The 144179-nt window shown below is 37.0% G+C and overlaps 3 protein-coding genes across 4 annotated transcripts; 2 read left to right on the forward strand and 1 right to left on the reverse strand.

Moving 5' to 3' along the window:
- The first annotated feature begins 10712 nt into the window (after positions 1 to 10712).
- On the forward strand, positions 10713 to 58916 carry spred1 (sprouty related EVH1 domain containing 1). The gene is made up of 6 exons (XM_088925984.1): positions 10713 to 11295; positions 31839 to 32013; positions 37555 to 37723; positions 41800 to 41849; positions 53425 to 53586; positions 54861 to 58916. The coding sequence occupies exons 1-6, from the start codon at positions 11264 to 11266 to the stop codon at positions 55524 to 55526; spliced, it is 1254 nt and encodes a 417-aa protein (XP_088782110.1). The 5' UTR covers positions 10713 to 11263; the 3' UTR covers positions 55527 to 58916.
- A 4191-nt stretch (positions 58917 to 63107) lies between these two features.
- Positions 63108 to 70795, forward strand: tslig3b (tRNA splicing ligase complex subunit 3B). 2 transcript variants are annotated; one of them, XM_088925599.1, is made up of 9 exons: positions 63108 to 63264; positions 63464 to 63612; positions 63778 to 63906; positions 65879 to 66054; positions 66809 to 66889; positions 67521 to 67637; positions 69291 to 69458; positions 69733 to 69990; positions 70679 to 70795. In XM_088925599.1, exons 1-8 carry the CDS (start codon positions 63227 to 63229, stop codon positions 69961 to 69963), a joined length of 1089 nt encoding a protein of 362 aa, XP_088781725.1. In that variant the 5' UTR covers positions 63108 to 63226; the 3' UTR covers positions 69964 to 69990; positions 70679 to 70795. The 2 variants fall into 2 exon arrangements, with proteins under 2 accessions (XP_088781725.1, XP_088781724.1); XM_088925598.1 differs by lacking the exon at positions 70679 to 70795 and having other exon boundaries at positions 69733 to 70398.
- Positions 70796 to 71215: 420 nt separating this feature from the next.
- Positions 71216 to 109506, reverse strand: LOC148828271 (RAS guanyl-releasing protein 1-like). The gene is made up of 17 exons (XM_088925600.1): positions 109298 to 109506; positions 105345 to 105526; positions 88857 to 88975; positions 86328 to 86398; positions 85152 to 85283; positions 83195 to 83348; positions 82566 to 82739; positions 81166 to 81282; positions 80053 to 80328; positions 78612 to 78692; positions 77098 to 77202; positions 76490 to 76599; positions 75851 to 75995; positions 75561 to 75597; positions 74948 to 75097; positions 73699 to 74069; positions 71216 to 72872 (listed from the first exon to the last, which is right to left on the reverse strand). Exons 1-17 carry the CDS (start codon positions 109414 to 109416, stop codon positions 72741 to 72743), a joined length of 2475 nt encoding a protein of 824 aa, XP_088781726.1. The 5' UTR covers positions 109417 to 109506; the 3' UTR covers positions 71216 to 72740.
- Between the last annotated feature and the right edge of the window lie 34673 nt (positions 109507 to 144179).

Consider the following 144179-nt stretch of genomic DNA (forward strand, 5'->3'; position numbering starts at 1 on the left):
TCTAAGGCACAAACAAAGAATATGTTGAAATACCAAGAAATATTCATTTCATAATCTTCAATAATCACGAGATTGAAAAGCAGCATGTTTTTGTAACAACAAAAAAAATCAACAAAATAATTCATGCAAAACCCATTATTATGTAGTCAATTTCATTCTACAGTTTTTTCTACCATTGATGACTAGCCAACAGAAATTATATTATTGGCAATTGATACCAGACAGACCTTATGTTTGTATTGCTTTTTGATTGCATTTCATTGCAGACTTTCATGAAGGAATATTGTACCACAGCACGGGAGCATCTAAACTTCTGAAAATAGCTCATATGCGGCAAGTCCTTCCTCAACTGAGCTCAGAACATTATACTTGGAATATAAATGGAATAGTTATGTTTGATATGAAAGGGGTATTTTCATGTATGTGATTGTAAAGGATACTGACTCACCTTATCTTACTAGTGGATGGTAGAAATGATGTGAAAACCATTTTTTTTTCCAAAATCAGGGACAATGCTCAAGGGAGAAACAACTTAAACATATTAAAAATGATCAAACTAAATGAGCAATTATTAGTGATGTTTATAGTGGTCACCTTTTATCTATGAAATCACTGTGAATGTTCTGGAAATTTTCAATAAGATCTAATAAAGCTGTTTTTTATGTTTGTTATGCCATTCAAAATTCTAAGAATATGTATTTAAAAAATATATCTATTATATAATTATAAATACATCTTTTCACTTTTTTTGTTATGTAATAAACTCCTGCTGTTGCCTAAAATAGATTCATTGCTCAGTTCTCCGGCCTAATTTTTCATTAACTCTTTCTGCTGACTATTTTTTCCACTGAAAGGGCAACTGATTTTTTATAGGTATCAACACCATTTCTTCACTAGGACTGTTTAACAGTTTATGGTTATACAACACAGAATTGTGGAACTAGGTGCAACTAGCAATGATCTCAAACTTTACTTTGTTTGATAAAATGAATGTATACTGTAAATAGTGATCCTCCCAATCCTGGACAGTTGCTGAAGGTATAGTAACCTACATTTTGTATTAAGAGCTGTCTCCAGGTTATTACAGTGCTTGGACAACTGTCCGTCTCCTGTGTTATTAAATGTTTAAGAGGGCAGTCTGAGCACTGTAATTTAAACATCCTGTTGACTGCATGCTCAATAAGTTCTATCCTGATCCTGAGCGGAAATGCAATGAAAGGAGTCATATTTATGAGATGAGAAATTGTGCTGACTTCCTGAACATTGCCATACTTACAAGGATAGTAGCAGTTTGTGGGAAAATTATAGAGTTCATTCTGTCACACCTCGATTTAACAAATAGAATTTGGTTTTAGGCAACCAAAATTCTTAATTTAACCTTATTTAAATAACGGTGTGCAACGAACATGGAATGCTATACTAAATTGTTAAAGTGCTTAGAATAAAAAAAAATCAATTACAATAATCAAGATTTTAACATTGCCCAGCGTTTGAATATTTACATAAATATTTTTGTAAAACTATTAGCAACACATTTTTTGCTTTAAAATACAAAAAGGGTGATTTTATGTTACAGAACCACATTTGTTTCTATCAGTCCTCCTAAACTTAAACTACCCTTCAGTAACATGTTTTTCAGGAGTTTTCAGATGTGTTAAATACAGGATTGTTTGCAGGGAGGTTTTTAATTTCTCTGGCCACAAATTCCCCAAAGATACCCAAAGAAATATGGTACAGGAAGGATGGTTTACAGACAGCAACTCCCAGACATGCAGGAAATACATGATTCATACATCTGGTGAAGATATTATTGTAAAGAAAAGCACCCTAATATTGTTGCTTAGTCAATGGCTGAGAAGGTTATACTTATAAACAAGGTCCGTTATTCACAGTGTCTTCCTTTTTCACGGGCTTTGCATTTCTGTTCATACTTCCTTAAATGAGATTCAGATCATTTTTATCTTTCCTGGGTCAGAGCAACCTATTTCCATGCCCCTCCATTTTTTAAATATAAATGTGTTTGATAGCTTCACAAAGTACAGGCAGTGCCTTTGCAAACAGATTAAATAAATTCTGTTTGAAACTGAGCCTGTATTAAAAAAAAAATAAAGGTTTTACCTAAGAAATACAATTTCAAATTAACTGCAGTACTCACACACCGGTTACAGAATTAAGTGACTTAAGGTCCTCCGTGCTCTGAATGTCATAAAAAGTGTGTGGCCCAGTGAAAGAAATACTTCAGCATTCTTAAACAAACACTTGATTTAATTTGTTAATAACTGCTTCACTAATGAAGATAAAAGTGGTAGCTATCGAAATATACACTTACATGGTGATTAAATAAATACTATTTATATCTCTGATATCTCTGATGTTTACACGAACTTCTGCTTAGCATTGAAACAAGGAATAGAGCATGGATTTGTGTTAAATATTAAAATTTTAACAAATTAAAATTTAAAAAATATTTAAAATAAATCTAAAAAATTAAAATGGAAGGATGGATGGATTTGTCACCAGGTTTGTTATCTTAGCATTTGTGTTATTTTTAGCACTACCAGGTGTGAGACTGACCTCCTTCCTATGGAAGGACAGTTTTCATACACCAATATCCTTGTCTATAATGTAAACTCACTACTCAGCTGACAAGTAGCAGTAGTAGGGATTGACAGTTGTCATGATTTTTTAACAATTTTTTGGAAATTGACTCCTATTGGAGATGGACTCCCTAGACATTAGACATTATTTGACATTAGAACAGGCCCATCATGTCCACCAGGAAGTGAAGATAAGATTAGTGTGCCTCTCAATATAGGGTATCTAGATTTCCTGGAAGGTCTTGCAGTTGTAACGTACAGTACAGCATACAGCAAGTAAACAATGCCTAAATAAAGAACGTCTCAATAACATCATAAAAAAGAGGGAACTTTAAAGTGCTTCATTGTGCCATTTGTTTTCTTTTGAGCTGGAGAATCAATAATGATTCAAATGAAACTCGTATTATGCCTGAAAGCCCTGGGTATGCATTTTCTAAGTTTAAGTGTTTTTTTTTCAAAAAGATTTCTTATAAAAAAAGTTTTGAAAACAAAAAATAGAAGGTCACTGGAAGCAGAGCAAACATTTTTATGTCTGTGTCATTTAAGGATGAGTCGCATTTGTTGACTATTTTATAACATTTTATTCTAATACTCTAATAGGTCTTAGTCTAGTGCGTCACATATGACTAAGAGTATGAAAAGAATCAAAGTCACAGCTAAAAAAAACACCCTGATGCCTAAAGCCTAGCCTGATTAGAAAAGGCGAAGACCCCGCATGCAGGTGTTTGTCATGAGACGGTACAGTTAGTCCAGTTCAATAACAAAAAGAAAAAGCCCGAAATGGAAACCCTGTTACTTATTTAAAAAGAACAGGCATCCTAAAATAAAGGCAGTTCACCAACAAATCCAGATAAAAAGGCTTAAGACTTTTGTAGTCCTTTATATTTATAATTGTGCACACGGTAAGCTCATTTAGTAAAGAATTGCCCCAGCTCACAGATGTTTGGACTTGCATTCATACACTGTGCCTGAATAGTAAGTTATCTCTCTTCTTATGCATGCATTTTTAGAAACATGAAGTATACGGATTCTGGAAATTCATTAGTGAGAGCTGATTGGGCACAATCGATGAAGATATTTATCCTTTGGAAAATCCAGAATTATAAAAACAGAAAGGAACCAATAATCTAAGTTAATCAAATGAACATCACCTTCATGTCATCAGTATGTTGGAGGTGGACTAAGTCGTTAAAAGAAGACTTACCGACAGTTAAGCCAGGTCCACTTTATCAGGGACTTATCAGGGACTTATTCACATGGTCGTCGGAACGTGTGGTGGCATGTACAGAACTGTCCACAGGTAGGTCCAAGTAAGATGTTCTGGATGGGAGCATCTAGTCACACATCCTTTTTCAGCTTGTATAACATGAGGCTCCCTTTCACTCACCTACAAAGGATAATCATGACAATAAATTTACATATGTCATGTATTATTTTTAATAAAATGACAGTGCATCTGACTTTGCCAATTTCCTGATAATAACTTTGTGTTTCATTTTATGTATATTTTCATACTCAGTATACATTCTCACTGAAAGAAATTAGAGATTAGAATGACAGGTTTGCTTTGTGAAATTAAAGATATGATTGACTCTTGTCACAAAAGAAGTCCGAGAAGCTTAGAAAATTTCCATGGCTTTATTTTTGCTGTGCTTTTTATGAATGTTCTCTAATGTTTCCAAAAATGAGCCTCACTAAACAATAATTTCACTGTGCACGGATGTGCATAATGTTACATCTGATCACCAGGGGGAAAAAAAGACAACTTTGGGTTATTTCAATTACAACTGATAAATAACATTAGAATCAATATTTGAAGAAGAAAGGTTAAGGTTAAGGAAGAAAGGTTGCCGTCTGGAGAAAATTGGCCCTGGTGTGAGTATGTTCATGTTTGTGTCTATGTGTGCCCTGTGATGGACTGGTATCCAGTCCAGTGTGTATTCTACCTTGTGCCCATTGCACATAGGTGCTAACTCCCCTGACCTATCCTGCAACCCTATACTGGATAAAGCAGTTAGAAAATGGATGGATGAGTGGAACCCTTGCTGGAGAACACAGTAACCAAAGGCCCCCATGCAAGAAGCAGTCATCTTGATGGCTTTATAAAAACCTAAAAAATATATAAAATACAAATACTGTATATAGAAAGCCAGCAACTATATCACCCTGCAGCTCTCAACTAGCTACCCACTGTAGCTAAGCGGGTTGAGCCTGGTCAGTACCTGTATGGGAGACCTCTTGGGAAGCTGTGGTTGCTGCTGGAACTGGTGTTAGTGGGACCAGTGGGGGGCGGCCACCCTGTGGTCTGTGTGGGTCCTAATGCCCCGGTATAATGTCAGGGACACTATTCTGTAGTGGGCGCCGTCTTTCGGATGAGACGTGAAACCAAGGTCCTGACTCTCAGTGGTCATTAAAGATCCCCGGGCATTTCTTGATAAGAGTAGGGAGTTATCCCCATGTCCAGGCCAAATTTCCCCCCTCAGCCTTTACCGTGGCCTCTAAATTGTCCCCATGTATGATTGCTCTTGCCCTGCGATGGACTGGCGCCCTGTCCAGGGTGTACCCTGCCTTGCGCTCGTTGCTAGCTGGGTAGGCTCCGGCTTCCCGCGACACTGTATTGTATAAAGAAGTTTGGCAAATGACATGACAAAAATATAGGTAGCACTTCAGAAAAAGGTTCCAATATCAAAACTTAAAAAACAGCCTTGACCATATCAGTAAGTGGAACTGATCATCCTATGTAATTAAAAATACCTCATTTTTTGACACACTCACACAAATGACTTAAAAATGTTATATGAACACTGACAAAACCGTAAAGAAGTAGCCACCTTTTTTAGAAGCATTGCCTGTGCTTTGTGGACTACGCTGTATGTCTGTTTTTTATTTCATTGTATAATAAAAAGGATATCTAGAAAGTGGGTGTAGTATAATTCATGCACCAGGAACAGGATTTACCACATCAAAGCCCGGTGACTAATATGTGTCTAAGTCACTATCAAATTTGTTGCAAAGATAAAGTAATCTCTACAATAGTTGTGTATTATCTAGTGTAGATCCAGAGTCAGTGATTCAGTCTCTATGAGGGAAGGACCCACTATAAATGTCTAAATTTGACATCCTTCATACATATGTGTAATTTTTTTCAATTAATTTCTATTTTGTCATTTTGGTTTCTGAGAAAACCGGCTTACAGTTGCACCCTTCAGATTTTTTCTTAGCATTCTTTCTTCACATTAAGAACACACACAAGAGGTTCAATTTTATTTTTATTTATCTAGTTTGTACTTTAGGATATGTAAAATCCAAACTGCATTACTGAGTCATTAATTTGCCCAAGGTGCAGCCATGTCCATTTCTCCCCTCTTAAAGCTAACACTTGCTTTTCCAAACACAGGCGAGTTTGTCTTTGTGGGTGAAGATAAGACGCTTGCAATTGAAACATTACTAAGTCTAATAAAGTTTAAATTTATTGGTCTTAGCATATTTGTCAGCTGGAGCAAATCTGATTTTTTTTTGTATTTTGAGTATAAGGCAGGTTTGTGTTTGTAATTGCAAGGTTTTTGTCTCCCATCTTAAGGCAATTAATTGTGGAAACTGAACACTCAAGTCTATAAAAAGAACAAAAGATTTCACAATGCTTCCAAAGAGAACACCACCATAATTATGTATGGTTCAGGTAGTATTAGCTGTATAGAAAACATTCAGATAAAGACTAATCTTGGTGTTATGTTTGGAATATGTGGAAGGAGCTAATTCTAGAAAGTCTAGGATTTTAAATTTAAATTTAATTTTGAAGTACAACAAAAAGTTTAAATTATAACAGCTAACGCTGTAAAAGAAATCAGTTTAGAAAGTAAATCCAGTATTTCACTCTAATGTCATAATATAAATAATAATGAATAAGGATAAATTTGTAGTGAGGACAGTTACTAGCTGCAGAAGGGTTACATAATCCTTCCTCTCTGCCTCACTGAGTCTATTTTCAATAGAGAGGCTAAAATGCTTTGACATGTACACCTCTAACTTCTGTGAACATCAGAATAAGTGCATGTGTTTTGAACATAAACTCTGTATCAGGTATAAAGGACATTGATCTGTCCCCACTCTGGACAAGGCAGTGATACAGTAAAATAATGCATGTAATCTGCCTGACCACAGCTTGTTTGTCCAGTTCAGTATCAGTGACAGATGGTACTGTAGCTACAGCAGACATAACTGTGTGGTACTCTAAGGGATTTTAGGCACCCCTAAAAAGTCTCTTTTCACTACAAGCATCATTCCAAGGATCTTAAAGTTAACCACCATCATCACATGTAAACTGGGCTGGGACTGAGATTTCCAATGTTATGAATCTTTACTTCTGTTTAAGTAAAGTAAGAATGGTTACTGAAATGCATTTAAAAACGAACACCTGCAGGTTAATCACACACTACCAAAGAACCTAACATTCATACATAATAATGTATGAATAAAGAGAATATTTTACTGTTGTCACTGTATAAGGCTGTGGCGGAGAATGTATCAAGACTAAGAAACTTCACACATAACACGCTACAGTCACTATGACAACCGGGGAGAATCATTCAGTTAGATCTTGGTATCTAGCACAGTAAAGAAATCCATTAATATCTAAATCTTTTGCAACACTTGACTGTACATTTTATTTTTTTGTATATACTGACATTTTTTGTTTCTTATCATACATGTATGTCTTTTATTTGTTAATGGGTCCATTTTGTGTTAAATGTATCCTGTATTGTGCTATGTCTTTTACCTGACTGCAAACCAAATTTCCCATATGGGAAAACACTATTTTTGTACATATACTGTAGACAATGTAAAGTTACACATTACAAAGATACATCCTTAGCCATGGCACCTCTAAAATTTATGAAGCTACTGTATTTGTGTTGTACTTCATGGTTAAGAATATACATAACAATTCGACACTGAATTATTATTTGTGTTAGTTGAAAGTCCACTTATTCTTTGAAGTGATCTTGATTTTCTTGACATGATATCAAAAGTCTAAGCTGTTCTGGAATTGGTAAAGAACAACTTTAAAAATGTTTTTAAATGTACATTGCAAAACACAGAACTTAAACATATTGGTCCACATATTGATCTCACTTAAAAGATTAAATCTTCATCACTTCCAAAGTGTTTTGACTACAGCCTATAGGGCCCATTATTTTTATTATTATTATCATCTTCTTCATCCCCACGCTGCATAGGGCAGGAAAATTGACAACATTTGCTAAAAGCACCAAAATGTCGTTACTGGCACGTTACATCTCTGATAGCTTGACCCGAGCATGATTTCATAGGGCATTAGTGGGTGTGCACCACCCACCTTTGCTTCTTAAACAAAGTGTATAATGCGCAGTATGAGAAACAGCAGAATACCCACATAGTTACCTTAGGGCCTGGTGCATATGCTTCCTGTAAAAGCACTGCAGATATTTACCCTTGTGAAGCAAATTCTGAGGGTCATTTTCAAGTGAGAATCAGGTGGGCACCATTTGCATTTGATTGCTCGGAACACATTTTACACAAGTTCTGGGTGACATCTTGGACGAAAGGCATTTTTGTTTCTTTTTTTATATTTAGTTTAAAAAATAAGGTAATTATTCTTCTAATTCTTTGAATCACAGAGGATGTGTTTATTTTTTTAAGGCTTATTACTTTTTTTACCAATACCGTAGCCATTAGGCTTACAGTAGTTTCCATGGCAACAAATGCAGAGGCATCAGATTTGAGCTCGTTTTTATTCTAATCTAGCTGAATTCGTCTTGAGTTGTTTTCAAACTACAGCATAACTCCAAAAGACTCAAAGCTCTGTCTATATAACTTTTATTTGTATTTGGAGAGCATATCACTGATGGTTAAACAATTTGTTGCGCAATTCTCAGTACAACCCCATTTTAGAATCTATATGTTATGCTGTTATTTTATAGTAAATACCATTATAATAGGAGTCGTGGTAGCTCAGATGGCAAGGGTGTCTAGCTTCTGACTAGAAGGGCCTGGGTTCAATCCCAGGTAGAGGCAAATGATATACAGTATCTTGCTCTGATTCCTTCCAGACAGCTCCCAGGTCCACTCAGCCTGCTTTCCAAGTGAGTATTGGGGTTAATCCTTCTGGGGGTAATAGGCCGGCTGGAGTGTGATGCTAACCAAATCACCTCCACTCCCAGTGTCAGATGGTCAAGAAAAATGGTAGCCCTCACCCCCTATTCCCCCCATGGGCCTTGATGGCCTGAAAAGGGACCTACCTACCATAAAAATATAGATTTTTATGCAGGAATAAAATTCTAATCTGCAATTTCAGTTTTATTATCATTTTTATCTTAAATGAAAACAAGTTACAATGTCATTCTTCAATAATTAAGTAGCATTCCAAATGGTATTTGACCTTTTGGAATACATTTCTTGGTGTAGAATTGGGAAAGCAATCTGAAAGACCTTTATATTCAATTCTCAGCATTTTTGTTCAATCAAAAACCTGTACCCTGTATGAAAATCAAAAGTCCATTAAGTGCCTTCTGGGACCATTTTTAAGGTATCATTCAGTTTTTTTTAATAGCAGAAATATATATTATATATTCAGATATGTTAAATATACAGTATATATAAATATATAAGTGGCACTGGAAATTAGTTGCCATTTATCAAAGTTAATGTATCATGCAGGTTTCACACACGTCCAAATACTGGGTTGCATCTTAAAAAGGGATCAGAAAGCTGATTCTACTGCCAGTTTAAAACTAATTTAAAGTGTTCAGTTTATGAAGAGGTTAGTATGGTGTAGCTGTAATTAAAACTATTATTAATCCACAAACCTCAATGTCGTGTTTGCACATACCTACAGCTCCGTTTCTTCTGTAATATACACTTCATTGTCATTCCAGGTGCTAAAGCAGTGCTTATAATATAAATATTCAAACTATATTGAAATGATCAGTTTGTTGTTACACCCACAACTTTAAAATACTTTATGTACTCTTAGAGTGAAAGAGTGAGTACAATTACCCTCCGCAGAGTTGTATACCATGCTTAAAGTATTTTTTTTACTTTTAGTTTTTTTACAGAAACTAGTTTCTGTGTTTAGACTGTGTAAGGACTTCCCAATTGTCAAACTCCTGCCTTATCTCTTCTTTTTGTATCCTCTCGCAGATTGTGTATGACAGGTCTTTGACGAGTGTAAAAAAATTAATGTGTAAAATAAGTAACTTTTTAACTCTTATTTTTTTATATTTACCATTGTCCCCTGAACATTACCAAAAACATCAACAATAGAGGTAGGATAAAATCTCTAAATACCCCTTCTGTGAAGAAAAAACATGAATCTTTTCTAACAAAAACAGAAGCCCAAACTGCATTTCATTATGCTCTAGTTCGCGGCCGTCATTCAGCATCCTAACATTATCTTTACCACTTAATACGAAATGTGCCATTTTGGAGAAGTACATGATTTGATGATTTATTTTACACGGGTTTCGGGCAAACTGGAACCTCTGACCCCTTGACAGAATTTCATTAATCTTCTTCACTTGCATATGGTTATATGATGTAATCCCACGTGTTAAATCAGTTTCCTAAATGCTTCTCCTCAAAACGTCTCTGCGATCCTTTCAAATGTAACATATAATTCAGCAAAGCAGCTCCATCTTGTTGTACAAACTCGAAGCATCACATATTAACCGAAATCTGGCTTAATGCGCTTTAATACCATGCTGCTATGCGATGTTAATTGTAATGCATTGCATTGCTATCCTGACACACTCAACCTTGCAGATCCAGCTCTGCTATGCGTGCTATCACACAGACTCGTCCCTTTTGTACGTATCACTGCACTCCTATGTGACTGAGAGGCAACTTCTTTTGGGAAGTGCGCGGACTATTTTGTGGCAACTTTGGGAAAACAACGCAGCCTGACCACAAAAGCTCACGGGACGAATATCTATTTTTTTTTAAATTCAGTTGTGTGTGAATTAAAACACACGCGGGCTTGAATGTGCTCAGAAAACGTCCATTTTGTTGTATTTTGTCAAATTACCGCGGAAGGATCCAGCCAAGAGCTAAGGTCAACGCTTCCGCCCAGTTTTCCTATGTGCACGGTCGAGTTGAAAATGGAGTTCGAGGAAGGCAGATGTGTTGTAACTTCTCATTGAATTTTAGCGCTTCTTTCGCCTCGTTTTTGTAGAAAAGAGAAAAAGAAACTTAACTTTTTTTCAGTTCTGAAGGTTGGAATTATACACCGACGAAGCAACCCTGCAGCCCTGCTCTGTGCTGGTGTCCAGAGTTGCCGAGGGATTTGCTACCAATAACGTGCCAAAATTGTCGTTTTGTGGTTTTATTAAAGCGCTGGAGTTAGTTGATCGTTGCTGAGGGTGATGGTGAAGATGTTGATGTTGTGGTGGTCGGATTTTGCTGCAGGAAGAGATATGAAGAGCACCCGATTGCTTTTCCCTTGCTCGATTTAGTTCCTTTTGGTTTTCTTGCACAGCGCTGTGATGCAGTTTATATTTTGAACCCTCTTTTTGTTATCCAAATAAACTGGCGATTTTGTGTGAAAGAAAATGGTGATATTTGCGGCTAATTTTCTCACCGTGGCTACGTCGTCGGTGCTACTGCTAGGATTCGGATCCCGGTGAGAAAAAATGAGCGAGGAGTCGGCAAATCCAAACAACGAGTAAGTTTGCGCTTTTATTTTGCGTTATTGTTAAATGTTCTTCGATTCCTTGGTTTTGTATTGCTGGTTTCAGTGGGTAGCTTAGGACTTCATACTACAGCATTAGTACCGGAGTATAGCTGGGCTATAGCTTAAGATGACTACCTAGGTGGCTAACTTAATTAAAAAAAACCACATGGATACTAGAGAGAAAAATGCCACACCATAAACAGCACCCTAAATGATACACTTATCAATGCAATTTGTCGGTGTCGCTTGGAAAATGGATGATTTTTATAGTTAAATCGAATGTCTATTTTACATAAGATGGTAGGTATTTATGGTGTTTTTAATCGTCTTATTTTCAATTAATATCTGTAGAGCTCGTCAGGTTAGCTAAATACTCCTACAGTATTAATATAGGCTTCGGAGCGATTTGCTGGTTTTGCTTCGGGGAGTACTAATATCATTTAATACTTATTTGCTGATTTTGTTTTATAGAGACTTGATTAAGACCGCAAAAAAAAACGTTTCTGAGCGGTAAAATTAAACTAAATTTAACTGCGACAACAGAAACTTCCATTTGTTTCTGTCCTTTAAATCTATCTAAAATATAATCTTTCACTATTTTACGTTTCGAAAAATGCATTTTACCTACCAAAGATTTCGCATTTAGAGGCGTTTTGGATTCCGGGGATTTCTAATATGTATTTTGCGATGTTAGTCGTTTTATATGAGAAGGATAATAATATTAGAGCATTTATTTTCATTGTCGATTTTTTTTATCAATAAGAATGTCTCTGCTTGCTGCAATGTCAGTGACTCAAAAAAGCTGAAGACGCCATATTTTTTTCTCAATCACACTCATTTGCATACCACAATCTTCATTCATAAAAAATGTTAAAAGAAGGAAGCGGCACCGAAAATCGACCGAATTTGTGGCGCAAATGTAAGGGGACCCTGCTTGTTAACGTCCCGAAGTTTAGTTTTTACACTGGGGCTTTATTTTGCGTTGGAAATCCAGGGTGTATAAATGGTCTCATCGCTGCGTGTGCTTGTTGACAGTCAGTGAGAAATATCAGCTCAGGGAGGTGCTGCGATCACATGATCATTTCCATTCATAAAGTACCTGGCTGCCCATTCATTGTACACTGTACATACAGAGTGTCTCAGCACTGCACGGGCGATCACACAAAGATTCTATCCGCAGTCGAATAGCGGCCAGGTCTTGTCAAGGAGATGGGAGAACGTGGTCAGCTGCCACTCCTTGAAAAGACAGCTATGTTCCCCTACCGTACAATGCTGGTGTCGATAGTGTACCGCACCTCCGTTTGGTGCACGTAAGAAAGTGATCTTAGTCAAAGGACATTCACATTCATAGACTCATGGAAGATGGGGCTCAACCGAAATAAATACCATTGCTCAGCCCAAAATGAGGTGCCTTAAAATGTGTTCACAGTGGGTGTTTAGCCGAGTTCCATTCCATCTTATTCGTTTCCTGCATCATTTTGGATTTAAGCATTTGAGGTAAAATTTGTTCCACATCAGCATGTCTGCACTCGGTATTAACAATAATCCATGGTATTAAAACATGTGATATTGAATTTACCATTGAAGCCAGTGTTAAAGGCCAAATATTTATTCCATGGGAAATGTTGGTTTTAAATAAGTCGTTCTGGGATTACATATGCTTTTGATCAAAAAACAATTGCGATTTTCTGAAGTGCACAAGAACACACGTACATATTTCTGAACACAGATGGAGGCACAAAGAAGCTGAATATTTCAGAGATCTGTGGGGATGCCATTTTGATTCGTTTAATTGTAAGATAAACCTATGTTGAATGATTTGTGGGGGGGGGGGGAATAGATGATGTTTGTGAGAATGAATGAAGTATGTAGACCATTGCTATGTGTACAATATAGAAATGGTTTTGGGAGATTTTGTGTCTTAGAATTTATGGCACATCGCTATGTATCAGCATCTGCGGTCTTGCCTGTAAGAACATGGATTGTTCTTCATGCGTACTCTCAACACTGTCCCCAAAATCTGTAGGTTTTTGTAGCGTGCGATTGTTTTAAACTGAATAGAAGCATTTTGCTAAAGCTTTTTTATAATCCTTTTTTCTTTATTTTTGGAGGTTGTTAAAATCTGGGCTCCCTTTTTACGTTAATGGGAACAACAAATGTCTGTCATGTTATGTGTTGAGGATCAGTGACTATAGACTGTCAGGCTTCAGGATTAAATTTACATCCTTTTCTCTGTACATCTTTATTAGTCTTAATGTAAGCCTGTGCACAAGAATGGCTGAGGTTGGGGTGGAAGATCTCTGTTGCAGTGTATAAATGTGGTGACAATGCAACTGCAGTTTCCTTTTTCTCGGGCTGTTCCTGAGGGGGTCTGTTTGTCGTGAGCGAATTTCATATGAACAGGCTGTATTGCAATGTTCTTTTTTTTTTTTCAACCATTCAATCCTTCCTGTGTTAAAGAAATGACAAAGATCCTCTTTCGGGTTGAAATGAATCCGAGTGTATTATATGTCATGAAAACAGCAATTCAGTATTTCATATATTGTTAATTTTTGTTCTGAGCGTTATTTCCTTTGTAGTAGAAACCATGGAATATAAAGAGTAATATACTGTATTTTTTAACTGTCTTTTTTTCATTTTGATCCAAATATAGTAGTAATCTATGCCACCACTATTCAGACAGAAATCGGGTTTGATTTGGTCATTACTGCCTGTAATGAAAAGGTACTTCATGCAATTTTGGCCAATTTTTATTCACAACTAATTCAAGTTGGACAGTACAGATGGCGTTTTGTTCACTGGTGTGGTGTTATGAAACCTGCAGCTAAGCTGGGGTGAAGGTATAACGTGGTGGATCTGTAATGCTTTCATCCTGGTAAAGTCTTTGCCAGCCCCACAGTTTTTACAAATAGGGAAATAAGAATCTTCCAATCCAAAATGTCTGTAGATCCAAATTGGGATTTTTTTCTGAGAAGCCATTTATTCTAATGATATCTCTTGACATTTTTTGAGATGGTGTGACTTGTTTTATTTCAGAACTGATTGTCCTACCACATTTTTTCAATGTATTTAATGTTAATGTGTTCTGCTAACAGAAACATAGCAGTGTAAATATAGGCTGCATATCTAGTATCAATTAATCCTTAACAACGCGTAACAGCGCAGTCTTGGTCACTGTCATTCATCTTATGTAGCAAGGGGTGCAAACCTGGGGAGAGAGGCTTGTGTGGGGAGAACACTTCAGACATCACGAGAACGTTATGTACAGTACAACAGGATTGGAGCAGATGTTTCTGTTCTACCTCTGTTAACCTAATCTAGCATGTTGTGAAAGCTAAGTGTTAATAATTTTCATTAAGAAAAATGCCTGGTGATCTGAGATGTTTCTATTAAAATATACAGAACTCTGTGATGGGCTTAGCATTTCTACTCTTTCCGTAGATAGGAACTGTTCATCTTTCTAAGGTCTTTTATGTCACACATTTTAGAAATGATTCTTGAAATATGAATCATGCAAATTGTTTGAAAATACATTTGCATATGACAGTACTTCTAAAATTAAATATCCTAATGGACGCAAAATATTTTTGACCTGCATGTACTACCAACCTTAGGCATTATATATGGAATATGCCAATGTTATCTTTTTTTTTTCTCTGTATTGTTATGATATGATCATTTAAATTTAAACTGCGTTCTGGGGAAATGATGAGGGAGTGAGCTCAAATGTAAAATGTTTTAATGAAAGGGGCAAAATGTGCATTTGGAACAGAAAACGCTAGTCTTTGAAACGTCAAGTCTGTAAGTTTGCCCCCATTTAAAAAAGAATCAATAATATAAGAATCTGAAAATAATAGTAGTCTTAAATGTGTAATTTGGCAGTCAAATGATCACATCAGGACAGGACATTATATGATGATCAATGTAAACCTTTTAGGATAATCCCATCCGCATCTGGCAAACTTGGGTTTTTGCTTTTCATTTTTCTCGTTATCTACCATCCCTTTTTTATTCTTTTCCTGCAGCATTCCTCCCTGTGGAGAGCAGCTCTGCAGAGGGCTGAGGAACTTGCTTGCTTGACGCTGTTTTGGGTGTGATGTGACAGGTTTTGCTTCTGTATTTTATGCTAACCATTTCAGAAGATTGTTTTACAAATTGCCTGTCCTTTTTTAAAAGCTACGGGGGAGGGTCATACCTGGAGTTTTGTTCCTTTCTTATTTTTAGAAGGGAATTAAAAAGTTATGAATAATCTTTCAGGGATGATGATAAATTAAATTGCATAATTCTACCTATTACTCAGTGCATTTATTTTTGTAGACATCCGTATTGTATCCCTTTTTTTAGGTATAACGAAGGATTTAATTTTATTTTTCTTTCTGGTATTTTTTTTCTCTTGTATGGGGGGGGGAGGCGTTTCTATAATTAAGCAACTACTTATGAAGCATTGTTCATTTTCTTCCCAGGGTTAGAGTAAAGTTGTTTAAATTTAAACTTAAGCCACTTCCCCCTTTCAGCCCTTTTCACTTCCTCTGAGTATTTCAGGAGCAGTTGAAATGTCATAGAGAATGGTCATGTTTTAAAAAAGGCAATTTCACACTGAGATTTTTAAGCTATATATTATATTTTGACATTGCACTTTGTGAACAAGTGCTCTTGAAAGTAGTTTTTAGCCGATATATAAAATCAGGCATTTGTATTCCACTCTCAGAACGTGAACTATTCTATCTCTTGTTTTCAGATAAGCTCATTGATATTTATATGTTCTGTGTCTTTTGGGGGGGTTTACCTGTGATGGTTTTATAGTGTGATGTTGTCTGCTATTGCAGCTCAAGAAATTGTTCTTGTTGGTGGGAGGCAGTGACGCTGATCCAGAAGAAAGGTTGTTTTTACAAAATATCCAGGAATACTACTATGGCAAACATCACATTTGAAGCCATTTGTTCGTTGCCAAAAAAACTAGCAGGTTGTATTGTTTCACTGTGCTTTGTGTAGCTATTCCATAACTGTATGGTTGATACGTTATATAATTTTTAATGGCATTTTGCATAGTTAGCAGGTTTTTTCTGGCAAAGAATCACTTTTAATACAAACCTCCACAACTTAAATATTGTTTACAATTGTGTGAGCTAGGAATGAAGGTTGGCCTTGTTTGTAGCTGCAGCTGGGTTAAGGCTGTTTTTCCCCCTTTGAAGCTCTGGGCCTTAAAAGGGTGCAGATGGAAAGACTGAAACCTTGTGCCCTAAGTTTTTTCACTCTTTGAACAGAAAAAGGGTTTTAGGACTTATGTCTGCCTTTGAACCAGACAGGATGCTTTTCAAACGAGCAATTCAGCCATGTAATAAAAAATATTAGGAGGTTGTCTCTTGAACTGGGGATAAAATCTAAAATACACTAGCGTTTTCTGAAGCTTTATTTCTATACAGCACAGCAGTTAAAGGGTCAGCATATGTTTTAGAATTCCCTCTACGTCCTGTGGTGAAACGGGCTGTATGATATAATAACCGGGTGCACACCATGGTGAAGTTCAAGGTTTTCATTAGTGCCTGATGCACTCCGTTTTCATACAAGCACAGTGCTGTAATCCTCTTGTATTTACAAAATTTTAACTTCACGGGAATACAGAGGGAATTCAGTTCTTACATCAGGGGACCTCGGTACAGTACCTCGCGATAAATCGATATGGTGTGAGAAGTGTTTTTCCACTACTGTGAAATGGACAGTGATTGGATGGAGAGCTGCCATTTCAGAAGATCTGGCAGGTGTACTTGATGTGTACCAAGGCATGACAGAGACATTGGGAGGGTTACCAAGAGACTGGAGATGGTTATAGACATCGAGGATGAGGTCATTCATGGTGAACCACAGTAGCAGATGACTGATATGTGGTGAAAGAAAACCACTGGTTACTGTTACAGCGTTCATTTTCAGTGCCAGTACTCCAAAACCCGTTACATAAGCACAGATTCCACAAGGTGCATTTTAGCTTTTAGTTTCGTTTAAGCTTAAATTGTTCATGTTCAAACATGGTCACAAATAAGTGGTTTGTTGGTGAGTCACTAGTGGTGTGTGAAATAATTATTTGGATGGCATTTTTGGATGAGCTGAAATTACTCCTAGTATGGTGGTTACAGTTTTAAACCGAAGAGCACTGAGGCAGAATTTTACAAGGATTTGCCAATGCTGTGTCCAGAAGCACGATGATACCAACTGTGGGTTGATGCTCCGTACGAGCGCATTACTTCTTCAGGGTGGCTTAGAGTGATACAAAGCCAAGCCAATATCCCTGAGCTTTCTTCAAGTTCAGTGCCTCATCTCGTCCTGTCTACACTGTGGTTTAATGTGCAGGTATTTTACAAATATTTGGAGTAATGATGGTAAAATGGTGTGCTTGCTTGAAAACAAGACTCAAGTACTCATCTTCCACCTTTGCTTTGGGGGAGGAGCTGAACCTTAATGTCAGGGTGGTGAATATGACGTCAACTAGCGCATGTTCTAATTAGCTGGATACACGCACAGCTCAAGCCTATATTGACTGAGGGCCCCTTCAAGTTGAAACTTAGCTCTAAAAACTTTGCTGTCTGGTCTTACATCTAAATTTCTATATACAGTTTCATGGGGGTTGTGAATTTATGTAGAGGACACTGTATATAGCACTTATCAACATCCTGTGGTTTATTGTAATTTCTTAACACACAATTTTTTTACAAAAAACTAAAATGTAATATATCAGTCTAAATTTGCCGTTTGTATTTATAGGTCCAGCATGAATTTTTCAAGCACATAGCCTGCTGCTAAATCCGCTGAAGGCTGTATTTTAAATGTAATCCATATAAACGGTAATACATATTCAGTGTAGTTTTTAAATGGTATTTAAATTTTTTTCATGTCCCATCTTTGGTATGTTATAGTTTCTGATGTTCTCAAAGTCAAGTCTGTATGCAGAACTAATTTAAACTGTGCATCACCTGCATGGCTGCTCTTTGAGATGGCCGTGTTACGAATAGTGTTAGTCAAACATAACTGATCTGCAGTGACTTGCAAACACACTCCACTAACAGGCCATGGCAGAAGTTTAAGTCTCTGGGAGACTGCCTGCAGCCATCTTACTACACCCAAACAAAGCCACACGTTATGTTTCATTACTTTTCACTAATTGCTGCTCTGTTTCAGTCAGGATGTCTTGCTATTTGGCCTGGATGCTGCAAAATATTGACTTGTCTGTGACAAGACCTTCCACATATGAGTATTCATTTTCTGCTCGTTAAGTATTGGTTCAACGAATGTTATTGATTTCAGGGTATGAAGAATGGGTACTGTCTGTTACATATGTAATAACCACAATAAACCACGTGTGTGAAAACTGTATTTTAATTTAACCACTGTTTTGTTATGAGTGCGCTTATGGTCCAATATCAGACTTTAGGAGTTTGTATACATACTCATTTTTTAATTGTTTGCAAGTGTTGCAATTGATCTTCAGGTTTGCATTTTGCTGCTGTATTTACCGTCCTCACAGCAGCATTGTGAATGTTGACTTCTACTTAACTGTAGTGAGATGGCAGTCGTGGCATCACTTCAGCACAGCATTGCTGTGCTCTGTTTGAGCAACTAAATGCATAGATCGGAGATTGGGCTTTTTCAGCGAAAAAGAACACTGGACAACCGAAGGATGTCTGTTTTGACAACAAAAAATGAAACGGGTGGGTTCCGTCACATGCTGAAGGTCTACATTGAGGCTACAATCCTGTGTAGATGAACAAATGATATGTCATTTCAAAACACCAAAAAAGCAGATGTATATGGTGCATGTTCAACAACCTCAGAGATTCCAGGTTTAAAGCGGGCCAGAATGCGTGGAACTGGAAAAACATTTACTAATTCTTACTGCTGCAAACTGTCAATACAGTTGTGTAACTGTAAAATAATCTCTCGCAGTAAACCATGAGACTAGCATGCCATGACATCCCTAATATACACACTCACACGCACGTCATTTCACACATGCGTATGTGGAAAGCAAGACTTGGTAACGCAAGATGTGCGTAATTATCCTGGAACCCATGGGAGGTTTTTATGTCATCTCTGTTCTTCTGTTGCTTTCTTCGAAAGTCAAAATTGCCAGGATGATTTTTTTTTTTTAATTTAGAAGTTAAAAAACAAATCTGCACATTTTTTTTTTCTGTTGCAGTAAAGTAGGTCCACCAGCCACATTCATCAGACATCAGAAATTATTCCTGTGATAAGTGTAGTCTCGGGTCAGTGAATTTGGTAAAGGAATTAGTGCACTAATTCCATGCTTGACTGTGACATTTTTAGCCCCCTTTATTAGAATTTTCCCCTCCTTTTTTTCTGAGGAAATTCATCAACTTTGGAAATTTCAATCAAGTCTCCATGGACTCTACATTTACATCAAAGCATGCTGAGACTCCACTGCAGTCCAAATTTGTGGTCCCCCTTTTCTGTAATCGCTGCTCAAGTTTTTAATTTGCCAAATGCTTGTGGTTCAAATTAAGATCATCTTAATATGTGGTGTGATTGATGTTTCAGAATAGTTTGCTTTTGATTCACATATGGGATGCTTTAATTTATAATTCTGCAGCAGTGCAGGGAAAGGGAACGTTGTGATGCGTGCATTTTCCTAAATCTAGTAATGAAAGCTTGTTTAGAATCCGTATGATCCGTTAAATACGTTATAACAGGCACACTCGCGTCTTGCACTTTGACAGCAAGGTGCTGAAGTGCAGCTTTCAAACGGGAAATTTTTATTTGGTTTCAGGGAGGGTGTTAATTACTATTCTCTCATAATGAACATTTCACTGGGTTTAGTAGTAAGTCATATTTTCTCCCAGTACAATTAAGTGATAGCTTATTTAGAAGACAAAAATTTAGGGTTGAATGATTTAGATGTCTGCTTAAACCACTTGGTGTTTTTACAGAAAATCTTTGGTTTAGAGTTTTACTACTTTAATACGCTTCTCTACAGAAGCATGAAAAGTCAAGATGCATTCATAGTCAGATATTGAACTTTACATTGTATTTAAGGCTTTGAAAATGAGGAGGCCAAGCCAGGATCAAAAGAACCAAGTCAACGTGCATTTTCCTATTTAAGACGATACTCTGCTCTTGTACCTGTTTGCGACTTTTATTTTTTGCTTCAGTTGGGTGTGGCTTTTCACTGGAATCTTAGTCTGAAATGGGTGTGGCACTAATCTAATATTTGACCCTACAAACTGTGATGTTCAGTCAAATTAGAAACTGTGCATCAAGCTAGATCTGACCTGACACAATTGTTGATGGACATTAAAACAGTGCTTTCATTTGGTCTTTTCATTACATTTGTATTACTGGTTATCTGGAGAGATGTTAAAAGGTTTTATAAGAAGGCATAGATTAGACAAATCACCTTCTCTGCAGAGAACAGCCTGCATCCATGATATCCCAGATTTTGCACTGTTCTCCCAACTTATTTTTGTGTTATAGAATTAGTGGATAACTGTGATCTATTGTAAAATATGTACTTATATTTTGCCTATAAGCATACATACTCTATTGATTAAAATGGAGATTAATCATATAGCTTTTTTCCCCAAATAGTCCATCAGTTATTTTTAATCTGTACCAAAATCACTCACATTCTTAAAATTTAATTTCCAATGAGTCAGTGTTACAGTACTATTAAAAATTATTTTCAATTATTCAGAGAAACATTTTAAGGAAAACGTTTGTCTAAGGAAACTCAAGAAAATCACTAAACGTAATAACTTATAACATATACATGCCATAAATGCATTTTTCATAACTGCCGTATACCGCAGTATATTACATTTGGTCATATTGATATTAATTTTAAACTTTCTCCACCATGAATGTTTGGTTGGATAATTTAATGTGATATATTTTAGGATTAATGGATTTAGTAAAACCTCATTCTTCTAAAGATTATAGACTGCTCGATCTGACAAAGGCAATCCCAACCTAAATTAGCGCACCAGCAGTGAACAACAAAAATCTGCCTTTTCTTTGGTGTATCAGATAAAGGAAAATGAGAATTTTTAGAAGTAACCCAGCCTAGAAAGAAACCAAACGAGCTTTAAAAATCTTCAAAGGTTTAGAACTGATGGTAATAGTATGGTGCAGGCGGCCAACTAAAGAGACTGATCTTACCCTAATAAAACAATCCCAGGCTTTTAAAGGTCATGTCTGGCTATGTAATTAAGATACTTTAGTTTTTTTATATCCTCACTGATTTTTGCTTTTATTTGGCCAATAAACCGTCCTCTGCTTGGTTAATAACAGAATATATACAGTTAAAAAATGGTTTTGGTGATTTTGTTTTATTGTGAGCTAAAAAAAGAATTGTGAAACGATTGTGTGGATCGGAAAATAAGCGACTCGAATCTTGTTCAGCTTAAAATTTCCCAGTGATGAGCTAGATGAGTTGATTGCATTCCTCCTCATCTGTCTGGAAAAGCAAAATGATCAAAATAAGGTTATGCACATCCTAGGATATTAACATGGGCGTGTTTTTTAGGGAACGTTAATTTTATAAATAAAATTGTCAAATGAAGGTCATTCTGAAGTGTGTGGATTCCTTTAGCATAAGCACTTAAAAAGTAGAGCCAAAATCAAATGTTGCTAAAGCTAAATCATTCATCTTTCTACATATTTTGCATTTATTTGTTTCAGTCTGTATTTTTCCATGTACATAATTCTGAAAGTATTTTCTCTTTATTCTTAAATGCATTGTACTTTAAAATGTCGGTGTTTTAAACTGTTTTCTAAAGTCCTGAAGCAATAACTTCATGTATGCAAGTTATAGAAGGTATATTTTTTTAATTTTGTCAATTCCGGTAGTTGATTTTTAACATCCATTTGCAAGGCTGTTGTTTTGTAACTGTTTTCATCATGTTTGTAGCTTCACTGGAAATGTTTTTTTCTGTACACTGAAATTTTGTATGATCATTCAGTTCCTGGTATTGCCATAGAAATACAGTAAAGGTTTTAGAGTTCTGTTAACTGTAGGCCAGTGTTTGTGAAATTGCCCTTATCTTGCTAGTTTCCTAAAACCAGCAACTCGGTTAACCAGTCCTACATGTGAACTTTAGACCTGTTTCTTAAGATAGCAAAAAGAATGCTTTGAGTCAGAATGCTGTTTTTAATTATCCGAGTACACTAAATGAGTAAAGACACATGGTAAATATCTGTTTAGAGCTTCTTTCTTCCTCCTTTTTTAAATGTCTAAATCATAATAGTTCATGCTTGTTGTAAAAGGAATAGCACACGAGTTTATTATCTTTTAAATTAGATACTGAGACATGGATTTAATTATTCAAAATTGAATAATGGCACACAGCGTGTTGCTTACCTACAGATCCATTCCTGTACTGTGCATTCATCTGCGGTAAGGGTTAGCTATCAGATGAGGAATATTTGCAGGTGAACTTTAAGAGCTTGTGGAGCCTGATTACAGTTACTTTGTTAGTATTAATAATAGCAATGCATTTGGGAACATTAATATGGCCCTGTCATCTATTTTAAAGAAATGTGCTAATATTAAAGACAGAATTTTGATTTTTTACTTTTTGGTTTCTGGTTTTGATTTTATACAAATGCCTTTCGTGGGTAAAAAAATAGGTTAATCACTTAGATCATTTACACGTGATCAGTTAACCTCTGAGTGGAAGAGATGCAAAAGATTGAAATGGAGTGGATTAATTGGCACCATGTTACAACAGGTAAAGAGGCCATGTCCACCTAGACCTGAATGTGGGGGAAAACTGACTTTTGTATAAAAATACTGAGCTCAGGCGTTCGACTTCCTGGTAACAAGTTGGATTTATAAATACAGCCTAAAGATTTTATGATGCAATGGTTTAAAATACCCCCCACCCTTCAGCCCTGAGCTGAAGTGCTTCTCTGCAGCAGCCACAGTTCTCCACCTACTCCAGCCATGCTTGCACCACAGAGAGGTGGAACTGCATGCAGGCTGCATCGCAGAGAGACAGGCACTCAGTCACACACTGGCAGCAGAGTAATTACTGCACATTCACTGCAATTAAATCCCCAGTCAGTGTTCCACATGGGTCAGCCGCAATCGCACGCAAAAAAAGGCGAAGCTGAAAAGTACTGAAGCACTCAGACTTCATTTTGTCATTTTGTCTCTGTCACAGATGTATAAGTTATGCATTGGGCGCCAATTTAAGTGTACAAGTTTTAGAGTACTATACTTTTATGTGTGTAGTTTGACTACATCTTTAACTTCCACCATTGTTTTCAGTTCCTGTGACTTGAATATAAATTATTTTTATTAGCTGTGGATTGTTTTTTTTTCTGCTTATGAGATTTGTACTATTTAGCAGTTTTCAGAATGTATTATATCCAGTTGACTTGCTCTAGGTTAACTGATCAGTTTCTAATTATTTGGGACAAAGTGGTTAGTTTTTGTTTTTATTTTGAGTATTACAATTCCATTGTTTTAATGTTATTGATTTAGTGGTATATCGGCAGTCATCAGTTCTCGGAGGTTCTTGACTGTATATATGATGACTATTCAACTATGTTATCAAATGGCATTCACTAATTATCTGATAACTATATAGAACTATATGCTTCAGTATAGAGCTAAGACGTAACTTCAAAGTTTGCAAGAGAACAGTAATTCGAGCATTTCTTGAATGATTTCTGTAGGCAATTTAATAATGTGCATCTATAACACAACTTACGTAAGGGTTCCATTTCGAAAGTCTTACTATGAATTTTATCTGTTAAAAGTGACTGTCTTTTAGCTGTTGCATAAACAATTAGAGTATTATAACCACATAAGAATAAAATAAATAAAAGAATAACCTGAGCAGAGAGATATGTACATATGTATTTATTTTATATTAAGTGTATTGTATGGTGAAGGCAAAGATAAATGTCCCCCCTTTTGGTTATTGTTATCTTATTCATGGAATTTCTGAATAGAATAATTAGTAAAAGAAAAAAAAACCCTATAAAATAAAAACAAAATATGACTTACACTTAAAGAACAGAAAATAAATGGAATGCTGGCTAAACGAGAATTACCTGATAATGAATTAGTTCTGTACTGCATGTTTCATTACCCTACAGTGTCCTGTTCAGTAATTAAATGCAAATGAAACTGACTGCAGTATGGGTTATTCACAATTTTCAGGGAAAAAGCACGAGATAATGGAGCACATGAGTGAGAACAAAGCCTAGCTGAGTGTAAAATGTACCTCTGGTGGATGCTGATGGTGACCGAAAGGATCTCCAAGCACGTACTGGATCCAACGTAAACCTTCCGTTACTTATGTATAAATGTATTTCCAGTCCTGTGTAGCCCAGGGTGAGGATGTGTTTCAAATTGAAGTTTGTAACACTTATACAGTATAATGAGAAACTGTTCATTGTTTGCTAATTCTGGTTCTTCTGCTAGCTTTGTTGCATGATACGATTTGTATTAATTCCTAATATATAAGCCTTTAAACTGGATTATTTTGGCCAATAGGAACATTCTTTTGAACCTCTAGATGTTGGGATTCACAGTGAATCTGTACCAGGGCTTGGCATTTACTTTCTGCAGAAAGGGTGGAATGGAGGTGTATAGTACACAGCGCGTTGTGAGTCAGAATCCCATTCTTCTGGATACTCTGAGTAATGTCGTGCTGTGTGGAGGCTAGCTGGTTGCACAGCTATAAAATAACTGGTGCAGTGTGGCCTTTGGTGCTAGCTCAGTGTTGCAGAGGCCATTCAAGCTCACCAGTGTGCACGTTCACACTGCCCGCCTTTCTCCTTACATGTGGAGCCTTTTACGGACAAAAGAGGTGTTCTCACGAGGTGCTTGGTATACGTGATTGATTTGTTTTTTAAATGCACACCTTTCCTTGCAAATTAATGGTTCGCTGTTTTGGGGGTAAATGTTAGTGGTTGATTCCTCTGTGCAGCATTTTCAATAAATGGTGTTTAGCATTTAAAGGAAAAAGTTTAGGAACTTTGAAAATGTTTTACTTCAAATAACCATTACTTAATTTTAATTATGGTTTAGAAGTAATAAATGTACGAAGTTTGCTTTGGAATATATTCCAAATGGGTGAGTGAATAGTTAGATTGCAAAAAGAATATTTTTAAGCATAATACTATTGAAGACTTACTGTAGGAAAAAAAAACATTTCCTATGTGCAATCTGAATTTTAAGATTGTCCCCACTCCATTTTGAAAAACCGTATATAAACTTATGTAAAGATGAACTTTTTTTTTCCCAGATTTTTTTGGGGTTCTGTTTTGCTCGCTCGTAGAGGAAACCTGAGCAGCAGTCTCCTGTTGGTGCTTTGAAGGAGTGACATTTTTTTCTTTCTAATGCTAATGAAATGAGGAAATTTCCAGTCTTAACTTGCAAAGCATGTCTCTCCTGCAGCATGCTCCAGTGACTGTATATTGTGTGAGCACAAAACCCCCAGCCTAGGATCTAATAACGTGAAATTTCAGCAGAGAAGCAGCCATTGTGTGGAACATAGTGAGGCAGAGGAGGGCTGGCATGCAGCCAGGGCCCCAGCCACAGCCCTCAGCGATGGGAAGCCCAGGGGCTGATCCAGTGTGACGGCATTTTCAGCTCTAGCTGCCGGCCAGACAAACAGTCGCTTATAAGCTCGGCAACTAATTGTCCCCATGCTCTGTGACGCATGGCAGTCAGCTTGATCACACAGCGTGTTGGTTTTCCACCTTACCATGCAGTAGATTTGAGAGCTTGGAAACTGAATGCATATGCTTTTTAAAAGAAACTTGTTTAAGAGACACTGAAGTTATGGTGGGGAAGAAGGTTTTCCTTATACTGCCTTTATTTTTTTCCCCCACTAGCAGATTAAACATTGCCATGAAATTGTTAAAGCTGTAAATTAAAGTGACCTCAGTGTTCAAATTTCCAATACAAATTTGTACTCTTAGAGATCTGTTGTGTAGTTATGTACAGGTAAAAATTATGCTGAATGCTAGTGCTACCTCCAGTGTCTACTGTGCCTCAATTTCTTCTCAGATTGTAGGCTTAGGAATGAAGGGTCTACCACTGCCTATATCAAGACATGGCTGTTTTTTTTTCTGATAACCTTCATTTGGAATTGTCAAAGAAAAAAAGATGCATCTGAATTTGTTGTTGGATTAAAACAGGGATTTACTGTAAGATTAGTTTTTAAAGTGCTTTTTCAACGTACTTCTCGGTTGTACATGTTCAGGGGTTAGACTGAAAGCTTGGTTAAGGTGAATCTAAAAATATTAGAGAAGTTAAAGATAACAATGCAGGCATTTACTGATCTTTAATACAGAGCAGGGCCAAATATTTTAACATTTCAAAACGGACTCGTGTGATAGTCCAGGAATCTACAGGGGAGAACTGCAGTCAGTTTTATGTGAATTATTTTTGGAAAAAACTAGGGACGTTGAAGGGCTTTTCAGATATGGTCTCCATCCAAAGAAAAAATATAGTTCACTAAATTCATATGCTACCTTTCCGTTTAATTAAAGAAAGTAGCTGTGTGAATTGACCTACGGAAGGAAAGTCTTTAATCTACGGTTTACTGACGAACTTGAGCGTTCGATCTCTGGATGCCTTGACCTTACTTTTCGGAAATGAAGTCAGTCATCCAGCAGAATAACTTGGAATAATTTTGAATCGCATTCCCATTTCGCTGCCAGCAGATTGGCTTCCGGCCTTCACTGTGCGCTCACTGGACTGTGCCCTCACAGCAAGGAGCCCGGGTTCGTCCCATTGTGTCTGCTCACAACCCAGCTTCCAGTTGAGGGGGGGGGGGTTGGGGGGCATAGGGGGAGAAATATGAATAAAAAAAAGAATTAAATCCCAACACATCTGGTCAGTGATTTTTCTTTTTCTGTCTGTGGCTTCTGGAGCCTTACATTTTCTTTGAGGAGGATGCAGTGATTGTCCTCTAGAGTGAATAGAAATTGTAATTGTTAATGCACTTATTGCTAAAAGTATGCTGTGGTTTCTGTGCGACACCTCTCTCCCAGGCCTTTGTGATGAATGTGTGCAAGCAGGAGGCGTGTTTTTGTCCGGCTATATTTTATAGGGTGAATTGAGTAGCAGAACTTCAGGCAGGGGGTACAGCCGTAAGACTGCGGTTCCTATACCATAGTGGCATAATAAAGCTAACGGCCCCATAAAATCTCATGCCATCAAACACTGCTTTGTCAGCTTAAGTTGAAGCAGTTAAACGAGACATACATGCCACATCCTTTTGAGGTGATAATGCTATCATTTTACAGCCTGCTGATTCATGTAGATCTGGATTGAATTAAAATCAGACCTAGGACAATGTAAAATTATTTACTTCTAAAGAATGCCGTTATTTTAATGTTAAAAATGTCTACTTGAACATCTTTATACTCCAGATGTGTAATTTAATATATTATTTATTTGTATCAATACGGGGACAGTTCTGTCGATCCGTAGTTGCTAAAGCCTTCTTGATGTCCTACGTCATGGGTTGATCTAAAGGTAAGATTAAACAGCCATTGTGGGGGAACTGTATCGACCTCCAAACACATTTTCTTGTTAATGGCTGAAAGTGTTTTAAGTGTAGTCAAAACAAAGCAGTAGGTCTTTTAATGTGGTGCCCTGGTCAATAAAGCATTGATGCTCAAATTGCGAGGCTAAATTATTTTACTCCCATTTGGGGTGATTTATTGTTCATGCCAAAAGTTCAGTGATTTAGCAGTTCACCCCCTCTGTCCTCAGGTTGACTGTGGGCCGCCCACTGGCATGTGGAGGTCAGGCTCTGGTCACTGCTCTGGGGGACAGCTGCTTGCCTTCTGGCCTTGTGGTGTGAGTGACATGGCTCCTGCTTTCTTGGCATTTCCTTCCTGTCAATAAGGGTTAGATTGGGTGGTGTTAGGGTGGGTGGCGGGGTTGGAGGAGGGGTGTTACTTGTGGAACTGATGTGGATTGTTTCTCCTCAGGCTGTCCTTGTAAGGAACAGCAAATGTTTACTTTCGTTAGGGCAGACAAAGGAAGGGGGCAATAATAGGAGAGCCCTCTTTTCACTGAAGTGCACTGATTTGTTAGGGTTGGGATGTGTAAAGACCTGAAGACCCTGGGCCATCTCCTGACAAGCCCCGTTGTGCTAAGATCTTAAGGTGCGAGAGTGCAGCTTCTTTAAGGGGTTGCAGGAGGGAGAAAGTGCTTCATCTGCGCTCAGAAAACTGGACTTCAAGATCTTGCAGTTCATGTAATATAATGCCTTTGTAGGTTGAGAAGTTGGAAAAGATGCATACAAAATAAAAATCTGTTCTTTTCCCTTTGAGTTTATATAAATTAAGTCTAAAATAATTTTGAACGGTCTCCTCTGAATATTCACATTTATAAAAATAATATTTTCATTACTATTATTCTCATTACTCTTACTGACTTATCATACCACTGAGCTTTTGAATGTGATTATATATCAACTGTCTTTAATACAGAGTCATTGGAATTAGATTTATAGTGTTACCTATTTTTTTGTCTTTTGGGAGCCAATCTTTTCAAAGCATAACCTAGTCTAATGGATATTTTTGAGTTTATTTGAAATTGAAGAGACGGTGGTGCCTGATGGACTTACAATGGAATTACAACTCAATTAGTTTGACATTGATAGGCCTTTTATCTTAGTTTTAGTTAATACTCTAGTATTTTAGCAGTTCAATGAATTGCCCCTTTATGTTATTACCTTAAAATATTCATTTGGAAAAGGTGTGCATGGTTAACATGGTTACAGTCATAGTTTTTATGTCTGGTTTTGTGCAAAGCAGGCAGAATTGTAAGCACTGATTGGTGGAATATTTCATTTCTAATCTGAATGTTTTCCTGTGAAGAATAATATAAATAAAATATATGAGTAGACTTCATCACTATTGGTATTTTACAACAAATATTCATGTTAAAAGGAGCGAAACGTTTCAGGAAATGCCCGGTTTTAGTGGGCTGATGTGATTACCTTAAATTCAACCAATTCACGCTGAAGTGGGATCCTGGTAAATATTTAGTTGTTTTTTTTTTAGCTTGACAAAAACAAGGAAATATTCACTTAATCTGCTGTCCTATATTAGTATTAGATTCTTCAGGTGTAAGCCTTTTTACTGTTATAAGTATTCTTATTTTATTTGCAATTAAAATCTCCAGCTTACCTTTTTGAATGAAAATATCTAGTCTTTGTAAACCGAGAAAGAAAGCAGTGGCAGAGATAATGAACCGAAGGATTTTCTTTTGATCTGAACAGATAACCAACCCAAGCTTAACAAGATAAGTCAGAGAATGCCTGCTTAGCATAAATGCCCTTTTGTCATATGGTTGGCTTCAGTATTGAGATTTTTTTGTCCTAAAATAATATAAGAATAAATACCTATTTTAGGTACTGTGATTCCAGTAAATTGCTTTCATTATTGCACATAAGATTGTTCTTTTAATGAAAATGCTGTTTGTAGAAATGCAGACTATATCAGAAGGCTTGTGTGAGAGAGCATGTAACATTTCAAGTATCAGTGGTTTCTTGAAAGGGCTGGGTAAGCAGGGTTTTTTTTTAGTGCAGAGTCTTTATACCAAGGTGTTTGTAGTTTTTGTTTAAAATAAAAGAAACAATCTTAAACCCTAAAAATGGAACACATTTTTATACACTTGTCTCAGATTTGCTTTATTGTGTCTGTGTGATGAAACTATGCAAGATACATTTGCCATAAATGCATTTGCCACTACTCTTCAAGGTCTAGGTCTTTCTAAGAAGCTGTGTTTGACTTTACTCGTAGAGGTTAGGCTCAAATTGAATTCGGTCCAATTCTTTTTCCATGTGCAGAAAAGGGATTCAACAGATCCAAACTGACTTGGTAGATTTTACTAATCTGGACTGTTAATGATGTACAGCAATATAGAATATGAAACTTCAGATGTCAAGTGAGGATTAATATTTGAGATCTGTTCTATATCCATTCAAGTTTCGGATGTAGGTCTATAACATGGCAAAGAGAAGTGTTCCATTGTAAAATGCCTCCAAAGTTTTTTTTTTATTGTTTAATATATAACCAGAAGTGACAGGGTTGATAAGAAGTAGTCTTTGGCAAGCTTTGACCTTTGTAGTTTCCGGTTGTTGATTGGAATGTACACTCCTTATCAAACTGGTATTAAAGTCACTTAAATAGTGGGAAGGGACAGAAGTTTACCATCCTTTTGTAGGTGAAAGTTTGGGAAATGTTAATCATTCAAAGGCTTTAGAGGATCTTAATTGGGTTATTAACTGTGTAATGATTGTTAAAGGAATAAAAACATCTTAGCTTAGTAACAGGCTTGGTAATCTTTTTGTTTTATAGATAAATCCTATATAGTCTAACATATATAGTATATAATGTAGTATAACCAAGCATGTAGCCTTATTTCAGGTGAACAGAGCTTAGGCTGTCAGTTAAAATTGTGCTCCATTTGCTGGAAGTGGTTTTTGATTTATTAACCGCTTAAATGATTGTTTGAGCTTTTTAAAATGTTGAGAAACATGTAGAAATGTATATCATTTTTTTCTTTTTATCCTGATCTGTGTTCAGTTTGAATTAAGTTTCCTTGGTGTTGCTGTGCTTTTTCCATCAACAAAACTCTTTGTAATTTTGTAAAAGAAATTTGCAATCACGCAAACTCGTCATATAACAAACATAAGTCTCATAGCAGCAAAACATAACCTCCTAAAGTAATAAATCATTCGAAGAGCAAGAAATACATCGAGTGTTCTTCAGTAAGATCCCCTGTTTTCCAATTTTCTAGAAAAGGAGACTTATTTCAGAAGATGAAGTTACAGTAGGTTGCCACATGAGAGAGGTCTGTGCTAGCCTTTTGGACTTGGCAATATTAACATCACTGGCAGGAAATTTGAGCAATACATAAAAAACACTTATGTAACTTTGTAGTTTCTTTTTTCAGGAAAAAATGTTCCCTTCTGGAAAAATTAAAAAATCTGATGCAGATATCCTCCACTGTCCCAAAAGTGGCTCCCACTAGTTCCCAGATTAATCTCTCCTAAAGAGAGTTTTTAAGGAGCCTTAAGCTAGTAGGCCTTCTAAAATGAGGGCATTAGCAGGAACAAATCTGCCAGACTGCCTGGCTTTGGCTGAGCAACTCATATTTATATTCACTAAGTGTAATGTGAAGATTGTGGTGCCACTAAATGTGTATATGGTATGCACCCACTTAGAATAGTTTTCATTTATTTCCTTTTAATGTCTCATTTCTTACTTGAGGTTTAAAGCTTGCTGTACTTCTGTTAAGGTCCGCTTTGTATCCTGCTGTACGTTTGTTTTACACCTCATGCTTTGGAACCACTGCACTGACTACTTCATGTCTGTTTATAGTTCACCGCAAGTGTGGTGTAGATATTCTGAAGGTGATCTGTAAAACAAAAAGAACAAGAGGTTAACCAATACTTCATGCGGCACCGTAGAGTACAAAAGCAAGAGATCCATTCCTCTTTTCTGTTTCCGCTAACCTGCTCTCTTCTCCTGTGTCCCAGTGACAGTTATGCACGTGTGCGAGCAGTGGTGATGACCCGGGATGACTCAAGTGGTGGATGGCTGCCTTTGGGAGGGGGAGGACTCAGCTGTGTTACGGTCTACAAAGTCAACCATCAGGAGGAGAATGGCTGCGCTGATTTTCTCATCCAAGGAGAACGACTTAAAGACAAAACAGTAAGGCGGGCACTCGGTTCTTCTTTGTACCATTCATGCAAAACAAATGTGGTTGGCCTTCAGATTCCCTTGAGTTTGAGAGGTGGAGATCATCTATTTTCTGCACTGTTCGTGAATGTCAAGCTGTACTTTTAAGGGATGTTCTGAGTGGGTCTTGTGTGAAGAGCAGCTTGAGCTGCCATAGACCAGATAATTTAAAATTCACCGAGTGGTAGTGCACAATAAGTTGAGCACTAAGAAGGTTGTGTGGACTTCAGCTGACCACGGTTTCCTTGGCTTGCAGTGCAGCAGGGACTCCAGGGATGCCCAGTGATATCGGTGAGATGGTGCTGCACCTCCAGTCAGTGCTCTCCTCCTGTCACGCACTTTGGAACCCATGATGATAGTTCTGATAGTAGGAACTTCATAGGTGTGTGCACACATCCTCTGTGCAGTACAGAGCTTGAAGCAGTAAGGAAAAGGGTGATATCTACTCAAACTAAAATTGCCAAGTGTATAAGTGATTAAGAATGTAAGGAAGTTTGCAAGTGAATGGAGGTCATTTGACCAGTCTGTCCCCTTTGGGGGGTCAGCAGTCAATCGAGCCAAGGATATTATTCAGCTGTTTCTCAAAACAAATCAGTGTATTGGCTTCAACAACATTGCTGGGCGGCTTATTTCACACTCCCACAATCCTTTGAAGAAGTGCCTCTTGTTGTCAGTTTTAAACGCACTTCCACATAGTTTCCTCTTGTGCCCTTTGCTTCGTGTTTCTCATTCGGGAGAAGTCTGCTCATAAACGGAATCTTGATTTAAATTTAAAAGGGAGCAGAAGAAGGATCTTTGTGGCCACATGTGAAGGATTCAGACTGTGTTTGGAAGTTCCAGGATATGTTTCAAGAATTGGCTAGGCGAGAGATTCAGGTCAATTATGTGCTCGTAACTATATTAAAAAATAAACAAGATGGGTTGCAAATGAGAAGGGAGTTCTGTCCTTCAGTAACAATTATGAATGATTGTACTGAAGCAATTGATTGTTTTCTATGTTTTTTTCATTTTATTTCTTTGTACATACTACATATTGTAGTTCACATCCTCTCTATTATATTGTTACCCAAGATTCATTCAAAGTGAGACGACAAGGCCCAAATCTTAAATCTTATAAGCTGCACTTATAGCTGCTGTGATTTCGGTTATGGAGCTCCTCATTTTTTTTAGAAGTATTGTTTTGGAGAGCACTTGTTTTTTTTTACTCCATAATGAGGTGTCTGAAAATAGGATCGCATGTCATAATGCATCATAGTGTCATAAATAAGACAAAGTCTAAAAGGAAGAGGATGGCGGGGGCAGGGGTGCTTTTGTTTTTCCTCTTTAAAGCAACATTTTAATGTTTGAATGCCAGCGAAAGCAGAGCTGTGCACCACTGGGAAAAGCGGATAAACCTGTCAGTATTTGCATGGATTTCAGAAATGGAATTACTTTGACCCACACTTCCTTGGTTTTATTTTTCCAAGGTCATTTCCAAACCTCAGATAGGATATGATTGCCTGTTGATCCATTGACACCTATCATAAATAGACACACACGTGATATAAATATGAATTGAATGAGACACAATTGACAGTTATCTTTTTTTATTTGGAGATCATGGCTTTCTTTGGCAATTTTTGCAGGTAGAATGCGGCCACGTCAGGCAGCTCTGAGTGACGCCGCAAGCTGCAGCGAAAATGTATTGCATTAGAACCAAATGTCTTGTTAGTGTAGGAGTGCTTAAACCAACTGTTCAAAAGCTCCAGCACCCTCTTTCTTTGATAAACAAAAATTAATTCCATGCTTTAGAAATGGAGGCACCACAAAGAAAAGCAGTATTGTGACTTCTGTCAGTAGTTGCAACATACAAGAATATTCAGCTACTTGCCTAACGAGGGACCGACGCATGTAGGAAAGTTGGGGAAGAAACGCATTAGAACACGCTAGGTTCAAGAGCGTCAAAGACTATTTTGGATGAGCTTTTACAAAGGGCTGACATTTGTGAAGGACACAGGCGTGCTCAAAGGGAAATGTGCAGGATATATAGAGGAAGTCGTCTGTTCTGTGGAGATTTTCAAAGTGATCTTCATCAAAAGACTAGGGTCATTTCGGAAGAGGCTTAAAACCACCTCCTTCCTGCTGTAGCCCAAGGACAGGAAGCACATCTTGAAGATTCACTGTATTCCCACAGGAACAGCTGCAAGACGGACATCGGGAATCTAAAATAACTAGTTGTTGCACACAGGGTCTGATTTATTAAAAGCGATACAGTGAGTGATGTGGGTATATTTGTCTTGCTGTTCACATGTGGAAAAATAACCATGCTCCTGATCTATATTGAGATGGAAGTGTCATGGCACATTTGCTGCCACTTTTTAATATTTGCATATTTTTCTGCAATAGCCATCTTTTGTGTATTTTTCTAGCCAGAAACACAAGATCATTTAGAGAATAGTTGAACTGTTTTAACGACATGAAAAGTCATTAGCTTCTGCCAGAAAATCATGAATTAAATCTGTCTGCATCCCAGCAGTTAAGTCACTGCATGTGGTTTGGATGTTCAGCATTGTTTTGAAAATTAACATTCAACACTTTCTTCATAATTGCAATGTTGTTTGAATTACCCTGTGAACTGATTCCCTCTTTAAAGCATCATTAATAATAGCAGATGAAGGGATGTCAGGTACTTGTTAACATTTAAGTTTATTTGCCTTTCAAAAATATTTTTTTGAAAAAGCTTCCCACTCGAACATCTTTAGTTTCACATGAAGTGAAAGTTTTAAGATGCTGTAAAGATCAGGATCACACAAAAAACTGGTCTTTTATTTGAAACCATAAGAAGGTGTTAAATAATTTTGAACTTAAATGAAGGAGCTTATGTTACCATATAGGTGCAGTAAATTTAATTCAACATTAAGTACATAATGAAGTGATAGAAGAAGCCTACAGAAAGGGCTTTGAAGTGTGTCTAGGCTCTTACAATTGGCGTGTTTTTAGGGTTTAACATGGTACAGAATGTGCCGATGAGTCAGTAGTGTTTGGATACAGTTATGTCCATGTGATGTGTTTTCATCTTGAAGGCTTGAATATTAATTAGCATCAGAGTGGCCATTTATGATATTAAACCTTTTAGGCATAGAGAGCTGTCTGTATTGGTTTTGTTCCCATCCCACAGTAACATTACATAAAAAGATATAAAATATTGTAAATGTTTAATATGTTTAAAATTTAAACTTCTGATAAACCATATTCCATCAGTTTTACTAATGCTTATGCTTCAGTTTTTGTACTTGTGTATTTTGGTGAAAATATAGCAAATATTAAATGACACAGTGGTGGTAGTGTTTTGGTCTGCAGTGTGCAGTCTTCCTGGGTTCTATTACAGACCAGGCTTCCTTATGTGTGAAGGTTGCACCGAAGTTCTCCTCCTGTGCTTCGATAGCTTCGTACTTTGTTTTTCTTTCACCTTACAAAGACAGCTAAGTAAATTTGCCCTAAACTGTGTCCACACCTGCAATTAAGTTGTGTTCTGTCCAAGGATATTGTCCTGCCTTGCGTTCTATACTTCCGGGATAGGCTCCGGAGTGCCCTTTCCTTTACTGGGGATAGGTGTCTTTCCTGAAGATGAATGCAGATAGTGCATGATGTATATATTTATACACATAGTAAGGCTACGGTGTTTATAAGTTAATTTCGTTGAACAAAGGGTTAGCCTACCTTTTTGGCTTTTTAGAGTTCTTATATTCTTACTGGGCTTTGGGCAGCATTTAAGGTAGAAGTTTTATATGTGATAGTTTGGTGTACCACTCTCATTTATTTTTTTCCACTGCATTTCATTTGTAATACAGGTATGTCTGTATATATAATATCAGTTTTTATTCATAAGAATTCTTCTATTTACAGTATCACTAAGATACTTCCCATACTTTGAAACAGCTTTTAATGCCCTTAATAAAGCTATTGTCAATAAAAGCAAAATTGCATTTGTGCTATTTCCTACTTGCACCAGAACTTTCTGAAATCACTAGGGCATCCTGTATCCTATTTCCCCTCCTTTTATATAGTATGGAATATTTCACTATGAATATTTAGCATGTTTGATATTTTTTCTTCGTTAGCACAATATGTCGGCGTTTCACTCTTCTTTAAGAATAGTGTTAGCTCAAATGACTTTCAGATGCACAAATACAATTTTTCCCATCTGCCCCCATTTTAATTCACAAAGACTGTTTTTAAGGAAACAAGCCTCAAAACTGCAAAATCATTTCCTCTGCGGGTCGAGATAACAGATACGTTTTCGGCTTCAGGCAGCAGAAAGCACTGCAAGGACTAGGAAACCCAGCAACTTGAAACTGAAATAGAATTCCATTCATCTTTTTTTATTTGGAACTGTTGTGAAATGTGGTATATTACCAGTAATGACAATACTTCCTCCTCTTCCTCTTCATTTGTGCTCACCTTACTAGTGCTGGCTCCAGCCAGTCTAGTCTCCGCTGTCGGCCTCTGCTCCAGCCTCCTCCTGGCCACTGGATTGTGTAAACACAGGGCTGTGCCCTTCTGGCACAGACACAAGGCATTCTACCGTCCTGCACTCTCCTCTGACATCCCATTATAGTGGCTGGAAGATGTCGGAAGGAAAATCGGTCATAATTCCACACTTATCTGAAGGAGCTTTGAGAAAATTATCGACTAAAAAACACAGAATTAACAATAAGTGTGAAGTGATGTATGATTTAAGCACATACTGTACAAACACAGAGAGCTGACATTTAATGCTTAAGTTAGATGCATACCTTTTTTTTAACCGGCACAATTTTATGGGTTATTTTATCGCAAAACAACAGTGCGCTTCTGAATTGCACATTACTTGAAAAGTTTGGAAAATTGTGTTTGTTTTTAAAATAACTGGCAGTGTCAGAATTGTGCAGATGAATACTCTATATATTTAAATCCCTAAATAGGCCCCATTTGCATTGTAGGGCTCATTTTTGCATTGTTATTCAATATAGAAGTCTTATTTTCACTAGTACAAATAGCCACACAGGATACATTCAATTGCTTTGCAAACAGCACAAAGCCCATAATGCCCGTCTCTTATTTCATTTAATCTGTTAAGGAGCTGTCCTGGAGTTAAGTCAGATGGACTGATTTAATAATGGGTTTTATAAAACTTACTGCTGAACAGACTACATGGATGTAGATTTTGCCAATAGGAAAGATTCCCAGGACGACCAAACTTATTCCAAGCTTACATAGATGGATGTATGTTGCTGTTCTTTTACTCGATACGTTTTTTTTGTTTGTTAGGAGGTGTTTTTTCTCGTTTGAGTGCTCGAGTTCTACTGCTGGGAAAAGTCGCCTTTTTCTAAAAGGCTGTCCGTGATCCTTGTGTTTTCACTTTTTTATTAACGGGCTTTTTTATTCATGTTTAATGATTATCGGGGCACTGCTTTGAACATGTCACCCAACATTTACAAGTCATTGATCATCTGAATTTTATTTGAATAGTAATTAAGTACTTTTGGCCTTCAGGTTGTCTTGGAGTGTGTTTTGAAGAAGGAGCTGGTGTACAACAAGGTTAACCCAATATTTCACCACTGGAGAATCAATGAGAAGAAGTTTGGGCTGACTTTCCAGAGTCCTGCTGATGCAAGAGCGTTTGACAGAGGTATTCGTCGAGCCATCGAGGACATCAACCAAGGTATTTTTTTGGTTTAAAACAGATTGGCTACAAACTTTATTTAAACTACTCAAATACTACAGCAGTTGTCAGACACTGAAAAAAGTGTGGGGACGGATATAATGCTGTTTGCATTTCGAGCAGTATATACTTATAAATTGTATATAAAGGTATGTTTCCCCACTGTAAATTAAGTACAGTTATACATAGCTCGTTTAAAAGTGTCTTATGACTTTTATCAGTGTACTTTATTTTCTGCCACAGTGATGAAAAATGCTCTGCTGTGAAAGAGCTTTGTCATAGCAGAAGGTGTGGCTAAGTAGACCCTCCCGCAGTAGTTTAAAAATAGGTTTGTGGGGTTTGTTATAATTTTGTCATTTTATAGAGTCGGTTGTGTTCTTGACTGTCAAATTGTAAATTAAATTAGCACTTATTTATAGAACACAATTTAATAAAAAATAAGTATGACATGATTAAGATTTGTCTTAATCATTGAAGATTCAGTAGACATCCTCAAAGTATGTTAATTGCTTTAATGTTTACCAAGTAAAATTGGTAAACTTATCTTTGCAGTATCTTGTAAAAAAAAAGTCATTTTTTACTATTTTTGTTTTTAAAAATGTTTATGCTAAGTTACTGCACAGACAAGAACCCACATTTTATTTCAAGTAATAAACTTTTATAAAACATCTTTTTGTTTTTATTATTTAAAACCAGAATGGTTATTTTGTAATTCTTTGTAATTATTTTGTACTGTCTTGAATCCTTGGACCTCTACTCAAAGCTAGCTTCTATGCTTTTTGTCTTTCTAATGAATCCCAGAAAAGTTGGTCTTGTTCCTGTATGATGAAACACTTGTGCTATCATAACCGGTCTGTACCCCCTGAGTACTTAACTAGTGTCCTATTTCAAGATTTTCTTGCAAAAACATGTGGACAGTTCAGTATCAATTACCATCTTATCTAATTAACCCTTTGAACATGTTCAGTGAGGGTTTTAGGTGGAGACAGTACTCCATCCAAACCCTAACTGGCTGGACTGGAACAACCCTTGTTAAAATATTTACTGATGGTTTCTAATTCTTTGTCACTAAAGTTATCCTTCTAGATGCAAGTGCAACATTTGATATGGTCAATTACAGCATCCTGTAGGATTACATGGAACAATTTCTAGGGATAACTGGCACTTATTAGTGTTGGTTTGGCTCCTGTTTGGTTACCAAATGTGAATATATTATATATTCACTTATATATTATGCATCCATCAATTTTCCAATATAGAGTCACGAGAGAGTCAGAGCCTATGTAATATACTTGTTATATATGATTCTTTATATATGTTAATATATAGTTGATTAGTTAATTGACTGTTTTACATCTGATGATGCTCAACAGGATTCTGTGCTGGGACCTTTAATACTTATTATTATTGGCCATCATTGATATTTGGGTTTCAGTACTATGCAGATGTACAGAATTATTTGCAGTCCAAACTGGATATTATTACTGCAGTTTCTACCTTTTTTTCCAGCTGTATGTTTGATATCATAAAAGGAACTGAACTTGATATAACTGTGGCAAAAAAAATTTTGCTTATCGGCTCCCCATATCACTTTGCAAAGCTGGTGACTTCAGTGTAGTTTTTTAAATCAACACTTCATTAAAGTTAAAACCCTGGGTGTTACCTGCCATTTGAATTGCTAGGAATATCACAAGAACATCTTTTTACAACTGTGCCACAATGCTCTGTCAAGCGCTTCACTTTGCCTAGGTGATGGTTAAGTATTGATACATTACTTTATTTAATCAAGATTATTCTGAGTCCTTAATTTTTCTGCTCTTTCTAATGGGTTATCTAATCAGCCTTTCTTTGTCCTTGCTCTTCTGCTAAGTAACAGTAATGTGCATTGGCATGACTTTTGTTCTCTGTCAATTGCATGCGCTAGATCTCTTTGAAATTTAGAGGGGACTTTAAAGGTTCCCTAGGTCACAAGTAAGGCACTGAATGGTCCAACTTCAGGTTATTTTAGGAATTTATTGCATTCACAGAATTTAGCTCTAGATGAAGCATCTGTAAAACCACTGTTGACATTCTAAAATCTTGCTAAGACCTATCTCTTCACTAAAGATTTTAAGTATGTTTTACCCCTGATTTTACTGTACTTTCATTTTATTTATGTTGATTAGATGTGCTGTTGTTTTGTGCTTTGAGTTTCCTGTGAAGCTCTCATAATAAAATTGTGTCCCGAAGAGGGAAAGGACTTTCATCCATTCCAATAATGTAAAAGAATCAAAATAACATATGTTGCTCAGTTGCCTCCTACAAACTACAGAATATATATATAGATTTGGTTGTAAATGTTTGCTTACCAGGTTTAGAGTTTTCGCATGGCATCAGAAATCAAAGGTTGACCATTGTTTTCAGCATTTTTAATTATTTTAGGTTAGTACTTTGACCAATTTTCAATGCTGTACGAAGCTTCTATTAGATTTAGGATACTTTCATGTTTTGTTGGTAAACATGCATTGATTACTGTTCCTGTCATTTGTATAATTTGTAAAATAGCCTAAATGTTTTTGAACCTTTTCTAGATATAATCTTTATTACTTGGCATTCCATGAACTGGTTCTCTTTGTACTGACCTGTACCAGCCCCTCTGTTTATCTTATCACTCTAAGCATGAATAAGATACTGGCTTCCTGTAGAAGCCATTCACAGCCCTGCATTGAGTTTGACACAGCAGGTTTTTGATGTGCTGATAAGGTTTTTTAGTAAAATGCCAAAGGTAACATGCATGTAATTACCAGGGAGACTGTTTGGCAGATTACCATTGCCTGCAATGTTATGTAATGCGCGTGCATCTTTTAATACTTTGAACCCCAGGGACTAGAACATTCAATAGTATGGAAAGTTTTGTTTTAATGGTCAAGTTGGAATGGGGTTGCTGTAAATCACAGTGCTTTGTAATGATTATTTCAGAGTTGGCTATGTTCCTGGAAAATTTAAAATGCAGATCAATCTATTCTGTATATTGTATGCTCTAGAAATTAGGTAAAAGTTTTTTTTTTCTAAGGAATAATAAACATGAAAGACCTGTAGCTGAAATGCTCCACCTTAGGTTTCATGGCTGAATTGCGCAGTAATGTCAAATGATGTACAAAATTCTTTGTATTCCTGTGCATTGCTTTGTGGGCTGCAGTATCAACTTTGCAGTTCCCTGTTACCATGGCTACTAGGTACACTACCCTTACGTCATTCAGTCTCAGCTGACACAGCTATATGTGCTGCCTGCAGTTTAACTGAGGCATTAAGCAGCTGGACAAAAGGCTGAAATGAGTCAAAATAAAAAAGAAAAACCAAATACATTGGAGACATGTTCAAGGACAGTTTGCAGTGTTGTAGGTGTGATTAGTTTTGATTCGTTAAGAATATATTCAACGCTTGGTATGATTCATGTACAGAAAGAAGTTTGACATTCTCAGAAGAAACAGAAGTTTTAAATATTTTAAATCTTAAAATGATTGTAATACTAGATAGTTGAGCTCTACTATTACTTAAAAGGTAGTGCTTTTCACCTTTTATTTGAACCTTATTGAATATGGACTAAACTGAATCTTTTTTTTAAACTCTGTATTTTTACAGATTAAAAAGCTAAGTGAATTCAAGTCCCTGTAGTGTTAGATTGTAGAATGTTCTTTTCTGAACTTCCACAGACTGGGCAAGAACAGTTGCTTTTCACACCATCTCAAACTTCTTAAACTACTTAGTGGAACTTTTTTCTGAGACCAGAATCCTAGTGTGGAAAATATACTATGCAAACTATAGCTCTGATACAGAATAGTAGAACATACCTAAAAGATATGTTTATGCCATATGAAATGATGCCGAAATGTTTTCTTTCTTCTTTTCTTCAGCATGGAATAAACCTATTACTTGTTCCTTTGCAGCCTACGCATGCTGACGCAGCTACCCACCTGAACTATTCAAGTTTAATACGACAAGTTACTAGTTTACTTCGGAATGTTTACTGAAATGTCAGGAATATTTACAAGGGTGTGGTGAGCAAAATGTCTCTGAATCCTTTATGTTTATTCTAGGTTGCCCATCATCTTACAGCGAACCAGAGGTTCCAGAAGATGGAGTACAAGTAAGTCAAATCACATTGTTTTTATATTTAATAGCAGTTTGGTTGGTGTTTGTGGTTTTTTCTTTAAATGAAACAGAGCATTTGGACACTACATGCAGCTTTATTTCAACACTTAGAAACATTGAACTACTGCTTAGGAAGATGTGTTTAATATTCAACTTGTTTTAACTGGTGTTTGATAGAGAGCTGTGCTGCACTAGTAGGTATTGACTGACAATATTACTGACTCAACATTGCGGTCCACTAAATTTGTCCAGTCTGTCAATTAAAGCTTTTAAAGAAGACGACCTAGCAAATGAATTTATGTAGTCTGATGATGCAGTAGTCCAATCCATAGGATACAGCTAAACACCAATCTTTTTTGCTTGATTGGTAAAAGACCTACATTTCACAAGACCCCAAACATTATGGTTTAGTAATGACAGCCTTTTTTAAACAAAATGGTCAAAGATTCATCTCAACTGACATTTTTATAGGGTCAGATATTTCTAACCAGTGAACCACATACATTTCAAGAGATGGAGTTAAAAATTGTCTGTTGTGGAAAGGTAAGAAGAAATGTCTAACAACCTAGAACTGGAGAGTCTGTTGAAGGTTCATATGATGGAAAAAACACTGATGGGTGTGGTCAATGATTAATCTGGATATTAGTTATTGTCTCACTCCTAGACTCATATCCTATGAAACACGTTTAGTGAATGCAATGTTTTTGATAGCTTTTATTTTAGAATCTAGTTTTTCGTTACCTCAGCACTGTTAATTTGTGATTTTTGGTCCTGTTGTGTTGATGTTAAAAAAAAAATCCCCAAGGAAGCTGAATTAAAAGGCAGTTTTTTTTGTGTGAATGAACGTTATTTTGGAATACTGTGGCTTTATTTTTAAAAGTTTAAATGAGCTGCAGTACAAATACTATTTAATTTCTTTACAGTTTGCATTAAATATCAGCTGGTTATGTGCTCTGAAGCTTGTAATTGAGACCTACCTGATCTGTTCACTCTCTCAGACTTACCTGTGGTTTTTAAGGAATGTATGCAAGGTGATCACGGGGTCTATACTTTACATGTCTTTGGCAGGTAATGAGTCGTTTCCAGGCAGGTGTATTGGCATGAATATCAAGCCACAAAATACACTTTATTGACAGTTTGAGAACTACCTCTCATCTTACTAACCCCAGGGAAAGGAAGGATGAGTCATGCATTTAGGTATTTTTTTTAAAGAGCTATCTCTGTTCTGTGGCTTCAGGCTAGTCCTTGACTGACTAGTTCTTTGTTTGGCTTGGGAAGCCCAGTTTATGCTAGCCTGATTAAAAAAACAGCCCTGTGATTTACGCATTGTCAAAAGTAGGTTCGCTTTCAGCAGGAAGGATGTTCTGAATGGTGTATTTTATATAGGAATGCATATACACATGCACACATTTTATATTTTATATAATTTATAAAATTACATTTTATTCATAACATAGCTTGAAGTGTTATAGAAGGAACCTTATCATCACTGTAAGATTTATAGGGCTTGGGCACATATGTAATAATAATCAAAAAGGTTGCCTTTATTTCAACATTTGCCCTCAATTAAACACATTGGTACAGTTATTTGTATTTTATTCAAATATTTCAGTGTCTATGTAGGTATTTACACATTCTGCAAAAAAGGCATAATTCCTTGTATGTTGTAATAGATTAATAATAATAATAATTGCTTACACTTATATAGCACTTTTCTGGACACTCCACTCAAAGCGCTCTACAGGTAATGGGGACTCCCCTCCACCACCACCAATGTGCAGCATCTACCTGGATTAAAGTCATCACAGAGCTGGATAAGAAATCAGTCTAATGCACATTTTGTAGCTACTTACAGACAATGTAGTTGTACTATAAAAAAGGTGATGCCTTGTGCTGTCGTGCTTTAAATGTACATACCTCAATGTTATTTCTATGTTCACTGATAATGATATTTATAATGTAATTGCAGGCTCAGTTGTGAAGAATAAATGGTTGCAAAACTGAATGTTCCCCTTTACAGTGTCATCTATTTTTTCCATTCAGTATGTGGAATGAGCCCTATGGTTCACATACAGTGGGTATAGAAAGTCACCACCCCCTATTAAAATGTTCACCTTTGTTGCCCTAAAGCCCAAAAAGAAGACAAATAAAATCAGACTTTTTCTAGTTTTATTTATAAATTGTACATTGCAGCATCCATGTGAAAAAAAAGCAAAATTTCTAGAAAAAAAGTAGAATACCTGGGTTGGATAAGAGAACACCCCCTGAGTTAATACTTTGTGGAAGCACCCTTTGCTTGAATTACAGGCTTGAGTCTGTTTGGATGCATCTCTACCAACTTTGCAGGAATATTTGCCCTTTCGTCCTTACAGAATTGTTCAAGCTCAGTCAAACTGCATGGTGACCGTTGATGGACTGCCCCTTTCAAGTCATTCCAAAGATTTTACGATGGGATGTAGGTCGGGGCTCTGACTAGGCCATTCAAAAGTATTAAATAGTGCTTAAACTATAGATTTTCCTCTTCAGTCATTACAAAATATGTTTTTTCTTAGTATTTCTGTTAGTAGTATAATTCTTGTTTACTGCATGCTTATATATAGCTAACATTGATACATACCTTTCAGTTAGATGTATGAAATTTAGATATTTGATCTCATTTTCTTCATGTCTGCAGTGATTTGGCTGACTTACAGGACAACCACAACAAATTCTGTATGCGGGGTCACCTCAAATTCCCTCCAAGTTGAGACTTGTTCAGTTTTATAAAACTGTTAACAAACGTTATCTTTTCCAAAAAGTGTGAGCATCCTTTGTTCAGGCTTTGTTATCCCTGTATATTTTTCTTGTACTTGTACTTGTAGAAATCTCAGAGGGGAACAGTGCTCCATTGAAATTCATTGAGCTGCATTTGCAGTTCTGGTACATTATCTGCTTTGCAAGTAAATGGGTGTGAAAAAATTAAAGTTTTAGAAACCTGAAAAGCTAAACTAAGGCTTTGAAATTCTAGCAACAGCTTTGTAATGAATGCTGCATATATTGCAGATGTTTCACACGCTTCCCTGTTTTTACCTAAACTTACTTTTTTAAGGTTTTGCAGATGAACAAGATTAGAAGCAGCTTAAGGAACAACAGTCTTTGTTCAAATGCCTTAATGCCGCCATGCAGTTAATAAATGAGATGTTCTTTACCCAGTAATTGCACATTCAGACAACTGGGTAGACTGGTCATTGTTGTCCAGGAAAGGAATATCCCAAAGTAATTTCTTGTCTCACAGTAGCTTTTAAATTCTCTTTTCCATGAACTGTTTTATTTTAACTTGGAGGTAAAAAAATAGCTTTAGGAATACAATTTGATTTAACCACCGAATATCCTGGTGGTAAAGCACCCTTGCATATTCTGCATTGAGTTTCTCCACTGTTGCTCTAAACCGGTGGTTCTCAAACGTTTTGGACCAAGTACCACCCCTGATCAAACCAAAGCACCCGAGTACCACCTACAAGTCATCTCATAGGAACCAAAGAAAATCTCAACATGAGCGCACGCACACACATTCACACACATATAATAAAAATAGCACTGAGCCCTTGGATAATTTGGATCGTACCGCCTTGTAACTGTTTTCCGACATTGCTAACACTAGCAGTGTGCTGTCTGTGTCAGGTTCAGCAGCAGAGCTAGTTTCGGAGGCCGATGTATAATCCTCCTCGTTCTCATCGGAGCTGGCGTCGGAACGCTTGGAGTCTATTCCTTTCAGCCATGACATAATACTTGATTTTTGTGAGGTATTCATTTTCGATCAGTTGTTCTGTTGGTGAATGTGGCGCTGTTGAAGAAATTTTTCCCTGTTTCCCCTTAAAAGGAGTCTGTCTCAGAAGTTAAAAAGTTATTTCATGCGCATTGCAGTGAAACACACAGAGATGCTTGGTGTATTTTTCTCAAAGTAATTAACCTAGAACAGTGCTTAAATATTTTTCTGTTATCATCCTTTCCTGTGCTTACAAAATTAGCAGTGGTCCAAAATCAGGCACATCCTCCTACCTCCCTATTTGCTAAAGATATAACTTATTTTAATACAATTGGTCATTTAGGTTCATAGCATGCATTCCTATGGAATGGTATATATTAGCCCTTGTGTCACTCAAGTATAAGCACAGTGTATCGATGTAGCTAAGTACGTACAGGTAGGTTGCACATTTGACAAACTTATTTTATTAAAATATGAAAACCCGTCTCGAGCTTTCTGAAACAGATTAAGTAAATTACAGATGAAAAATTTACATAACTATAATTATTTTTTAAAAAATGAATGAATAATTAAAAAAGATGATAGCGATTTTTTTAGGACGATTCCACCATTTCCCTCTACATTTTGACTAAAATAATAGGTCAATCCCCTCAGTCAGGCATCTTTTCCCATGCTATCGTTTGGGAAACATATATGCTGTCACTTATGTACCATATTCAGATAAATCAGATCCTGTTGTATGACCCTTGAGGTTTTACATCCCAGTCAATTCTGGTCACTTATAATTTGTTATTAATGCCATTAAGAAAGTAAAAGGCTGAGCTGTATCAGATACTCTTTTTTCAAAGGTGATCAAAAACCTCTTTCTCTTTTACACGGCTCCTTAGAAATCAAAATGTCCAGTGAAACACTTGTTGTTTCCAGAAGTGTCCTAAGATGTCTCACATATGTTGAATCACTATTTCTTGAAAGGTTGATAACTTTGATGCTTAAAATGTTTAGGAAGAAAGTGGAATACTAGTGTGTATTTTTTCTTTATAAATTACCAATACCAGCCATATACAGTTTACATAATACGTTTATGTTCCTAAATTTATATAGTTTATGACCATCAGACGCATTATGCTCCTCTTCTTTTTATGCTCAGCTACTAAAATTTCCCTTTAGTTGTAAAATTCCTTATTAATATTCAATACTAAGCGGATTAAAACATGCACAGTAAAGAGACTAAATGATTAAGTCTTTTCACTAACAACCAATTTTGGCTTTTGTAATGCCTTCTAATATTGTACTTCTTTATCACAGCAACAAGTTTTGGCCTATCAGGTAAACTGTTCTTTAACTTTAGTAAAATGTAGGCATCAATGTCACTTGCAATGGTTTATTTGTACCCCAACTTAGTTTTCTTATCCAGCTCCTTTTGAAAACGCTCTCCCACTACGTATGGTATGCAAAATGTTATGCACAAGTAACATATGACCATGCATGAGACTCTAAAACATTTGCAGCAAACGGGCAGTTTCTAAATAATTGTAATATGAAAATACTCTGGGAAAAAATGTCTGTTATACAAACATTTACAATTTTATTAACTGCTTTTGAAACCAGTTGGGGGAAAAAAAATTCCAAGCCAGAAATTAATATTTACTGAACACCTGTGGGCCAAACTTGGAGTCACAGGATAAAATACTTTGTTAAATAAGTGTTAAATTTATCAATGTCAACTATTGTTGTCAGTTTTGTGGAAATTCAAGATTACTGAGTCTTCGGTATTTAGGATTTCAGTCAAAAAAACATTGGTGTGTTGTCAGTTTGGATCCATCGCTTAGCTGGAATTTCTTGGTTGAGGAATATCAGAAAACCGTTTTTTTTCAAATCTTTTCCCTTTAATCAAGGATTATTCCTTGAACTTCTCAAACTTTTAGCTGCATCACTAAATGTCTTGTATATTTAACGTTTTTAAAACACAAGAGGTGTTAGAAGACAAGGTTGAGCAAACATCAGTGATATCTAAGGTAGTGATCAGTAAGAAATCAGTCATAGCTAGCAGTTCCAAATAGGTCTTAATGAGGATTTTGAAAATAAACCACTCTTGTAGTTAAAAAATCTTGTTAATCGTGTTGCCTGTACATTTGCTGTATAATTTTAGGTTTTGAGAAGGGTGCTAGATAACTTTTTTTAATTTCAGTGGTATTCTTTGAATATTACCGTACGTCTTGATTTAGCTGTGCTTAATCAAGTCTTGAAGTTAAAATGGAAGTTACCTATACTGTCATCTTGAGATGAAGGATTGAAGTATTTGCTTCTTTTGTGTTTAACATGCTAATAAAGTATATTTGTGGTACAAGGTCCTGCAGTACTCCTAAAATCACAAAGCATGTGGTTAGAATGTGCTTTTAATGCCTGGAGCATCAGAACTTCCCAGTGCTTTTCTGGCAAGCTTTGCCCACCAGCACAGTTCAGACTGCACATGTGATGCGCTTGGCCCCTGACTGTAACATCTGCCTCTGGAAAAACTTTTGATCTTTGGGAACTGTAGAGGCTCTTCTTATCCAGGAGTGGAGTGGGACATGCCAGGCTTTGGCTGAAACTTATTTGATCAATGAGGTAGTGCTGTATTATTTAGATTGCCACAATTCAGTGTCACCCAGCACATGCCTTTCTGAAAGTAACCCCCCTGCACTGTTGCAAATGTCTTCCTTTCCTTTGCGAATAGATATTTAATCACTCTTAAGGATGGCCAGTATTTTATGAAAGAAAATATAGGTTTGAGGAGAGTCAAAATAGTTATGGTAGTTTTGCTTTGTTAGCGATCCATTATGAATGTGCCATACGTATTTGTTGTGCTTCAGTGGGTAAGGGTTTTGTTACTTTTTTTGCTATATTTATTTTGAGAATTTTAATCTGAAAGTTGTGATTGAAAATCATTTCCTTGAAGTCTAAAGAAAAGGTTTTTTTTAATTGTAATTAAGGGGCAAGAAGTGTTGTGGTGCTTAATTGTGATGTTTAGAGGTACAATTGTCTTAACCAGATTGTATACTAAGTTGAGAATTTAAAAAACGTCGTCGGAAAAGGGTTTGTTTTCCAAGTCATTATTGCTGAAAGGTAAAATGCTTTGGCAGGGTTATCTGTTAATTGTAGAATTTACAGTTTCTGTTAGGTTTGGTAAACTTTAAGAAAATAGCACATATCAAATGTTAACCTTACATTCAAAATGCTCCCTCCTCAAGAGTATGGTAGACTACTGAGTATTATATTTAAAACTTTAAAAAAACTAGCTTTAGTACATTTTAAAACAGTAGCCTAATACATTTTTAAATTAATTCCCCCCCAAAAAACACCTCACTTTCTCGCTTCCATAGTGAGAAACGTTTGTAATCCGTTGCCCTTTTCTGGGTGTGAAGCGCAAAATGTTTCCACTTTTTGTCAAGCATTCTCGTCAGATTTTGTCTGAATGCTGTCCAGCCGTGCTGTTAGTATCACATGGCATGAGTTTGTCATTTGACATAGAAAGTTGTGGAGGTTTATCTCAAATGGCATGAACATCAGTTAGTATTAATTTTGATTCTTCATCATTCTCTGTGTCCTGCAACCTTGAGGATTTCTGTGGTGCTGTCTCAAGATGTGTAGACCATAACATCTCCTTCGCCGTCAATGTCCAGAGCTAGCCACCCCTTAACAAAATAGAAAGAGCTGCAAAGCTGTAGGGTAGCTTCTTTATGCAAACGTTTATTATTAAAGTATTTAACTTTTATTTAGAACTGTTGACAAAGGGTTAAGGTAGCCATTCCAGAACCTGATGCAACTATTTGATTCTTCCAGTTGCTGGAATGTTTAATACAGAATAAACCATGCCTTAATCATTGATATCTATGGAAACGGAAATTGTTTTTATAGTAATTATCCTATAAAAACAGAAGCCTGGAAAAGCCATGGGTGGTGGGGACTGTTATGTCTTTGTGTCTAGAGACCAGGATAGTGTTAATCTCTCTTGTTTTGAGGAACTGTCCTGAATTTTTGTTTTAATTTGTACTCCTTCCAGGACTGCAAAAAGTAACAGAATATACAATACCTTTGTTTTTCAGTGAATACCTATTCTGGTGGTGTACGTTGTTTTTCTTCTGGATCCCGAAAACATCTTGCCTTCAGTTTATCTTTGCCTTTTTAATTCAGCAGATTTGATGTATTTAAGAATTCTGGAGCCAAGTTCTACTCTATCAGCCACTTCCTGACCGACGGGGCCCTGCACCCACTTCCCTCCCCTGTGATACCTGACCACACTCTTCCGTCAGGCTACACCCAGACCACAAATTCCCTCTCGCATCGTGCCCGTCTTTCAGATCACAAGCCACCACTTCTCCCTTCACTCTACTTCCATTCCTGTTTTCAAAATATTTATATTTATATAATATAGGCTCAGAAAGATAACGGGAAAAATTGCAGACAGGTGTTGTTCTGTAAATGTCCACTGCTGGTTGTATTTATGATGTGATGTCACTTAGAATTATGCAAGAAACTGTAAATCCCTATAATGGAACCCGCAAGTAAAACATTTTGAAAAGAGCTAATGTTTGTATCTTAATAGGGTCATGTACCGTGCTTTCTGGATTTTAGGGTATTTACATAGCCATAAATAGGTGATTTTGGTGTGTTTTTTTCCACTTTAGAAAAAAGTTACTTATAAATAAATGACAGGAAGACGCAAAGGCTCTTTAGCTTATACAAATTGGAGTGTACCGCCTAAACCATAGGTAAATCTCTACTTGTTGGAGGTGCTGAAAAAACAGGGTAATGTCTTGTGGGAATAGAGCTACCAGGAGGGTGAGTGCTTCTGGGAAATGTTCTGTTTTTCATCTTTGCTGCTGTGGGTGCAGCCATTTTAACAGCTATAGGGCTGCCTTTGCTTAAAACTTCATCCCAAGGGTTTATATGAAGCAGGGGGACTAGCTAAAAGATCCTGTTAAGCCATCTAGCACCACCATGAGATCTCTGTTCATACAGGAAAGTAAGATTTTTAAAGTGCTCTTTTTATTTATACGTACAGTACTAGAGGAAACTCCCTAGCAACAAGAAACAGATGGATGAGAGCTACAGTACAATTATGTGAGAGCCAGGCAACAGCTGCTTTTAGATGAAGCAGCTCTATCTAGTAGGTACTCTTTTTGTTTCTTCCTGAGAGAGGCTGCCCATAGCCACTGTACCGTTAGCCTTGTTAGATCTTCCTGGATTAGAGAAGAAGGGGTGGAGCTTTTGTTTTCACATGTAATATTCTATCCAGGCTAATAACATGACATGCAGTAGCCCGGAATAAACGGTGACTGTAGGTACATTTTAAATAGAGCAAGTGGGTGTTTTTAATATAAACATCCCCCAGATTTTTTAAACACAATCAGTAACAGTGGTTGTTTTGTGGAAAATACAGTAGTCTACACTTTCTGAAAGTTCAAAAGTATAAACACAACAGAAAATAGCCTACATTGTATGGTTATTGTTTCAATTAAAAAGACGTGTATTACTTTGCAATTTGCCATACCTAAATATAAACTTTGCATGTCTACATAGTCATGTACCTAGTGGTTTCTCACCTGTTCAGTACATATGTGGTTTGTAATTCTAGAAAAATGCAAATAGATTGCGGTCTTTTTATATACATAAAATGATCCTGATATGATGAAATGTAGTTGAAACATTACAAAGAAGAGCTGACTTTTTGGCTCACCTTTCATTCTCTTGTGTTCTGTTTTTCACACAAAAACCTGCACTAATTTTTGGCTGAAGCTGATAAAGAAATCACGATCTCCTACTCTGCCAGCGAGCCCTGGATAACCAAGATCAGTAGTTGCCACAAGATTTGAGCTTTGGTAAAGAAGGGCCTCTTTTTCTTGATATTAGAAATATTTTTCATGTGTTGACATAGAATGGCCGGCGGATTTTTCAATAGAAACAAAAAGATGAGTTTTGACCATTTGCTACGGAGTTTGTCGACGGTATCCAGAATCTTCAACCTTAGCACGCTTGCCGTGGCTCAGCCATCACGGCGCGAGAGAGGGAGAAGGAGGCTTTGAAGAGGAGAGCTCAGTCTGGTTCCCATTTTCCCTGCAGCTGTCATCTGGCTTTTAAGTTTCTGCTGCATTTCTACAGCTGGAGCTGTTTTATTACTTTACCCATCAGTCCTTATTGGCCAAGCATACAGAACTGTTTTAGTAGTCAGAAAAAAAAAAGTCAAAGGAAGCATCTCTTAGCAACCATAGGACAGTAATTACTATACCAGCAGCTGGGAGCAAACCAGATTTCCGTTGTGCATTAAAAAGCTGGCGTGGGTTACTTTACAAACGGTGCAGACTAACCAGTGCCAGCAGGCTACTTCACACACTGTGGGTAGAGGAGATTGAACGTGGGCGGTATGCGTGTGTGTGTGTGTTAGTGTGTGCTTGCTTGCATGTGTGTGAGCTATCCATTTGGTTAAACGTATATTTCAAAACCCATTAAAGGATTTTTTTTTACCTTTGTGCTTCCATGGTGTTAAACTCAGCATTCTGTTGTCGAGTCTTTTTTTTTTTTGTCACGTCTGATGAATAAACAGCGAGGAGGCTGGATCCGTTAACGTATGCTGTGTGTGAATCGGAAAAACAGGGGTTTTAACTACAATCTGCTGTAGGTCGGAATTTCGGTTGGAACGCGTTATCACAAGGAAGGCCAAATCGCAAGCCTGCCCCCTCTTTCCAGAAGGGCTTGGAGCCACGGATGTGAAGGTCATAAAGGGGGAGGGGGGTTAGGAAATCATTGCGTGAAAGACCAAATGTACCAGTCCGTACACCAAAAGCTAAGAGCTGATGGCCAGCAACATGCAGTGAGTGGTGCAGTCATCATAAGAAAACATTGCGTCTTATCTAAGTATAAACAGCTTCCTGTGCTGTTAGTCAAGTTACCCAGTGGAGTGCAGTAATGAGCAGTCGAATACCAGCCCACACTTGATATTGAGCTTAACAGCAACATGGTTCGTGACTCGTGCATGGTTGTGATTCACTGTGCTTTATTTGTTTAGATCTAAATCTTGTAAATCTTGAATTCTGTCTTACAAAATGTAATCATCAATGGGTGGTGATATGTTAAAAAAATGTCTGAATTCTAAAAGCAGTGCATAAAATGACAGCTCTTGTGGGGAAATGTTTTTTTGAAAACATCAGTGAATTAGCTAGGGAAAAAAATGGTCTTTTATTTTACTTGTGTGCTTGTGCTTAATAAAAGCCACCTTTTCTGGAAGCAGGATTCTGTATCAAATCGTTCTTTTCTTTCTCATGTAGGAAGCTCTCATAATTTTTTTCTTTTTATTTGAAATGTATTTATCCTAAGACATTTTTGCGTGTTTGTAAAGCCTGTGGATCCAGTTTCTATAACAATAAAAATGCCTTTGGGAATATGTGAATAGATAGGAACCCTGTGTTCTGAACAGTAGGTGTGTTCCAATAGAAGTTGAAAGCAGACTCCAGCCTGCCCCCTGGTGGACAGAAGCACAGATTACATTGCTATTTCTCTTTCAGTGTTTAAAGCACGCGTTGATAAATGAAACCCTTCTTTTTGTATTAATTGATAAGGGAAAATCTCAGCTAATAACCAATATCATACATTCAAAATGTATGGGAGAAAGGTATACTTATTAAAAGTTAGCCAAGATGAGTTTCAGTTTTTTAACTGCAGGAATTTATTTTGGGGAATTAGTGTAGTACCGAATTCCTCCATATGCAATAGTTGACCCAGACTGCTTAAACCCGAAAACATAACTGATCTGTACCTGTTCCTCATATTGGGATTTTGTTTGTCTTAGGCAAATCAAGAAAATACTTCTGTTTGCACACCGACAAAAGAGCCCTTCTCCAGGCAGAGTGTGGTGACCAGTGAGCCATGCCGCGGCTGCTACGTCCGGACCCAGGCTTTCCAGGAGTTCCCCTCTTCCCGCAGACTGTACTACCCTCCGCAGCAGAGCCAGGTCAGTCATGCCCGTTCCCGCTGGGGCTGGCCTTACTGTAGGACAGGGCTTACGGTCACGGCATTGCAATAATGAAAGAATAGGGTTAATTGTAAGACAGGCTAACTTCCATGGCCATTCCAAGTGCTGATGAATCTAAACAGTTCTGTACAACTAAAACAACTATACATAAATAAGCTTTAGAGAATGTGTGCAGGAACACTTCCCTCTTAGCGAATATGACGCACCGACTTGAACTGTGCACATAAATAGCACTCATGCACGGCTTTCTTTCTACACGAAAAGCAACATTTGGTTTTCATTAAAATTAAAAATCTTTAAATTTAGAATGCTTCTTATTTCAGTTATTTAACAGAATTGGTATATACAGTATTGGGAATGTTGTATTGAAACCATAATTCATGACTGCATGTGCTTGCGGCATCTGATCATTGTGAGATGCTTACCTGAGAGTCCTGGTGGATGCAGACAGGCTTCAGTAATCTTCACCTGGTAATTGGCAATGGTTCTTGTGCAATAAAGGTGAAAGCCATGAACAAGAGGCACTTAGCCATTGAGGTATGGGAGTGAGGAACAAGCTACTCAGCCATGTTGAAGCTGATACCTTGGTTTCTTTCAAGAAAGTGGCTGGATGAGGTCTAATTAACTATCAAGCGGTCCAGATGAGCCGAATGGCTTCCTCTCGCTTGTTACCTCTCTTATGTTTTTATGTTAAAGCAGAATGAGCAAAGTTAGTCTTCACACAGGAGATAAGGTAGCTAATAAAGTAGTATTTAGGATTAAGTAAGAATGTACTTTAGATTAATTAAAAGTCAGGATAAAGCAAGCAGGCAGTTCTACATTGGTATTTGAAAATTAAAGTGCTTCTGGGTCTTGCGAGTAGCTTAACTACTAAAAGTGCTAGTCCAGACTAGCAGGTTTAGCTGTATGATTTAGGCAGTGCAGGTTCTGAGCCAGGATCATGTCTGTGACAGGGATTTCCCAAGTGACAGTGCAGATTTGGCACAGATGTTTCAGTGGTAAAGTAGGATAAGTTAGCCGGAGCTCTTTCAGGTTTTTGGGAAACTGATTTCTGTGGATTCATCCGTTTCATCCTCTCCTTAGCTATGCAGGGTTTTTTTTTCTAGAGATACAAGTTTTAAACCTGCAAAGTTTTTGAAAAACGTTTTAAAAAGCGGTCCTGCATTTTCCATAAGCTCATTTTATCCGGCTTTAAGGATGAAAGAAATGTTTGCTATAAACTTTAAACATTCTTCTGTCTCTCTTCGCTGTAGGTCTCATTTAAGTCAACACGCCATGTGAGCTTTCAGGATGAAGATGAGATAGTTCGAATAAACCCCCGCAAAGACGTTCTAATCAGAGGGTATGAGGACTACCGACATCCCATCATGTGGAAAAATGACTTGGAAAGAGAGGACATTGATTCCACTACTCCTTTTTCCAAACCAGATTCGAAAAAGTCAGAGTATCTGTACCCCTGCAGTGATGGGCCTGAATCCAACCCCATCAAAGACTCCAAGGGTTCGGTGGTATTCAAAATGCAGCCCTCTCCTGTGCTCAAATCGAAAAAGTCCCGACGAAGGAAGGAGGATGGGGAACGTTCACGGTGCATATACTGCAGAGAGATGTTTAACCATGAGGACAACTGGAGAGGACAGTGCCAAGATGCCCCAGATCCCATTAAGCGATGCATTTACCAAGTGAGCTGCATGCTTTGTGCGGAGAGCATGCTCTACCACTGCATGTCGGATTCAGAGGGCGATTTCTCAGATCCCTGCTCATGCGACACTAGTGACGACAAGTTCTGCCTGAGATGGCTGGCACTTATAGCCTTGTCTTTCATCGCCCCCTGTATGTGCTGCTACCTCCCCCTGAGGGCATGTCACCACTGCGGCGAGGCATGTAGGTGCTGCGGAGGGAAGCACAAAGCAGCGGGATGAGAAACGCCGGCGCAGAAGGAAGTGGAAGCTTAACATCTTTTTTTTATCTCCAGGCGGCATCTTTCCTGGATCTTTGGAGATTTGTTTTGGCCAGCAGAACAGGATTACCGTCTGCGTAAGGGCGCCATGTTACAAAGCTCACTCAGCGAAGGACGTTGAGACTACAGACATGGAGATTACTAAACAAGGCCACCATGCCTATCTTTTTCATACGCATAGTGTAACTTGTGAAGGAGTTTGTTTTTTGTACGGAAGGCAACACATTGCCTTCTAAGCTAAGTACAGAGAATATACTGTTTGAGTATGCTAAAAGGGATATGTTCTTGCTTTTTTGTGAATTTTGCAGTTGGGTGACAGGGGCCTTTCATTACTAAAGCATTTGCTGACAGTGTAATTTTTAGACTAAAATGCACTAGATAACACGTCGGTTTAAAATTTATTTCCTGAAAGGTAACTTTCATTAATTCAAATGGTAATTAAACAGTTGTGAGTGCAACTTAATCCTTGCTTAGCAGTGCTGAGATGTTATTCTGTGGTGGACATTTTTCTTTTTTCTTTTTTGTGTGTAAAAAAGAGTAACGCCATACAATTAAAGGTACGATTAGATATTTTGTTTTACATACATTGAGAGCCCACACTAATAAGATTATTGGACCATGGTATTGCATTCCACCTTAAAGAAATTAATTCCATAGGTAGAATAAATATGTAATCTATTTGCAGCACCCTCCCCTTTTCTGGTGATAATGCACATTTGTCCTTGCATTTTATTTTATTTTTTGGTTTATGCAACCTCGTGACCAATATCTACACTTTAAATCCAGATACTTGATCCAGTGTTTTTGCCCCTTTGTGTCCGATTTCTACTGAAACTGCAGTATAATTTTATTTTAGTTTGTTAAAAGCTGAAATTTTGCTCAACCAGCAAGTTTTTTTGTTGTTTCGAGTAATCCCCTTCTTAGAAGTCCAGCACATGATTGCTTTTGAATTAGAGGTACATTTACTGACCACGCCCAGCATAGAATTGCTTTGCTTCAAATATAATGGTATTATTCCAGATTATAAGGATACTAAAATCTTTTTAAGCACTGGTTTCCAAGCTTTGGTTACAGCATAGTGACCAAATTCCCAAGCTACTTTGTGTACGTTCCTTGTTAGCGTGAAATGTTCTACAGCACGTGTGTAAGTATGTATGTATATATGTATACATATATAAATATATATACATTCACATATAGCTAAGTGTGTGTGTGTGATTATTTATCTATATAAAACCACATGTACTCATGTGTACAATGTCAATAGGCAATCTGTAATAATAATCCATGAAATCTCAAATTTTCCTTTTATATTGGTCACTTTTAATAGTACTTATTTATACACTACGTACCATAGTTAGAATTCAATTTAAGCTTGGTATGTGATAAATCCTAAATTCATACTACATTAGTATTTACCCTTTCCTGCCATTATTCACTCGCCTTGATTTTGTCAGTCATAATGTAAATTAACTTGTCTTCTCTTAAGAATAGCAGATGTTTTGATTAAGGTGTACACCTTTCATGAGATTAGTTGAAGATAAATATGGACAAACATCCCCCTTTTCATTGTGGCTTAGAAATTGTACATGATAAGAGTGTATTTTTCCTACTAAGGACTTCATGACAGGAAATATGCATTTCCCACAGACTGTTAATAGTCATATCCTGTCTGTAAAAATAGTTAAACCTGCATTTAAAGGCTATACTGTATGAGGTATGGACATTGAGAAGCATGCTACTTCTGAATCTTACTCTGCATTGGTGGTGACAACATTTTGACACTAAGTATTTCTTTACTTTCTATGCAACTTGTACCTTGTGGAAATACTAAGGCTTATATCTGTCTGCATTAAACAATGGATCTGACACTTTAATAATTTAGATGTTATCCCAGGTACAAACCATTGTAAATACATAACACTATATTTAAAAAATAATAATGTCCCATCCTGAATTTAAAAATAAAGCATCTTATTTATCACAGCTGTGAGTGAATAGCTTGAACTGACAGCATTATGTATATAGGGCACCTTTGAGTATTATTTCACATTGAAAAGTAGAGGGGGTATGTAACAGAGAAATGACTTTAGAGGTTTTAATAAGAGTTTCTTTCTAGTTTTGTATTGAAAAATAAGGACAGAGAAAGTTAACGCGGTACATTAGTGGCAGTCCACTTATTTTTAAAAGTTTGATATCTAAAGCTGCTAGAAACAATCACTAATTTCATTATGTAAAAAAATCACCTTTTTAAATTTCAAAAGACTGTTAATACATAACCTAACTCAGTTGGTTGAAAACCAAGACACGGAGAGAATTGTGTTTTGTCGTAGGTTCTCATATTTTTTTTTTAAACGCTTTTTTGTTTCCTTCTGGAGTCAGGAATTTGATTGCTTTGCATAGTGCGAGCTGTACCAAGGTTTGATGAACCTAATAAAACTTGCTGGCTGTAAAGCAAAATCTAGGAAGATTTGTATATATTTTTGGGACAAACTAATAAGTTTCCTTCTGTATTAACCAGCACAGTGCAACACCTGGTTATGTACTGTATTTTATATGCAACGTGTGTCTGCTCTAATATTTTTTTATCTGTCTGTTAAATTGCATATGTATGATTTAAGTTCCTAACCACTTTGCTGCTAGTATTTTTTTTATGAAACAGATCAATGCATAGTTTTGGAATGCAGAAAGGTGTACACTCTCACCTTTGTCTAGGTTTAAAAAAAAGCATTATGCCTGTATTAACTTGTTTTCCTTCAATGTATTGTAAAACGTGTTACTTTCTCCAGCAGCCAAGTGGTTATTCTAATCCTCTAATGCTTTGGTGCACTGATACATTTAAGCTTTTTATTCTTAACAGCTTTTGATGATGTAACTTTTATGTGATTAGTTCTAAAGCATTAAATTGTGGGAAACATTTGTGTTTGAAACTGCGGTATAAATGGTACTCCAATGATTATTTTGTAAACACTGCCTGTTCTTTTGTTTTGTTTGATTTTGTTTGCTTTAGTGCCATTTGCTTCACACCCTAACGACCTCAAAAAAGTGCCTCACATCTATTATAGTTTCCATTAAAATCTTAACAGCTCTTGTTCTGTTTATATTTGTTTATATATGTTTTAGGTATTTTTATTATGGTTTAAAAATACCAAGTATATGATGTACAATTTTAGTTCAATAACTCATGTCGTAGTTATTTTCTTTATACATATACAGATGTAGCTTGTTACTTTTCACAAGTATATAATGTAAATATGCATATATATAAGTTTGTAACTGTTTTTATGTTACATCATACACTTGTAATTTGACATATCAAATAACATTATCATAATAAAACAGTGAGTTTTAATCGGCTGCGTCTAATCTCAGTATTTAAGGTTTGTTTTATTTGGGTTAACTTCTAAAATTAAGAAGCAATGTGAAGTAATCTTAATATTTTGTGGTAATATCAGAGCATAAGATTAATATTACTTCAGATATTTATTATTTATGTTTGCATAATGCACTGAAGCCTTAAATGTTTCACCCTATTTGCTTTTAGAAGAAGGGAAGAAACTATGAAGACATTACATTCACTTTTGAATGTAATACCCAGTATATTGCATGACCCTTCAAGGCTGGTCTGCATTGTGTGTAAATGATGTTCTGTTGACATTTTTTAGAAGTATAGACGTTGAGATTTATTGGAAACTGCACGTCTTTGATAACCTTATTCTTTAGGAATATATAATATATGGCATTGTCTACATCTGCTGGACAGTCACTTATACTTAAACTTACTTATTGGATGCTTCATGGTTGCTCTTTTAGTTTGTGACTATTGTATTATTGAATTCCATATACAGTAGCAGCTGTCTTAATGCAGTAGCACAGTCGGATCAAAAAAAGCTCTGAATTATTAGGGTTTCTGATTTTAGTGGTGTCAAATTTCTTTATAAGCAATTGGCTACATTTGGTCATAGCAATATTTGCTATTATTTAAGGAGGAATAAAAGATAGGTTTTGGTGTCTGAGTGTCTTTTTTTACTATTATATATTTTTTTAGTTGTGTATATGTATGTTTGAGCTCTTGATACGCTCATCAAGGTTTTTTTAACATAAATGCTGTCTGGTAACAAGCATACCTATTAGCAGTTCTTAAAAGTTAAGTGTTGTAGCACAAAGACATCTTAGTAGATTTATGTTAAATTTAGATTCTAACCCTAGATGTTTTAAATTGAGAAGTATTTCCATAGCCTAATTATGATTGCTGGTAAGTAAAAACTAATTGAAGTAATGTAGCACAATCTTTGTCATAGGATATGGAATAATTAGGAATAGATATGTGCTACCTTAATTTATTGGGATATATGATTGGTATCAATGTATATTAACAGTCCTCATGCACACCACTAAATAGAAAAATCTAGCCATAGATTTTGGAATTATTGAAAATTAAAGGAAAATGATTTAACAGTTCTTGAGGTAGTCTAGGCTTTATTTTCTCCTGGAAGTTTTCACATAGTGATTACAGCATGCAAACCTATTTACCTGATTCATAGTACTTTACTGCCACAGAACATTCACTGATGTATAAGTATTTAATGATAGCTAGTCACATATAGTGATATGTAGATAACAATTTTGGATTTTTGTTTCAGCAGAGATTTTCATGTGCAAATTCATCACCAGGTACCATGGTTAAATTTCAGAAATTGCCACAGCAGAAGTCTCTTGCAAAAACAACACGTACATAATTGGCTGAAGTTGTTTTTTACACATAATGATGTGGATGACTCTTAAAGCACATTGGTCTTTGATGGCTGATAAATGTTAAGGTGTGGAGATGTTTAATTTTTTGCCATCAACATATCATTTTCCAAAAAAGCTCCTATATTGACTAGATAACTGCATTATAACAGTAAAAAACAGTACATCATGTGGAGCCATTGATTATAGAGCAAGATTGCTAGTGCATGACTACAATAATTCAGTTTACAGCAGTTTATACTGTACATCAGCTCAAAATGGTTTTAGACTCAAATCACATCTTAAAACCTTTACTCTGAACACCATACATTTGTATCTGTATAAACAGGTTGTTGGACCTAATTGCATTTCTTAGCCTTCGTATATCGATAATGATAATGACCTTATTAATTAAATGGTCACACACAAAAAGAGATAATTGTTAGCCGAAGATAGAAGAATTATGGGAAATTATTTTGGAGGTCGCTCCCATTGTGGAACATACATAAAGATTGAACAAAGTGGTGTGGAGCAGAGGTTTGAAGTTTGAGCAAAAGTTGAAACTTAAGACCTGCAGCTGGGAGACAGGAAAACCTTTCTTTGCTTATTCAGTGTTCCAAGCACTTTCATAACTCAAAATGCCAATGATTCATGAGATGTAAACATTTTTGGCATGCTTCCTATTGCCGCAAAACAAAATGTTGTGGTGCCTGGAGGCCGGTGGGTCTCTTGCAATGCAGATAGGACTACAGCAACTGCACTGCAATTAATGAAGCCCAGCACTGTTGGACAGAGGCTGACAGGGTGGTCATTTTGTTATTTTTCCATTGTTAAGTGTTATGTGACCAATTTGTTGCGTTTCTGACCATCTGTGAGTGTGAGAGTGAGTCTGCATGCCAGGCCATCTAGACTGATACTCGTGTAGGTATGTGTCAGCATGTATAGGCTGCGAAGGAACAGTTAAAGGTTTATTCCATGATGAATGGAAAAGAAAAGAGACACAATATTTTGGCTGTGGAGCATTCTTCAGGTGTCCTGAAGCATGGAATAAACCTTTACCCATCAGATTTATATTCCATGGATTAGAGCTTTGGTGCTTTGAATCTGTGTGAAGGGAATGCTCCCTCCTCCTGGGATTACTCCCCCTTGTGGGCAGAGTGACTCACTGTTCCTTCTTCCTTCCATTTGTTCCCAAAGGACTTGTGCTGTGGCCCTTACTGTCAGGCTGATTAGGTTACTCAAGCAGACATCTTGTTTTACCATGGCGTTACCTCCGAATTAGGGGCAAGAGCAGAAGGTGCAGCCAGAAAGGACCTGGGAAGTGAGGGGCCATCGAAGAAGACACTTCCAGCAGCAGTGCTGACATGCTGCCCCTGCTAGCAGAGACTGGTATAGTGCTAGATGTAAAGCCGTGCATAGAAAGCTCTGCAAACTGACACCACATCCTGAGGGATGAGAGAGTGAGCAAGGAAGCTCTCTTCAGCAGCCTGTACCTGAGGCAGGGGCTCAAAATATAATAATTAGCGTCAATATGTCAATTAGCGCTTTTCTGGAGACTCCACTCAAAGTGCCTTACAGGTAATGCACTCCTCCCCACCACCACCAGTGTGTAGCGCCCACCTGGATGATGCGCCGGAACATGGTACGCTCCTCAGTCAGGAGGAGAACAGAGTGATGAAGCCAATTCATAGATGGGGATTATAAGGAGGCTATGATTGGTAAAGGCCAGGGCCAGGACATTGGGGGTAACACCCCTAATCTTTTCAAGAAATAGCTGGGGGTTTTTAATGACCAATGAGAGTCAGGACCTTGGTCTTACACCTCATCCAAAGGACAGCACCTGTTTTTATAGTGTCCCCATACTTATACTGTGGCATTAGGACTCGCACAGAGTGAGCGCTTCCTACTGGTCTCACTGACACCTCTTACAGCAGCAACCTCAGCTTTCCCAGGAGGTCTCCTATCCAGGTACTGGCCAGGCTCACACCTACTTAGCTTCTGTGGGTTTCCAATTGTGAGTTGCATAGTAGTGTAGCTGCTGGCAAAATAAGAGCCCCTCTTTACCAGCCCAGTACCATTTTTGAACACAGAAAAGGAAATAATGCTGATTAACATTTGTCCTCAAATAGGATTTATCAACAGGGGGGCTACAGTGAGATCACAGGTAGGATGTGTGGCCACCAATGAAAGCAGTATAAGCTGTACATCTGTGATGTGCTTTGCAAAACATCACTGTTAAATTCTGTCACTTTTCACTTCTACAGCTTGGAAAATGGTCTGTGCCTGTTCACTAGTCTCTGGATGCCATATTTCGCTCTCATAACATAAAGTGTACTTAAATCCCTACACTGTGGGGCCTGTTGGGATCAGATATTGACAGAATAGTAATTATTTATCTTTGAGTTTTTGTTCTGTGGTTTTGTTAATTTCCGTCTGTAACGGCCCTTTGAGCTGGACTAAAACTTACAGCTGGCTGCAAGCGAGCCGGCAATTTTGATGTGGTCAGGGAGTGCTGCCCGTTCCCGGCGTTACTTTACTTTGCAGGAGGATAGTAAATCACCGCTGCTTATTGAGCAAAACATTTAATTTACCTACGGAAGAACTCGGAGCACTTTTAAGTGCTACAGTATATTTTTCGTGCCAAGTGCTAATCACAGGAACTGGAGTGAGGACAATACTCTGTCCTCACATAGAATATAAGAAAAATAAAAAAAAGCAGATTAAGGATTATTGTGGTTATATGTGTTTCTATATACTCGTAAAGCTTCTAACCTCGGAACCAATTGAATATGAGTACGTGTTGCCTTCTGTATTGTATTTTGTGCGACACCGTGTGCTTTTGGTGCACGTTGTTAAATTGATTTTTATTTATACATGGCGGCGTATTGGGGGGGAAAATAGTTATTTGTGACTGCTGTTAAATACCTGACAATGGAGTGCGATATTCTGGATACCTTAGAGCAACTCGGGTAAGTGTTTTTTTTTTTTCAGGTGCTGCTTTGCATAGCCTTGCTTGTAAACGCTATTCATATAAAAACTACAAAATATCGACCGTTCTTGCGTTTCCTTTATTCAGTAAAGCATAGTTGACCAAATAAGCTGTGGGTTTTAGTTTTTTCTCACCGTTTTGTATGCGTTCTGGCAGCAATGATACTTTTTATTTTATAGGTATACCGGGCCTTTACTGGATGAAGAAACGCTTATAAAAGCATCAGAAAGCGGTTTGTCTTCCCACGAGTACGTAAATCTTTGTGTGTGGTTGACAACCCAGCTAAAACAGCTTTGCAATCTTGAGGAGAACATCACAACTGCTTCAGGTAAACAGTATTCATAGCCTATTCTCTATTTTACGCACAAAAATAATTGAACAATTGTTCTTTTTGAATTTTTGAAGATACCCTAAAACTCATGACCTCTGTTTTATTAAATCGATACTTAGTTTACTCTCTTCAACACCCTTTTTATTGATTTTGTTTAAATAGATGATATCGAGGGTCTTCAGCTTGAAATCAGCGGTTTACTAAAAGAAATGGGCTGTCCATGTCCTTCACTCATTACTGGAGAGGTCCAGGGAAGACTGAAGAATAAAACAAACTGTCTCACGCTTCTCTGTAAGTCATAAATGTTCCTGTTAACTACATTGTCAGATATTCTGTTATGCCTTCAGGAATTTCTACTTAAACAGACATTCATTCGTGTTTTCAAAATATATTCATCATCAAACTCTATATATTAGTTTTTGGTGGCATTTTAATTTAATTGAACATTCAGAAGTGGCTGTGGTAAACTCACTTTGAAAGTTGTCTAAGCTTCATTAGTGAGTTGATTGTGTACAGGTGATGTGGTGATTTTTCCTGTTCATTGTCAGCCCTGGTGAAAATAAAGAAAAATACAAAAAGGAACCAGTCTGCCCTGCTTAGAAAGAAAAATGCTCCTTTGTGCCATTAGTATGTGGGAGGCAAGTATATGTCAGCACTCTATTGCCTGTTGGCTGGGGTGTTTGCTCCTGAGTCTAATATGACAATACACAGTCCCAATTTCTCAGTGATTGGTCACAATCTGAAAGACCCCAATGCACAACACTTTGCCAAAATCTAATGGGGAGACCCAAAGTGTGGTTAGGAGTGTCTTTCCACAAAGCTTCTGAATCGTATTGTGTTTTAACAGTATTTTCCTGTTAAAAAAAAAGGAAGTCTAAAGGTGAATTTCAAAATTAAAAATACCATGCTTGGTAAGAATTGGATTTACCCCAAAATATATACTGAATTATTTCAGTGTTATGACTTGACCTGCCTAAACGTTTTGGAAATTTTACCAGCTAGATGTACTGAACATAAGGGTCAGTTACATTTTCTAAACTTTTCACCACAAATCCTTGCTTAAAATAATTTTCTTATAAAAATAAAATTTATTAGACACAGATCTTCATTCTCTGTGCAGGGATTTTATGCTAATTCATCCCTTACTCTGATTGAATAGAAGGTTGTAATTTCTGCTCCATGGACTATAGCACAGCATTTCGTGACACTCTGTTGTTATAGCTGTTCCCTGTTACTACATATTGTTGCAATTTTCATTTCAACTCCTACGAAGGAAGTCTGGTAAACAATCATGAGTTTCATGCAAGTTTTGGATAGTATACAAGTTTTAGGTAGGTTATAGGTACAGTATTTTTAGATGTCCATTTGCTTTTAAAACAATGGTGTGTATATATATGTATTTTATTCTGACAGTATAAGGCACTTCTTGTATGTTCTCTCATGGAGTAATGTGATGACAGTTATTCCTGTGTATCATACAGTACAAATACTGTGTGTTAGCATTGTATTTCAGCAAAGCACAGAATTACATTTAGGTCCCTTTAACCAGAGAAATAGGTATTTTATGGAAGGAATTTTCCAAAACCCAATGCATGTCTTTAAAAAGGCGGTTGCTGACTGATTGATTTTTTGAGAGTTGGAGAACTGCTTAAAAACGGAATCTTCTAACAACTCATCCAGTTCATCCACCCTCATGGAATCAGTATGAGGGTGTAAGGGTTTTTTTTCAGTAGATGCTGAACCTTCTTTTGCATATCAGATTTTCTTGCTGGCCTTCTAGTCATAAAATGTTCTACTGATAATCCCTTACAGTACCTGAATGTCTGTACAGTTGCATTGTTAGAGTGATAAAAATGCAGCCTGAGCAGTTTAGCCCAGCTTGAAAAGGGACCCTTAACCACTTGTACTCTAGATGATAATCTCCATATAATGAATCTGCGCACTGCTGTTTACACTGTGCATAGACCATAAAGCAAAACTAGCTGTGTGTTTGCATCATGGTTTTGAAGTGGTTCAAGTTTATTTTTTAATAAATGTTTTGATACTTTATTCAACAGTGGGGTGTGTAGGCTTGTATGCGAAAGAAGACCGATGAACAAAGATTTGTTGTAGTTTAGTAAAATGTTCACTGTGATAACCTCCCCGCCAGTATGTTCTTCATTTTATAACCGTGTAAAAGATGACTTTAACTTACCCCTTACTGGATCTCTCTAAAACCCCAGAATAGAATGTGTTGTTGATTTTGTTTTATCTGTTTTTGCAGTATATCTGAGTTCAGAGCTTCAAGCTGCGATGATAATAGAAAGCAAATTTCAACCGAGCTGCACACCTGAGCAAAGAAACGTAGCCTTACATGATTTGAAGGCCATCTGCAGAACACTTAAACTACCTGAGCCAAAGGAGATCGACGCAAAGTTATTTTCCAGCATTGAGACAAAGGTAGGTGCTTTAGTTGTACTGCTGTAGATTGTTGGTCGACCAGTAGGTGGCAGAATTCTTTGATCCAGAATTTTCAAAAAACACCGCATGAGATGTTAACTGATGTGCTGACTAAAGACTCTGGGACACTGTTTGTAAGAATAGGGGTGTTAACCTTAGTGCCTTGGCTACAGTTCACTCAGGATTTGTACAGTCTGGCCTTCCTAAAGTTCTACCTTAATTCATTTGTCATTCATCCACATGATCTGCTGTGCTGTAAGGCTGCTGTTGAATAATAGTCGCCATGTGTCACCCAGGTGGATAGTGCACTCCAGTGGTGAATGAAACCAATGGTTGTCAATTTTAGATGCTAAAATGTTGTACCTTTATGTCCGGGGCTGTATCGTTGGCTGGCTGGATTCCCTAGGTGAAGGCACACAACTGGCTGAGCACTGCCTGAAAAGGTGGGCTTGAGCCTTCCGGTATTTCTTTGTCTTACCAGGCCCTTGGATACCTGGGTGATTGTATAAGGAGCTGCATCATTTGTCTTAATCAATGGTAAGTTTATGGTAGGTACAGTGCTATGTGCAGCCTGAAAATTGCTGGAAGAGAGTTGCACTGGCAGTTTTGGAGGAACGTACACACTAGCGAGATAATTGCTTCAGTGTCACCCCTCCCAATAAATTAAATTAGTCAGCATAGCAGAAGAAAGCCTCTGAAAGACATAAACTAATTTTTATTTGATCTTTTTCATTTTATCTTGTTTTAAATACAGATAGATGATTTGTTTGCAAAAGCGCCAAAGGACTGTGTAGGAAAGCCGGTACTGAAGTCAGGACTCAACTCTGATCAGTGGGTAAGCACACGTAATGTTTATACTGAACACACTTTGTGATGGAATGCGGTGGCAATAATTCAGACACTTGATCCTGTTCAAGGTGTGAAAACCATTCAAGATTTTTTAGTAGTTCTGGTTTTTGCAATCTCTTCTGATCAAACCTCAAGAGGTTAAGTGACTTTTAGACAGGATTTTATTACATGTACTGTGTTTTTCACTCTTGTGTTTGTGTAGTGCATCAACCAGAATTGTTAGCAGTCTTCTAAATGAGATCTCACTGGGCTATTGTAGAACCTTAACATTCAATTTCCATTCTGTGTTTATAATGTATACTTTTGTTTGCTTTTCCCTTGTAACACAGATGAAGACAATGATGAGTCAGTCAAATGACAGAAAATAGGATTTGCATTAGTCCAGTATAAGAAGTTTCATGGGTTCAGATTTCGGAGTTCAAGATACCCATTTGTTTTACAGTTCTGTCACTCAAACCTAGCCTGGTCACATACATGCATAATTCAGTCAGATCTGAATTTAATTAGATATGAAGACAATACTTCTAATGAAACGTATCTCTGCAAAAGTGCTGCATGTATCCCAGGCTTGTCATTGTTTTCTGGTGTGTTATTTTTTCTTTATCTCAAATTTGCAGGCAAAACTAGAGGAGATCAACTCAGTACTTTCTGCCGAGTACGAATGTCGCCGGAGGATGTTAATAAAAAGGCTTGACGTAACTGTACAGTCCTTCAGCTGGTCTGAAAGAGCAAAAGTAAGTCTCTCATTTGCTGTTGCTAAGCCCGTGCATTTTGCAGGACTTGTTTTTGAATCCCATATTTAATTTATAATGCTTAAACGTGTCCCTGTAGCCTTTTGGTTAAGCTAACATACATCATAAATTAGAAATCCACTCAGTAACTGTTACTCACGTAATGAGAGATAGTTTTTGTGGTTTAAATTTATAATAAATAATAGAGACCTACAAATGGACATACTGACATTATTTGAGCAAATTCATGCACAAGGTATCAGTTAGCTAAGATCACAAAAACAAACAAAAGTTGTAGGAAAGTGTCCTTCATAAAACCCCCCAGAAAGTTTAAGAAGGTTTGGAACTTTAACCTGCAGTTATATATGACTTAACATAGGCTTTCATCTGTACTCATATTCCCCTGGAACAGAAAATCAGTGACCTCAAACTACATGTATTTATTAACAAAATGTTTTGAATAAGGAAGGTAGTTTCTACAGCTGGTCAGTGAGAAAGGAATATTTACCCAAAACTGCTGTGCAAGAGGAAAACCTAAGAACAGATCAAAACATCTGATCCTCTATAAGTATGCTTCTTCATACTTTCCACTGTTTTCATAGAATATTGTCAATGCATGACAGAACACCTGTTAGGATTAACCCACTGATAATATTGAAATATCATGCACTGAAATGTTTCTTTCACCATAAGTGACACACTTACTGTATTTGCTTCTTGCTAACAGTTCTTGTATTATTTTTATACATCTTGCATGTTTTGATTTTCTAGACTGTGGATATGTAGGTATTTTAGATATGAATAGCTGAGGAATCACTGCTGGAAGGGGGAAAGTCTTGTTCCTGGTAAATGGAAGCCTTTTGATAGATTATTGACAGTTTCTGAAATTCTGTATATTACTAACACGGGGATGCATGATTAAATGAGTCTAGCCGTCACACTGCTCTGTTAATCACTGTGCTAATGTTTGGAATATATAGTAATAGGAATAGTAATTGAGTTGATTAAAGTAACGCAATGTAATGATTGTTTATGATTGCTCAACTGGTGGCTTAATGAGGAGGCTGCATCTGGTATCTTGAGGCTGGAAGACTGATATAGTTACAAAACCAGTCATGCAAACCAGGCCAGGGACCAAGCTATGCGTCTTGACATCTGTTAGTCTTTTGTTTTACTGTCTTCAAAAATGTTAGTTTGTTGATTATTTCCCTTAGAGGTTTTTGTTATTTGGCATTTTGCATTACTTTGCAGCAGTGCTATGGGGTTGTAACTGTATCTTAAATACTTTACTTATTTTTTGTCCATCTAGGATAGTTGTAAAGAAAGAATTCAGAAATTACCAAAGCAAGTGCAATGCTGTTTAAGTTTACATTTGTTTGATTGGACCTTCAGAGATAAAAAAATGTGTGTCTAATCTTTCTACTGGTATTTGTGTACTGTAAAAGAAATGCTGTGGTTGCAAGTTCTTCTGCTAATGAGAAAACATTAATTCTTCCCCATCTGTGAGTTCTGTTTACCAAGAATAACCAAAATACAAGGGTCTATAACGGCGTGCACGTTAAGTTTTAGTTTACAAGGCAGATGAAAAAGTGTTTATTCCTTGCAGCTTAATTGTGGTGTTTGTTCACATCTGTATTTCTTTGTTGCCATTTTTAGGATCAAATAGATAACATGGCGAAAGCTTATCAACCCAAAAGACATTCACTCTCTTCCAAGACCACCGTAGGTCTTGCCCACCTGCTAGCTGCAAGAGAAGACATCTGCAACATTGTAAAGACGAGCAGTGGATCAACTAGAGAAAGGACAGCATGCCCAATTAATAAGGTATGATCAGTGCAATTTACACATTTCTAGTACTTTTTTGCCTGATATTAGCATTGTACGACTCAGATCTAAGTCTGTAAAATATAAATATCTAAATGTTTTCCCCCTCTTTCACTTCTAAAGCTTTTTAAGCAAAGGAAGCACAAGACATCATTTTGTCTGGCGTGTCTCTGCAGAAAGTGTGCAATATCAGTAGACTGAGCCACTGAAGATGCTTTACCACGGCTGTTTTTTTACCCCTGAGCTGACTTTTGGGATGGGATTTGCTTTGCAGGTTCTGATGGGAGGAGTGCCTGACCGTGGCGGACGACCTTCTGAGATTGAGGCCCCGTCTCCAGAAATGCCTCCCTGGCAGAAGAGGCAGGATGGCGGTGGGAGAGGAGGCTGGGGAGGCAGAGGGGGAGGGAGAGGTGGTGGAGGCGGGCACTGGGGAAGAGGAGGAGGAGGAGGAGGAGGAGGAGGAGGAAGAGGCTATGGAAGAAGAGGAGGGTACAACCGTTATTGATTTGCTATATTCTGCTCAAAACACCAGGTGCAGTGTTATTCCTTATCTCTTGAAGTTAACCATGTACACTATATGACCATCTTAGTTTACCCTTCTTTGTATAGTGGGGAATAATTGATGATAAAACAATAGTCAACAATTATGTTGCAATTTGTGTTTTTTAGATGTTTTTTTTTAAGAGGGAATCTTTTTTTTTTCATTCAGAGGGAAATATTTTGTTTGAATTGTTCAACTACAAAGGCAGAATTAAGATTATTCCTACTGTGAACCCTCCCAACTGAATGTAGTAATACAGGAGAAGAGAGCTTGTATGGTGTTCTAAGATAATGACATTTGAGTTTGGAAGGTCCTAAAACCTTTTTTTTTTTTTAAAGAGTGCTTTGTTTTTGTATCATGAATGTTTTTCTGAACTTAAATAAAAATTCACACAATGCTTTAGTGGTCTTTTGTGAAATTGTATTTTTTGGTATGAAGAAATACATCTGAGAATTTCAGTTTTTTTAGAATTTCAAAAGATTAAAATGGAGCCCATTTGTCAAAATAAATGTAGTTTGTGTCTTAATGCATTTAGACGTGCATTTTTCCAATTATCAACAATTAGAAGTGAAATATCCTAACATCACATGCACATCATTCTTTAATAAATTAATAATTACTACAGGTTTATTATTGAAACATACAAGTAAAGAATCATTCTATCTGGTTTCGTCATCAGGAATGTCTCCACGATACTGTGAACACCATTCCAACGGTAGCCTGCACCTCATAATACGCTATTTGGGAAAAATTAAATTACAGGTAACAACTTTCCGAGGGACACTGATCAAAATACCGAGGCACAGTTTCTTTTGAACAATGTTCCATAACTCATATGACATTCTTCCTTAAATATTCTTCAAGGTTTTAAAATTAGAACATGTATTGAACCAAAATGATTTCACTTGTGAAGTGCGGTACCAGTAAAGTAATTAATGCAGCTCTTAGTGTGCTCATGTTGAAACCAGAGTTGAGAGATCAGTATAATGAAAACTATAACTGATGACAATATTTAAAAAGAAGGTGGTGTAGTTTACTGCTGTGTCTTGTTTTTAAGATAGCAAAACAGTTTTAGAATGCATCCACCAGAGGGCACATACTGTCTAGTATTTAGTAGAGCAGTGTTGTCACAACACAACATCGCCGATTTATATTTAAGAAGTCAAATGAAAGTTGATACAGTAGGTAGTTATATTAATTAATAGCAGAATTACATTGAACTGTATTTATTGTTAGTTATTCCACAGTTTTGATACTTTTCAAGAGCCCCACAGATAAAACTGTTCAGTAACACCATAAATATGTACAGGATGGATATTTACATATATACATAGTACAAAATACATTAAGGAATTTACAGAAGTCACCTTGCACCTTTTACATTTTCTTTTGGTACTCTTACTAAGAAGACTAGCAGTCTGGAGGTCTGAGCTGAAGGAGACTTGCTACATACACTATAATTTTACAACATAAAACACATGGAGCAACATTTAAATTAATATTACATTTGTTCTGAACCGACAGAAAAGTTTTACATTTATACAGATATTTATAAATGGATATTAAAATATGGTTATATTTCTCAGAACTTTACAAAAGTAATGCAGGAAGATGGGATTGTGTGTGTACAATAACCCACTACTGTGTGATGTATGAAACTGCCCAAGTACCAATGTGTGCACAATGCTTAATTTGTATTAAAATCATATATCAAGTGCAAAGTAACCTTAGATTTGCTACATTTAGTCATAATACAGTTGATTTTAAATAAATAATTAAGAATGCTGAGCAGATAATTAAAAGGAACACAAAACAATTCACTCCTGCTTTGTGATTCTACCAAGATAATAGTTGTGTTCCAGGCATTAATTCTGTAATTATTTACATCTTTCCAAGTTAAAGACTTTGTGTTGTCCATGAGCTGCTCACCACGACACAGTCAACACAGTTTACTGTTAATGTTTTCCCCAAGGGCTCTCCCCTATTACTTCGCAACTTAGGAGACAGCGAAAAAAGATTGAATCCGACAATATATCTCAAAGACTAAATTATCTAGGGTTGCTTTGATTTGCAGATCAATGCTCAGTCTGTTCTTTTTTCATTTACTGAATTCTTCTTGTTGCCAAAACTTTCCAAAAGTTTTTCATGTGTTGTCTGTACTGTGTAATGATCTCCATTTGTCAAGACCCTCTCTTAAACAAGTCACAGTGGGTAAATCCCCTAGAAATAAAGACTCAGGTTTCTTTTCTCCACCAGGTGGCCCTACTGTTTTACATTAAACAAAGTGTCACAACCAGTCATGAACTGTTCCATTCAATAAATGCAACTACAAAACTTTACAGGGTGCTGATGTTGAAATCTCTATGGATTTACACATTTATATACATACTGTATATAGCTTATCTAGTACACAACACTAGTTGGAGTGTGTGTGAGTGACAATTGCAGCTCTCTGTGTGTAATAAGTACGCTTTTCAATTGCACATATGCAGAAGCAGAGGTGGCACTAACGTACAAAAAAACAAACAACTAGTCTACGGCTGTAGTTAACAAAAAAGGGTTTGATCGGTACTGTACACAATTAGGACTAGAAACACAGGAGTCGGATAAACAGCACTACTGTCTCATCACAAAAGGCGGTGGGCCTTCAAACAGCATATCAAACAAGTGTTTAGTTGACATTTAGAAAAGTCGGAACTGTGCCTGAATAAAGTTGGCAGCCCCATCCCCGGCAGCCTGGGTTAGGATGAGTCCTCTTCCACAGGGTGTAGGGTGTGTCTTTTCAGAAGGGTCTTCAGGATCTCCACCTCTCGCTCTGCTTCCTTCAGCTTTCTCCTCAGGGTCTCGTTGATCTTCTGAAGGTTCTGCTTTTCCTGATAATGGATCAAAGATACGGTAAGATAAAGCAGGGCAATTCACTGTGCCAGACACACCTCTCTGTATACAGTTTCAATGTGTTCCTCAGAAACGGCTCAGAGTTTTAATATGAAAAAGTACACTAAAGAAATCGTTACCAAACAAGAAACAAATCAGTATCATTTCCAAAGACCAATGAACATAAAATCTGCTTCATGGAAAAATGCCATGCTCAAGAGACATTTTCTTCTGTGAAACGACGTGAAAAAACATTTTTTGTGCTCATGTTCAAACCTTGTACACAGGATGCTATTATTATCGAGCTTGGGGCTCACACACAGTTCAAGATATCAAAATGTTTTCATATCTATTTTTACTGTATGAAAAATAACTAGGTTGCATAATCTTTAAATCTGTATTATTTACTGTTTCATAAACAGTACGCCAAATTACACCCTTCACCTATTACTACAGCAGTTTTGTTTACCTCATTTTTATAAGCCCAGTTCTTATTTAATATTTTAAAAAATATACTTTGTCTTTTGTTCACAGAAATGTCCACTAACTTTGTGGTTCTTAAACTTAGACATTTCCTTCTGCAACTCCCTCATGTCACTCAGCTGCGTCTCAAAAAGTGAACTTTACGATCACTTTTTCACTCCTGGTCTCCGGTGCATTTGTACTTTTTTCCTTCAGGTTAGTAGTATAGGTCTCTTTATAAAAGATCCAACATGGAGAATGTGAATTGTAAGTGCCAAGATGAAGAGTTTTATCCCTCATAATCAAGTACTCAATACACGTTTACATTAAGGGACAAAAAATGTCCCATCTCCCCCAACTTACCATTTCCAGCTGCTGATAGGTTGGCTTGTTCAGTTCATCCTGCTCCTTTGGCTTCTGCACAGTGGAGGCCCGGTTCTCCCACTTGGCATAAGCTCTTTTGCGCTGTGGCACAGGACTGGGACAGGGGGTTAGGGGAGAGGGACCAGGGGACAGCTGAGAGGGACCGGGGGACAGCTGAGAGGGTAACAAGAGTGTGGGCTCCGGGGTCAGGGGCCACTCAGTCTGGGTGCTTTTATGTACTCCCCTGGTGTGCTGCTCTCTTGGGTGTCTCAGCTGTGAGACGCTTGAAGTTGCTGGCTCCCAGTCCTTGCTTTTGTCAGCGTGCTCACTTAATTCGCCATTATGATATGCAAACTGTCCTTCTTCAGAGCCTGTGGGAGACAAGTTAAGGAGGAGTTGGAGTGTGGTGTGGTTGTTGTTTTTTTCTTGGTTACAACAGTTTTAAATGTACTGAGCAAAGAGAATAAAAATATTTCAAGTTTTTAAACACATAGTACACTATTTACCATTTAATTGATTGTTCATCCAATGACAAACATCCCAAAATAAACTTTAAAGGTATTTGTTAAGGAGTTGTTCTTGGAATACGAGTGTATTTCAGTAAGTTAATCAGTTCCTAGATTTATGACTGAACTATACTGCAGCTTGCTGGAGGCAGTGATGACCTTTTTGTTCCACCTACACAGGGAAATTACCCTACGAGCCTCCTTGCTCATTGATCAATTACAGTAACTCAAACACAAAGATGTCAAGATGTTATTTAGATTTAGAGGAAAGACATATTTCACAAAGTATTCTAAATCCCCAGTTAGAAGCTATGAAAACTTAAGTGCCTTATACTGAGCGTATGTGAACATTTTAACTATCCATTGAATCTTGTGCATTTTCATGAACTACATTGATCAAAATATATAAAAAGACATGGGCTAAAATATACTGCCTTTTCACTCTTTATATAATAGAATTGCCTTGCAAATACTTACACAACGGTGCCTTTTAAATGACACAATATACATTTTGTCTGTAGCTAATTTCCACAAATACAAAATGTATTCCAAATGTCAGCTAAAGGCATATAATGGGCAGGAACTCAAAGTACAAAGCAAAATCAAACGGCCTTCTTGGAATGCTGCATTGCAACAAAGTAGCAAAGTTCTCTGATGACTAATAGGCCAACCTTGCTCTGTAGATGAGGATCGACATTTTTAACTTTCACTTGTTCTACAAGAAAGTGAGAAGCTGTTCTCACCGTGCTCGTAACCTCTGACCTCTGGAGGACAGAGTGCGGTTGGGGTGGAGCTTGACGTTGGGCTGCTGTCTGCTGTGTTGCTCTTGGGGTTCTTCTTGCACTCAAATGCTACCTGGTCTTTGCACTGTTTATGGCAGTTCATTCCGCAGTCTGTAGACAGGTCGACAGAGGAAAAAAAACTGAGGCACGTCACTGTGGTTTCGACGTGCTGTCTGAAATGTCAGCTCTCAAATCGGCTTGCGCTTTGAAATCTCTCTTTCATGCGAGCTGCAGAGCTCAGCTTGCAGTCTACTACAAAAACCACAGGCTGTGTCTCCACAAGACAGCTTACCTTTTACACTCTGGATAAAGGTGTATAACAGAGAAATGTATAGGACTTTTGACCAGCTATTGTATGCAAAAATATCCATGTCACTGTTAAATTACAGAACTCTTTTTCTAATGCGTGTTAAACTAAGATTTTTTTTAGTACCTCAGTTTTCAGTTAGAGTAGTAAGTGCTCATGATGTTATAAGTGTGTGAACTTGATACATCGTTTCATACACTATAAAAACGAGTGATGTTTCACTTCTTTCACACTTACACATATGTAAATTAATAACCATATAAATACCTCTGCATCTGTATCCTTGCTTTATAACACCCCACAACTGCAAAATAAAATAATAATAAGAATATGTTATAAAATACATTTCTCACACCTTATACATAAAACTAAAAAGAATAGCTGAATTAATTATCTCACTCAGGCTACTTCATTGAAATGCAGAAGTAATCAGAGGAGGTCTTTCTATATCACATGATTTATACCTTTTCTTTTTCTAAGGTCATTTTGTAATGCATTACTAGAGCGTATGTTTTACAAACTGGGAAATGAATAACATACTTGTACTAAACACTTACAAATCCAGCACAGTTGTCACAGAACGTTGGCTTCATATAAGTAGTCTCTTGGAAGTTGTGAATAAAACCCAGGCCAAGTTTGGAACAGATGACACTGGCTCTCATGAAATAGGCAGTGATTTCTTCTCTGCTGATAAGCCCTTCCCTGTACAGAAGTGAAACCAGAGAGGAAATATTAAAGATATTGCTACCATCTAATGGTTGTATTGAGTGCATATGTATCATGTCAGGTTTTCTACAATTCTTTTTTGAGCAAGCAGCAAGCAGCAAGCAGCAAGAAGGTCTGGAAATTAAGACTTACAGTACACCTTGAATAAATTAATACCTCGCCCTACCTCTCAAGAACCTTTAATGAAGGCTCGGAGAGCTTTCCGTTTAAAAATAATGTACTGTATGTCTGTTTGGACATCAACAGGTTGTTAAAACGGCTTATGTACTGTAACAATGTCTGTTCAAAAGTGAAAGCTAGCACTGAGTATAAAGCTCATTAGTCACCTTTAAGATAATCACAAAATATAATGTAACTCATAACTGACCTCTTCATTTTCATTTACAACATGGTATACATTTTCATATAAATGTGGCAAAACTAATATGGGCAATGAACTGATAATTAAATGTTTGGTGACTTTTCCTCACTTTTCTTTATCCATGACACAGAAGGAGAACGGGAAACTAGCAGCAATTTTCTCGAAGTCTTCTTGAGAAATATATCCGTTCTGGTCATGGTCATAATTCTTAAACACCGACTGCAAAAGAAAACACAACCCATTAGTGAGAAAACAATGGTGCTTAAGTCTCTCTGTACTTTTCAATACGCTGTACAAATAATGCACACTGATCTTAAGACCCGTTTTAGTTTCAAAAGTTTTTTTTTTAAAAAGGGATTTCAGTCAGACTGTGAACAGCAGCAGTAAAACAGGAGCTATTTATCATTAAACCAGCCAGTTTCGCTTTTGCTTCTAGAATTTTATTTTGTTGTATGGTAAAGTAAATGTAACTCACAGAAATCTGTAGGAAGAACAACAAATATAAATTAATGACCTACTCTTCCAAAGCCCTCTTTTGATTTGGCAGTTATTTTCCCAGACCTGTTCTGACTTTTGAAGGTATAACCTTCAAACAAAATCACAATGTGAGCAAAATCTCCTTTAAGGATCTCTGACAGAATTCCTCCATGAAATGATTCACTTGCGTATAGATTAATAATACTGTAGTAAGCAATTAATTTTACTGAAAAGACCTACATCCACCATCCTCTGAACATGTTTGCTGATGGTCTTTGGGTCTGGCTTTGGGGCGACCCCCGATGCCCAGTCCACAACTACTGGAGGTCTGGAAGGTGTGGCTGGCTGAAAGAAACATCAGTGCACAGAAAACAAATATTACACAACATGGACAGAAAAGCAAATGTGATTCTAACAAATAACCCTTTAATAGCAGATACCATAGCTTTCTTTTGCAGAAGACCTTATAACCACCTTCTTCTTCCAGCAGAAAATGGAGTTATGGAAGTTTTATCACTGCATTTTAGAGATTAAAAGCCTTATACAATATTTGCATCTCTGTCTTCTACTGAAACAAACAGTGATTAATATAAGAACCTCTTGCTGGTGGCATTGTCATTTCAGCACTTACAATATTAATAAAACAAAAATATTTATTGTTTCAGTCTTGTAAATTAAGAACAAAGAAGGTTTTTTACTCATTCCATTCATGAGAATTAAAACTGTGACCTAGACCCTGAAAATCATGTAAATACGTGGTTCTTTAATTAATTCAACAAAACAGCTCATAATTCCCAAATGTATAAACGATGGAAATGTCTAAATCCTTACAAACGAAGGCCTGTCACTACAGTTGCTAAGAAACAATTTCAGCTGAAAGCTGCAGACAGACAAAGCTGAGCAAAGACAGCCTTGAATTCAACCCTATTAAAACCTTGAAATGAGCAGTTTTTCAAGTTATTTTGAAGGCTGTTTCAAATCAGCGAGATAAAAAAATATATGTATCTTTCCTTCTCTCCATATATACACATTGTACACTGCATATCCTTAAAGCTTTCTTTGGATTTCAGTCTATTCTGGATTTCATGCTCTTTAAAAAATGTTTTCTAAAATATTACTTCTCATTTGTAAGCTTGACTGTGCAATTTATTGAGAACTTCTCATCTGTTACTTCATTTTTATAAGTAGAAAACACGCATGCAGAGAAAATAGGGCACTGTTCTTCATACTGCAAAAACACAAGTTGCACTTTTATTTCCAAATGTACCTTTAAAATATTACAAATGATTTTCCATGAAAACACAATGGTTTGACATAAGGCACTAAGGCAGCACCATTATCTAATTTTACCTTTTAATTACTTACAGCTGTTCACAGTCACTTTACAGTATCAAAGTATAGCTTTAGCTGAAATCTTTACTTTCAGTAGTAAAGAGCTTATTTGTACTGCAGATCTCTGGAAATTTTTCATCACATTTGAAACATTCAACCTGAAACCTTCATAAAAATAGTTATACAGATTTTTGTTACATTGTAGTTTTTTTTTAAATGGAAAGAGACCCATGAAAAACAGTCTCTCTTATGTTAACACATTGAAAAGAGGCATTTTTTTTTCTGCATCATAAAAAAAAATCAAAAATAGTGCTTGTGAAACGGCTTTGAAAAAAATCTTGCTGAGTAGCAATTACATTTTCAAGCAGTTGGAATAAATGAGGTTTTGCCTCACAAGTTTAGAGAAAAGTAACGTGACTCACTGGTGCTTTGCTATTCCTGGGCTCACGTGCATAGGACAGCTCATAGATTTCATCTTCAGTGTAGTAAAGATCTAAAGATAGCTACAAAACACAACAAAAAGGTCAATATAAAGTTATCCTGTGTAACTCTCAAAGAGAGGGGCAGCAAATACATTTTAACTTTATAGGAAGGGTAAATAAAATATACTGAGATTTATAGACCCATTAAAGAACAGTTTCTCCAACATGTGAATTGTTAAGCTGTCTGCCATTTTCTACACTTTAAGCCACAGTGTCCAAAGCAGAATTAACATCAAATGGAGGACTGATAAAATGATCACTATAACACTGAAAGCTACTGATACCCAGCAAGACAAGAACACCCAGACTGGCTCAGTACCACCAGGTTTTCAGATCAGCCTCAGAACGTCACTTTTCTCAAGCAACACCGAATGGATGAATAAACACAACACAATAACTACGATGTGCATGTCTCACAGGAGTTAAAGAGTTTGTGCACCATAACTGAATGACAGCAGTGAAATTTTGTGTCTTTCCTATTCATCATTACTGTGATTAAAGCATTCCATCTCCTAATTTTTCTCCCCCAGTTCCTTTCCAGATATCTTGTGCTTACAGTACATCTGCACATGACCACATTTCTTCACATTTCATAAAAGGAGAATTTATTTGTGGTAATGTTCAACTTTAGAAATCAGCAATCACAGCAATAGAGTGAAAGAGCATTATGGTGGAAATGACCACACTAGTGGCTGGGTAGCACTACATTATGAATTACAATTATGAAACTGTTTGGCAATTTGCATGTCTAAAACTCTCTGTTAACAGTCCTGAAAATTGCTAATGTTGTAGCTAGTTGTGGCCTTTTGACATATAATTAGTGCCCAATCTCCAATCAACTCTTCAGGTTTTGCAACAGATAAGTTGGCAAACCAAACTATGGCGGCACTGCACCAGTTGTGTGCCAGTCTTTCGGAAGTCCCAGTCTCACACAGGTAATAAAAGTCCACATTCACCCCAGAGATGCTTAGATTAATATACATCTTCTTTTCTGTTTTTGTAAATTGTAAATCTTTCTGAAATGTTCCCATAAGTAACGAATCTCATTATTGTCGATTACCAAGGACAACCTTTTAGAAGACTGACTCTCGCCTTGTGGAATGATGGTTGCACTTTCAAAACCCTCTACAATAAGATGTATACAGCACATGCACATATGACATTTCCTTAAAAGGAAATTTTCATAAGAAATGAATGTACTAAGAGATCATGTACTAAACTAAAAAAATGTATAAAAAAGGACCTAGTTCTGTAAATTAATATTCCATCTACTCAACCACGTTTCAAGAAAGTGAAGAATTAATGTGTCTTGTTCTTGTCTTTTTCTGTGCATGAAAGAGTAAAGCTATGAAAGTCCTGAGTGGCAGATTATCTCACTAACCGTTAGCAAATGAACAAGGTCTTTATTGGCATCTAAGCGAGGAGCTAGCTGCTGAAGCTGGATGAGCTCATTGATATGGTTGTAAAGTGCCTGTAGCTTCTGCACATTGATCTTCCCATCTTCCACGTAGTCAGGCATGGCTTCATACACCGAGATGAGATCTTTAAGGTGAACGCCCAAAATTGGGATCTTGAATCCTGTGCACTCACTGTACGCACGCCTGTAGTTGTCGTAGTTTCTACACGATGACAGGAGCTCCGTCATTTCATTAAGCACCTTCAAAGAGAGATGAAATACATTGTCAGTAACTCCTAATCTGAATTTATTGATCAATTCGATTTCCCATCTAAAGGTGCAAACAACAAAGAGGAATGGGCAGAGTTACAAAGATGCTATTAAAATATTGAATGTAAAAAGAATGAAGCAGCAACTACACACCAGTCTGAATCTTTACCAGGTATTACAAAAGACATCATTCCATGTCCAAAGAACTTTACACAGACTCAGTGTAATATTCTAAAGTCTGCATAATATTGCCAGTATATTGCTCAGTTTTACCATTTGTCTATTTTATATGTCATTTAAGAACAATGTGGGACAGTATGGAGCATGGCAGATACTGTTGCTGCCTCACAGCTTGTAGGTCCTGGATTTTAATTAAAGACTTCTGTGAAGAGTGTGCATGCTCTCCTAGCATTTTCACTGGGTGCTCTGGCTTCCAAAGACTTGCTGACTACTGTAGGTAAATTTATGTCTATATTGTCCCTACATGACTATGCACTGCAAGAGACTGGCATCCCATCCTTACCAGGATTGGGCAGCTTTCTGATGATGACGGATAGGCACACAGTAAACTAGCAAATAGTAAAAGGGTGACTAAAAACATACACAGAATGCTGAATTCTCCTAAAAATGCTAAGAAAGTAATAAAGAACAGTCTAGCCAATATCTGTTTCTTGCAAAACATTTCAGTTACATGATTATGGATTTTATAATCTAAAGGCGTCATTAAATGTAAAGCTAACTTAGAAAGTTTCACATCATTTTACATCAAATAAAACTGGAGCCTGCACATTTTTATGTTGCAAATTGAAAACTCTTTTTCATAATTACCTTAGTGACCTCACTGGGTACATGTGAACTGGTTTCCTTTAATCTTGAGATAGAACTGTGGCAAAGCCCCCCTACTACAGCCATTAGTGTGTTAAAGTTCTGGAATTGATGCAGTTTCTGTGCAAGAAAAGTAACAAAACTGTAAACACAAGAACAAAGGATGTGACGCTTGTGTATCAAAACTTTTTTTTTCCAGGAAGTGATGTGTGCCTGTTTTCTACAAGAAAAACACCAGTTGTGTTAAAAAACAATTAAATTAAATTGAAATAATGCACATTCAAGCTTTGAATGTTAAGATTGTTAAGATTAGTGAATATCATACATTTAAAACTTTGTTCAGGACATTTTATTTTAAAATACTATTTCATTTGATCTAAAAATGCAAGGAACTTCCTAGCTCACAATGTAACATGCTGGTCAATGGCTGAAGCAGCTTGTTTTTAGTGGCTTTTTCAAAATAACATCTGTTTCACCTCTAGATGTTAAAATCATACAAATTTAACCTTAAATAATATCTGTATCCCGTATAAGCAGTCTGCTGTTATACAATTATCTTGAAAAATGTAATGCATTTTATTTTATGCATTTATCCTGAAACAAGTAGAAAAAAGACCTGTGCTCTTTGATCAGATTAGTATGCCATCGTAATTGAAAGAGCCCATTAATTTCAGATTTTCACTCCTTCACAAAGGAGAAAACAGTAAACACAATGAACACTTTCCCGATTAAGGAAGGTGTTTGAATTTAAATCATACAAACCTTTCAAAGTCAGTGTATATAAGGTCTTTATAGAATTTGGAAAGATGCAACAGTAAGAGTTAGTTATCTCTTCGTATCTTTAGTCTATCAAAGGAAAATAGCCAAATATTGTTTACCTATATACTTTTTTGTCAAATTAATCCATTAGCGTATGTCCCGACTTGGTCAATACTCAAAGAAGCTGTTTTTGTAATTCTCTCTTTTTTTTTGGACAGATTTCTTTGATGCTGTAAAAGCATTATTACTAAGCACTTCAAAGTCATTATAATCTCACCAGGAGTGTTCCATGCTTTTAATGTGCAGCAGATGAATATTGTATTTTGCACTGACAACATGAGTCATTACAAGCAAGTTCTAGTGTCTTAAAGCTGATGTAATATATGTGCACACCTACACAACATTTGTAAGAGAAAACATGAGGGATATCTAAATTTTGAAATGGTAAATGTCAAGCAAGGAAGAAGGAAGTAAAGGCTGAATCCCATCAAAACTGCCATTGTTCTAAACTGAACAATGCCAGTTCTGAGGGGTTTCAGTCTTTCAAGAAAAAAACAAAAGCTTGTTTTGTACATGAAGACAGAAAGAAAAGCACTAACTGGAGGCGCAACGAGGAGAACGGCATTTTCTTCTTCTTCTCCTACCTGAGCAACATGAATAAACTTGGTGAACACTTCAGCACGGAGCTGTGGAGTGGGCCTGCTCAGAACCATCAGCTGGACCCACTGTGAGATGCCATTACACAGGGCTATTGAGCGCTCCATCGTTGGGTTCTCCTTCATGCAGCCATTGACAATGTAATTCTGGTAGTCTGCAAACTGTCACATCAAAGACCATGGTGGTAAGGGAGGTTTACTGTCCTAAGCAAGTCATTTTAGACACTTATAACATACAGCATGTGGAAACTCTTTATTATATTCTTTATCATATGAAATGCAGAATCTTTTGCACATTTACAAACTTGCTGCAGGCATGTTCACTGAAGCTATTATGAAGCACAGTGAAATATCACAACATTTTTGTTTGGTGTCCTAGAAAACTGTGTACTTTACACAAACACAAATAGAACACTTTTACGGTAAGCTGTCTTCATCTAAAAATTATTTTAAATTCCGGAAACTCAAACCACGTTCCTAAAGGGAGCTACAACATACAATAACTGTGCCATTTCCACTGAGGGCTTAGTGATAAACGGTCAAAAGATTTCAGATACACACACGTAAGAACTGCAGTAATACTGAAAGACGTTAGCAGGCTTTTCAGTAGTACTCACTGATATCCTACGGAATGACTTGAACTCAAGATAAGTGAGGTGCTCAGCTAATTCCTCAGGCTCCAGGTGATCAAAGAGCAGAGACACTTTCCTTTTCTTACTGCTGTTTGCCTTTATTCTCTGAGTGATCTTCCGGGACCATTCTCTGTCATTTCTGAAGACAAGAAATGAAATTGGTGAATGGAAGTTTGTCCAATCTTTCATAACATCAACATTATGTTATGGAGATTGTATTTGATATTGGCAAAGATGCAATTTACATATACAGGATAAATACGTATTGAGTAATGGATATGAACAGCTCACAATAATCTTAAAGGTTCTGATGTAAACCATTCATTTGTGCTTAACAGGAGAAACTTGGGAATATAAGACTAAATGCCAACCATATATAAAGTCTTCATAATATCTCTTAAACCACTTGTCCATTGATTCTGTTTTTATATACCATGTAATTGAAGATTCTACTTTCTTAGGTGTATTAAGGTACTTAATAAGTACCTTATAAGCATGCCTTAGGATAAATACCACCATTTAGAACTACTGCATATGAGTCTAGTACTGTACTGTTTCTATCACTATTCTTCTACTGTATGACAACATAATTTGAGAAAAGTTACAAGTGAGAGGTGGCCACACAGCCATTTTAGCCCTTCTGGTAGTTTGTAGTTACAGTAATTGATCCAAGGATCTCTTCTGGCTGTTTCTTGCAGGAAACCAGGGTACTTGCTTCATCAGCATGGCAGGGTTGCTTGTACCAGACACGCGCAACACTTGGAACAAGCTACCTGGCTCAGGCTCAGGTTCATGATTTGATGGGATGTGTTGGATGTTGAAAAAATGCCAGGGGTGGGTTTGAAAACAAATGATTTATCTAAAAAAAGCTCTGCATTTGTCAGTTTGAAGACACCAAAGGGATCATCATGCAAAGGTTCAGATGTCGGAGGAGGCGGAGGGAATCAATATAATTGTGAGTGTAGATCATTTCAGTAATTCTTGTTATCATTTGAGATTGAAGCAAATACCGCGGCACACAACCATTTTCAAATGTGTTCTCTTTAGGGGACATTTCCACATATTATTAAAAAGTGCTAATTTTTATTAAAAAGTCAGCTCTTCTCTCAGTTTTTTAGTTTGCAAGATCAAAAACACAGAAGAATTACTCTCCAACCTAGAAAAAGTCATTCACTCAAGCTGCCAAACAGCTTTAAAGGGGAAAACAAATCTCTTTCCATAGTGATGACTCAATGGGTAGTATAAGGTACTCATAACTCGCACCATCATCTAGCAGTTAAAGCCTGTGATTGCAGTGCAGGCCAGCCCACGACTGGTACTTGTAGTAATTCATCACAGATAGAAAAATAAAAAAAGGTTATACTCCAGAAAGGTTGACATTTTTCTCAGCTACAGTTTCAACTAGGAAAAGGCTAGAGGACGTTTTAACATTAAAAGAGTCTCTATATGTGTTATGTTTAATTATGCCAGAGGATGCACTATTAACACAATCATACCGGATGTCTGCGTACATTTTTGGTAAACAGCAGCCCTCACGGTCCACCACATTTCTTAGCCAGCACACAAACCTGGTCTGTTCAGGGAGCTCTCTGTGGGGTAACACACGCCCACTGTACACCATCCAACTCCTTCAGATCGTAGGGCTCACTTCTGCATGACTCATTCATGGCTTCTTGTGAACCGTAACCAACAGAAATACCTGTTGGCTTCTGTGACTCGCCGTGTTGCACGGTTCAAAATATTCCATGCCCACTTTTGCTACTGTATATATAAAATGCTAGAATTTTGAAATCAGTTTGTTTCATGTGTTGTAATTCACCACGAGTGATCAGACAGCAATTTATTTAAAGTAATGAATAATATCACAAACATAAAAGACGTCAGGGCTGTTAAATGAAACTAATTTTGATTAGGCAACTCTTATCTAAGATGTAATACTTACATCTGTGTTGTATCAACCAGACGGCAATGCTTTTCCTGGCCTCGCTCTCGGACCAGTTCCTGAAATTGTTCCATGGTGTCGGCGAGGTCTGTGTCTAATCGAAACATTATCCATAATTCTGTAATCCAGTACCTGAACAATTAAAATATATATATATAGATATGAAAGATGACTTTATTTAATCACACAGACACAGAGAAATAATAAAAGATTATGAAAATGCCCTCAAATCCATCTCATTTTTCATGTGAATTTCACATATACAATATAATACTTTAAGACTCTACTTTTTTTTATAAACTTGAGGATTTTAAAAAATGAATAATATCACAAACATAAAAGAGTCTGTTGTTAAATAAAGAAAATGTATGCATCTAAGAAAGACTGAATATTGACACACAATTCAGTTGCATAAGGTAAGCAATAGTCCTTCTCAGACAGTCAATGGATTTTAACAATTCTATTTCTACAGTTACCTACATGGAATGTCTTTAGAAATGTAGATTATTCTCAAGACAAATTCAGGTTCTGAGAGCTATTCAGTGGGCTTCAAAGTAACTGAACATGACATTTAAACATTTCAACAGACCTAATTAAAAATAGTACTTTGGGTAGTGGTTTCTGGAATTGATTTTTTAAGAACAATCTGCTTTTTATTTAAGTAAATTCAGCTAGTGCAGTTCTGGTGCACAAGACGGTTCCTCTCAGAGCTGAAGGTTCTACAGAAGTCCCTATGGGACACAGAAATAGTTCAACAGAAGGCAAACACTTCACAGCTGACTAGCATCAGAGTCTGACTCATACTGACATTTTTACATGAGCATTTGTTTTTTAAAGAAGTTTCCCAGAAAACAACTTTGTGAAAAAAAACAATGCTGGTGACAATCATGAAGATAAGTAAATAAAACAAATTCCCCCATTTTAAATTGAAGTCTTTTTAAAAAAGAAATCTCATGGAAAAACCAAGTTCCTGAATGATTTCTGTCTGGGGGATTAATGTTATGTCCTGTGGTAATGTAATCCTACAGTATCTCTGAAAAAAAACGATATTCTACCTATTCTACCTGAATTTATCTGAAATTGGTTCAAGTTGCTTATTTTGCTGCAAACCTACTAAGATTTTCCACAGTTGACTGGGGCAGAGTAAGGTTCTCAGATGCATAGGATTAACTTTACCTTATTAGATAACAGATCTTCAGGCAATCCAGAGATCTTTCATTTTCCAAAGCATTTTTGTAAGTAGACCGCTGTTAAGGAAAACTCTGTTATTAATTGGACTGAATTCAAGATATTCCTTTAAAAAACAGAAGGCCTTGCTTGTCTGTTAGTTTCCTCACTATACTTCACTGCAGGTGATTGCTTGTATTAAAAGACTAGTTTTTGTTATAGTCCTGGCCTGGTTTCAGGTTTCTTTCCGCATGTGAAATAGTTCCATATTTTAATATTTTTAAAAATCACTTGAATTTTAAGCGATATAACTAAGAATGTTTTTACCAACTGCACTTATAGAGCACTCCATCATTGGGAAAAAAATATACAAGTATCTTTGCCAATTTAATCAGTATTTTTAGGAACTATGTAACAATTGATCAATTCTATTCATGCTTAATTTGGTAGCATGAACAAAATACTAAAGTTTCTTCCTTTCTGTGTGACCTAATTACTTATGAAGCTTTACTGTCTCCAGCAATAGTGAATAAGCCCCATGTTACAAAGACCAGTTCTACTAAGTGTTATTTTTGGTTTATGAAAATGGTACAACAGGAATTCTTTTTATTTTCGTCACCTTTCAAAAACCCCTAAAAGTGTTCACTATGTGGGGATTTCCACACACAGGAAGATAAACAACAATGCAAACAAAATACTTCCAAGAGATGAAAGACAATGCAGTTAGCAGATGACATTGCTATCAATTAGATTGCTGCATACTGCACTGATGTTTCTTGAACAAGGGATTTTCAGGTTGGTGTAATCACATATTTCTGATCAACTTGCCATAACATACAAAACTAACACAAGACTGTTTCTGTCATCTTGGACAGGAGTGTATTTTCATTAAATACAATATCTAATAGAATATTTGATATGAACATTTAATGAAACATTATGATGAACTGTGAACTGTGGGCATTATATTGATTAAATCACAATCTACAGATGAATGGATGTGGTTAAATGTATGCTGATAAGTAGATACCTTTTCAAAAAGGTATAATATTTGATGTTGTGTTAATTAGAATAAAAGAGAATTCCAATTAGAAGAGAAGAGAATGACAAGCTTTTTCTAAAACTTTATTAATATGACCCCCTCTTAAATGGCTGGTTAATCATAATTCACAACTTTAAAGTTTTTATTCCTAGATGCAAGATCTTTAAACTCGGGTTCTCACTCAGTTAATTTCATTATCATTATCATGAACCTACTACCGAAAGTTAAATAAGGCAGTACAATCCTTGCTATCCTAGTCCAAAGTAGAATGTGATCAGTTATTTTGCAGTGATACATATAAAACCTCCATCCTGGAAATCATATCTGTCAGCAAGGCTCTACAGTATGTACACACAGACATTTTACATTTATTTCTTCATGGACTAAATTAACAGCTTCTTGAGAGTCATCACTTTCTGGAGCAAGTACTGCTCAATAATGGATTTGTTTCAAGCATAAAACAGCCCTTGATACTCAAAACCAATTTTTCACGTAAAAACTAATGCACTTTAAAACAACTTATTAAATGAGCATTACACCAATAATCTACAGCTGTTGTAAATATGTTGTATGGTTATTAATAAATCACATGTGCTGCAATCTCAATAGCTTTCTCTTTTTCTTTAAAATGCGTGAGAAGTTACAGTTTCAGCAACTCAAAGACCACTCAAAAGGTTACAAGTCCACCCACACTGAAGTGGCTCATTATAAATGCCCAAATTTGACCCACCGTGCAAAACAAACTATAATAATAATGACACCACTCTTTCATTCTGTGTAGAATACAGGGCTGTTAGAAATTAGCATGATTAGATGCGCATAAAGAGACTAACTGCGTCATAAGTGACGAAGTGGCCCCAGCCCACAGAAATCCTGACAGAAGGAGTACTAAAAATAAAACGTATTAACAGGTCTAGAGCTGTATGGTGATCTCCACCACACTTTAGAATGTTTGATGTTACTTTTTCTGCTTATTTTTTTACAAAATTAAAAATAAGTGCAAGGACAAAAAAGGAAGCTTTATTTTTGGGCCAGACATCTTGAGAACACCTCATTAGTCTGCAGGAGCTGTGCAGAATTGAAGAGTTCTGGCCCAACATTATGAACTAATTCAAGTAGAGGTTCTGATCATAAAACTGCACAGGCGTCTGGTCAATTCTGTTGTGATTTGGTTTGCTTCTATTTCAGTACCCAAGGTGAGAATTGCTTGTTTTCAAGACTGCGCAAGCAGAATCTGGTCAATTTTGTTGTGATTTGGTTGGATTCTATTTCAGTGCTCGAGGTGAGAATTGCTTGTTTACAGTTTTCAGGGTGGGCAAGGAGGGTGTTACTAATCAATCAGCAAGTGCAAAGGCACAGAATACATGTAAAATGTCACATTCAATATCTACAGTATCTGACACAATGCACTGGGAGATATTTGTTTCAGAATAAAAATTAAGAATTACAAACCAATCTCAGCATTTACACCTAAATGGTGTGCTGTATATACTTGCATGAAAAGGATATAGTGTGATGAGTTTCTCCAAGAGCTCAGACGATGACATGAGGAGTCGGTGCATAGTCAGTGTGATCTGCAGGAGGTGACCACTTCGACACAGGCTCCCCTCTGCGTCTAAAAGGAATCAAAATGGTTTTTAAAAAAACAAAATGGATATCATTCCTTCAGATGTAACCTGCTCCGTTCTGTCCTGTCATTGCCCTAGATCTTTCTAGTTAGCATCAGAAAGCCACCTTTCACCAGCAACATCCAAGGCCTGGCACCTGCAGGCTGGAATAAAAAAAACAGATCGAAATAAAGACCACCATTATTGGTTATTTTATAGGAATTTTAGATTGACACTGACCAAATATGGGACTGCCGAAAATAAGCTATAATGAAAGAGAGGTGAGCCATAGTGTGATGGAATAGCAAAATTCCATGATTTGGAATGGAAAGATTCCTCTTCTTCAGAAACTGCTGTACATTTTAAATTTAATTTCAAATTTTTATTTAACTAGTTATTCTTGCATGTTACACAATTATGGTTGTTATTGGAAAATTTGTCATGTATAATGAGAATTTGCTGTACATTTGACACCAATCCAAATAGCCAGAAAAAATGGAATGTGCCACTTTTTTTACACGAGTCATACAATCACTGATAAACCTTTGTGAGGAAAAGGAAGCAAGGGAGGAAGAGCCATACATAGCCGACAACAGACAAACTATGTAGACAAGAATTTGCTCCAGGAAAGAGAAGCTACAGAAGGACCTTGTCTTGACTAAACCCCCTTGCAGACATACTGATTAAAATGGGCGTGTTCGCACAGTCAACTAGCATTCCATTCCATCACACTACCAATCAGACTCCTTGAAAGATCAAGGCTGCAAGACTACTGCATTAATTTTATGATCACCAAAACAAAAGATTTCAAGGGACACCTTTAAAAGACTACTATCTGCTTATTCTGGCTTTGGATGAACCTTCAGCGTTGCTTTATATGAACAAACTTGCTGGATGCTAGAATTCTAATTGACATCATTTTCCTCATTCACGTACAAATACATCTCTCTAAACTCACTGAAGAGGCTACCTGACAACATGCATTGATGCCCAAGTGCTAATAATTTAAAGGGCCGTCTGCTGAAATAAAAAGCGAATAAGAATATAAAGGTCTGATAATTTCACAGTCCAGCAACAGTGCAAGTGGTTTATCTCTAAAATTCATCTGGACAGGGTTCAGACCATAAACTTAACACAGAGGAGCATAAACCTAATACTTAGAAAAATGTATTATAATTAGAAAAGTGATGTACTATGATGCTGGAAATAGGCATTTTAATACAACATTAAACTGTTTCAGCATTATATCTCAATGAACTGTATCTAACAACAGGCGTGTGCTGTCTTAATTATTATCACAGACATTCCAAAAAAAATTAATGTAATGTGCATTCACCAGATGATAATCCTTTTCTGCACTGTTAACGACAAAAGCCTTTTTTCAGTGCGTCATTCACCAAAAACACAAAGAAAATGAAAAGGAGGTTGGCGTCACAGTAATATCCAGATAACAAAGGGTTTTGTGTTAATACAGTTAATTAAAAACCTAAGAAATGCAACAATGAAGAATCATGGTCAGAAAACATCTTCAAGAAAAGCGTTTTTTGTCAGTACAGTTAAAGCCAACTATTAAAATGTAGTACAAACCCAAAACAACTTACTAATAGCAGTAAGAAAGTTCAAAGGTTACATGTGGTATGGTATATACAGTATGATGAATGGCTGGTAGATGCCCCTACATAATGTTGGCAGTAGCTTCTGTTTACATGTACATGTACAGTTTAACAGCAACTGTCAGGAAAGTAATGTTATTTGGTTGTGATAGCAACTATCTAACTATTCATTGCATCGCGGGACTCCTCAATCAGAACATAATATGGCAATACAGTAGGCCAGTGAATGGCTTCGATGAGCATTATCATGTTGATAGGTTAAGGAATTATGCAGACATCGGATGATTGGAGCATTGGAAGTTAACCTTTTAGAGGCCTGCACCACCTACAGTAATACATGGCCACCCCACACCCCCTAAGAAAACAATCAGTTATCAATTTTGATTGCGCTTGTAGGCTGTTTAATGGTTTGCTAAAGATACCGTATAATACATCAAATCAATCGTTTATTACAAATTACATTTGGTTTCCTCATTACAATTTGGAATTCAGTATTTCCAAAACTAAGAACCAATAAACATTTCAATTCACAAAGCAATATTTTGACAATTTAATTAGGGGAAATTTGAAGTTTTGAGTAGATTATGTGGCAGAACAATAGTTACAGCACAAGCAACAGAAAGATCTGCACCTGGAAGAACAGGAGCAAACTGAGCAGAAATATTAACACTGCGTTGACCAGTGACAGGTAGTAGTCTGGCATTTGCAACTTTGTTTGTTCCAGTTTGTTCCACCTATAAAAAAAAAAACATACTGACCAAAACGTATATAAAATGACGGGGCATTGCATATGTATTGTCTTTCTTCATTTGTCATGGTGACGTCATGTTTGAAGTATATTAGGTGGCCTCTATGTTTAAATTATACTGTACACTCCCGCACCCCAGGAGGTGTGGGCATCTAGTTTAAGAACCCCTGCCTAAGAGGAATCCTACTATGCAGTTACAATGATTAACTAGATATAAGTCAATCATAGGTATGACTTCTCAGATGGTATGTAGCATTTGCAGTCTAGTAATCTAGATGGATGGATCCTGAATGTCCCAACTTGTGGCTATACATTGCAATGTTACTTGCCAGAAACATTTCCAGGAAATGCCTCTTTTGCAGACAGCATGGTGGCACAGTAGTTAGCACTGTTCACAGTGCTGGGGCCCTAGGTTCAATTCCAGACGTGGTGTACTATTTGCATGGAGTTTGTACAGTATGCTCTCTTGTGTTCACACAGGTTTTTGCTCTGGATTCCTCCCACAGTCCTTACATACTGGTAAGTTAATTGGCTTCTGGGAAAATTGGTGTGTGTCCATGTACTGTAAGTGAACCTGTGAGCCTTTAAAGGTTTAAGAGTATCAGCTGTGCACAAACATACTCACATGTGCATTTTTAACCATGCATATGTTGCCACAATTTTGTCATTCCCTGCTCCCTTATTAGAAAGTAATAAGAAGGGAAAAAAGGAATGTTTTACAGGTGTACCACAAATTCTTATAATATCATACTTGAAAAGTGAAAAATATATTAATATAATTGAATAAATAATCAGGAGGGATGGGTACTGTATATGGGTTTTTCCAATTCTGAAGTGTTGCAGTACATACAGTATGTTTTCAAGCTAAGCATTTGTGCAAAATATACCTTTATTTTGTTGCTTATTTTATCTCATCACAGATCTTCATCACCAGAGCTTAAAAAAAATCAATGCAGCACAAACTTCAAGTGGAATTAAACAACCACAATAACACTGTTTCCTGCTTCCTGCTTCCTCAAACATGCTAAACACTTCTTATGAATTCTGTTTGTTCAGCAAGAATGACAGATAAGATACACATGAACATAACGAAAGGAACTTCTTAAAAAACGAGTGCCAAATTCTAAAGCCACAGATAAAGAAATAACCTATTGTACATATTTGTTTCAGACACAGCTCGGGTTTATCATACAATGCTAATCAGTTTTAAATAAAGACTTCAGATAAGATTTTCATTGAATCTAAAACACACAAAATTTCAATAGTATAAAAGGGTACCATAGTATATTTAATTCAAATGATTGCCGTGCCTAAAGTGTCCTTTTAAAATAATCCAGCGGACATGATAATCTCTTATAAATAACAGAGTTCATATTATTCCAGGTTCCATGTTATACCCTTCCCCCAAATCAGAACAATAATTTCTTATCAACCTATTGACACACTCCTTGTGCTAGATCAATGAAGATCATTTGCCAGTAACCTCTAACTCATTTTTTGCCTACACCGAGTTCAAAGCATCAACCGCAGAACTAAGGAATCTAAAGGAAGGCAGAGGCAGTCGTCACCAATAACAATGTAAGATGAGACACACCTGGCAGCATGAAAAGTTGCTTTTAACGTCACAGCTAATAAATAACCTGACTATTAGCTGAAAATCTAGGACATCCAATCAACCCCAGCACATGTATCCAGTTAACACCATTACAGCTTCTTGCTCCTGGGTCAATTAAAAGAAATGCCTGGCCTCCTGAATGATCTGCCTGCTCAGCTTTCAACATTGCTTGTGAAATCCACAGCCAATAGAGACCAAATCTCTTGATTCTTTCAAAACATTGATTTAATTTATCGACATATAGCATGAAAAGGAACGAGAGGTAAAACAAGATAGTGCTCTAGTGTATTAGAAATCTTTATACTGTACAACTTTAACCACAGAAAAGTGCAGATTGAAAAGCCATGTAATTAGAGACATTCTAAGCGCCACACTAAACATAATGCGTATTAACCTGTGTACTTGCATATTTATTAATGTCAGTGGCCTTCTATTGGGATTATTTGGTTCAAGACCACAAGACCTGCCACTTAGAGAACACTTTTCACTTATTTGGCTTTAACAATAATTAAGTTGCTAAATTTGTTGGAAAATTAAAGTGCTGTATCTAAATAAAAAACATTAATTCCTTTCTCACATATAAATATCCTGCTTATGTTGACAGCAAAGGCTTGCAGATTTCTTGTGGAGAAAATATGCTACCCATTCATCCTTCATATATGAAATTGTATGGTACCTGCACAGACCTAGATCAGACATATCTCTGAATTTATTTACCTAAAATAACTTCAGATAGTTCAAGACTACTGCTAATGTGGTCTCGTGAAACCAGCAGTTTAGTGTTATAATGTAAATGTACATTACATATTTGTTGTAGTGCAACACAAAGTTTTAGAGTCCATTTCCAGTAATTTAAATTAAATAGCTTTTCAATGGTTCAGCTTCTTAACTCGCAAACTCCAAAAATGTAATTCTTTCATTCTAACAACTGCAAATGTGTGCTATATACACATATACAACACAATATACACTGTATTTCTTTTAGAATTTCACAATTGCTTTACAGATGTTTTACAAAATGATTACTTTAGGTATCATAGGATTTAAAACTCACCAATTTAGACATGCAGGTACATTTTCTTCAGAGATGGATATAATGTCTGTACTCAAGACCTTTCTTCAATCTGATCCTTGCATCAGTTCATTTATCGGTATCCATACAAGGACAAGCAACTTGGTTTTTAGTAGTACCTAATCCTATGGTACAAAAAGTAACAAACTTTGCCTCCAACTCTCAGCTGCCCTCTTAATGGACATCACTCATCATCATATCCCAGAGACTCAGGAAGATAAAGGATGTGGTTTTAGTTGTAAATTATGAGCCAACTATCACTATTCATCCAATGAAATGCTTTTTTTTTTTGTTTTGACTGGCCTTCAAACAGGAGTTTATGTGGTTTAAGTCATAAAAATGTACACATAGACACTATCTGATGTTCTTCTTCCTGTGGTCCATAGTTTATTTCTGGACTGTCATATGTAATTGTAACTAAAAATTACATTTTCCTTTAAAAAAAAACTACCTACAGTATGACCCACTTCCTCACCTATTGCCCACACCGAAACTAGTGTTAATCTCCCCTTGTCCTAAGACTATGAAATGCTAGAATTCAATTCTTGTTAAAGTATGATTTATGGTTTTAATCATCATAAGTGCTGAGCTGATCTGAATTTCAAAAGAAAAAACTTTCATAATGGCTACAGGTATTTACAGTATGTGGACTAGATTGAAAAAGAAATTAGAAAATGGAACCAAAAACATGCTCCAGAGAAAGGAGATAATTTATCATGTACTATCCATTTTTCTATTTTTGGATTTTCGTAATGATCACTCTTTTCTCTCTCCATTATGTTGTACTGGGGAAACTAATGGCCCAGATCTTGTGGCAATACGTTAGAGATGGACGAAGTGGATCCCTTCCAACATATTGTAACGAATACGTCCCTGCGCATAACAGGGATCTTGGCCGCCTGGGCTGAACAAGGTCTTCTTTAGCTCGGCCGGCAGGACCCCTGTTGAGCGACGCCGAAGACCTGAGTTCGAGCCCGTGCGGTGAAGGACGAACTGGGGCGGGGAACGGCGAGGACACAAGCCCAAGAACCCAAATCTGTTACAATATAAAGTGCTATGAGATTCTTTGGGGTGAAAGTAATAATCACGTGCATTTATATAGTGCATATTACTATTATATTACTGAAAGGGTGTAATCACCAGCTATCCCATCCCAGCTAATTCAGTTCAGTGACAGATATTCCAGGCCACATTCACCAAATGGCTATACAGCTACATCCTATAATAGATGGCATCTTTTAGTGAATAAACCACACAGAAGCATCTATTTGTGTAGTTTTGTAATGCACTTTTCTGAGCATTTATAAATTACCACACGGTAGAAAAATTGGATAGCACGGTATCAGTTGAAAAAATTTCATAAAGTCACAAATCATGGGGCTTAAATAATAATCTTTACCAACGATTTACTATTCACTTTGGCAGAAATCATCCAAATTGAAAACAATAAAGCTATGAGTTGTTTAAAACAAGTGTTTTTTAAAGGCATACAAAGCTATGGGTTTTATTTATATCTGTGGTGATAAAAAAGCTTTTCTGTTCGTCTCACTCCTTGATAGCAGGCCTCCCTTGAGTGTGGTACCAGATAATTCACACTGTGATATGGAAAACCGTCATTCTTTCCATTTACACTCCAGTAATGAAAAACAAGCCAACAGCACATTACAAAGTCCAATCTACTTTGGATGCTGTTGTTTTTCTCTTTCATTTTCCCAGCTGAAACTGTCTAGACCACAAAAGAAACCAAAGAACTAGTAAAATATAGAAACTTAAAGTTCGGACAGGTTAGTATTTTTTCAATCTTTTTTTTTTAATTTAAAAAACAAAGTTAAAAAACTATGGAAAGCTGATTAATGAAATGCATTACATTGCAAAAAACATCATGAAGCTACTGAAAAAATAAAATAAAGCATATGTGGATTTAAAAGAATCCTACCTTGAATTTTGCTGTAAAAAGAAATATTCGTGACTGACCTTGCTGTCAAGTAATCTCATCGATTGACACAATGCTTGTTTCCATGGACTGATGTTTATATCTGTACCCTTGAAACAAAGGCTTAGTATTGCAACTAAGAAACAAACTGCAAACATTTCTCATGTGCAAAGGTTGTACACAGGAGGTTGCATTGCAGGAATGGTTATGCCGGCATACATTTTGGACACTTAAAACTGTCACAGAGAACAATGTAGTGATCACAACTTCCCAGCACCATGTAAGCAATTATGCAGTACATTAAATGGCTGTACTGTTACTCCTGGGAGCAGTTTTTGTTAGTTTTCTTCAGGAAGAAAGTTAAGTATAAACATAAATGTCTCTGTACTCATTGTTGCATCAGCTTTATTGAAGCAACGTCATAGTAAACCAAAAATAAAAGGGCAAGAAATTTACAGTAAAGTGCACAGATTGCTGTACAGTGTGTGCAATGGCTGTCTAGATAATATGTAATTACTGATAAGGTCTTGGACTGTTGGTTCTTACAGTATCTAAACAAAGAAAAGTCTATTAAATAGAGTAATAAATCATTTTTCTATAGAGCATGAATTGAACCTGCTATTTTTGTGGTCTTGTTTTTGCAACATATTACTGTTACAAATCCCCAAAGCTGTTCTCACATAACTTCTGAACCAAAACTTGTTCAAATGTAAGAAAATGGATGTCTTATGTGGCCCTTACTCTTAGTTACAATATTTTAATGGCTTTAATGGCAAGTTATTTTTAATCTTTTAAATAAATATAAAGAACATTAGTATGCTGAATGTCTTACGCTTGGGAATTTCTGCCTTATCTGAACTTATCCGGCATGTCCTCCTCTACACTCAAACATCTAGTCAAATTGTGCATGCCACTCCGAAGCATGGCAGGTGAAATTTAATAAACATGGTGTCGGACTGCTGCCTTTAAATCTTCAATGGTGCAGGTTTTCCCACAGGATAAAATCACACAACTGCAGGTCAATTAACACATGACAAGCAAAGTAGGTCAGGAAACTGAGGTTTGGAAGGAGGAAACCCTCACATCAGAAAGTCTTTCAGAAAGCCAGGGATCCGTCCTCTATAACTCCAATAATGTTTTTTCACAAGATTACAACAGAATTCTCTCCAACAGTAAGTCCCAGATAACCCGATTTTATTTATAAATAGAAGATTCCAGTTATGTTACACTCAATGGTTTGATGATATCCCATCTCTTTCTTTTTGTTTCCTGAAAAAAAATCTGTTCTTCATACACAAACCACTGTGAATTTATAATGGCCAAATGGAAAAAAAAAACACGTGGCAAAAAGCATGGCCTAGAACAGCAAAGATGAAAACATTCCCATAAGCAAATATCCCTTTGCGATTTCTAGAAATTTCTTGAGAAAAAATGTAATCGTGCAGAAAGAGAGGGGCACCACAAGGTCCGTGTTAATTTTGTTGATGACAGTTGTTGACGAAAAGCTCAACAAGCAGGAGAACAATACACATTACCTCTATAATCAGTGCAGATGGCACATCATCTTCAATCAATGTGGCACTTAGAGGCTCAGCAAAGGCAGAGGGGGAAAGGAGGGAGCTGTCTAAATAGTTAAGGCAGACTGAACTCCAGGTCAATAGACACAACGGCTTAATATCAACTTATTGCACAAGCATTGTGGGGAAGTAAAGTGTGTTCACATCACTGTGATCAAGACATAAAATTTACTAGCCAACAGGAAACAATGTAAAATGTTATTTTAAAAAGTTACATTTTATGAAAACTTAAATTAGATCTCTAAAACCGTAAATTAGAGGAAATCAAAAGACTGACAAAGTACTTCAAGGCTTTGATATTGTAAATGGCTAATTGGCTATAGAACTTGGCCTTCCAAGTGAACTTTTATATTTCAGGCTTATACATTGTTTAATGGAAACAATCATATTCCATCTACACCCTGAACATATCCTCCTACCTATATAGTAAACATATTTTGTGATTCACATTATCCATACAAGAAACCATCTGACCATGGCTCTGTTCTTGATGACAAAGTGAGATCAGTGGGCTGTGTGACAATGTTTAGGGGAAAAACTTAACTATCCTTCAACACAATTCACATCTGCAGCACAGCTAGAAATAGTGCAACACATCACCCCCTTTCTGCCCAAATGTTACTAGCTGAGGAAAAAGACATAAAAACACACAAACTGCAAAGTAATGGATTTGGCTCAAAAGGTCCACCCTAGGTTATGATAGTTATTTTACATACATTCATCAGCATCAAAAGCATCAGGCCTTGAATAACAACAACATGGTACCCTGCATACAGATGGATTTAATTAACCAAATCTGTCCACCTCTAGGTTAGAAACAGAAAAGTGATGCACCATGAATGTGGAATATGTTGTTAAGAATGATGATTTGAAAACATTTATCAAGCAATAACTAAATTAACAAAGAAATCTGTATATTGTCTCACTGAGTGCTCCTCCTTTTCATTTCTGAAAAAATCATTAGAATAGCCTTGCGGAGAATGTGCATAAAATGATTCAAAATGATATTGTGCTATTGTGCCATGTTCTTTACAGTATATAGGCAGCAATATAAAACTAAAATATAAATATGATGTTAATGATCATAGGATAATGCAGACATTACTTTCTAATTACAATAGGGATTTTTTTAAATGAAGTGTAGTCATATTAGAGCTTCAAATGGATGCCTCGCATTTTTGCAATTACATTACAGTTAAAATCTCAAACAGTTTTCTAGTTTCACATAAGATCTAAGCAGACTACACCTAAGTGTATGCTTTCAAGCAACTAAATTTAGTACATCTGCAGGTTTGATGTCACCCTCATTGCTCTACCTGGTGATAACCGCATTCTGTACAAACTAAAAACCACAGTCAGTGACTGTTTACAGCACAGAACCATGAGAAATGTTGGAGCCTCAGCAACAGCAAGAAGGAGATGTAAAATATACAACAGGAAAATGCTGTGTAGACATTTGCATTGTTAAAATGCCAGCTGCCATCACAGTTACTAAAAAGTAACTTATCTGCACCTGCCCTCCTCTGTTGAAAAACGTGTACCAGGGTACTACCAATTCCAGCCATAGATGCTTGGAATAATGGGTAAATCTCATGCCTAAGGACTAATGTAATAATTTTAATGAAGGCAGAAGAACTTTGATAAAAAAAAATGTAATTAAAGAAAAGGGAATATTGTACATTGAACACAACCACAGGCAAAAATACATGACACTAATATTGCACTGAAAAAGAGAAGAAGATTGCAGCAGAGAAAGCTTTTTTTTCAGTATTACAACACAAAAAGTAAAGTAAGGGGTCTAAGAAACCTTTAGACAACGAAAAGGAAATTGCTGATGTAGTCAAAGAATCCATTACTCAGGTGTTTACAAAGAAGAAATCAACATCATGCCTCAGGCTAAGGCATCATCACTGTATTACTAAAATTATATTAGCATAGAAGAGGCAGAAGAACTAAAAGTACTAAAACAAGTTGAAACAAATATCCAGGACCTGATGGTAATATGCAAATTGTACTTTAGGAAACAAAATGTGTACTCCATTGGTCACTAACAAGACATCACTCAAAATGGAGCAATATCCATTGACATAGAAAATTTGTAACAGATCCCATCCATAAAAAAGGCAAGAAAATTGCACCGAGTAATTACAGATCAATAAGTGTTACTTTCTTTACTCACGAGGCTATGGCGAGTATAAATAAATCTGGAGGACTGTTCGTACATCAGTAAGGTATAAGGGGATTTAAGAAACGTGGGTCTTGCTTCTTGCAATGTACTGATCAAGCAACAGAAGTATGGATGCAAACAGAGCATATGGAATGCTTTAATAAAGAGTTTTAGAAGGAAAAACAATTCTGTGAAAAGATTAATTCTAAAATATTAGGTGATAGGCATACATATCAATATTGTACATATTTTGGATTGTTTCATAGAAAACAAAGTAGAGTGCTTTGTTTTGGTGCACTACAACAAGACCTCATGTGGAGTATTGTGGGAGCCCAATTTGTATGCATTACTAATGTTGCTGCTCTGCAATCACTGCTGTGAAGAGCAACCTCCTACTGTACATTCACATACTGGCTTAAATGATAAGTACAGAACCTTTTAATCCTATTCTCCTCTGTTAAGCTTCAAAATCTTCAAAACTGACCCAACAGATGTCGACAAAATGAAGAGTGAAACAAATCAGTAGAAATTTGGTCAAAGGGCACTTGGAAAAAAGAACAGGAGGTACTTCTATCCCAGTATATTGTGGTAATCTGGATATATAGTACAGTAGCCAAACAAGCTAGATGAGCTGTTTGCAACTGGATATTCTACCTCCATATCTTCTTCCTTGTTAAAGCTTTTTCCTTGCTGTACTTGCCTCTAAAACAAAAGAGCACACCTGGTTTCATCACAGGGTGATTATAAACCCTTATTATTATTAAGGTGCTACATTATAAAGGCCCAATATTATAAATGTGCTATTAAAATGCCCTTTATCTGTGTGCCAGGACCCTTATTTCTTAGTTAATCTGCTCCATTGTGCACGTCCACATTCTGCATGGTTTTACTGAAAAACAAAGAAAGATATTTCCCTCCAAACAAAGAAAAGTCAGGCTATTACATACCACTTCTATCCACTTACAGAACATTCTCTTCATTGCCCTTACATACAGAAAGGGTGGAAATGACATCTACCTGAATTCAATGCACAATGCAATGAATCTATGGAACTCAAACAGTGTATAATGTCCATTTAGAATCTGTGCATCTCTTGACCATTGCTTAGACTGTACCTAGTAATTCGGTACCTAAGCTATCATAGCCACAACTGTATCTTATTTGTAGGGGATTTAATGAATGAGCTTCTGATGTGTTCCTAAATTATTCTTAATTTAGTAATTGCAGTGGCTTCATCTGCCAACTCAATTTTCTGTCAGGCCGTCTAATTTCCCCATGAATTTCCAAGTTGCCTACCTAATCAGCATATTTTGATAAATGCCACAGAGGAACATAGCAGCATGTCTCCAGTGCAAATCAGAACTCTCTGCAAGAGCATCAGGTTGCTCCAGGGACACTGCCCCTAAAAATGTATTTAAGCAATTTTCCTATACTGTTCAAAATATGCGTACCCACTTCTGCATATGTCTGATTTCTTATAGACTGAACTTACATTCTGTAAATGGCACAATAGAAAGAAATAGAAAATGTCAGATGCCTATCAATAGTTGAAGAGTACACATCTTCTCCTTTGAACTTTCTAAATCTTACAGTCCTATGATACTTGTGCTCTCTAGAAAATGGAGGTCCAGAAATAGTGAAAGTATTTTTGTCAACACAAAACTGTCCATCCAATCCACAGTTAAAAGACTGACACAGGTTTCTTTATGGATGAGCCCTCTTGAACTTGATAAAGATGATAGACTTCTCTAAGCTAAGAGCTTCAATCAGATTTTGATAATGTTTTTTTCCCCCCGTTTCCAAAGAAGTGATACTTGGTATTATTCTATTCCCAGTTGCATCCTGATTTTCTGATGAAATATCTACAGTATAACATAGCATTTACAGCAATCCTGACATATTGCAAATATTAAATAAAGTTGATACTTAAAGTGTAAAAAGGAAAGGTTTTATCCATTTATTAACTACAGACCTCTGAAACCCACAACACCGTATAAACTCTCACGACATTCTGAAATAGAACACAAGCACAATAGTGTTGAAGAAAAAAAGGTTAAGCTGCTTTATTTAGTTATGACTATTTTGCCTATAGTTACACTTAATCATATGTATACTGCAACAAAATCAAATAAGTTCAAAATATTTTGCTAATTTGTTCACATACAAAATCTCAAACAGTCTTTTTTATGGTTAAATGGAAATTAGAAACATCTGCATTAATCATTAAGATCCTAAGTCCCTTCAACACCAGGTGTAAATACTGTAAATCTATCACAATGACCTCCTATGCCATGGACAAGTAAGGTAGGCAAAAGTTCAGAATGTGTGCAATGAAGGGTTGTGATGTCAAACCATATTGATCGAAGCCTCAGAGAATTTCGTATTTCAAAGAGCAGCAATCTACTGAGGTACCTCATTTGGAGATCTGACATTTTATCTCTGCATGTATCGAACCGGGCACTGCATAATCCTTCAAATGGGCCCTGCGTACATTTTAACATTTAAAAGCTGCTAAACCCCAGGACCTCTGAGCTACATCTCTGATGTACTGAGGAGCAACTGGAGAGCTCTCTCTTCTGGCATCGAGTCTCTGGTGGATTTTATTTCAATTCTTTCTTTCGCAGCGATCCGATAATGCTGTCTGCTGATTGTGCTTGTATCCGTCGAAGAGTCATTTAAGAAACAAGACTTTGTTGATCAGAACGAAATCTCAACACTGATGAAAGTTAGACCAAATGCAATGTGCAGCACTCAGTTCTAACAATATTCTGGAAGGACAAAAATATATAGGCACTACATTGCAAAGTGGTCTGATATTGTTTACACTTTTTTTTCTGCTAAACAATGGCATTGTTTTAAAAGCTGTTTTACACAATACGCATTTAAAGCATTTCTTGTATATTCTTATAAGACGTTCATCATTATCCTTCTTGTTTAAAACTGGTCATTTCTCTTGAATAACAATCTTTTTTTTCCCACCTGACTAGCTACACAGCCATTATCTGTATATTATTACCCTCACAAATAAGTCTAATTACAAAAGATTATTGTAAATTCACTCAGCCTGATCCTTATGCTTTGTGCTTCTTTTTTATCAGTCATTTCACTCCATTTCCGTCTCCTAGCAACAGAAATTTAATGCATGCTTTTTCAAAGACTTAATCACTCTAAGTTTAGGAGTATTCTTGACAATGCTTTAGGAAAAAACATAATGTACTCTCAAATTATGTATTTGTCATTCAACCACCATTGGTCCTTTGACTTCAAATAGAAATAACCACTGCAAATATCAGGTGGTATTACTTTTAAGATGACTGTCTAGCACACCCAAGAATCATCAAATTAAGGTGTACTTACACCAAGATAATATTAGATTTACTGTACATATTTTAAATAAATACTATATAGAACTTTACCCAAAAAATTGTACCTCTATTATCACCCTCATCCTGCTATTACTACCTTAAAATATGGTCATATGTTACTAGGAACAGAAAAGTGAAAGTTGAGTTTTTCACCTCCAAATTGTTAAATTGGAAAATTGTTAATAAAAGTTTTATTTTGTGTGGAGTGTAGAGTAAAACATGACTGTGTAAATATCAGTTTGTTTTGCTACTGTCTAATAATAATTAGAATATACTTTAATTTCTGAAATAAAAAAAACCAAATCTGGTGTGCCACTTAACCACAACACCACTGAAAAGGTATACATGATCCAGGCAGGAAAATCCAAAACAAACCTACAATGAATGTGGTGAATCTTAAGATTAAGGCTGAGATGGCAAAAATGCACGGAAATGCACTCCAACAGGAATGTGACATTAATTTTAGATTTAAAAAAAAATCTGCAAATTATGGTATCTGCTTATTTTAGGAGACAAAACAATGTGAAATAAGTAGTTTAAATTGAGTCCTTTTTTCAGTTCTTATATACAGTGTATGTGTGTTTGTGTGAAGAAAAGGGAAAGCTGAATTTATCAGTTGGCTAAGACACTATTTATAAAGAAATTATACCAACTAGCTATTAATCTTGTAGCTTTGGGGAAAGCTTTTCCCTATCAGTTATTCTTATCTCCAAAGAGAGTCATGTTTCAAGTCTGTAAAAGTTTCAAGTGTGTAAAAAAATACATGACAGAAAGAGCCTTGTCTTTGTTTTGTAACAAGAACTTCATGCTTCACCAGTATAAAGAACTTCCTTCATGGTGTCACTTTTAAGACACATCAATGTGTAAATCCTTAGGAAACAGGAACACTTTACAGAGGAAGCATTTTATCTTTCATTTGCTATAACCTTTGTGACGAGAAGCTTCTAAAAGTGTAAAGCATAAAAATTAAAGTAAGACAGCTTTTAAAGAACAAAACTGAACTACTGCAGGTGTTTCCTGGAAAAAAAGGTCTGCAACTCATATCAAATCAACTGAGGTTTCAGTTTGTCACTTGTAACATCTTTTGAAGATCGTACTATGGCAAAACAAACATTTGAGTTTTTAAAGGTAAGAGATCTCTACTTGCATTGTTTGCCCCATAAGCCTAGTATTTAAAGAAAATACTAAATGTGTTCTCTCATAGTGATGGACACTTCTCTTAAGAGGAACATTTTTTTTAACCCAAACTTTAATATATTAAATGTTAGGTCAACTACATTACATGCGTACTTTTGATGACAATCTTTAAGATTATTTAAGTCCTACATAGTGTAATTGTTTGAGATATAAACTAGTTTTTCCTCACAAAAATCATTGAGGAAATAGTCTGAAGAGAATGTGCAAAAGATATTGTTTTAAAGTGCCCACAAAAACGAAAGAATGTTGACAGTCCAATCACAAACTCTGCAATACCTGTGGCACAGAAAGCAATAGCGACAGAGAATGATTATACAAACGTTCTTATAGAACATGTTTCTATAAGCAAACACATTAGAATCCGTCTTTAAGATCAGTCAGGTCCCCTAAACCAGCTCATCTTCGTGTATTAATATGCTGAAAGGCATTAAAAACACCACAATTAAGTACTGTAACAAAGGTCTAATGTTAGTTCGTAACATATGACATTCTTGCATAACAGTTAATGTTCTTGCAGCTGTAGTTAGTCACCAAGAATGGTTTTAGTACTGTGCACTAAATTTTAATCGGCAAGACTGATATTGATATATACATTACAATTTGTTATTACTAATACATTTTAATGTTTTTGATGGCTAAAAAACCGAAGGTCAAATACATTTTATTTTAAGAATAAAAACATATTGTTCAATATTTTTTCCATACTGTTCATTAAATAAGAATAGTAAAACACAGATAAATGAGACTTAGACTCTTGGTTAATGCTCAGGAATATATATATATGCCCACGTTTGTGGAAAATACATATTATTGGGGGGGGGTCGAAGAGGCCCAAAAAGTCCTTATCTGTTTTTATCCTAATTTGATTTTGAATCTCAGTAGCACTGTATTGCTGGCTGTACATGACTGTATGAGTGGGTACACAAATATACCTGCACACACACATTTGCATTAAACATACAAATACAAAATGTGTAACTGAAAGAATTCTAGATGCAGTATTACTTAATTTAAACAAGAAGACACACCCTTGTATGTCTTTCACTTGACATTACCTCTTTGGACAACACATGAAACAAAGCTCACTTACCAAATGACTGGATGCACGCTTCAATGAGCTCCTCCAAGCTGGCCCCCTTAGCCAAATGCCCCAGAGACATCATGACTTTGACCTGGTTGATCTGGGCCAGGCTGGGCCTGTTGACACGGTGACGATTAGGCCTCAGGTGAGGGGAGAACTTAGAGATGGCAGGACATCCTTGCAAGAGCCTCCTGAAAGAACAGAGGTAGGCAGGTGAGGCGAGAGAAGTGAGGGCGCACCACTTCAGCCGAAGCTCGCATGAGTGCACAGGGCTGGTCAGAGGATGGAAAAGACATGAAAGCAGACAGTGGGAGTTGGGCTGGTGGGAGCCATCACCTCCCACTGGCAAACCAACCAAACACAACAGTAGCTGTTAAAGGGACATCACATTTGCAAATCCAAGAAGCACACAGAGTCAAGAAAGATTGGTCAAAGACAATCACACTCTGCTTATGCACAGATTATGTTTTGTTTATTTTAAAACAAAATGAAGTCTGCTTTTTTTGGAAGTAAACTATGGACAAACATTGGCATTTACAAGCGTGGTCTATTATTGTTCATTCATATAATACTTTTTCTACTAGAAATAGTATGCCATTGTGAAATCAGTGTGAACATGGCTGTTTGTTTTCTTTATGTAACTGGGAAATTCAGATGTAGAATACATTATAATGAAAACATAATTAGCAGTAGTAGGCTGGGGGCAATATGGTGGTGAGCATTTCTACCCAACATGCTGAGACCCTGAGTTCAATTTCTAGGACTCTATCTGCGTGGAGTTGTGCAGTTCTCATGGGTTTCCTCCAGGTGCTCTTGGTTTCCTCCCACAGTCCAAAGAAATGCTGGTAGGATAATTGACTTCTAGGAAAAATGGCCCTGGTGTGACAATGTGTATGTTTGTGTCTGTGTGTGCCCTGCGATGGACTGGCATCCTGTCCAGTGTGTATCCTGCCTTGTGCCTGTTGCTTGCCAGGACAAAGCAGTTAGAAAATGGATGGGTGTATTTGTCTGATGCTTTTATTCAAAGTAAATTCCATTTGTCCCTATTACACACCTGAACATTTTACTGGCATAATCTGAATTAACTACAGTACCTTTTGGTCAACTGTACGACAGCAGTGTGCCCACCTAGGATTTGTACATGCTAGGGCTTGATATGTAGACTGTCCATTATAGAAATCATGAATCATTTATAACATTAGGTTTAACAGTAAGAAAGCGAAGTCACATAATTGATTTAAGTGTATCTAAAGCATTTGCATTAATAGCATGTGTTACTAATTCATAATTCCAACTGCAAATAAAACAGCAGTTCTACTTCATTGCTCTTACTTTCTTGTTCTGACCCCTTTTGTTTCTCACTCTCAAACATTGCCTAGAAAAAGGCAGACCTGTTAACTTGCTATTGTACCCATGAGGCAACATCCTCTCAAGTGAATGCAGTGCATTTATTTCCATGCATGCACTGAGCTTTTATATATATTTGTATCAGCTATCCTGGCATAGGGCATCTGTTAAATAGGTAATAAAAATGTAGGTGTTAAAATTACAGTATACCCACATTTAACCTTTGCAATGGACCCTATCTTGAATCATACTATGTGCACAACGAACAGGGCTACAAAACATGTTCTGTTGTGAACCACGTTTGTCTGGAGTTTCTTACTCAAGGACCTCATACGAGTGAGTCCTTATCCAACCCTCATCCATAACCAATTCATCCTACAGAGGACTGCAGTGATCTGCAGCCTAGACCAGCACACACAGGGCAGCAAGGCAAGACCACATCCCCGACAGGATGCCAGTCCGCAGCTGGGCACGTGCACACAGGGATGCTTTTGAGGTAACAATTAATCTAACTGGCTTGTGTTTGGAGGGTGCAAGGCTAAAGGACCTGCGAAAACCCACGCAAACAAAGGACATGCAAACGACACACAGAAGGAACCATAGGGCTGTGAAGAGGCAGAGTTTACCAAAAATGTTCAAAGAAATAGGGGATAATAGTGTATGTCAAGAAACCCAAGATATTCAGGGATCAATGCAGTATTCTCAATGAGAAAAATGGGGAAAAACACCTCACCAAGTGAACTGTGTGGCATTAAGATATATTGCTTGTCTGGAGAATGTAAACTGGTGTTTTTATAGACATTCCTTACTAATTATTTAGCAGAGAAAACAATGTACTGCACAATAGGAAGCACAATGCAGACAGAACCAATGTGAGGTTCCCCCATATCGCTTTGTCCATCGTGCTCATCCCTGCCTAAAGGAAGGACACACTTCAGTTTTAACAGCATGTTTCAACCCCTCTACCTCTTATCTGAATACCAACAAGTTGTTCCATATCGATGACATTTTCTGAGTTAAAACAGTAGCTGCCTGCAGATGGGATAGGACAACAAATGTCATTTTATTACCTTAGCTAAATCATAACCGATTTGCACACAAATTCACTCTCCAACTTAATAGCACAGCATCTGACAGAGATGCTGTATTTCAGATTGGTAATTATATGGATATCACTACTGTACTCTATTTGCTGTTGAATCATTAAAGATACTGTTGCAAATGTTTTACTATTATTATTGATGTTATTAAAAGGGTATAGACTTTTATAATTAATTTACTGTTATCCTTACAAACAGCTGTTTATGAATTCCAGCTGCACCAGGATAATGAAACTAAGGTAATGACTTAGTGACTACGGGTTTGCAATGGTCTTTTTCAACAGGTAAAAGATGTGTTCATTTGCACTTTATCTCATTTCCCCTGTTCTCCAAGACTGTCACCTCTGCCTTATTCTCTTATAACTGTCATTTACAGACACAAATACTTATAGCCTCTTTATTTCTCTGAAAACGATGAGGCTACTTGTCATTATTTTACACATATCTGATAGTACAAAAAGATGCAGCCCGTACAAAATTACTGGTGCATCTAAATTAAACAGAAAGGAATATGGTTCTAATTCATGTCAGCTCTTGTTATACAGCACCTAAACGCACATGTGACTTGGTCCTTTCCAAGCCACGATGGAATTAAATTTATTTTTTTTTAAACAAAAGAAAAAACAAAAATGATTCAAGGTATAAACCATTAGTATAGATGATGGGGAGCCTGCCAATACAAAACCATTAAACCTCATATTTAGCCATATAGAAAGATGTTTTAAAAATAGTTATTTAATAATTTAGTAAGGTGTTTACCTTAATCCTTAAAGGAGTGATTTATTCAACTGTGGCATTAGGAATTGCGGAACTAAACAATAATAACTTTCCTCCTTATTGACAAAAATGCATCCCTCCCAAATCCTGTTATTCTTTAGTAAATGATCGCTTTCACATATTGTATCTAGGATAACTGTTTCTACTAATTTATACTTATACAGTAGGCATGTGTAGCATATATACCTCTGGTTAAGTCTGAGTTTATCCAACCGTACCAAGTACTGTATAGCCGTTGTCAAGTTTTAGCGAGTTAAATATTAAGTACTGACTTCAGTCTGACGTTTAACTGTACTGCCAACTTAATCACCTGTTTTCTGCGTACGTAACAAGATAAGGTACTGTAAGTCTATCTTTAATAATTTGCTAAGTTCGTGAGACTTTCTTTGTTCGTAACCATGTCACCAACTTTTGGAGAATCCGCCAGTTTCCCTTCTTTGTTTACACGTCACAGTTTTTTATACATGTGCTATTTTTAAAAAGAGAGGAAACGCAGTTATAATTAACACAACTTAATTCTTTGTTAAAAACGAGGCACACCGCGATAATATCAAGATTACAATGTCCCTCAAGCTGCGTTTGCTTAATTATAACTATTTACCTTCAGAACTGGCAAGGTAATTGATGTCTCACGGAAAGCTCAAGAGAGACAAGGCAGTGCAACAAAACTTAGACTACGATTTATTTTAGCACGCACATCCGAACTTCATTAACTAAAAAAAGTTATTGGTGACTCACGTATTTTCTTTTTCTTTCCCGGTTGTTCCCATGGTGACACGGTCGCACTGGCTATTCCCTTTTGGCTTGTACCCCATGGTGAAATATTGGGCAGCAAGGGGCCCTACAAGACTGTCCATTTCAGCGCTACCTACTCCGCGCACATCATATCAGACTGTGTTCTCTGTTGGCTCCAGAGGAAATCATCGTTGTTCTGCCTCCTCGGTACTGAGGATAAACCGAATTAAGATGCATCGTGCTCTGCTAAGGAAGTGGGCGGGTACTCCTGACAGCTGTTTCAAATCACATTTTTTTTCAAGGTAAACTCTTCTTAGTGATCGAGGCGGTACTGTTTTGTAAGTTAACATCCTTTCCTAATAGAACTGCATGCTACAGTTAAAACGCAGTTTTAATTAAAGTTTTCTACCGTGTTACCCCTTTCAAACACAGTTGGTCCAATTGTATAAATCATTATACTGTATTATATTGAAAAATAATGGAATATGAACTTGTTTTTAGTTCTCAATTTCACAGATGTCATTTTCTAGTAGGGCAGGTGATCAATAAATCTTTTTTAACAAATTTTCTGTAAGTAATAAGGATCCACGTAAGAGCGAGCGTAAGAAATTTGCAAACCTAAAATATTGTTTTCTAATTATCTGTAGTTTACATAAATGCAAAATATCGTCTTCTAAATAAATTACATTCCGATTATTAACAAGGCTTTGAAAACTCCTTGAAGGCAATCAATGATGTTAATATATGATGGTAGTTAATAAAAATGGGTACGATAAAATGAGGCAACCTGATGTGTATTCTTTAATATTAAAACAGGTCGTTCACCCATTTTAAAACCTAGTTTATTTTCTGGACAAACAATGGAAGTCTGTATGTGGGATTTTACTTTTTAAAAACATGCACATAGGACTCACTTACTTCAGGGCCAATTTTTTCCAGAAGCCAATTAACCTACCAGTATGTTGCTGGGTCACTAAGACTCACAGTCTGTTTTTTTTAATATACTTCAAAACTTCCAAGGAATATACAAAAGAGAGCAGATCTTAATTCGAGTTTCAGAAAACATGCAAATGACAAAAGATAGTAGTGTCTCCATTGACCAGACAGCACATGTTCCAGCTTGTTTTCTTGATGTCAGAGGAAACCGGATGGAATCCACCTGGGGGAAAACCATCTGAACACAGAGGTACATACAAACTCCACAAAAAGAGCACCCCAGGTTCAGAACTGAACCCAGAACTACAGCTCTATGAGGCACCAGTGCTAACCACTGTCCCACTGTGCCTCCCATAATATATACCAATACATATTTAAAGTATTAATAATTATAAACTTTACATTTTGTATTGAGAGTCCTTATTGAGAGCAATTATTTGAAAAGTGGGATCCCCTGCTAGATAAAGTGAAGATATCTTTCACAAACAGTCTACAGAGAGAAAAGTCCTGGGTGTTTTCTAAGACTCAAGACTAATTTTCCAGGCAGCTTTTATCGGCTCTGTCATCACAACCTTTCACACTGCTTAGAGTTCATGTCAGGAAAGGTGGAGTCTTCTCTTCCCAATCTGTGTTCACCAAGTCTCACAGAGTTTGTTTTGAATACACTTCCAAACTTCCAAAGAAAAAAGCAATACAAAAGAGGGCAGATCTTAATTGACATTCCAGAAAACATGCAAATGATGAAAGATAGTGGTGTCTCCAGAGACCAGACAGCACATGTTCCAGCTTGATGTCTTTATCATGTGGGCTGTGTCCCATAGCAAAAGACTTTCCAGCCCCAACGTAAGGCGCAAATAAAAGTCCTCTGTCAACCTTCATTTCTACTGATGAGTATTTCTTAGAAATGTGAGAATCTGCGTTTAATCAAGACAGTCACAAGAAAAAGATTGCGTTTTCTCTATTATTCTTCTGTCAATTTTCAATAGCTTTCAAAGCACAATAGCAAAACAAATATTTTTGACACCACTGTGTTCCTCAGGACAGGAAGCCTGGAAGGATTATTTTTCAGTTTCCTAGATTTAAAAAAATAACTTTCTCATCTGCTGGGAGATTGATGCAGATGGTTTGGGATGAATCAAGTTTGAATTGAGGAAACACTCAATAATGCTTGTATGGCACGTACATGAGATCATGACATCTTCACAAATCCATATACAGATTCAACAGAGTAACAACAAAGAGAACAAACAAAGTGTATTATAACATGATCATTTAGACCTGCTTCAGGCCATGGGCCACGTTTCTTTCAGAATATTTGCACCATTTTTATATTTAATGTTTATTTCCTGCATCAGTCCTGGTGCCTTTCATGAAGGCATTCATAAGGCATTCTATTTTTCAAGCAGGGTGACATAGCATGGTGCATAAGATGTTGAACTTGTGACTGACAGGTTGTGGGTTTGAGTCTCCACTCCCTGCTGTCGTACACTTGAGAGAGGTACTTTAGCCCAGCTTCTCCAGTCCACCCAGCTGTCTAAGTGGGGACCAGCATTGTAGGGAGTGATCCCATCCAGGGGGGTGTCATGCCTGCCTTAATAATGCTACAGAAACCTGGAGCTATGAGCTGCTGTGGCTCTAGTATGGATCTTACCCAGCTACCTATGACAAAACCAGCCTTGGCATTACATCTTGTTTGTCTTCAAAAACAAGCCCATTAACTATATGTTCATTTGTGCTCCTTAAAGTGAAAGAGTACAACATTCTTTAGTGAAAACAATGTACAGGTTAATAGTTTATCCTTGGTTATGTTTAAACAGTATTTTCCTATGTATCCTCTAAGGTACTGTATGTACTATTATTTTTTATATTTTATCTGTTTCATAAAAAAATAACGACACACTCATACCCTCCCTCTGCCTTCCAGCCCTCAACAAACCCACACATGCATTCATTGATTGTACCTCTTTATCCTACGCTAAAACCTCTGTAGAAGAGCACCGATTACATTACTATCCTGAAAAGACAATTCTCTGGAAAATATTTTTTTCAGAGATGAAATGCAGAGGGTAACTTTACTAAACATCACACTTCCTGATGTGCTTCATAAAAATGAATGTTTTCAGGAAGTCAGATGAAAGACATATTTGCATTTGTTGACCTCTCTCAGCACCTCCGTAATCATACTATATCTCTGCTGAGAGTATTTTACATTCAAGGAAGAGTGAGTAATGTGTGGTTAGAGGCACTGTGCAGTGAATACTACACATCCTTTAAGAGCAGGTACTGTACATTGTCACGGCATAGTTTTCCTTAGCTGTGGAACTATAGGAATCTCCAAAATTCATGCAGACATGGAGAACTTTTCAGCGGTTTCGGTGGAGATGTTATAAATGTCAAAATTCCACATGCTGGAGGAGCTCCTGATCAGTTATTGTGGTAAAAATGACCTTAGGGGTATTCATTTACATCTCAGCTATGCCACTTCCTGAATGTAACTGGGATTTCCCCATCTACTTTTCCCCCAAATGTTACCAGGATATTCTCAGCTGCTCTTCACATTTGCCACAGTTGGGTAATCCTGAATTGTGTAAAACAGCCCTTTGCTGGCTTGGTTGCTGAAGAACTGGGTTAGCTATTATATCCATCCTCCATTGACACCAAATCTGTTTTCCAGAACCACAATGCACAAAATGAAACAGTTTGTCGATGTACAGTATGTTGTGAAGGACTTAGGTATCTCGTGTTTATCTCCTCTCCTCTCCTCGGTGTTCTAGGGTTTAATTTCAGCTTGAATAGCTGACTATGACTGTGATTCCCCAAGTGGCGGCATGCAATTAGTCTCCGAAGGTAGAGTGGGATTAGTCAGCATGCCATCCTGCTGCAGGGCTGTGTGGCCTGTGATGTGATGCCCACATTTGAGCCACTCATCTTTAGAGTGGCTCATATGTGGGCAGGTCAGAGGAGACTGCCTATATCTCCTTAGTCTCCCAGTTGTATGGAAGTGAGGTTTGCAGCTGCAGTATGGGAGTAGAAAAACACACAACTGACTAATGGTAATTGGAAGTGTACTGTATAACAAAAATAATATATACAATATATGTCATGTCATTTGCCAAACCGCTTTATACCATATAGTGTCGCGGGAAGCCGGAGCCTACCCAGCAAGCAACAAGCACAAGGCAGGGTACACCCTGGATGGGGCGCCAATCCAACGCAGGGCAAGAGCAAGCCAGTCGTACATGGGGACAATTTGGAGGCCACGATAAATGTCGAGGTGGGAAATATGGCCGAGAAATCGCAAATGACCGGGGATCTTTAATGACCACTGATAGTCAAGACTTTGGTTTAACGTCTCATCCGAAAGAGGGCGCCCACTACTGTATAGTGTCCCCGCCACTATACCGGGGCATTAGGACCTACACTGATCGCATGGTGGGTGCCCCTCGCTGGTCCCACTAACACCACTTCCAGCAGCAACCATAGCTTCCCAAGAGGTCTCCTATCCAGGTACTGACCAGGCTCAACCTGCTTAGCTTCAGTGGGTAGACAGTTGAGAGCTGCAGGGTGATATGGCTGTTGGCTATACAGCATATATTAAAAAAAAAATTGTTGCTTCACACATTGAGACATATACTTTCAGGCACAGAGGAGATGCTAAGAACTGAGTTCCATTGGAAAAAAGACAATTTCCCCTTTAATGCAAATCATTTTATAGAGTACAAGGGAAATAATCTGAAAGGTTAGAAACTAGAAAGAGACATTTAAGTGGATATCATTTTTTTAACTCTAAAATTTCCTTCCAGAATTCTTTTGGTGGATGTCCACTTTGCAAAAATAATGGAGCCGTCTTGCTACAGTTCTTTAACTAAGAGGCTCCTGTGTGGCTTATCTCATGCTGTAAAAGCTTCCACTATTAGTCTTACTTACTGGAGATGGCTGACTGAATTGCAGGATGTGGAACTCCCTGACCTGTCTGGTGTCTCCAGTAGTTAAACAAAAATGACAAGCGATTCCATAAACCTGGTTGTGGTTTTGCTATTGAAAAATGATGTTTCTTAAGACAGGCACCTGTAGGACTACTGTACCTTTGCAGATATTTTTCCCCACAGTTGACTACAGTTATTCAAATACAGTAAGTAATACCTTAAGGAAAACAGACTGTGTAGATTACAAATTCCCATGCACGTATTAAATCACTGTCCAAACCTACAGTATATGGAGCTTTCTTCATATACCCTACTTTCCATAATGTACTGATTACCTGAATACCCATAAACTTAACTTAAAAATGTGCTGCTTGTCATGGACTCATATGTGTGGCCTTCAGATGTCACTGGCCAATGCAAAGATCCAGTATTAGCTTGAAGTCTTTCATGTGATTCCAAGAGTTGTACTAGCTCCAGTTAATCCAACAAGAGATTCAAGAATAAAGGCATTTTGTTGCTCGAAAAAAGCAATATTACAATATTAGATGTTTTAATCCAGTATATTTAGGATAACGCCGCTCATTTTTCATTTCAAGCCACTGTAGGGAGCACTAGGGTTAATTACTCTTTACTAACATACTGTAGATAATACAAGATGAGCTCAACCACCTCATGCCCTCATCTCATTAAAATTCAAAGGGCAGTGTGAGGGAGAGAAGTGTTGATCGTTGAAAGTGTAAGCAAGCAACTAAATGCTATTCCCTCTCCTTTAATGGATTCGAAAGAAATTAAAGAGTTTAGACTAAAAGGTTTTTTTTAAGACCATGCATAATTCAACAGCTATTCAGGAAAATAAAGAACAGAGGAGGCACAGTGGTTTTAGCAGGGGTGAGAAGTATCTGAGATTGTCTCAAATGGATCTTTAGTCCAACTCTGCATGAATTCAAGCTATCAGAATGGAAAACAGTATTTTGTGATAGCAAGGAAGGCTGTCTTAAGGTTAACAAACTGCAAAGCATAATGGGGTTTTTATGGAAGGTTAGGGAAGGATGACAGCAACCAGGATCTCCTTCACCTTTGCTCCTCTAATCTTGATTATGTCACTTCCTGTTCAAATGCACAGAAAGCCCAGTACTTCCTTGTATTCGTCCTTCTGCATCCCTCCTGCACCCCATCTCTATCTTTACAGCTTTCCCTTGCTTCTCTCCTCATGTCCTATGGCCAGGGGGCTGGCCCTCAGCCAAGTGGGTTACGGCAAAGCTTCTTATCCAAATTGGCAGTTATTCCTTCCGAGTATTGTATACTCTGTAAAACTGTATGTAGTTTTCAGTAATGCCTCTGAAAATAATTGCCCACTGGAACATTTTTTGTGGAAATAACTTTGAAGAGAAAATATAATAAAAATGATTAAGAATTAAAGACGAGCCAATTGCATTATTTACCAAATCCTGTCCATGATGAACCCCTTCAGGACTACATATAAAAATCACATGAAAACTAGACAATTTAAATTACACAACATAATATTGCCTTAACAAAGAAGCTCCCTACAAATGTAGAATAGGCCTGGATAGTCCTGTTTGAATCGATCTTGAGATTACTTTTACTGGCAATTAATGAAAATAGAATAGAATATTTAAAAAAAAACATCTTTACTATTTATAATGATTATTTTTGTATGTAAAAATATAATTGTAATGGAAGCATATTGCTGCTGTCAAGGAAAAAAAATGGTTAGCATTTTAAGACAATCTGCTATGTCGTAATTACAAGATAATTTGCTATCTTGTAATAACAAGATAATGTTCTCATAATTACAAGATAACTTCTGACTTTCTTTTCCTTGGCAGTAATGCACTTCCTTCCTGTTGGGACAACTCTTGTTTTAAATAGGCTTTTATGTATCTTTTAGCCTCTTGGTCTAAAATATATATATAAAACTAAATCATAAAGGACTTAAACTATTTCCCTTATTGTAGCTGTCAAATATACAACATGTAAATGGCATTTTTAAACAGAAGGTGTTCCTTTACCTGGGAGATGAGGACCTTCTTAAATATGCAAAGGGGGTGAACACATTTTGTAAATGGTATAACACTGGACAGAGCAAAGCTGTAATACTGTGAATGACAAAAACTTTCCATTTTCTATTTTATTGACCAGCTAGCTGCATATTTCTAGTTATGCAAAATTGGGTGAATTTCCATGCAGCACTTACATTGTTTGTTTTTTGGCATTTAAAAAAAGTGAAAGCCTCCTTTTAAACAAAAACATGAATAACAAAAGGGTGGTGTTTTAGACTAAAATCTGTGTAAAAATACAGATGTCTGCACTGTAGTCTATTAACTACACAAGATAAAAATGGCAAACATAAAAAATAATTAAAATAAGTGACCTATGTGCACAACACAAAATATAATATATTATATTTATAAATCATTATATAGTATAAATCATCTTCCTGACAGGAATCTTGAGTATATATCTGCTGGGCTTTAGCTAGTAATTCTCTCCCACTGTAGTTCAGTATGAACAAAGCCTGCATTTTGTTATTGATTTGCTGTATACAAATGTTTGTTGTTTTCACTTATGGAGCAGACCTCCCTGAGAACAAATTCACATTGAGAAGGTGTTAACATTTAAAAGACTGTTAAAACTGATTATTCCAAGTACATATTTCAGGTAGTAGTTTGATGGTGACGGTGTGCAATGATTTTTGTTCACCACACTTTGAAAGAACTTGTCATACAATTATTTATATTTTTAGTGTCCAATGCTCTCATATGCTGCATTAAAAAGTCATTGTGAAAGAGGCAGCTATGCAGATGCTGAGTTTAATCCATTCACCATGAATTGTTTCAAGTCTGCCCCCTTCTGGTGATTTGTAGATGTGTAATCTGAAACACACCTATACAATGTAAAAGCTTATCTAAGGAACATAAAACATTTAAGATTACTTACTATAATTAACTCTAATAACATATAACATGCCAGGACAAGAGGAAACATGCCATGGCATGCTCCATAATGCTATGCTGTGATGCACACAGACTATAATTTTCATGGAATTAAAGCATGCCATCATACAGTATATTAAATACACAAATGGGCACAGGTTCGAGTGTCATTATGACCTATAATCTGAGACAATTCAGCTGGTGATCACCATCTTAAAGACCTGCCATGTTTCAGCTAGGTTTCAAGTGCTCCTTCAAGACTACTTCCTCCATTTTAACATGTGCTTCACGAACAGAGACTTTACCACCACCTGGCAGAGGTTGGAGGTAGGCATCTTTACTGGATCCACTGTATCAGTCATTCTGGTTTCAGCAGCGATTAACCTCATCGTGAAATCAGCAGAGAAAGCAAGCAGGGGAGCAGTTTTGGCAAGTGGCATCCAGCAGGCCTCAGTTAGAGCATTTAGAGATGCCCCTCGAAATACAGCTTACTCATTACCAGAATTTGGACGACTGGATTTTGGTATCTGTCAAATTCTGATTTGAGAAGATACCATTCCCCCTGTCAGCAAGAAACCAATAATGAGCTGGGGAAAATGGCACAGAGCTAATCTCAATGTGTGACAAGCAAAGTGTAAAGGAAATGCTTTTGCAAGCTGATCTTTGGATAACATTTCTGGAGAGGAGTGGTATATCAGACACGTTTAAGGCCTGGTGTTATCAACACAGAGCTCTTGCTAGACTCCTGTGGCCTCTGCTCATCAACGAGATACGCCTGTCAACAGTGGAGGTACTGCAGTGGAAAAACAAGCGATGGCTGGACATTCCAAGAAGTTTATACAGCACAGGTAGCAAGTTACCAGAACCAAAGAGATCAGTGGTAGAAGAGTTTAAAGCAACTAAGGTACACCAAGTCATGATGCTGTGGGACAGCAAGGATGAGAAGCTGGAACAGTGGTTAGAACTGATCTATTGGTAGCCAGTCGGTAGCCAGTGAGGCACTCAAGGAGGCAGAGGAAAGGCTGCAGCATGGCCATATACAGTAGTGGGGTCAGTGAACCGGGGTGGGCTGGGTCTGTAGTGTATAACCAGGCTTAGCTGGAAGACAGCTGACTCAACAGAACAATGGAGCATTAGGAAGGTTGAGGAGGACAGCTGCCAAGTTAATTCAGTGGCAATGAAGAAGCAGGGCAGCTAGAAATGCTGTGATGGTATAAATTAGAGATCATTGACCTGGCAATACATTTGTAACATGGAATAGCAACCGATCAAACATTAACCAACCTCCATACATGGGGGTTGGTAGAGAGTCCTTATTGCACACTGTACGGAAGAGCAGACAAGTCTAGATGGGAAGTTTAGGTGTCAGTATAACGAGATATTGACACATCTGTCAACTACATTAGAGATGTCAAAGAGCAAGCCAAAACAACTTACCCATAAAGGGATCCCCGCAACAGCAAAAGACAATCCTTAAGAGGCAGCCCAAGTTTCCAAGTTTCCAGAGGAAATACGCAGCACGATTCTTAGGCCAGACATCGTTTAAAGGCGCAAAACAGGTAGCACTCATTGAATTATTAGTAACATGAGAGGTGTAGATAGAGGAGGCACATGAGCGAAAGCTCAGGAAATATCAGTCCCTTGTCCTGAAGTATTAGCAAAGCTTGACAGAGGGTATGGAATCTCCCAGCTGAAGTTGTCTGTAGGGGTTTTGTAGGGCAGTCACTGTGGAGAGGTTTGGGTTTGCTTGGTGTTGAAGGAGCAGCAAGGAAAAAGTTAGTGGCTGAGATCAGTAAGCAGGCAAAGATGGCATCCAGATGGAACTGGATAAGAAGGAATGAGCATTGACAAACTAGCACAGACTGTAGGGAGATGGAGCAGAGCTGAGTGGTGTCCTGAGAGGGTTCCTCCATTGAGCCTTCTTCGAGGTGGGGGTGGGGTACCCACATGAGAACCTTATAAACCCCACTCATCTTAGTCAATTAAGAGAGTAGTGTTCAAGGAAAGTTAGCGATAGTGATGCCATCGGGTTCTCGGACTGCACAGGAAAAGAAGTACCTGTCAAGAGTCCCATAGCGATGATTCCATCGTATTTAAGATATGCAACAAATGAAGACTGGTATAATACAGTACATTGCAAAGTGAACATCACAGACTTAACTGTATGGAAAACTGTCAAAAATGCTTAAGGAGGCCAATTAGAGTACTAATGCAACATTATTCTCTAGGTAAGAATATTCTAATGGCAGATGTAATGGTTACTCTGAAAAGTAATGTTCAGAACCTTAACCACAAAAACATTTACTATGTGCTAGCCATGGCTAATCACAGGATAGCTGACAATAAGACAAATAAAACTGAAGGAAATGCGAGTATTTAAATATATTAGACAACTATTATTCTGAATCCTGGTTCTTTCATGAATAACAAAAAGGAAAGAAGAAATGAACAAGGTAAACACAAAATAGTTCTGTGAAACCTATCCCATTTTAACAATTCTGGAAAACTGGAATCAAACTAGATCAAATATAATGGTTTTTGAAAATACATTAATTGTCTATTACTTTAATTCCCAAACACAACCAAAAGTATTGCATATGACATAAATTATTGCTAAAATCCTATTTCACCACTTTTTAAAGATGACAACCAATTGAAGTTTACTCATTTTTTACCATAAAAAACGTTCACCTATTGCATACCAAAGCGTGCTGGATTTATGAAATTGTTTTAGTTAACAACACAAGAATAGCACCTGCATCCCCACAGGAAGCCCCTGGTGTTATTTCTATCAAGGAAAATATAGCTTTGGCAGCTTTTCCAACTTTCAGGTTTGAAAGAAAGCTGCCGTACATAATGCTTTAACATACAGGAAAATATTACTGTGCTATCTGAAACCAATCAAGGAATAGAAACTTTGTAGTAAAAGACACAATTACTGTTTTTCATTTCTTTCAATAGCTTAGGCAGAAATTCCTAACTCTGGACTTCAGGTTCCAGGATTGGTTATGATTTCTATTTCTTTTTACATTTTCCATGGTGTAAGTCTGTGAAAAAGGAATAAACGGGTTCAGTTAAACCTTAACTCGATCGGTTTAACATTTCTCCAGGGACTTTCTACCTTTAGCGCAAAGAAAACCTGCCAGATTATAGACTCCAATGACTGGAGTTGGCAAACCCTGACCACAACATTCCTAGTCATTGTACATACTACATAAATTGTACAGACTATGCAGTATGCCTGTAATAGTCCTTGCTGGATAGTTTTTGATTCTAACACCTTTTCACAGATCACTGAACTTCAACATTTCCTTACTGACCACAGTTCTGTCATTTATTGTTCACATCGACATTTTTCATAAATTTTCACAGGATCTTTAAAATCAAACATTGGTAATGTCTCTCTGTTCTGTTTGTGTTAGATAAAAGGACCTACAGTAGCTGTTTTTTAGGGTAATCTCTACAGACAGTATACTGCCAATCCAAACTTAAACTGTACAAAAATTAGTTTAGGTTGTAAGCCTGACACTGCATCTTCTGTACTCCGTAAAATATGTCAAGTCTATATCTTGGTATTCTACATGCTATGAGTCAATTAATTTCCTGTAGCAACCGTTCTCATAATTTAAAATAACTCAAGTTCTTTTACTGTAAATAACTCACAGTATTTGAAGACTGAGGTAAGCTAAGAATAGTATTTAACATTCAGCCATAACTAGAAACTCATTAACTACTGAAGACTAGTAAAATTAAATGACAAGGCACAACAGAAAAACTGAACAGAAAAATTTGTGAAAAATAGAAAAGAAAAATAATGAAGAAACTCTACAAGCACAGCAATTTAATTTAAAATAAAAAGTGATTTATTAGCCCGTGTGGATTATTTTTCCAAGATAAAGAATCTATTTTAAAAATAGCTCACAGCTGAATAACAGAAAACACAACTGGAAAAAATGGAAGAGAGAACCAAATCGTTTATTTACCCTAACAATTCAGACACCTAGACAACAACATACAGTATGATAGCTTGAACAGATACTGTCTTTATACAGTAGTGTTCCTTTCCTATTAAAGCTGTTTAGCAGTGTAGACTGTGCAGGAATCCTTAAATCTAAACAAAACTGATGATTCTTGTTAATAATAACCATTATTTCTAATGTTTTCACCAGTTTCTGAAAGCTTTTTATTCTAAAACAACTAGTTTTTAATGCTTTTTCAATTCTACACTGACAGATGACACTTCATACTGTATACTGTATTTCATATGTTCACTGAAGGAAAAGACTATTAAAACAGCATCACTGTAGAATATCTGAATCCTAACATTTGTCAGAGAGGCCAGCATTTCAAGCAAAGGTTAATTTTCTCTTCATTACGTCAGAATGCCGCTGTACATGGGATATTTTTTCTCAACATTTTCTATAGAATGTGAATCAGTAAAGGTGAAATGTGGGTTATGTCCTGTAGTGCAGACTTTGGTGGTTTAGGTTTGGGATAGGGATATGTCATTATCAACAGGAACCAGAATTCCCCTAGAAGTAGGTTTGTCTATAAAAAAAAAAATTTCTTAACCCCTGGTTCTGTACAACGTAGAAGTACAGTATCTGTGCTGAGGTTTATGAGAGATTTAGCCCTATAATCAAGTTGATTATGAAATGGTAAATTCAAAAACTGCAAGGGAATAAAAATTGCCAATTCCATTTTCTTTTAAAAAAGTAGTGAGCACTACATTCTTCATATCCCTGTTGTCAATTAATTATCTGCAGCTAACAAAACATACCATCATACGATCAAGGAAGACAACTTCAGAAAGAAAAGACAAGAAAGAAATGCACCACTTTCTCCATTAGGTTCAGAAATTAAGATAAAAAGTATATGTGGGAAAATTCTAAAAAAAAGATCCTTAAATGTAAAAATTTAACCTAAAAGGGGAAATGTGAGTAAGAAAGCCTTTGATCTGTTCCAAATAAAACTTTATTCCAAAAAACAAGTCTATATTTAATTTCACTAATGCAAGTGTTACAAAAAAACCAACAACAATGAAAGGAAGTTTAACTTACAGATCATACATTATTTACAGGTTTTACTTCCAACAATTGTCAAAGGAAAAGTAGATTTCAAAATATCACAGGAACCAAAACGATTAAAAGAGACCAAATAACCATTCTGCAGGAAACTTTAAAAGTCTTATCTTACCTTTTCGAACATTTACCATTCTCTCCCAGATCAGGCTCTTCTTACTAATGCTGTCTCTTTCACAACGAGATGAAGCAAACTAAATGTCTGTGGTTTAAAGCTGTTTTGCTTAGTGGTTGACAACTTGTGATAGCCAGACTAATACAGTGAAACTCAATAGTTCCCTAGTGCTACTGAAGTTCCCTTTCTGTTTGAAGACACTGTCACCTTTTCTCACTGAATGTCTAGTTGTATCATTCACTTTCTGAGCCACCATTAGGGAAGTTACCAACCAAACTCTTTAGAATTGCAACATAAAAATCATCTACTTGGTTTCTGGATTCTTCACACGGTTGCTGGAAACAAAATGACATAATTAAAAAGCTTAAAGTGTAAGATGACCTCAAATGTGGGTCTGGGCATGTCCTTTCATGTAACAATTTCTAATTCAGTGTATTCATTCGGAGTGCAACTACTTAGAAATGCAGCCACTAAACAGCAGACACTGAATTTGCATGATAGCAAATATTGTGTGCTATGTATAAAACCTTGGGATTTGTTGTAAAAAATCAATGTGTGGGTTAAGAGTTGCAGTAAACAATGCTGCTATTCTTAATAGCATGTTAAACAATGCCACATTCTGAAATGTCAAGAGAACAAGTTAACAGAGATACAGAAAAGAGGTAGCACTTCTGAAAGATAAAAGCAAATATCATGAAGGCTACTGTCATGCTATGCCAAGAATTAATAGGGTTTAGTAACTCCAAAGAACATGATAAGAAACGTCACCAAAAATATTCATTGCCGCAGTTACATCCTGCTACTGTTAAAGCATGCCCTGTTAAAAAAATCTCAGTTTGAATGTGTATTTGGAGCTAGAGATCTACCTGGAGAGACAAGCACAGTCAGAAACTCCATGTGAGAACATGCTTGATAAGAGGAATTACATTAGTAGTACTGCCTTGCTGATGTTGATAAGATGGATCACTGGTGGCACTGTCTTGCTGATGTTTTGGAAGGAGTTCAGTTCAATTTGGCTGGGGAGTAAAAACTGAAAATGGTCAGATCCTCTCCACAAAACCCCTTCTGCTCTGGCATGCAGATAAGTGACAGAAAGGCTTGCTAAGCCCTTTAGTGACACCAGCAAATGTATGATATACCCAAGGCATTTCCTAAAACCACAGCTAAATGAAAAAGATATGAGGTCTGGATATAGACTACATGTACCACATTTCTGGGGTTGCAGATAAGAATAACATTTACGCCAGTACACATATAATTTAAAAATACACATAGGAAAATATTTACACTACAATATTAATTTGACTTTATTTTTTAACACAAAGAAAATATTTGATATGGATAAAATTCCTCAAAAGTAATTAATCTGGCACCCTTTTTTGTAAATAACACAAATTAGCCCTATTTTATGTGTCAATTTTATTGTTTGTTTCATTATATACTTGGACACTTGCACAATTCCGCCATCTCACAAAGCATTCAATTTTAATCCTATTCTGAACTGGCTGACTGGGAAGTAACAGATGTGTATTTGAAGTTAACTTTCCTCATTTAAATGAATGACTACACTTGCTTGTACTGTATTACAATGCTACAATTAGACAGGAAGCTTAAGCCTTCAGTGTTGGTCACAGGCTCCTCTAGCACAGCCAGAAAGAAGCTCTTTGTAATTCTACATGTTCAGAAAAGCAAGTACGTCTTCAGCACATTGTATAAAAGCTGCAACCTTGTACTTCTTTATTTTAGCTCTCACCGAAAGGTGCTAATTTCGACTATCGCACAAAAGCAGCTGTAAGCATTAAGTTTTGAGAGCAGAATTTGTAAACGTTTATACAAATTCAGTCTATAAATAGCCACAGTGGATAAACAAGGTTAAAAGGTAAAGGAAGCAAAAGTATAAAACCACACTGGGTGTTGGTTTCTAACAAAACGTAACAGATATCTGCAGATTTACACATGCGTACACAGCTAACAGAGGAAGCAGATTTGCTTTCAACTCCTTTTGTCCAAATTGAAGTTCATTTGTAATAATGTTCTGTATGGTACCATGAAACAGGGCAAACAGGTATAATCCTTTTTGAATCTTAATTATCTTTTATTGAGCTTTAATGAATCTGAAGCCGCCTGCAGTGATTAGCATTGCTGCCTGGCAGCGAAGGGGCCCAGGGTTCAGGTCCTGCGGTATCTGGATGGAGTTTGTATATTCTCCCTGTGTTTGTGTGGCTTTCCCTCCATCCGGTCCCTCTCTCAGTCATAAGATATACGCTAGTTGGTTAATTGTATTCTGTAAAATTGGCCATGGTCAATGGGGGGTGGATGCAGTGGCTCTGTGGCTAAGGATCTGCGCCTGTAGCTGGAAGGTTGCTAGTTCATATCCCGCAGCCGGCAGAGGAATCCTACTCTGTTGGGCCCCTGAGCAAGGCCCTTAACCCCAACTGCTCCAGGGCGCCATATAACTGGCTGACCCTGTGCTCTGACCCCAAACTTCTCTCCCTGTCTGTGTGTCTCATTTAGAGCAAGTTGGGGTATGCAAAAAGACAAATTCCTAACACAAGAAATCGAATATGGCCAATAAAGTGATCTTATCTATCCTATGGTCTGTGTGTGCCCTGCAGTGGACAGGTGTCCTGTCCAAGCTGTATCCTGTCTCGCACCTGATGCTTTGCAGGATAGGCTCCAGTGTCGCTGTACTGGCTAAAGAGGTTAGAAAATGGGTGATGAATATCGTATGTTACAAAGTATTTATTGAGTTACACAATCTTAAAACTGGCTTTACTACACCCTATAGCATAGCATCTTCTTAAATTCATATACTGTACTCTAACGATGTCATCGTTAAAAAGTAAAATAACAAATTAAAAATTAAAGATTTTACAATGAAAAAAACGGATGTACAAAGTTTTTTCTATTTTTGGACAAAAAATAATTAACATTTAAAATACAGCGATTGTCTTATGTTACACGAATTCGACTGGACAGACTAAGGCCGTGAAATGTATTTAAAACCTGAAACAATAACCAAAAGGTATTTTATAAAAATTAAACTCTGGTAAAAATTGCTCTTCAGTTCATTTTAAATGTGTAGCCAAAAATCATTTAATTGTGAGACTGTACACTAATTGATAATAGATTCTAAGGTATTGCAGTGTCGCCCACACAAAGGCCTAAAAGACTGTGCAGTTGGAGTCCTGTTACTTAGTTCTGAAAACAGTATTAATCAAAACGTAAATGTGATCACTGTTTGTAAACTAACTATGCAAAATAATAAACCTGCCAGTCCTATCTCGTTAGCCCTGTGCACGCTTTCTTCAACCCACGTGCATTATGTGGAACGTTGCACCAAGTCTTCCAGTCCTCAGTTCCCGGTTCTTGGCAGCGCTAGTTCGCTTCACGGTCGCCGGATGCAGAAACTGCGCTCAAGAATTCAGGAAAAAATAAAATTAGCGAAATCAATGCCATTGCAATACTAAAACGCATAAACAAGTTTGTCAAACGAGAGACTAAAAAACTAATTTTGATAGTTCATTCAGGCTTCACAGAGGAAATGGACTGCTCAAACGACCAACACTTCTTGGATCAATTCAAGAAGAAGCGAGTGAAGCTAACCGTAAACGGGGGGTCTTATGTTGGTACCGTGCAATGTATTAACCTCAATAAAACAATACTTTTAGAAGAAGGTAAGATATTTATACTTAGACCTCGAAGATCATAAAAGACGTAAAAGATTACGGGGGTTATTTTACGATGTAATAGCTTATGAGCTTAGATTTTAAAGCAAAAATAAAAGGCGACGATGCACGCAATACAGGTGTTGTTTGAAGAACTGTAGCAAAGATATTCTATGATTTTATTTTTGTTTATTAAACCACATGAAAAGCTAAACGTGAAAATTGCTGGGCACGGCGGTTAACACGAAAGTGATCGCGTCTTTGCTGTTATACAGTAAGCAGCAGAATAGCCTGACCAATTCATTTTTTGTTAAATTCTACAATAATTTAATCATTGTCCAAGTTTCCGTGCTACTTTGATTGATCATTTCTTCGGTTTCTTATCTATAAGCTCGTGTGTAGGTTTTATCCTGATAACACCAGCGTGCGCTCCCGCTAGTCTACACATGGCCTTTCAAACCTGCTTCAGTGACGATCCGATTCAGAATTCGCAATCTCATGCGGTCATTTTTTCGATTGCTCTCACCACGGGAACTCTTTAGCAGACTGCGTTTCATATTCAAGTACCAGCGATGTTCTTCTCTATTTCTTAGTTTAACTTATGTTAAAAATACCAGAATTAAAACGTATTTATCCATGTTGTGTTTCTTTCAGTGAAGTTTAGAATTTTAATAATCTAGTCCTCATTTGTACTGGCCAAGGATGAATCAAGATTTTGCTACAGCATACTAATGACATGAAATAGTTATTTTCATAAGCGTGACATATTGGTTCCCTTTTGCTTAGGCAATAAGACAAAGCGATTGAGTAAATCGCGGTCTGTTATTGATGACCATTTCGTGAAAATTCGTTGCTTTTTCTACTACACATTTATACGTGTGTATGGCACAGGCTCTGTCTGCTCCTGTGTAAAACATTTAAAAAGTAAAGAGTCTTACAAGAGCACTGTGATTCCCCTACAGTTGTGTCCAAAGAGTTTAAACAAACTAAAAATACTTTTTTTTTAGGAAAGTCAAAGATTGAAATTATGTTATTGGATTTGATAAACATTTTTTTCCCCCATTTGCTTTTAAATTCAGTTGTACATGCTGATACTGGAAGGAAGCTGCTGGGACCAACACTTTTCTTGGGTGAAAAAATCAAGAATGGTATATTTTTTCATGCTCAGACCTTACTAGTTTTTCTCGGATCAAGGAGTAATTAATTTTACCTTGTGTTCTATAATGTACTTATTTACTTGTTATATACAGTAGTACAAAATGGATAAGCACATTTAGTCAGTAACCTAAATATTATTCTATATATTTTCTACAAAATTGACATCTTGTTTGATCCCATCCAGATTTTAATTTACATTTCCAATTATTTCTATCTTGGAGCTGCACTGTATAACTTGAAGAATTAATAAGAGGTACTATATCATTGGACTCTGATTCAAAGGAAATTTAATCTGTTTACATTGTGTATTCTGTTCACAGTTGAGTTACCATTCTCCAAAAATTGCAGTGGTTCAGAAAATGGGTATGTATCAAAGCAAACTGTTTTCAGATCAAGAGTGTTTAGAGTTTAAAGTAATTTGTTTGTGATAATACACATTCTTCCTTATAGCGAGAGCCTTTAAAGAAGGGAGAGGATGTTAGCAGTATTTTGATAAAAGTAACCATGGAGTTACAGCTGAGTTACAAACTGTAGATGATTCCGCATCTTACTTTCATGTCTGTTTAATCTCCAGTGAAGACACAGACAACATTTCTGTATTATGAAAGCAAAAGGAAGTGTGAATGTGTTCCCTTTAATTTTGCACTGCTGTTCAGAGAAGATTCAGGGAAGTGTGAACCTGTTTCTGAAGAGCTCCAGGTAACCGATGGTCAGTTGGCAGTCGCAGAGTGTCAGCCCTGCAGAAAATGTATAATTCCAGGTAGGTATGATTAGTATGGTAGGTATGATTTACATGCAGAAATATCAATCTGCTGTACTGTACAGTTATCTGAACAAAGAAGTAAGAGGTATAGACTTAGAAACGAATTATTCACAACATTTCTGATATTTGAGTTCTTTTTTACCCAAAGGGTTGTGGGGGATTGCATTGTTGCTAAAGCTGACAACCTGGTGGATGTGATGAGATTAGACCTTCGGATTGCTTAGCAAAGAACAACCAATCAAGCTGGATAGGTTGAATGGCCTCTTTTTGTTTGTGACTTTTCTTACAATCTCACCTCTAAACAAGTCAATAAATAATTCAAAATTTTGTAGAGTATAGTATGTATGTAATGGATCACAGACCTGTTTCACATTTCACAAGATGGCCATATCAGAACCCAAAATGAAAAAGTTGTCTTAGGCTAACCTTTAATTGACGTGACCTCTTTCATGCAGCTCAGGGATGGCAGTTGTAGGGACAGGGCTGGTCTAACATGTGAAGATACATTTGGTCCTGGTGTGCCCTTTCATACTATATTACCAATGTGATATTACCAAGGTACAGTTGCATTGGGATAACAACACTTTAAGTCAACAAGTTCAAAATGTTTTGATCAATACTATATTTTAAGGATGTTTAAGAGATGTGATAAAAGATATTCAGAAAACTATCCAATTAAATAGAATTTTAAATCTACCTTTCACTGAACAGTAGTCACAGTTGGGAACTGTTTGTATTACTATTAGGAAAAAAAGAATTCCCGTTACAAGACTCTGCTTGGAAGATTTCCTGTGAAATTATCATTGTGTATGTTCTGTTGACTGCTGCTGCACATTGTGAAAATCCAGAACCAGTTCTGACCCACCTACAGATTCACAGACGCGTTGTCCAAAAAGAAACTTGTGGACTTTTAGGTTTTTCAGCAAGCATCTGCCTCAGACGTTTACCATGTAATGGCAATTTGCACTACTTGAGGGTAATAGTTGTTACCAGTTAGGATCACTGTTGCTGAAATGATATTTTGTTTGGTTCTGTGAAATGTTATTTCCTGTAGGGAAGATGACTGCTACTTTTTGTAGTAAACCTGATCAACAGTTGTTCATGTTTTTGAAGTTTATGCAGTTGTATGTAATATGTATTGTCATCATAAAAAACATTATATATACCATTGACATAATTCTGTTGATGCCCATATATCCCATAAGTAGCTTTTTCAAGCTTAGTGTTCTGCATTTTAGATTTGTAGTTCCTTTTATATACTGTACATGCGTGCAGGGTGTTTGTCCAGTCCAGAATTCAGTCTGTGTATGTCTTTTTGAATTTTTGGAGTTTCTACAATATTTGCTTATCTTTCTATTTTGTTATCGTCCGCAAACCTGCACTAGTTTGCTAAGTATGCCAGAATCTATACAGTATCATTGATAGAAATCAGGAAGAGCAGTGCTCTTAATACCACTGTGTTTTGAAGTACTGCACTAATTACATCACTCCATTTTGAGTATTTTACTTCTTAAGTCTTTGTCAATACTGTTGGAAACAGAAAGTGGTGGATAAACCACTTAACATCAGTCACTGTCAGATCATGTAGATACCCCAAGTTCTTACGTAGCTTATACTTTTTGAAATAAGAAATATAGTACCAACAGTACTGCAAGGAATGGAAATCGCGGTTGTGTTTTGTTCATGTTTTATCACCTCTTTCTGTCAAGTCAGTTTACCAGAATAGTTTGCAGCGTGCTTCCAAGCCTGAAAAGCACCTTTTTTGAGTTTGTTTCTATAGTCACGAGTATGTACGCACTAAGCCACCTTAAATCTCAAGTGTCAGTGGGTTTTAAAAAATGCTGACCTGCGGTGGCCATGGACTAACCTATCAAGTCTGAATGTCGTTACACTTCAGATAGACCCACAGTGTATTTGTGCCGTCATCTCTTCAAAGGCCAACACCAGTACCAGTAAATAATTAGTTAACAGTATGAGTAGCAAGGCATATTTTGTGGAGTCACTTTTTAGTTTTACAAATAATAAGAAAAGAGTCATAAAAAAAGACTCCTGACATTTCATGAAATTAAAATGGTTAGAAAAAGGTCTATTGCTCGGACAAATAACAAAATACAGTATTTGTATTTAAATATTATTTCTTTTCCTCAGATGATGACTGTGATGATGACAGTGAATTTGTGCACTATGTAGTCGTTGATCAGTTTCTTGAGAAATTTGGACCTGCTGTGAGTAAAGTTTTCTTTTTAGCGTGTAACAGCTTGCTGTATTGCACTATGCAGTTCGTCATGTTGGCGTCAGTAATTAAGCACTCTTATGTTGTCTGGTTGCATAACTTAAGTGAGAAAATAAGTCATCCTGTCAATAAAGGAACAACTACATTTTCACACAATTGAAAAACAGGAAGCAGTGTCAGTATGCAAAGTGGCACATGCAGCATGCAATATGGGGGAACTTAGTTATAGTATACAGGGAAACATACTGTATGCCATTGTAATAGGAAAGTACTCATATAATGAATTTCTTTAAATTAAAATGTTGGGGGAAATTGCTTTTGTATAGTAATTATACACACTCCATATAGTATATGACTGAATTTTTACAGTGGTCCCCAGCTTCTTAAAATTTTAAAAACATGCAACTATAAAGTTCAGAAGTACTGGCACCGTGTGTGTGTTTTTTAAAGTATTAATTGGATTAAGAGAATTCTTCTCCAGGGATAGGGTATACTTGCCAAGGTTTTGATCATTTTAGTTGTTTGATATTGACAGCAAGTGAAAACTGAAAAGGTTAAGAAGGTAGAGGGACTTGACTAGAATCCAGTTCTATACTTACCCTTGTTCAGATGGTTATTGAATGTATTAGTTTTACTGCTGGTTAGCTTTCATGGTTATAAAAATCTCTACACCACCTGATATCCTTCTCTGCAGTCCCTACACACCTGTGCACTGGAAGAATTCTTATGTGTGTTTTCACTCTCCTTAGATAATGCACATTAAGAAGCAGCAAGTCATTGGAGTCGGGGCCAATGGAATTGGTCTCTTTCAGCATGAAAGGCTGTGCTGGTTCCAGGTAAATTGGAAGGAGGTTTGACACGTCTGAAAGTTGTGCTCTGCTTTTCATCTGTTTATTCATTTAGTTTTACGGTGAATGTCACATGAATTAAACTGTTTGGAATTTTGTAGGGTGGGACGTAGAGCCTATCAGTGATGCACAGAAGATATATAATAAAAAAAGTAAAAAACAAAGGACTTATTCTGATATTATGGAATGATGGGCTTGCTCCATTGAGCTTTTGCCATTGCAGTGATTGTAGTCCACAAGAGATCCAGACTGGGGCTCTACAGAGGTGCTCCAAACAGGTTCCTCAATTGGTTAAGCCTGTTTGTCTCCTATAGTCCAGCCATTACTGGTTTAAATCTGGTCTATGCCACATTGTACTGTAACTGTGAATCTAGGTTTGGTAGGTTCACATTGGCCAGGGTGACCCCCCTTGCTTGCCAGTTGTCTGAGTGGCCACACTTACCAGTGAGGACAGCATCTGTCCATTCTTCAAAGGCCTTGTTCTCTTGTTAGTGTTTTTGGCAGGCTGTGAAAGAAGAAAAGCAAGAGAAGCAGTGACCTAAGAAACGTATAATCTAGAAGGTGTATGCTCTCACTTTTGCCTTTTTTTCTGCTAATCCCTGCAGTGCTGAACTGTGTTGATTCCAAATTGGGGTGCTTAAGATGGAAAAATGGCTGCCAGTTCTAAAAGAAAAAAAATGCATTCTAGATGTAGCAAAAACTCTCACGTTGTTCAAGGAGGTTTTATTTCACAGATTGCCACAAAGAACATGGTGTATCTCTTTGACATCCTGAACCTTGGGGCAAAAGCATTTAAGAATGGGTTGTCAATGATTCTGGAGAATAACAGCATATTAAAGGTGAGCTACAGTAGACCGTAAACCTTGTTGAGACTTACTGTATCATGCCAAATTACAGACTATTATATCATACCCTCAGAAGGAAAGAAGTCTTTGTTGAAACAGGGATTACGAGAGCTAATCTAACCCTTCTCCACTGCAGAATATCTAATCACTTAGCGATGTAAAGACAGATACATATTATCCCTTAATTTATCTATTCTTTTACTGCTTTCTGTTTAAATCTATGTTAAAAATACATATTATGCAGAAGAAAAGCATTCAAAGTAATAATCAGTTACTATAGAAAAAATACCATTGTGTTTGTGAACAAACCAAACTCTCTACCTCCTATCCCCTTGGTTCTTATTGAATCAGTGATGTGATTTTCTGTAACGTGGTGATTTCCAGGAGCAAGCTATCAGGTTATCAGAAACAGCTGTAATTTAAACTGAAATTGTCTTGTAGGTTGTTCATGATTGTCGGTGCATCTCGGGCTGCTTGTACCATCAGTTTGGAGTAACCTTGACAAATGTTTTCGATACACAGGTAAAAAAACAAACTGCTGCAAAATCTATGCCAGTGACATTACGCATTTCATCATATCTTAATGGTGTCCAAATGATTAATGAGCATGTTAAGCTGTCTTGTTTTTTCTTCTACAAGTGCTAATAAACCTCACAGGCTTTGAAGGCAACAGAATGAATCAAGAATAGTTACTGCACTGAAACAGTATGCTGTGGTCAATCAGGTGGAGCACCTATACATACAGTAGTTAGACAAATAATAATATTGAGAATATAATTTTTCACCACTATTTCTTAGCCACTGATTATTTTATCTTCCACTAAGAATTTAAACAGGGGCAAATATTGTCTTTCTTTAATAGAAGGACTGCTTTGCCTCCATGTGCACTTCCTTGTTTGTGATTAATTAAATTTGTTCCAGGTATTTATGTTATCAGTTAGTTCAGTCACTGTGAAGAGAATAGACAGGCCCGCATGTCCCAGATTCTAGGAACTACAGTTATCTTCGTTTTCATTTTAGGTTGCAGATCTTTTGTATTTCTACACAGAAACGGGTGGTTTTCTGCCAGATCGGATCAGCACACTCCAAGAGTGCATAAACCTTCACCTGAAAATGCCGTTCTCCTGTCTCTCCTCCCTGAAGATTAAAACTGACCTTAACAAGGTGTGAAGTCCCCGAGAGGCAGGACATGATAATAATGATGATTACAGATTTCAACAGGTTCAGAACCTTTATTTTAGTAGAGGCTGAAGAACTTTAAAGAAGTGTGAATGAACAAACAGATTAAGTTTTTTGACTAAGATATTTTACATTATTGTCTTGGATTTATTTTTATTTTTTGTTGAATAATGACTGTTGCCATTTAAAATTCTCTCTGCCCCTTTTCTAATTATAAATTTCAAATGATTTTTTCATTGGTGAGATATATGTGTCATTTTGTGCTCTTCAGTGTTAAATCTACTCTTTTTGAGATTTTTTTTTGGTTTGGCAAACAGTTTTTCATTTTGACTGGGTTTGTTTAAACCTAGATATTTGCTTTTTATATGACTGACTTGCAGTTGCTTCAGCACCAATATCATTTTTATTGTGCTTAAAATTTAAACCCTTGATGTTAATTGGACTATATATAATGTACTGTATATTGCAGTTGTTTTTGTACATTTTCAGTAGTCTTAATTTTGTAGCATTTTTGTAAATATCAAACTCAAGATTAGTTGCACGAAAAAGTTTGTGAACCCTTTGGAATTACCTGGAATTCTGCATTAATTACTCATATAAATGTGGTCTGATCTTCAGCTAAGTCACAATAATAGACAAACACAATCTGCTTAAACTAATAACATACAAACAATTGTACTTCTTGTTGGTACTGAACACATCCTTTAAGTTCAAGTTCACTTTTTATTATCATGTTTATTTGTCATTCCAGCCATATACAAGCCAAATATCATTCCTCCTGGTCCACGGTGCAAATACAGACAGGACAGACTGGACACTGACATAGACATTGTAGGAAGGATACACATACTGTAGTGCTAAGTGCAGATTGTGTAAATCACTAAGACAAATACATAATACAATATGCACAAAACCTGGGGGAATTTAAAACCTGTTTCTGAAATTGGAGTGGGTGCAGGTAGATTCCAGGGTGTTAAGGAGCCTGACAGCCTGCGGGAAAAAGCTGTTATAGTGTCCGGTGGAGCAAGCCCAGACACTGTGATATCTTTTTCCAGATGATAGGAAGGCAGTTTATGGGAGGAGTGGGAGGGGTCATATACTATACGGGAGGCCCTGTGTATGCAGTGTTTGTGATAGATGACAAATGAAAGGGAGGGAGGTTCCAATGAGGTTTTTAACTGTTTCCACAGTTCGTTTCAGGGTCTTACGGTCTGAAGCATTGCAATTCCCAAACCAAACAGTGATACAGATGGTCAAGGTGCTCTCAATGGTGCTTATGTAGAATGTGGTAAGAATGGGCAGGGGAAGGTTTGCCCTCCTCAGTCGCTGCAGGAAATAGAGATGCTGCTGTGCTTTATTGGCTAGGGAGGTGGTATTGAGGGACCAAGTGAGGTCATCTGTAGTGTGTACACCAAGGAACCTGGTGCTTCTAACTGTCTCCACAGGGGAGCCGTTGATGTACAGTACAGTGGGAAGTACATGAGAGTGGGCCCTCCTGAAGTCAATGATTATCTCTTTTGTTTTGATTACATTAAGAGATAGGTTGTTGTTTGTGCACGAGTCCACTAGTTGCTCCACCTCCTCTCTGTATGGTGACTCATCGTTGTTGCTAATGAGGCCCACCACTGTCGTGTCATCGGCAAACTTTGAACTGTGCTTGGCAGTACAGTCATGAGTCATCAGTGTGAACAGCAGTGGGCTGAGCACACAGCCCTGGGGGGTTCCGGTGCTCATTGTGATGGTGCTGGAGATGTTATTTCTGATCTGGAATTTCAGAGGTCTTTCGGTCAGAAAGTCCAGAATCCAGTTACAGAGGAAGGTGTTAAGGTTCAGCAAGCTCAATTTTTCTATCAGTTTCTGAGGGTTGATTGTAGTAAACGCTGAACTGATGTCAATGAAAAGCATCCTTACATAAGAGTCTTTCTTATCCAGGTGGGACAGGGCCAGGTGAAGGGCAAGAGATACAGCATCATAATTAGACTTGTTGGGGCGGTATGCAAACTGAAGTGGGTCCAGAGGGGTAGGGAGTCTGGACTTTGTGGCTCATGACTGACCTCTCGAAGCACTTCATGATAATTGGTGTGAGTTCAACATTCACAGTCTAGGTTGGAAAAGTAAGTGAACTAGTAGGCTAATGCCTTCTCCAAATGCTAATTGGAGTCAGGTGTTCCAATCAGTGAGATGAGATTGGAGGTGTGGGTTGGAGGTGCCCTGCCCTATAGAAAAGGCACACAAAGGTTGGTTACTGACAGAGTCTGCTCTTCTCAAGAAAGAGCTGTTCACGTGAACCATGCCCCGATCAAAAGAAATATCAAATATCGATATCAAAAGGACCTTAGAAGAAGAATTGTAGAGATGCATAAAGCTGGAAAAGGCAACAAACCCATTTCTAAAGGCCTGGGTGTTCATCAATCCACAGTATGACAAATTGTCTACAAATGGAGGAAATTCAGTACTGTTGCTATTTCCCTAGGAGTGGGCGTCCTGCAAAGATCACAGCAAGAGCGCAGTGTGCAATGCTGAAGGAGGTGAAAAGGAACCCTAGGATAACAGCAATGGACCTGCAGAAATCTCTTGAACTTGCAAAATCTCTGTTCATGTGTCCACTATAAGAAAAACACAGAACAAGGTGTTAATGGAAGGACACCACGGAGGAAACCACTGCTCTGCAAAAAAAACATTGCTGCACGTCTCACGTTTGCAAAAGACCACCTGGATGTTCTACAACGCTTCTGGGACAATGTTCTGTGGACGGATAAGACAAAAGTTGAACTCTTTGGCAGAAACGCGCAATGCTATGTTTGGAGGAGAAAAAACACTGCACGCAAACACCAAAACCTCATCCCAACCGTGAAGCATGGTGGAGGGAGCATCATGGTTTGGGGCTGCTTTGCTGCCTCGGGGCCTGGACAGCTTGCTATCATAGAGGGAACAATGAATTCAAAATTGTATCAATAAATTTTACAGGAGAATGTCAGGGTAGCGGTCCATCACCTGAAGCTTAATAGAAGTTGGGTGATGCAACAAGACAATGACCTGAAGCACAGGAGTAAATCAACAACAAAATGGCTTAAACAGAAGAGAATTCATGTTCTGGAATGGCCAAGTCAGAGTCAAGACCTCAGCCCAATTGAGATGCTGTGGCATGACCTGAAGAGAGCTGTTCATGCAAGGAATCCCAGAAATAACAATGAACTGAAACAGTTCTGTAAGGAGGAATGGTCTAAAATTCCTCCTAACCATTGTGCACGTCTCATCAGAAGCTACAGGAAAAGGTTCTACCGGTGCTAAAGGAGGTTCTACCGGTTACTAAATTCAAGGGTTCACATACTCTTTCCAGCCTGGACTGTGAATGTTTAAACGATGTCAATTCAATATTGACAAGAAGAAGTATAATTGTTTGTGTTATTAGTTTTAGCAGATTGTGTTTGTCTGTTATTGTGACTTAGTTGAAGATCAGACCACATTTTTATGAGTAATTAATGCAGAAATCCAGGTAATTCCAGAGGGTTCACAAACTTTTTCTTGCAACTGTATTTTTTGTTACCCTCTGCAAAACATTTTTGAGATGCATAATTGAAGCAACAACCCCTGTACTGCACAGGGTGAATGAAGACTTGCAGACATGTCCTTCTGTCAGACACAGTTGTGTCTTTTGACACACCGCAGAACTCCACAGTGTCTTGCAGGGGAGTCAACACACTGACTGGAGCAGCAACACCTCTCTCCTAAGGCACAGCAAGCTTGCAGGGATATAGCAAGTAGCAGTTGTCACCAAATGCTGAGGGGAATCTTTCCACCCTTTCTCTAGTGGTGATCTACCAGTTATTTGCTGCCAGGACACCCCAGTCACAGTTGGCTACTCATGTTAGGATTAGTTCAACTTGATCCTACCCTCTGTGAGATGGCTCTATTCGAATATCTGAACATTTTCTTTTCCTGCTGCAAATCGTGCAATAACATGCTTTGTTTCCCACCTGACTGCAGGTATGGTACATGCGCCCATGTCCAGAAGTGTTCTTGAAAGTGATGGCCCTTTCAGTGACTCACCTGCTCCCCCTGCGCCTGGCCCTGCTGGATGCCCTGATGCTTGACTACACTGCCCTGGTGGATTCCTACTTGGGGGCATACCGAGACGACCCTATCAGTGTGCACACAGGCTATGAAGTAGGGATGATTTCATACCGCAATGGTCACAAATAGCACACCAGAACAAAGTTCTGTCATACCCTAACACTTATGATGGTGTTTGGCAACTGCTCTTCATAACCTTGTGTTAAGAAACCAATTAATTATTTAGTAACTGTGGTTAAAACACATTTAAACTATCTTTTGAAAACTTTGTAATCATGGAGAGGCAGAGGTTAAGTGACTATACAACCCTTAGTTATATCCTCAAAAAGGCATGGTGTGGCACAGTTTTATCAATCAGTAGGCTGAGTATAGATAGATAGATAATACTTTATTAATCCCGTAGGGAAATTGATGAGTATGTCAATTTAAAATTGTTGGTAGGCTTAAATTAAAACAGAAAAGCTTGGAGTATAATACAGTGATCCATTCCTTACCCAGAACACTGGTCTTGAGCTTCCAAAGGAGCTGCAGAAGCTGGAGTCCGTGAAGAAGCAGAGACGGCAGTGGGCTCTGAAGAAGTACGCCATGAATGTAGAGGGTCACCTCCTCAGGTCCTCCCCTCAAGTCCCAGATGAGCCTTCTGGTCACAGCACACAAACACCTGGAGATGGTGCTCCTGAGGGTCTAGAAATGGACAGGATGGGGATGGGTGAGACAGAAGGCACGGGGCCAAGAGGACACACAAGAGGAAGAGGTCGAGAAGGGAGTGAGTCCACTCTTGTAGAAGGCTGCTGTGTCTCCGAGACATCTGAGCAAACAGGATCTCAAGGTAAAACAGGGTATAATAATGATGCAGCAGAAGAGATGTGGGATATTTCAGATTCAATGAAGAATCTTTCTTGTTCTGCAAGATCCATCCTTTGTCAAGGAAACCCTGTGGACGAGAGATTCCAGATCCCCAAGGAAAGAGCAATGGAAGGAGACCTCCCTTTTTTTTCAGAAGAGAGCAGACCAATACATATGGCTGTTGAGAAGCAATGCAAGAGGTGGGATGAAGGTTGCAAAATTAGCACCTCGAAGGAAGAGAAATCAGCTTTTCCTTACTTATCCATCAGAAGGGACCTTCATTTTCTAAAATCTGATGCTTCTGAAGGAGTTAATAGAGCGAAGAAGCCCCAGCTGATGGGAAGGAATTTGGAGATATAGCTGCTATGCAATACGGGAGAAGAGAGCAGATCTGTGCTGGTGGACAGGGTTCCAGGTGGGATTGTACTCACTGAGGGGATCCTTGCTTGAAAATAGCTTTTCAGTTGGAAGAGGCCAGTTTTTTCAGAGGCCCTAAAGTGCCTTTATGCCACTGTTTATCCTTTAGCTCACTTACAAGGAGAACAACTCCACGTCAGGACTTCCTGTGTTTTCTGGTTTTGACTTAAGACTGCAGGGCTTATTTAGATAATCTTTAATAAAATGTGACCAATATAAAAAAAAATACTAATATATTGTGAAAGCTCCATAATGTACTTGGTATTCTAAATTGAAGTAATTTTTGTACATTTTCCTTGTGCAGTTGTTTGTTTTTTATGCTTGACATAGTCTGTTTGTATTTACCAAAGAAATTTTATTTGGAACACTTGTATTTCTGACACCAAAAGACATTGGACAGTGGAAAATGAAAAAGTCACTCTATCAGTGCATTAGCATATACAGTTGTATGCAAAAGTTTGGTCAAATTGCATGTTTCACAGACTTTCTAAGTGAAAAGCAGTTAATGCAGCCTCTGCAGGGTACAGACTTAAGCATGATATATTTCAGTTCTTTTTAATGGATAATTACTCTTTATTTACTGAATTTAACATTGAAAAATAAAACTGTGAATGTTGCATGTGCAAAGGTTTGGGCACCCTGTCAGTCAGTACTTGGTAATACCTCCTTTGGCAGAAATCACAGCCTCCAAATCTTATTTGTAGACAGCTAAGAGTCTTTCTGTTTTTATTTTAGGAATTTTTCCCACTTTTCCTTGCAGACCTCTTCTAGCTCAGAAACATTTTTAGGTCTTATTGCATTCACTGCATGTTTGACATCTCCCCACAGATTTTCAATAATAGTCATCTAGGGACTGTGAAAGCCATTCCAAAACCTTAATCTTTCATTCCTGTAATTACTTCTTGTTTGATTTTGATGTATTTTTTGGATCATTGTCTTACTGAAATATCCATCTTCTTTTCAGCTTCAATGTCTTCACTGACTCTGGGACATTAGCTTCTAGGATTTGTTGATATTTAGTTGAATCCATTGTTCTACAATATTTCCTGTATCACTGGCTACAAAGCAACCCCAAAGCACAATAGATCCACCCCAGTCCTTAACGGTTGGCAAGGTGTTCTTCAAATGGTTCACCTGTGTCTCTCCAAGTGTGTTTTTTGTTCTATTTTCAAAGTGTTATAAAGTTCTATTTTTGTTTCATCAGGATACAGCACTTTGTTCCAAAACCATTTCTGGCTTATCTACGTATTGTTTTGCATACTTTAGATGTTGCCTTTGGCGATGAAGTCTTAGGAAAGGTTTCCTGCAGATCATTTTTGTGTAAGCAACGCTATACTGTGGACCAGTACTCTGGTGTCGGCTAAATCTTTCTGCTGGTTCTTTGTAGTGATATGTTGGTTCTGCTTTGCGTGACTGACCACTTTATGAGCAGTTCTATCAGAGATTGTTCTGGATTTTACACATCTTGCCTTGACTTCACCAGTTCCCCTTAACTTATATTTCTTAATGATGTTTCTTACAGTGGAAATTCCAAGCTGGATGTGTTTAGATATCATTTTATAGCTTTCCCTTGCTTTGTAAGAGTCAGTTATCTTTATTTATAAGTCCTCAGTCAGCCGCTTAGAGGAGCCCATGGTTGTTGAGAGTAGGCACAACATCCTGAGAGGTTAGAAGGGTCAGAGTATACTGTATATTCAGCTCTGGATTTGTCTTCCCCTGGGTTCATTTAAGGTCTAGTGCGTCAATCAAGTTTTGAGGCTTTAAAAAACTATTAATGAATCAATTGGAAGGGTACCCAAACTTTTGCAGATACAGAAATATATAATTTTAAGTTTGTGTCCCGCAGAGGTTAACTTTTTTCACTTTTTTTTTGTCCATGTAGTTTAAACATTAAACACTATGTTCATTAGATCTCTACATGTTCTTTATTTAATCAGCAGTGATAAATTATTTTTCTACGATAAACAATTTAGATCCGCAATATTAGAATGTATAATTTATTATGTTGTCTGTTGGGGGTGGAGCACAGAGGGGTTTTTTTCCATGTTTTTTGCATAGTGCAATAGCAGAGTTCAGCCCAGAGATGGCAGTAGAGTGTTAAAAATAGTCATATTTGATATGGTTAATAAAATATGGTACTTGGGTTTTTTTTAATCAGTTTTTCAATTACATCAAACAATACAATGATCAGTTGGTTTTTATCACTGTGGCCTGTTATTGTACAGAGAGAAACAAAAAAACATGAAGGGTGTGTAATAAATAAGGGAAATTCAAAGACTCTGGATTTAATTTTAAGTTAATTTGGTTTGGATCAAATGATCAAATATCTTATCTATGGAACTGTTATACTTCCACTTACTGGATTGTGGAATTTCCCAGTGGGTTTAAGAAGCTATACGCGGTAATATATTAAGTATATAGAAAACTGAAGTTTTCTTCTTTAGGTTTATAACAAAGTAAAAAAAAAACAACTGGAACTTCAGTGTCCTGATACTGTTATTGGTGTTACGCATAATCTTCATGTATACTCCCTATTAAAAGTATTAATTTGGCTTAGGCTTGTAACATGAAAACTCCTTTTCTGTGTCGGTTGCATATAAAGATCAGTTCAGTTTGAGAGAAGCATTTGTGCCTGCTATGTTCTGTTGCCATTTTCATCACTATTTAAAAAGTGATGGAAAAATACTGTAAAAAAAAAATTTCTCCAACAAACAGTACCATTTTTTTCAATAAAGCATTTATCATATGAGTTCTTGTGTGTTGTGCGTGAATGGTTGTACATGCTGAACTTGTGTTTTATGCTGTAATTTAACTAGACAATGAGGAACTTGATATAAACAAATTGTGGGATTTCTATACATGCATTTTGAATAGCCGATTAGTACAATAAGTGGCCATTGTAGGATGAAATCTATCCTAGCAGGCAATAGGCACAAAGTGGGATAAACCTTAGATGGACTGCTGGCTCATTTCTGGGGAACATCTTTTTTGTAGTGATTTAGTCAACACGGAGAGCAGCCTTTGGACTGTGGGAGAAAAAAGAAGCACAAGAAACATGCAGACTTCACACAATGTGCCCTGGAGAGATTTGAACCCAGGACCCACCAGCTGTGAGGTAGGTACTCCAGCCACCATCCCACTGTGCTGTTCACACACAGGATGCAGTGGTGTTGTGCTTACTGTATGGTCAGCTTTGTTACACGTTTTCAAAAGTTTCACTACTCCGTGAAGTTCTTAATTTCAGCAGTACCTCAATACCAGAGCCTGTACCAGCAATGAGCATAATCTCGAAACGAAAACAGATCTGCAGGTTTTGTTTTCATGTTTTAATAGTTGACTTTATAATTAAATCATTGTAAAAGGTGTTTAAAATCCATCCATTTTCTGTTTTATTCAATATTGGATCACGGGGTTGCTGAAGCCTTTCTTGGTCAGCAACAGGCACAGGGCAGGATACCCTGAACAGGACGCCAGTCCCTCGCAGGGCACAGATTCACACCAGGGCCGATTTATAAAATCATTTTAAATAGTGGAAGTATAAAAGGCATTGGCTACGGCAAACACTTTGTGAAACAGAAATGATGTGTGCTTTTCACATTCTCCATTTAAATGTCACTTTATTCCGTTAAAGTCTTCACATTTTAGGAACAGAAAATAAAAAAGAGGTTGGAAACAAGAAAATGTGTTCAAACTCTGGAATTATTATTTTTTAAATTATTATAAGCTATAAAAGATGTTATATGTTCATGCTCATGTTTATGTTTATAAGAATCTTTATAGAATCTTGTCTTTTTTGCAATAAAACTGGATATACCAAAAAAAGAAAGATATGAGGAACAGCTTTTAAGATGTTTTTGCCATCAGGTAAAAAACTGTTGTAGGACAGGAAGGTGAGAATTAGAGCATGTCAGAATATTAATTCAAAGCAGTGACTGAAAACTAAAGAGGAATACAAAGACATTTGTATAACGTATACCAGAAATTATCTCCATGGATATCTTCATTTTAAAACATAACCAGGTTTGAAGAATTGTGTCTTGGGTAAATGCCAGTCTCATTAATTGAAACCACAACATATTGTAGATCAAGATTTTAATTAACTAGGAAAGAGGTTAATAAAGTTCACTTAGCAACTGACAGCTTTTTCAGTTCCAAAAATGCCCCTGAGGAAATGTATGCAATATTTAATTTAGTATTCAGTTTTCCAGATTGGATTCAATGTTTTTCATAGTGCATGTTACCATTAGTTAAGGTTGTCTGGAGAAGAAAAACTGTGCTCTAATTATTAAAAGACCTAGCTTATACAGTATACAAAAGCCTCCAATGAAGATGATGTCATTTAGACACCTTTAAAAAGCTGTTGAGCCTTTTAGTCTGACAAACAACTGGAAACCAAACAGACTGGAGTGACAGAGGGAGACCTACTGTATAAACAAGTTCAATATAATTTAAGGTGCTGGATTAAAATGTAGCTACTCAACATTACTTAGCATGCACCACTCATCCGCGCTTAAGTGATCATTCAACATCTCTCGTTCAGAGAGTTTCAAGAACATTGCTTTCCCAAGAACATCACAGTAATCATCTCAGAGCTTATCGGTTCAATCTGCAGGGTTCGGTCCTTCCCATTGCACCTACGGAAACAAAACAACACAATTATGTGCAGGGAAATTCAGAGTACCAGTTAGTGACTGGGAAATTAGATTTTCATTTTTGTTACGTTCCCTATATTCATACAGTATACCACATATAAAGCAAAATTAAGGAGTCCATCAAGCCAATCACTTCACTTTGTTGTTAGTGATCAGTTGAGCCTGTTGACTGATGCTAAGTAGGTCTCTTCTTGAAGACCTTGCATTTCCTGTCAGTCACAATAATGCATAATGAGCACTGCTTCCTGTTTCTCAGGCTGGTGAGGAAGGAACAAAAGACTGGTCACACGGTAGTCATTGCTTCCTACCTCCTATGCCTTACAAACGTATTCTGTATCCTTCTGTGGAAAGATTAACTTACTTGTTTCATTGCAACAGGAAATGCCGCAAATACATTCTTATTTAGATATTGAATCAGGAAACGTAAAGCCAAATAATAAAATTAATTTTAAAATACTTTGGTAAAGTCAGTGTTGTTTAACGAAACAACGTATTCTTTAACCGATTATTCTACTCTAGTGCTCTTCAGCATAATTGAGAGGCCGTTTTACATTGTCATTAATGCAGTGTACAAACAAATAATGATAAAAGGCTTTTCAAAATCACTGGCAAAATCACCTGATTGTTATTTGACAGTCAAATAAAAAAAAAATTATGAACCCTGTGTGTTTTTCAAAAATATATACTGTACTCTATATTTTCTTTCTGACTAATAACGATTTTTTTCTCGTCTATCTCAAGAGTCTGGAATACCAGAATTGATTTTGATCTGTACGCCTGCAGTGACTAAAAATTAGGACTAACGGTAAGTAGTGTTACCTCCTATTTCCCGAGTCATATTCTTTTCACACCTGTGGACACCAAGGAAACAGACTGTTTCTAGACACTGGCAGAAGGTCTCAGATCATTGTAGTACAAGATTGAGAAGGAATATTGTCCTTTATATTCTCCAGAATGTCACATTTGATCTACTAACTAGTCTTTCCAGATGTTTTAACTTAATTTTAGATAAGAAAATACTTCACAAACCAAGTACAAAAAATTCCACTTCATCATTACATTTATCTAACTAAAAACGGAAAGTTTGTATGAAACCTGCAAGGTCATGGAAGCTTGAAATAACCTTTTCTTCTTTACAAATCTTAAACATTCATGGGGGGATTTTGTCAGGGTATAGGTTTGTGCAC

This window comes from Atractosteus spatula, chromosome 9, assembly GCF_055471065.1.
Source record: "Atractosteus spatula isolate fAtrSpa1 chromosome 9, fAtrSpa1.hap1, whole genome shotgun sequence".
NCBI lineage: Eukaryota > Metazoa > Chordata > Actinopteri > Semionotiformes > Lepisosteidae > Atractosteus > Atractosteus spatula.

What these genes read in the sequence shown, in the direction of transcription:
- spred1 (XM_088925984.1), top strand. Translation starts at nt 11,264, where the DNA reads ATGAGCGAGGAGTCGGCAAATCCAAACAACGA. An exon ending in CATCGAGGACATCAACCAAG is followed by an intron (nt 37,724 to 41,799) that starts GTATTTTTTTGG and finishes TGTTTATTCTAG; the next exon opens with GTTGCCCATCATCTTACAGC. An exon ending in TTCCAGAAGATGGAGTACAA is followed by an intron (nt 41,850 to 53,424) that starts GTAAGTCAAATC and finishes TGTTTGTCTTAG; the next exon opens with GCAAATCAAGAAAATACTTC.
- tslig3b (XM_088925599.1), top strand. Translation starts at nt 63,227, where the DNA reads ATGGAGTGCGATATTCTGGATACCTTAGAGCAACTCGG. An exon ending in TTTCCAGCATTGAGACAAAG is followed by an intron (nt 66,055 to 66,808) that starts GTAGGTGCTTTA and finishes TTTTAAATACAG; the next exon opens with ATAGATGATTTGTTTGCAAA. An exon ending in GACTCAACTCTGATCAGTGG is followed by an intron (nt 66,890 to 67,520) that starts GTAAGCACACGT and finishes TCAAATTTGCAG; the next exon opens with GCAAAACTAGAGGAGATCAA.
- LOC148828271 (XM_088925600.1), bottom strand. Translation starts at nt 109,416, where the DNA reads ATGGACAGTCTTGTAGGGCCCCTTGCTGCCCAATATTTCACCATGGGG. An exon ending in TACCCAGTGAGGTCACTAAG is followed by an intron (nt 80,329 to 81,165) that starts GTAATTATGAAA and finishes CTCTCTTTGAAG; the next exon opens with GTGCTTAATGAAATGACGGA. An exon ending in CCAGGAATAGCAAAGCACCA is followed by an intron (nt 77,203 to 78,611) that starts GTGAGTCACGTT and finishes TGTTTCTTTCAG; the next exon opens with CCAGCCACACCTTCCAGACC.